The 125964-nt window shown below is 33.8% G+C and overlaps 2 protein-coding genes across 2 annotated transcripts; one reads left to right on the plus strand and one right to left on the minus strand.

The window, feature by feature from the left end:
- Positions 1-6805: 6805 nt before the first annotated feature.
- On the plus strand, positions 6806-48098 carry LOC123668731 (neprilysin-2). Its single transcript, XM_045602427.1, has 17 exons — positions 6806-6859; positions 28891-29020; positions 29297-29300; positions 33510-33617; positions 35620-35865; positions 40321-40532; positions 40824-41000; positions 43603-43688; positions 44078-44183; positions 44396-44580; positions 44846-44935; positions 45019-45169; positions 45378-45546; positions 46976-47094; positions 47219-47350; positions 47427-47567; positions 47646-48098. Exons 1-17 carry the CDS (start codon positions 6843-6845, stop codon positions 47844-47846), a joined length of 2274 nt encoding a protein of 757 aa, XP_045458383.1. The 5' UTR covers positions 6806-6842; the 3' UTR covers positions 47847-48098.
- A 6514-nt stretch (positions 48099-54612) lies between these two features.
- LOC123668840 lies at positions 54613-121105 on the minus strand. Its single transcript, XM_045602531.1, has 36 exons — positions 120994-121105; positions 119927-120274; positions 118201-119400; positions 117124-118091; positions 115102-115260; positions 114435-114536; positions 106433-106546; positions 106186-106353; positions 105952-106081; positions 105623-105689; positions 105353-105485; positions 104582-104737; positions 104193-104333; positions 103960-104047; positions 103771-103873; positions 101322-101498; positions 100931-101021; positions 100622-100739; positions 99653-99761; positions 99255-99448; positions 98626-98799; positions 98296-98420; positions 87829-87941; positions 86080-86212; positions 85156-85297; positions 84378-84577; positions 83673-83831; positions 71514-71607; positions 68104-68286; positions 67229-67311; positions 59199-59351; positions 58312-58497; positions 56619-57531; positions 55917-56088; positions 55309-55368; positions 54613-55084 (listed from the first exon to the last, which is right to left on the minus strand). Exons 1-36 carry the CDS (start codon positions 121103-121105, stop codon positions 54988-54990), a joined length of 7665 nt encoding a protein of 2554 aa, XP_045458487.1. The 3' UTR covers positions 54613-54987.
- Between the last annotated feature and the right edge of the window lie 4859 nt (positions 121106-125964).

Below are 125964 nucleotides of genomic sequence, written 5' to 3' on the forward strand. Positions count from 1 at the left end.
TTAATGTTACTCATCAAGGCAAACAGGAAAAACTTGTAATTATGAATTACGAAAGTACGCATCCCATAGAACACGAGCGTCACATATAGTCATTTATTGTTTATTAGTATTTATGATTATTATTATTTTTATGAATAAAGCATTATTACAGTAAAATGAAAATAACTTCTTCGGATTTTATCGCAATTTATTAAGTTTTTCAGTTGTCTAACATTTCGGATACTTTACATCAACCGAGGTCACGGGAGGAGGAAATTCGTGGAAACATTGGAAAACAATATTGTAGTTATCAGTTTAAAAAAAAATTATATTTTGTACAGTAAAATTTAAAAGTTACAACCTCTTGATGTTTTGGTGCACAACATTTGTATGTTTAAAATCTTTGTCAGAATATGCTTACAACTAACGAACATCAATATTTTACGTAACGGATATGTTTTGGAACATTTGGTAAACATTGTTTTTCCGAATACTAAAGAAGTGTGGCAATGGGTGAAATTGGGCATTTTTGGCGTTTATTCACGTATTTAAATTGCTTTCAAGCGAACTAAAGGCTTTCTCGATGGTCAATGTTTGACGTCACTACTTTATTTAGATGTCGGGTAAATCCATAGTATGTTAATTATTTTGCTGAAACAGAAAAATTGACTCACCGTTGTACATAAACAAATTTTAAACTTATAAGTTAAGATTTTTTCTGGTTTTACAAGAAGTAATTATAGCTGTTAAATAATTCTTAGATATTCATCGACTTGTTTTCGTACTTAAGACATGGCTAGTCGTCACTATAGCTCAGCAATCTTGACTGTTGTTATTGAAAATAGTGATAGATAAATAAAAATGAATGTTGCTAAGCACATAACTCGCGAATGGCTCGACCAATTCGGCTAATTTATTTTTTTGTATATTTCTTAAGGTCCACGGAAGGTATTAAATTCAATAAAAAAAAAAAAAATTTTATTATTAACTATTGACAGAACGAAGTTTGAACGGGCAGCTAGTTAAAAATAAATATTAGGTTAATGGAAAAATGAATTGTCGAATTGTCGAATTGTTTGATTGTCGACACTGCACTTAACGAAACTTAGCTACTAACAATAATACTATTTTCCGGGTCGCATTTCTCTGACTTGATTCACATATACTATTATTTTTCACTGAATGTTTTGTTCAATAACAATAAAATATAAACTATATTAACTCCTGAATAGTATAGCTTTCTGTGAGTGAAAGAATTTTCATGATCGGTTCATTATTTGCGAAGATTACCCCCTACAAACAAACAAAGTTAAAAAATTTACCTATAGGTATAATATCTAATATATAAAATTCTCGTGTCGCGGTGTTTGTGGTTAAACTCCTCCGAAACGGCTTGACCGATTCTCATGAAATTTTGTGTGCATATTGGGAAGGTCTGAGAATCAAACAATATCTTTTTTTCAAAATATTAAGGATAACCCCTATATCTTATTTGTTATTTATAAACTTTAATTTTTTTGACAAGATTTTTATTTTTATTTTGTCATCACTTAGAATAAAAAATATATATTACTCTTAGATCGTCGGTCCAACGGGCCGGAGGACGTCCCACACTGCGTTTGCCAAGACGCGGTCTCCACTCCAGGACCCGTCTACTCCAACGGCCATCGGTCCTGCGACACATATGACCAGCCCACTGCCACTTCAACTTGCTAATTCTGTGGGCTAGGTCGGTTACTTTCGTTCTCTCGCGGATAGTCTCATTTTTAATCCTATCTTTGAGAGAAACTCCAAGCATAGCCCGTTCCATTGCACGTTGAGCGACTTTAAATTTGTGGACCAGTCCCTTCGTCAGTGTCCACGTCTCGGCTGCGTATGTCAACACAGGCAGGACGCATTGCTCGAACACTTTTGTCTTCAAAGATTGCGGAATCTTCGAAGTGAAGACTCGACGAAGCCTGCCAAACGCCGCCCAGCCCAACCGAATCCTCCCGTCGGCCTCCTGGACTCCTGTTGGACCGACGATCTACGTAAGATTGCCGGTGTAGGCTGGATGAGGATTGCGGAAAACCGGGATGTCTGGCGCGAACTTGGGGAGGCCTATGTCCAGAAGTGGACTGCGATAGGCTGAAATGATGATGATGATGATTACTCTTAATTTTCCACCTCTCTACGATCAATCCCTATTTTTCTATCGCAATTTTTATTTTTTATTATTTTTAATAATTTCCTTTAATTATGATTTTTTTCTCAATTCAATTTGATCTCCTGCCTTCGCCGGTCGATAACTATCAATCGATCAGTTATCCCCGCTAGATGTCTACCGTTTTCACCTCTCATCCAGCAAACATAACGGAGTAGGGATGAGAATGAAGCCGGTCTCCTGTCTTACTCATTATACAGTTTTCGGCTATTTTTTTATTTGGTTTTATTTGTGTATTGATCGTAACGGTGACTATTATACGTATTATTTTAATTTTTCTGTGCACTAAATAAAGCATATTTTCATTGTCTATAACGCTTTCGATTATAAGTAAATCCCCGCACATTTATAGTAGATAGTTTATTGGCAAAAAAACGTTTGCTGGTCAGCTAGTTAGTATAGATAATGTGAAACAACTCAATGGATAGATTTTTTACACATAAACACACACGTTTCCATGTAACGTTAAAGGTTCAAACTTAATCAACCATAGTGCTCCAGTGTTCCTCAGCGTATATATATTTTCATTTACTACTATGATTCACGATCGCTAACAGATGCCTATGATAACAACCGGCATCGACGCCTTAACGTGCTCTTCGAGGCATGGTGGGGAGATCCACAAGGACAGATTCCCAGATCGGTGAGACATATGTTTTTCATATAAAAATATCCATTCCGAGCGGGAATCGGAGCCGCGCGGTTCTTTAGCCTGTAATATCCCACTGCTGGGTATAGGTCTCTTTCAACATGCACGAAAAGGATCAAAACTTAATCTACCATGCTGCTCCAATGCGTGTTGTTGGATATATTCTTTACTATATTATATATTAACGATCGCTGTCAGGTGTACATGATAACAACCGGGACCGACGGCTTAACGTGCTCTCCGAGGCAGGGTGGGGAGATCCACAAGGACTGCACAAACAACTGGCCAATACACATACACACACACGCACACACATATATACATGTTATAACCTGGCATATGCATCTTTTCAGCCAGGTTAGTTAAATTTCAAATCGTTAAAGTCAAGGACGAATGCATGGTCATATTAAATGTAATTTCTACATACAGAAATCACGCGATCTATGTTATTTTAAACCGCATTGTCCATAACCCGCGTTGATCACGACCACTCCTTATCAACATATCATTAATATGTGCACGCGATTGCATTACAGTGGTTATTTTAATTGGAATTATAATACACTTGTAACTAATATTTGGATATTAAAATATGAATACGTGAAATGCGTATCAAAATTATACATTTTACCTTGAAGCAAACTCGTGAGTTTGCTTAGCCGATTTTGCTTGCGTAGCCGAGGTGATAGCCGGATAAAATAATTACTGCCACTTATTGCTGGTAGTGAAAAATTGTACCTGTTTATATATTTTTCGCGCCACACATTCTGGTTTTCCGTGACCCACATCCAGGCTCTACCGGCAATCTTACATATATCGTCGGTCCAGTGGACTGGAGGACGTCCCACCTGCGTTTTCCAACACGCGGGTTCCAATCCAGGACACGTCTGTTCTAGCGGTCATCGGTTCTGCGACACAGGTGATCAGCCCACTGCCAGTTCAACTTGCTAATTCTGTGGGCTATGTCGGTTACTTTCTTTCTCTCGCGAATAGTCTCATTTCTAATCCTATCTTCGAGAGAAACCCCAAACATAGCCCATTCCATTGCACCTTAAGTGACTTTAAGCTTATAGACTAGTCCGTAAACTTTCACCAGTATCCACGTCTCGACACCTTACGTTAAAACAAGCGAGACGCGTTGTCCGAAGACTTTTGACTTTAAGCATTGCGGAATCTTCGAAGTAAAGACTCGATGAAGCCTGTCAAATGCCCGCCAGCCTAACCGATACTTCCTATCGGCTTTCTTGTGGAAGTTGTTTCGGTCTCGTTGAATCAGGAGGACTCATTTATGTCTCCGCACAGATGACTATATCGTCGGCGAAACGTAAGTGAAAGATGTTTCACCCCCTAAATGCAAAGGTCTTAAAGACATCCTCGAGTGCAGTGGTAAACAGTTTCGGAGACAGTACATCTCTCTCTTACCCCGCGATGAAGGAAAATCGGTCTCTTTCGCTGGTCATGGATATGGACGGTCATAATCTTCTTAAGTTATTCGGCGTTAAAGTCTCGCCAAGGCTTTTAGGAGCACAGTGGAACAGCGCAAAGGAATAAGCTCCAACACTTTTTCTTTATTGAAGAAAGGACTTATGCTCAGATGTTTGCTTACTGTTACAGTACAGACTCATCGACTGTCATTTTTTCCATTGATAGAAAATGAAAAAAGTGTTTAGTCTTTTAATTTCACAAGATGTTATGGTACGATCTCAAAATATCTGGGATATAAGTATTTGATTCTTCGGACCCCTAACAGTCTATAACATACCACAATTAAGAATACAAAGCGGTAGCGCACGATTGTGAGATCGTCTTGTTGTAATCATTTTGGTGATCACTTACGTTATTAGGCATACATTGCAATCAGTTAACAATTTTCCATAATAACACATTTACCTAAATTGACCGAAGCGACGATCTAACTTTTCGCTTCGTTGATTGCTGATTTGATTTCCTTCGTAATATATTTTTTATCATTACTGTAATCAAATCGTTTTGTACCTATCTCTCAAGGTATCTAATAGGATCTTAAAGGATTATTAAGTTGTTAGGACTTGTAATAATACATAAATATTTTCAAGGCCAAAAGACGAAAAAAATGCATTTGTAATCATCAAATATTCTTATTGTTGCATATAACCAGACTTCCGTGGAAAGCGCAATCGTTTTAAAGTAGGAAACTGCTCGTTACACGGAATATAATGAGATTAAACATCTGTGTCACCAGGCCACTTCAACCTTAGATCACCTAAAACTCACATTGAATTATAATGGCCCTATTAATTTAGTAATAAACTGACAACCAGTTTTATTTTTATGTCCTTATGATGTCATCATAAGAAAATCTATCTAACATTATTGTATACTTTTACATTTAATACTTACTCGATGACTACGCATAAGAATCGTACCGTATGTACGTGCAGTATTCCTTACAAACAAAAAAAATTGGAGTGTCTGTTTGTAATATTAAAATAACCGCTTAAAAATAATATTTTTTATAATCATTGTCTGTCTGTCTGTCTGTCTGTTTTTTCCGACTAATCTCTGAAACGGCTGGAACGATTTTGACGGGACTTTCACTGGCAGTTAGCTGATATAATAAGGATTAACTTAGGCTACCTACTTTTATTTTAATTTTTATTATTACTGCGAACTGAACAATAATTATTTTGTTAAATTCCATGCGGATGAAGTCGCGGGCACAGCTAGTAAATACATAAAAATGTGCAGAACACGACTTAGAATTCAAACTATTTACATTTACACATGGATTTTATTCATATCCGTCGATTCGTAGACTGAAAACGTCGGGTGATTGACAGAATACTTCAGGTACTAAACAAAATAAATAAAAGTTATGGTAGATACTATCTGTGCTTTTAATTGTAGATGACTTATAAAAAAAAAAATACAATAATTTGTTCTTCGTGGTTCCCATTTTATTTGAATGATATATTTATTTTATTTTCTTAAAAAAAACGGCTTCTTATATTATGAATTTGTGTTATTAAGCTGGCGTCCTTCCGATAAGGGCGATATAAAAATATCATTGTCGAAATTATACGTAAAAAAAAAAACAATAGTAAGTACAGTTAAACAGGTCTAAGGGCTCTCTCATAAGTTTTTACAAATCTCATTCATTTTTGTGCTATGACCTAACCATCTTACAGAAAGGTAATTTACTAACCGACTTCCAAAAAAAAAGGAGGTTCTCAATTCGATTGTTTTTTATTTACGCTTCCTCAGAACTTTTGACTGCGTATCGATCGATATAATCGAAAGCTGATACTTGTCATGTGGTTTCAATTGAAGATCGAGAGCTGGTGAATACTTTTTGAGTAATCTTTGATAACGCATATTTACCTATCTATTATTTCGCTAAATACTTTGTATTATTTGTCGACAAGTTATAATTATTCGGTCAAGTAATTGAAATCGGTTTTTTAACCGACAACCAAAAAAGGAGGAAGTTCTCGATTCGATTGTATCCCATTTAAATGTAATTGAGATCTAACAAGCACTTTTTGAGTTCTATCTTATAATGCGTATTTACTTGACTATTTTTACGTCGACCTACGTTGTATTATATCGCATAACTTTTCACAGGGTTTAACGATTTTGATGATTATCGCAATCGAGCAAAAACGAACAAAAATAGTGTTAGTATTTGTTATTTTAGCGGCCGCAGAAATTCATCATCACATATAACTCATAAGATACAGTCAGGTGGCAGACGAACAGACGGACAGCGGAGTCTTAGTAATAGGGTCCCGTTTTACCCTTTGGGTATGGAACCTTAAAAAAAACAATGTAATTGAGAAACTCCTCCTTTTTTTGTAGTCGGTTAAATATAAACAAATATTTTGTGCCCGAACTTATAATTAAATGTTAAAAATCAATCTTGCAATAGTTTTTTACAAACTATTTTTCTGTATTATTTTTAATCATGTTTTATAATGCAAATCTGTTATTTTTTTCAGCGGGGACGCAGAATACATCACTACAAATTACAACATGCGTAACAACGTCAAGTAAGTTTCTAATTGTTTGTACATTAATTAAGCCCCAAATTGCTTTTGAGGCTGAGGTAGCGTGCTACGTAATTAATATATTAATTTTAAATTTGATTGTTACATTGTGTTTTATCATTTATATGAATTATGTTATACTACGTATGTACGAGTATGTACGTGCTTTTATAATATTTTCCGTTTGACTTATCTTTGTACGTTTGACTGTGTTCGCTTAAATACCTTTGTTCGTGAAAAGAATGTTAGTTAGCTTACTTATAAATGATAAGGAATAGTTTTGAACGATTTTTCTTTAACTACCAGTTTGATTTTGCTAATATAAATTAATTATTATTAAATAGCGAAGGTTTTTGATAAAAAAATAATAACAAGCATTTTTACATACATATTTCAATATGTTTTTAGTTCACTATTGTCATCATATGATATTAACTTAGGACAGACAAAAAATATATAAGGCTTCGTCCATTAATCACGTAAGGCTTGAAGGACTAGGGTCGGAAAAACGTCACGAAAAATCACAAGGAAGGAGGGGGGCTACATTGGGATATCACGTGTATTTATTTTTTGTTAAACGCGCAATTTCTAAACCAATAAAACAACTAACAACCTTAATGACTATCTAGAAATTTGTATCATAATGTTTTCAAAATTTAATCAGATTATACTTATATTTAACTACAATATTCATAGAATTACAATTTACTTAACAGAAATCAACACACATGATCTTGGTATGGGAAGAGGGGGGAATTAAAACCTCACCAAATATTACCAAGAGGGGTAAGGGGTCCAATAAGTTGTTAAAAAAACCTCACCTGATTAATGGACGACCCCTAAGTAGCTAAGCACATTCTAAATTACAAGTAAATGGTACTAAGGATTATAAGTTCCATAGTTTTTACATTGTCGAACCGTAAACCGTAAATAATTTTCCAACAGAGCTCCGTGCGCAAAGCCCTCTTTTCGTTGAACGTCAATAAGTCGAGTGGGCCTGATGGCATCCCTCCGTTAGTGCTACGAACTTGTGCTCCTGAGTTGGCACCCGTCCTTACGCGTCTTTTCCGGCACTCTTATTCGTTAATCCCACGCTCGTGGAAGATGGCTTTGGTGCACCCGATCCCTAAGAAAGGGGACCGCTCAGATCCGTCCAATTATAGACCAATTGCTATAACTTCCTTGTTCTCAAAGATTATGGAATCCATAATCAACTGCCAGCTCGCCGGAGCTGGCAGTTGTGTACTGGCAGTATTTGGAGGAGCACCAGCTGATTAGCGATTGCCAATATGGCTTTCAATGGAGTCGCTCGGCTGGTGATCTTCTAATATTCTTAGCTCAGCGATGGGCGGAGGCAGTTGAGAGCAAGGGAGAAGCGCTGGCGGTTAGTTTGGACATAGCGAAAGCCTTTTATCGGGTGTGGCATAGGGCACTTCTAACAAAGCTACCATCCTATGGGCTTCCCGAGAAATTATGTAAATGGTTCGCCAGTTTTTTGGCAGACAGGAACATCAAGGTCGTTGACGATGCATGCTCGGACCTCAAGTCTGTCAATGCTGGCGTTCCCCAAGGTTGTGTACTATCATCTACCTTGTTCCTTCTGCATATCAATGACCTGTTACAAACTAGTGGCATTCATTGTTATGCGGACGACAGCACCGGAGACGCCTTATACACAGGCCGTCCTAATATTTCTCGAGAACAAGTCGATGAGTATCGCAACAAACTTGTGTCTGAAATCGAGTCGCTTTTAGCCAAAGTCTCGCAACGGGGACGACATAATCTAGTCCAATTTAACCCTAATAAGAGACAAGTTTGCGCGTTTACCGCAAAAAAATCACCCTTCGTCGTTCCTCTCAAATTTGAAGGCACTCCCCTAATAGCCTCGGCCAGTATTGGGATACTTGGCGTCGACATATCGAGCAATGTGCAATTTAGTGGTCATCTGGAAGGAAAGGCTAAACTAGCTTCGAAGAAACTTGGTGTGCTCAGTAGGGCGAAGCAGTATTTCATGCCTTGCCACCGTCTACAATTATATGAGGCACAGATCTGGCCCCACATGGAATACTGCTCTCACCTATGGGCTGGGGCGCCCCAGTACCAGCTCCTTCCATTTGACCGTTTTCAACACCGGCGAGCGGCTCGAATCGTTGGCGACAAGAGTCTCTCCGATCGGCTCGATTCTTTGGCACTGCGTAGAAATGTCGGGTCACTCTGCATCTTCTACCGTATTTACCATGGGGAGTGTTCTGAGAAATTGTTCGGTATGGTTGTACCCACGGTATTTCCGAACCAATACGACCTAGGGACCTTCAAAAGAAGAGCATATTCCTTTTTGAAAGGCCGGCAACGCGCCTGCTCATCCTTTGATGTAGCGGGTGTCTGTGGATGTTGGTTTTCACTTACCATCAGGTGAGCCAATTGCCCCCTCTTCTATAAAAAAAAATAATAATTAAAAAAAACCTTGAAATATTTACAGAATAATCATTAAGATATACGCAAGAAAACGCAACGTTAGATTACGCAAAGAAAAATATTGTATGTCACTGTTTTTGCAAAACCAAAAGAATTTTAACATTACTTCTTCATTCATCACACACGTTCTTTATTCATTCGTTCTTATTTTTAATTAATTTTAAGTAGGAACAACAAAGGTTATTTTTTTTAATTCGTAACAATTATTTAAATTGGCACACAAGCTAGATTGAAATATTTAAAATATTTTCTTCCAACTCACAACATCACCAATAAGCTGAGTTCAACGACAACATAACCTGTATGGTTGTAACAGATGTTAGGTACCGGTTTTCTAGCTTAGCAGACGTTATGGTAGAACTGTGAGAAATCATTTTATTTTGTTTTCCTTAAAAACTGTAAGCAACTTACCTCCCTAAGCGTTTTTAAAACATATAATTTATTAGTCATATTTTTCTCCTTTAAAAATAAAAATCACTACATAGTATAAAACAAAGTCGCATCCTTCTGTCTGTCTGTCCCTGTGTATGCTTAGATCATTAAAATTACACTACGGATTTTGATGCGGTTTTTTAGATAGAGTGATTCAAGAGGAAGGTTTATATCTAAAATACATTCATAATATTGTAGAGAAATAATGATAATTTTAGAGGTTTCTAACGTATATTTTGCTGTAGATAGTATTTAGTTTAAGTATTTCACCCGTGCTAAGCCCTGGCGGGTCGCTAGTATACAATAAAATAGTAAAAAAATATATCCAAACAATCAATGGACAACAATTACAATTTCATACAGTCGTAGGAAGTAACTACTTATAGAATTTTCCAATTTCAATCCTATTTAAATATCATTTTGGAAACAGTAGACAAAGGTATCTTGTTTAAGGTACATTTTGTTTTATAAAAACAAATTGTCCAAGTTCGAAGCGGAGTTATCTGGCACGTATTGGAGCCACGACCCGCAGCCAATCTTTATTAACTCAATAAGTATCTTCTAAAGTAATATAATTTGCATTTAGATCACTTGCAAACCGTAAACATTGCCTTCTAATTTTTTTTTCGTCTTTGACGAAAGGAGTTTTGTTAAATCTATATTTACTCAAACATATTTCAAAGAAGGTTGTATAAATTGGAAATATCATATTGGAAACATCATTGTATATGTAATTATGAAATTTGATTGATATATTCTTTTTAAATAATTTGTGATCCCGTGGGAATGTTAGGATATAAGTAGTAAGTAGCAAATGTGTTCTCTGGATCTTCAACTAAGTATGTCCCCATTTCAGCCTATTGCAGTCCACTGCTGGAGGATAAGATATAACAGACTTATAAATAATTTAAATTCTACTTTATTTTAAGCCAATGTAATAGAAGCAAAGTAAAAATGTTAACATTATTGTCCATAAAATCCTTTGTTATACTAATTGTATGTTGTACTTGCTGTATTTGATTAAAATATTTGTATGGTGAGTGGACTAACCGCGGTGTCATCACGGCCTTGGCGGACTTAATAAAATACTCGTTTAAAGAAAACCTAAACAATGAATTTCAAAACGTCTCAAAATTTGTTTATTGTTTTTGCATCGATAAAAATACTCTTTAAATATATCTCATTAAAATCTATTATAAGAATTTTTGCCTAACTTCTACTTAAACTAATTCGAATGGGATTAAAATTACGAGAAGCTATGGATGTGTTTACAGAATATTATTCAGCCATTTTTCTACCTTTACTTATTACCTATTAAAACCTTATTGATATAGAATAAATAAGATGTTTACCTCACGCCATAGGTATTTCTATTTATTAAATTTAATTGATAGGAAATAAACTAACATAATTTTAATTTGATGTGTGTTTGTCTTAAAAGCTACGTTGTTAACAATATATCATATACGAATCAGTAATTTTTTAAAACCTAAATTCTATAAAAATATATTCGAGTCAGGACAGTCAGTTCATTGGACGTCTATAGAGAGAAAGAAAAATTTTTTTTAGCCATTTGTCAACTATGTTCGTAAAAAATTATATTGAAAGTAACCAAAAAAAAAAAAATAATACATACAAAAAATACAACAAAAACAAAAGACACAACCAGAATAAAATACACAAGGATTAAAAATGAAAAGGCTAATTAAAAAGAAGAATCGCTGTTTTTCTGGCAGAGCCTGCAAAGGTGACGAAAGACGTCAAAATAATAATAACTAAGTAGTGGTCGCGAAGTGGACGAAATTCGACCATAATTAATTTAAATTATAAGTTTGACCATTATTGAGGTTCTGTTGTCAAAGACTATTATACTTCTATAATAATAAACAAAATAGTTAATGTGTGTGTAATGTGTTTTTTAAACACCGTAAAAAAATATTAGCATTCTGCATTTTTTTTTCTATACAAACTATAAGTTTGTGAAATTTCATACTCCTCAGTCGATGCAATTTTCGTAAAAAGGGGCACAATGTTGCTGCTCAACTTATTAATATATAGAAGAAGATATAAGTGGGTATACAGATAAAAATATTAAAACTGATAAACAACATGATTCAAAAAATTTGCATATTTTATAGTTTTATTTTTTATTTGTGATAGTTTAATAATTTAAAAATAAATACAAACCTTATGACGTGGAATCAATAAGACGTTTACTCCGCGTCATATCTATTTATCAAATTTAATTGATTTTATTGACTAAAATAGTATTAAACACATCGTTTCATATCAGTTAGATTGTTATATTTTGTATTAGCTACGTTGTTTATAAAATTCGTAGACAGGAATTATATTATTCACGAACTAGTTTTAATGGGATTTCATATTTGTTTTTCACATTCACATGAGTTTTCAACACGAGTCTCGAGTGTGATTCTGTCTCTATTTTCATATCCAGTTTATTTTACTCGCATGACGTTAGATGTCCCGTGCGGTTTCAAACGCGTAGAATTTTGGGACTTTGGTTGATATATTGACATTTTTGTATATATATATATATATATATATATATATATATATATATATATATACATATATATATAATAAAATCGTCCCGTTTATACAAATCATACGAAATGATTATAGTTAGCGATATATTAAAATAGTTCGATACATCATTAAGTTCGAGTATATCGGGTTTTAGTTATATAGAGATAAATAAAATACACATAAGTTTAGTTTTACTTACCATCAGAGCGTCCACTTTATGAAAATCAATACATAGGTACGTATATTTCTCCTGCTTTATGAAATAACTTCGGCTTCGTGAGATGTTAACAAACTATATATGAAAATCAAACAATATATTCGTCATGCATTACGGAATAACATTATTAAGTACACCAGCAGCTACTCGCGGTTTTTTTCGAGCCGAAATGGATAATATACAAATACAAAGGTTGACCCGACTTTTTCTACTTAGTTGTAGTATATTTTTTTTTTTAGTTGTAGTATAACATTATATTACAACAATTTGAGACCGCTTTGCACTACATTAATTGTTTACCTTTTGTACGCTATAACTACCAGACTGCTCGCAGAGCTCACTCTCGACCACGCTTCATGGAACCACCGTGTGAAAAACAAATCTTTTGTTTTGCGTGGTGCGAATCCTCGTGGACACTCCTCGTGGATTCAGATTCCTACTGAATAAAAACCGCCACGTGTGTTCCGGTGATGCGCCTATTTGGTGGGGTCGCGGGGAGACTGTAGCATGCAACTCACCCATCCCGTCCTCCGCGTGGGGGAAGGAAAAACCGACCCCCACGTCTCCACGCCGTCTCAGCGCCACATCCACCACCGCACTTCCGTGCCAACACACCTGCGCTCACAGGTCCACTCTGATAACCAGAGCAGTACCCGGAGCGCACCGTCTGGTTTTGGTCCGCGAGGGTCCGACGACCCCTACCACCCGCGGCGCTTAAACCGCGAGCGGCCTCCCCTATCTGCCGAGGATGCGCCCAATAGAAGCCCAGCAACTCCTCCTCTTGGGGCCTAGGCCCCTTGGGTCTGGGGTGCGTCAAAACAGTCCTTCCTTAGGTCTTCTCAAGCCATTTTTCGGAAATTTCAGAAACACGAAATGAAATTACCGCAAACGCTGGGATACCTAGTTATGTTTTATTTATAATCGACAGCATAAAAATAAAATTTAATATAAAAATATAAAAAAACATTGTCTGACTAGTGTGGTGTCGTGTGCCGTGTCGGTAGCGCCTAAAACACCGACGGTCGCGGGCTCGATTCCCGCTCGGAATGGATATTTGTGATTATACAAAAATTTATTTCCCGTCTAGTTGTTAGTCCAGCAGCGTGGTGGATTAAGCTCTCATCTTTCTTCTACATGGGGAAAGTGGCATATGCCCAGTAGCATCAGTGGGATACTACAAGCTGAAGCGATAAAATTTATATTTCCAATATGACAGTAAGTACCTAAGATATATCGAACCACATTTAGGGTGGATTAATCATTTAATTATATATTTTTAATCAATACCTAAACGGGTCTAAGAATAAAGGTTAAAATAATTTTATAACTTCAAATTCAGTATTGCATCTTTCAATGCAGAAAAATAAAGGTTTATGCAAAAATAAGACGCACTATCATAGAACATGTGAATCTTTTTGATTTGATTATCTTTAATTAGTAGTCCAAAATATTTGTATTATGGTTCAAGCTTTAAAAATTACGAACTCGCCATTTAATATTTTTTTTTATTAAATAGTCCAAAAATTAAGTTTCATGCGACAGGGCCGCATTAAAGAAGTAGACGTAGACCTCTTTAGTGCGGCCGTGCAAAATCCGTTCTTAGTAGACGTCTACTAACAATTAACTACCTCTCAGTCAAATTATAAGTACACAGCACAAAAAAATTAAGGACATCCATTCTTAGTCGACGTCTACTTACTACTATAAACTCTTTCATCCACTATTTCATCTTTATAGGTCGAGCGCTTTTTGGGATTTCTTGATGAGGTGGCGATTTTATATATCTACATATTTAGATAAAACGTACCTTTTACAAAATAATACGAACATATCACATAATAGGCTTCATTTAATAATTTATACGACGCCGCGTTGGTGCAACGGGTACAGCCATGGATTGTACCTGTTAGATTTCGATCAACCATGCATAAGTACCATGCGGACGGAACCCTAAAAATTATACTATTAAGAACTTTTCAATCACCTGGTATATGTGGTTTTAGTGTTGCGTTTGCGGTACTAGTGGGTTTTTCCATCACGCATTTACTACGTTAGTCTGGTGATTATTATTATTATTTTTTTTTTATTTAAAAATTTACATCCACGGGCTCAAAATGGCCATGCCTTTTTTTATCATGCATTCATTATTACAATACCAAAGGCGATTTTTCATTATAACTACAAATTGACAGTCTTGTGATTGCCTAGTAAAACTAGGACGTGGTCCGACGCTGACGTTTCTTTTTTTATGTACACTTATGTTCTATCACTACATAGTATAAAACAAAGTTGCTTTCTCTGTTCCTATGTCCCTATGTATGCTTAAGTCTTTAAAACTACGCAACGCATTTTGATGCGGTTTTTTTAATAGATAGAGTGATTGAAGAGGAAGGTTTATATGTATAATAACATCTATTAAATAGCGGAAAAATACTGTTATTTTTGAGGTTTCTAATGTGATGTCGTAAATAATTACATTTTTTCCGCTTATATTGCAAACGCTGGCTGAACTCTACGAGATTTATCAAAATAATGTACTAAGTACTGTACACATTGAAAAGGTCTACAGAAAACTCCGCTATGGTATATGTATATCTCTTATGGATATAACACATTAACATTTTTTTTCATTTACTTTTTACGACAAATAATGGCTAATTTTCAAAGCGATTTTAAACAATACAGCATTAATCCTTATCTAATTAAATACCTTAAATACATTGTTGATTCAATATAGATTTATACGGCCCTTTACAGCATAGGATTTAAATGAATATTTTCGAAGATATTACAGATTTAAAAATTGCGGTACGTAGCGTTTGCGGCGGTTCCGGTCGGCTCTTACTCTAAAGTTAACGCGTGCGGGCCACGGGCAGTAATGAATAAATCAAAACTACTGGATCGATTTTAATAATTTTTTCAGTGAATGACATAGGCTATAATTATATTTTATACCCGTGCGAAGCCGAACCGGGTCGCTAGTTTACAATATACACTTAACCTATGTAAGGGATTTTTTTCTAATATATTTATTTAGTTATTATTTATATTTATCTACTTATAATTTATTTATTTCTGTTAGTCTGGTGATTATTAAAACCAACACCTGATAAAAATCATTTAACTTTGATTTAAACTATTTACTAGTTTTCGTAGAGAAACACAGGAGAACACGCTGTGTACATTGTTAACTTACACAGATAGACTTTAACAGAAATACAAAATAATAAATAACTATTTTCAGTCACAGTTTTACCCGGATTTTAACAAAAACAACGAATCCTTTCAAAGTCAGACATTGTTAAATCAATACCAATAAATAAAATTGGAGGGTCTGTTTGTAATATTAAAATAACCGCTTTTTACTAAATGCATATTGATGTATACACGATACATATACCAAAATAACATTTTTTATACATTTTGTCTGTCTATCTGTCTGTCTGTCTGCCTGTTTGTTCCGGGTAATCTCTGAAACGGCTGGGCCCATTTTCACGGAGATTTCACTGACAAATAGCCGATGTAATAAGGAGTAACTTAGGTTTCTTTTATTTTAGAAATTTATTTTATAACTCTGCATATTTAACAATACGTTTTTTGTTAGATTCGACGCGACAAAGTCGCGGACACAGCTAGTAGACAGTAAAAAACTAATCATTCTTTCAATATCTAGTCTTAAACAACAGAGAAGTAATATTTGATTATTTTTTTCATTCGATGGGTCGATTAAATTAGGCACAGCAACTAATAATATAATGTTAGTCTAAATAAATACAATTATAATCTGTTTTTGTTAGTCCCTATTAAATTGTGTCCATTTATTATTTTTCAAACTAAAGTTTTAAGCATTACGTTTTACCGTCTAGTACTCATTAATACATACGAATATAGTAAAATATTTTAAGTTTAAAGGTTTTACATTTTTACTTGTTTTTGTCTACACAGAAGGACACAATCCTACAACAATTCTATATTATTAAGGTACAAAGGGTAAGGTAAGTTATTGTAATAAAATATGTTTAGTTTCTTTGTTTTATGACGATCTTTGAAAAGAATGTAGGCCATACATAGTAGATAAATCAGGATTAATTTAAATAGGAACAACAATAATTAAACAATTTATAATATTATTATTTTCAAACTAAACTATTGTTTGAAACACATTGTATTCATAATGAAACACACATTTCTTATTCCATAGTAAATAATGTGATGATTTATATAATATCCATGCACGTGCCCAACTTTATGAAAAATAATCAAGTATATTATTCCATCTAAAGTTAACCTTCCTTTGAATTTATTTGAAACCTTATCGACACAAGGTCCCAGTCGCTTTTGTTTATATTTTACTATATTCTTTCTTTGAGTTTACAAATAAATTTAAAAATAAGAAACATTTTCCCTTCGAGTTATGTAAAAAATAAACACAAAGATATTACAGGATATTATAAATTAAAAAAAAATATATTAATTTTTTCCTTTGTACAAGACTGCGACGTATCCGTAAATATGTACAGGTTATACAATTAATACTTATTTTAATAATATAAGTTTGAGCATTTTTAAAGTTCTGTTGTCAAAGACTATACTTCTATAATATAATAATAAAAAACAAAAGAGTATCAAATACATGGTATTATATATATTTATTTATTTATAATGTGTATTAATGCATATTTTTAAAAAATATTAGCATTTTGCACTAATCTATATAAACTACAAGTGTGCGATAATTCATACTACTCCATTCGCGCAATAATACGTTAAAAATGGTACAACGTCTTTGCTTCGTGTATTAATATATAGATAGATATAACTTTGTGTAGTGATAGACCGGTATTGTTTACTATAGGGTCAATCAACTCTTATATACATAACTACGTTAGGCTGCGTTTGGTAACGGTATTACCGGATAATACTTGCGAATCTTGTGCCTCAGTCGTTTTTTGTTCTTATACTGTAAGTCCCTTAGGATCGAAATTGTGTTGCCTGGTTTTGATATTATTATTATATCTAATATTCAATTATTTTAAAGTTTACGGAGATTGTTAGTACAGGTTGGTTAACTTTAAATGGATTTAAGGATGATTAAACAAAATTGTGGTCTTCATACTATCCTATAATATTTGGAAATAAGACACTAGTCACTAGCCCAATAAGATTTTGTAACGTAATAAGGCTTTCTGTCGATCTGTATCTACCCATATAAATAGAATAATCTACATCTACAATCATAAATATGAACTTAAAATTAAATATAAGCGATTACGTGATACACAAATTAATAACAGTTGTCAAGCGAAAAAAAAATAGACAATAACAAAAAGCAACTGAATAACCCTTATACTTCGGTAAGTGAAATAAAAAAAAAATATTTTGTGCCAGAAGATTTACTATTTTAAAAGTGATAATAAACTGCTGTGATTGATTATCACGTGATTATGAAACATAATAAGTTTTTACATGAAAATGAAAAGATTTCGATATTTATTGTATGTTATGTTGTAATGTATCGTTTAATTCGGTTTTTTCAAAAACCTTTACCTGAAAATAATGGACTCATCAATAATAGTTAAAATCCAATTTGATGCAGCCATTCGGACTTCGAACGCTTTACGCGTACATACAATTTGGCGATTATATCTATAGAAGATATATTAATATATACAAGATAGATAGATTAAATATACGCGTAGGTAAAGTTCATAGTACCTAAACTTGTTTGCAATATGTCGTGTTAAATGTGCATTTTTATTAAATGCGATGTGTGGCATTATGTATATAATTGAAAAACTACCACAACTTCTACTGACGTTCTGAAATGTAAGTAAACTGTAAATGTAGTACAAAAACAATTAAGTTTACCAATTCTTTACAATTATCCGTTTGCAACCAAACTCATAGTAACAGACGAAGTCATAAATGTTTGACGAACGTGATGTTTTTAATAAGTGCGTAACATAATAAGTGTACCTTCGTATTATATGTTTACTCAAATATTAACGATGAATTTACTTGGAAAATTATATTAATATACATATATGCCTAAATATAAATTATTTACTTATGGCTTAAAGGGATTGCTAGTCAAGAAATTAATTGACGTTTATACATAGTGTTCAAACTATTTGAAAAGTGTCTAATATGGTCGAACAGAAGGGTAATAGTTATTGAACAAATTAAACTGACAGGGCTTCATGAATAATGTATTTCACTTATTTACGCAGGATATTATCCTGTTAAATTTTATATGTAGAGTAATTTATGGTAATTTATTATTTTACATAATTATGTACAACGAGATTGAAATTGTGAATATTGGCTGTAACAATATTGTACTTATATAATAAATGCTCTGAAACGACTTGACAGGTTTCACAATTAGTAAAATTCGTGATGATTTATCGTAAGAGAAAGATCTTTGTAAGATTTTTTAATTACAATTTGTCGTCTCGAATACACTTTTGGAGAATATACTCTAGTATTATCCTTATTGTTTTACTTGCGATATATATTTTTAAAATAATCCACAAGATTGTTCCTCCAAATTGGATACAAACTGTATTGTTTCTAAAAAATGTTTTTTTTTTCAGTGTCAATCAATACTATTTCAAATCTACAGAACATTTACAGAACAACCAAAATCGTATAACTCACGCATACGAAGCCTCGTTTTAAAGCTAAATTTTAATAATAACAGTACGTATTTAACATTAAAGTGTTAAGTTTCAAGTATGATATATGTTACACATGTAAGATGATATCATTGAATACTCGTACCGTTGTCTGGTGCTTCGTTTTAGGATTTCACATCTGTTTTCTAAGACTCACTGAGATTTTGGTAATTGTTCAAATTGTTGATAAATTTTTGAAGTTTTTACGATTACTATCAATACTTATATGTATATGAGGCTTACAACGATTTTCATTTTAAAACTCGGTTAGCGACGAAATATCGGGAGTTTCATAAAGACATTTATTGATTTCAGTGAACCATCGGGAGACCATGAGATATCTTACGGTATAATAACATGGATATTATATCCATCAAATGGCATCAACGGCATCAATGGCCATCAAATGGCAAATTAATGTATCTCCACAGAGTGTATATTTAACTCTTACAGCGGCTTTGAAATTATTTGTGTTACGCGAAAGTAGAAAATCACATTTATCAATAAATTTTTATTCTATCAAGCACCCAAAAACCTCGAAAATAGCTATATTAAAATTTGTAGTCACTTACTATTAATGTTATGTCAGTTTGGTCGAATATAAATGCCCTAAAGTTTCCGAAATTGGGAATTCTTAAAATGCACTGCTTCTCTCCTAATATTCTTCATGCTTTCTTTGAAATGTAATATCTTGAATTACACATTATTTATAAAATTACAGAGCCTCAATGCCTACCTTGGTTTCATTATTATTACTTCGCTCTCATGAGTAGTAGAGCTATACAGAAGGTCTCTACATGATTTTGTTGAAGTAAGCAAATGATGATCTTTTCTCTTCTTTAATAATTTAGAATTTTTGTAAGAAAATGATGAAACTTGTTTTATCAGAATAGAAAAATATATCCAAAGCTTACAGAAAAATACATAAGAAAAAAAATATAGTTATCGCCTTAATAAATACAGTTTGAAACGATGATCGTATAATTGTCTACAATAATCTTAATGATAATAAACGGTTTTTTTTTTTTTTTTTTTTTTAATCCTACGCCTCCGATTTTTATCTTTCGGAGTCCTTTTTTACAAATTTACTATATTACTTAAGCTAGTCCTCTTTGTCATACTTCTCGCTTTTATTCCACAGACATTCTGCATACCAATTTCTTCTTTCATCCGTCCACATTCATTCATTATGGGGTATTTCCCCTCAATACAATAAGGCAAATCTAAATCTAAACTATTCGCACTGTGTGCAACACACCAGGGGGGAGTGACATAGGGAGGGAGCATATATATATTTATTTATGTATTCTTTTTTTTTTTTTTTTTTTTTTTTTTTTCTTTTTTTTTTCCCTTATTGCTACAATATTATATTTTTTACAATTAAACTTATACATACATGCTTAACACAATGGAGACCGTTTATGTCTATTTACAAATTATCAATTAGGCATCGATTTTTACAAATCAATTTTTTAATAATTACAAACTTATAACTATTCCTTATATTACTTATACTAACTATACTATATGTTTATGTAAATATATGTACAATATTTAAAAAACATAATTTTTTAAGTCCTATTTCTATTATTTACAAGTACAGCAATTTCTTTGCAAAACTGCAGGAACAGTTTTCTGCTAGTTTCTTCTTCTAATAGTTTTGGTAATATATTTTTGCTCAGTTTTATTCCCAATTGACACTCGACACGCAGTCTCTTGTAAGCCAGGGCTGGGCAGTCCAGGAGGACGTGAAGGACAGATTCCGAACACTCAGGGTCGCAGACGCACGATGGACTCTCCTTGCACTTGAAGCGGTACAAGTACTCGGAGAATCCGCCGTGCCCCGTCAACACCTGAGTGACAAACCTGTCCACCTTTATTTTACCTATGATCCTGTGTGCGGCCGTCGCGTCAGGGAAGAAGACCCTGGTGACGCCAGCCGTTTCGCCGGCCCGATACCGCTGGTTCCATTCATCAAGCGACTGCATGCGAATGCTCCGCTTGATGAACGAAACCGGGCAGCTGTCGTAATCAAACGCGCGTTTGGACTTCAGCGCAGCCTCCTTGGCCAGATGGTCGGCACGCTCGTTCTCCTCTAGCCCTGCGTGGGCTTTGATCCAGAACAATTCTATATGTTTGTTCTGGAGCAGAGCCCTTCGCAGGTGTTCCCTCGCCTCTACGGCCAGGGGATGGAGGGCTTTTGGATTTTTGAGTGTGAGCAGTGCCGACAGGGAGTCAGAGTATATCCCGACTGATCCGGCCAAGTTGTCTGCGGCCATCCGCGCCGCCCGGCATATCGCCAAGAGTTCCGCCTGGTACACCGTGCAATAGGACGGCAAAGCAAGCTTGAGGGTTCTAGCTTCGGCGGCGCCAGTCCATACGGACAGGGCCGCCCCCACCTTGCCCTCAATCTTGCTGCCGTCCGTAAAGATGTTAACTTCGTGTTCGCTATTTGCAATGAACTGTTCTCGGTCGACCAGGCACTTGAACTCGAGGTCGACATGACAGGCGGGATGCGGAGACCGCAGAGCCGAGGACATCCGCTCCACCTCCCGATCCCCTATCACCCGCTGGGGCACCCCCCTCCGCGCCTCGTATAAAGTCGCCGCTTCGCGAACGCGGAGGTCGAGGGGGAGTATTCCAGCGAGCAACAGTGCGGAGTTCAGGGAGGTGGCTCGGTATGCCCTGCAAAGCTTCTGTGCGAAGCCCCGTTGGACCACGTTCAGCTGTTTGCGTATACCGAGCTTAGACACGGCCGGCGACCAGACGGCGGCCGCATACAAGATCACAGGTTCGACCACCGCTCTGTAAATAGTGCGGATCACTTCAGGATGGAGACCCCAGCTGGCCCTAGCCGCTCGGGCCAGCTGGTGGTAGAAGGCGACCGCGCGTTTGCAGACGTTCGCGACGTGGGCGTTGAAGGTTAGTTTATGGTCTATGACGACCCCCAGCAGCTTGATTTCGCTCGACAAGACAACGTCGACCCCGCCCATGCGAAGACGTGGGGTGTCATACTTCAGTTTGCGCGTCACAAGCATAGCATTGGTCTTGTGAGGCGCAAACCGAAGTTTATTTGACTGGCCCCACGCCCTCACGCGTTCGAGGGCGGCATTGGCTCGCCGTTCGATCTCGAGGGCCGTCTCACCCTCAAACAGCAACACCACATCGTCGGCGAAGGCCTGCGCGTAGTCGCCTTTGGCCTCCATCTCCTGAAGCAGTGGATCCAGGAGCAGGTTCCACAATATCGGCCCACCGATAGACCCCTGCACGCAGCCCTTCCCAGTATCTCTCATGTGCTCCTCCCCCAAGTACCTCACTCTAGCACGCCTGTCGCTCAGGTAGCTGCCCAGGAGCCACCGGATATTATCGGGGCATCTTTCCTCAGCCAGTCTTTCTTTAATTTTTGGCCACCAGGCGCTATCGAAGGCGCCCTCTATATCCAGTGAAACCAGTACCGCGATCTTCTTCCTATTTAAACTACATCTGATGTGTTCCACTAAGGTATAGAGAGCGTCCTCGGTGCTCCGCTGAGGCATGAAGCCAAATTGGCGCGTACTTAGCCTGGGCACAAGGTGGTATTTCAACCTGGCGACGAGCATCTTCTCCAGGATTTTCCCAAGCATTGGAAGGAGCCCAATTGGGCGATACGATTTTGGTGTTGTGTACGTATCCTTCCCCGGCTTGCGGAGGAAGATCACCGTGGCCTCCTTCCAGGGCCTAGGATAACAGTGGAGCTCGAGGCACTTGTTGAAGATGCACAAAAAGAGGTCCGGGTCCAGTTCAATAGCGTGCAGACATATATCCGCGGTAAAACCGTCCGCACCTGGGGCCTTCTTCGGGTCAAAGGACCGACTGGCCAACTTCAACTCAAGATGAGTGAAGGGAGGGTCTCTTTGGCCCGAAGAAGTTTCGATGTCGGCCCGCCCGGCCAAGGCCCTCACCCGGCGGTGCTCCTCGGAGTCATCCTCTTCAGAGTCCTCCGGGTAGAAGGTCTCAGCCAAGAGTCGGGCCGAACCCCTGGCATCTAACCCCATACCGTTCACCACCAGCGGTGGATCCTCGTCTCTCCTGGTGGTCCTACCAAGTACCCTGTAAATACCCCCCCAGACACTCTCCCCATCCTGTCTCTCGCAGAAGGAGACCCAGCTGCGCGTCTGCGCATTTTTAATCTCGGTCCGATATCTCTCCTTAGCTTCCAGGTACTCCCCGATGACCTTGTCCCGCCTAATTGGTGCGGCACACCTGATCCTCCTTCTCCTGGTGACCACCTCGCGCTTTAGTGCTGCCAACAATATATAATAAACGGATAATAAACGGTTGTTATTTATTAAGTTTTATACTATAACTAGCTGACCCCGCAAACGTTGTTTTGCCATATATGTTATTAACCCCCTTAATCCCCCGTTATAACTTACGGTATGAAAAATAGATGTTAGCTGATTCTCAGAGCTACCCGATACGTACACAATATTTCATAAAAATCGGTCCAGCCGTTTCGGAGGAGTATGTTAACTAACACAACACGAGAATTTTATATATAGTATATGTCTTAAACATATATGTTTTGCTGATTATAGGTCAAGCGAAGTTCGGTTGTCCGCATTTTTATGTTAATTGGACATTGACCGTCAAGAGAAATAAAAATATATACACGAAAGGTCACAGTTTCTCATAATTATATTGTGTAAGTAAAGCGTGAGTAATTCGAACAAAACTAACATTCAATAAAACTGTATGTTAATGTTTATAAACGCATGACGGATCTTAAATCGCAACAAGATTTATTTAAATCCTATATTAACTCGTTGAACTCGTCCGTAATAAAACGGTAAACGATTGTTTTCTTAAAAAGTGAATTGGTGAAATTAAAATTCGTATTCATTCATATCTTTATTTGTAAAAGTCAATAGCTGTTAAATTTTTTTTGTTATGGTACTTTTGCTAAAATCTCACTGTTACAAACACCTACAGTTCTGTCTCAGCGAGCAGCAATATGGATTAATCAAGTTTCGGTCAACGAGTACTAACTAACTTAGTTACCTTTTACATGTTTGTTCATTCATGTTTGTTCATTCTGGTTTGGAGTTGGTTCAGCAAAGATTTTGATCAAGTTTCTCACAAATTCCTGTCTGTAAATTTCGCTGTTATAGAATTTCTGGATCTTTCTTGGAACAGTTTTGGACTTATTTGACAAACAGGTCTTTTAATGTTGCAGTGAATGGGTACCACCTACCACCTACTGTTCTTGGAATTCCCTCTAGTGCCAAGGATCTCATTTTGGATTCATTGTTATTTAATCTATTTTTCAACGATATTTCTGATTGTTTTGTTTCTACTAATGTTTTTATTTATGCCGATAATGTAAAGTTTATAAATAATCAGTTCGGCGAATGAGCAAGTATTACCATAGAAGGACGTGGATGCGTTATTTAAATGCTGTGATGGCAGTAAAATGTACCTTTTTTGCAAATAGTATCAACATATTAAATTTAGCAGAAAATGTTATAGAATCGTGTCGCAGTACCATATTAAAGAAGAATTAGAAAAGTTACTCTTACTAACATGCGTGATCTCGACGTATTGTACGATCATAAACTTTTTGGGAGCCATATAGATGATATATAAGTCAAATGGCATCCATAATGCTCGAATTCGTTCTAAAGAACTGTAAATTGTTTCCAGTGTTAAAACTAAAATATTACGTTACAATACCTCAAAAAGGATTATCTTGGAATATTGTAGTGTGAGTTGCTGTGCTCAGTACGCTACGCATATACTTCGTCTCAAACAAATACAGTAATGCCTTCTCTGGCAATTATCTTATTCCGTGTGTGTAAAAAAAAAACATTTGATACTTATAAAGACAATCTAGATCATATTAATGTTTTGCTTATGTGATCGTAAAGGTATATTTGATGCTGTGTTTGTTTATTTAGGTGTTAGGTAGTACACGCACTATCTATTACTTTAAAAAAAAATTCTTATTTTAAATACTCTTGTAATTATTTACGTATCACAAAATATTTCTTTTAATAAATTTGTCAACTAATTCAATAACCTTACGATCATGGAAGTTTACTTGGTCAAAAGAAGTTCATTAACCTTGAAGACGATGACCTGAGGTCAGACCGGTCTGGATTTAAAAAAAAATGTTACCCAGACGAGGCATCGTTGCATAACGTTGTTTAGTTACATACCAGCTGTTGATAAACATAAACATAAGAGTCAGAACAGAACACTTCTTTCTTCTTCTTTGTTTTTTCACTTTAACTATAATATTATTACGTTTGAATGGGTATAGAGTAAGAATGTTGTACTTATTTACAGTAAACACATAATTAAAACCACATAATTTTAAAAACTTCATATATTATACATAACTTAATACAGTATTAAGTAAAGTTTGAAAGCGCGTCATTCTAAGCGTAAAAGCGAAAAGTGTTACGAAAAGAATAGACTTCTATTATCGTTAAAAAACAATCTTAGAGATAAAAGTGTCCATAAAACTTGTCAGTATGTGGGGCGACAATAAAAATCGCATAAAGTGCGCGACCACGGCAACTTGCACTAAACAATAAGTGATTACAGATTTTACTATGTTCACTAGCATTTTTTATCGATATCATTCTGTAGATACACATAAAGTAGATAAAATATTAAATGTGATAAATGAAGATTAAAACGCTTCCGTCTAACACAACAAACCATGTACCAAAAATAATCTATACATTAATACGTGAACCAAAAACGGACGGTGGAGTATGAAATTTTGCACATTAGCACAATAAATATTTGTCTTTAATTAATTAATTTTAATTGTCAATCTTAATAACTGAAAAGCTTAGCTTCAAGTGGCAATTCTCCTGTCTACAGATATTAAAACTATTCCAACTAAAGCGATTAACCAGCGAGTCTATATTAATAGTGATAACATATAGTTCTGAAACATCTACAGCGGAGAACTGAACATACTTTTCGTAACCAAGGTTGAGGAACCACAATTCTAGAATGATGATAACGGAACGGGTATACTAAACACTCCTAGTGATCACAATTAGGTCGGTTTTAAACTAGAGTGCTACAAAGGTTACCTAGAGCTGCTTATTTTTGACAACGCTGAGGTTCGATCGTTGAAAATCCATGTTCGACTATCAAACCTACGGCAGAAAACATAGACGGTTCAATCTAGTAATTACATTTAGAACCGGTTTTACCGATTTTTCATAAAGTTTATCTTGTAAATAAGTTACGAATAGACTTTAACAGATGGAGGCACGCCGCGTCGACATCGCGTTGGCACAACAGTCACAGTTATGGCTCGTGACTGTTGTGACGGTTGCGGGTTCGAACCTCGCACATGACAAACATTTATACTGGCCAAACAAACGTTTGCCGTGTCTGGGTGTCTGTGCAGTCCTTGTCGGTCTCCCTACCGTGCCTCGGAGAGCACGTTAACCCGTCGGTCCCGGTAGTTATCATGTACACCTGATAGCGATCGTTATTCATAGTAGGGAATATATCCGCCAACTCGCATTGAAGCGGGTTCAGAGCTTAATCCACCACGCTAGTGGATTAAGCTCTAATCCTTCTCCTACATGAGGAAAGAGGCCTATGCCCAGCAAGGGGATATTACAGGCTGAATTCAGCGTTAACGTTAGCGTTAGAACGAGGCAGAATAGGCCATTAAGAACAGTTTCTCCCCAATTAATAAACTATACAATACTAATGTTTTAGATTGATATTTGTGAATAGAAATATATTATTAATATAGTGGAGTTCGGTCGTCAAAAATAATAATTGATCAAAAACTATTATCTCTTGGATACTGTCATTCTTCAAATAGCCTTAATCACAAACAGTGAAACAGGCAATTAGTATCAAACAAACTCGAAATTACTTTTGCGTGTTTTCCAACATGCACATCCAACATATATATGCTTAAAACCTTTTTTTATTCTTCCTGTTCTAATAATTAATTTTTCAAGAGCAATTTTGACCATGCTTATATTATGTGGATAAATATGTCTGTCAGGATAAAAGTAGTTAATTAATATAGGAGCTATAAATCTAATGAAATTGAACACTAAGCGAGATCTTCAAATTTTTCCCTCAAGATATTTGACAAGACAAACGAGCGCTTTTATGTTTCCAATGGGAATCAACTTGAAATTGTAATAGGACGACTGCCTTAATGCGTTTCCATTTATTTAATGTACATATATTTTGGTCCCACTATAAACACTCTTATTTCTTCAGACGAGAGTTTTATCATGAAGTCTTTATATGTTATAAAACATCATTCCGGACACATAAAAGTTATAATGCATAAATGTGAGTAAACCATGCGGATCATTTAGTTATGATATATGCGATGATACAGCAAACATCATAAGCCATACATTAAATTTATTTTTATTTCACATCTTGAGGCCAAGTAAATGGTTAAGGATAAGGTGGCTCATCATTATATTACGATGGATTTTGATGTTGCAATAATATTTACGTTGGTACCTATACAGAAATTGCTCGTACATAAAATGATATCTAAAAAAACCTTTATGATACCTTATTTACCTTTCTATTTACACAAGCTGTATTAACGTCCATTTTAAGCCTTTTAAATATTCAACAAAAAAAAAAAAAAACAGAATGCTTATTTAAATATTTTATTCCGCCGTCGCATCAGCGATGGCAGTGGAGTAGTATTTTAAATTATTTATACTTTTAAGCCGCTTTACGTGACATGCCGAAATAAGTTTCCTTTGAGAAGCCATAAGAAGGGATCTGGTATCCCTCGGGCTCCCTTCGCTTAACACCAAGCAAAATTGCGGCCAAGTAAATTGGGTTAGCAAAACAAATTGAAATTTCGTAGCAATTTTCTCCTCCAAAGAATAACCACTTAGAATATTTCTTTACCCTACAAAAATTGTATGCGTAAATTCAATAAAAGTGCTTTTAATATCGTCATAACAGTTTCAAAAAACTACTTTATTGTCTTCATAGCTGAATACTAAACCGATTGTAATAAAACTTAAAATTTACATTGAAAGAAAGTTGTATCGAAAATAGCTGAATATAGATGTGTATGATTAATCAGTCTAGACAAATATATAAAATTGAAGCGTCTGTTTGTAATATTAAAATAACCGCTTTTTACTAAATACATACAGATTTATACACGATACATATACCAAAATAACATTTTTTACAATTTTTGTTCGTCTGTCTGTCTGTTTGTTCCGGCCAATCTCTGAAACGGCTTGACCGATTTTGACGGGACTTTCACTTTCAGATAGCTCATATAGTAAGGAGTAATATTGACTCTACAGCCTGCCACGAAAACTCACAAGAGCTTATCCAGACAAGCCGCCGCATCGCATATCATATTATCATATAACATCTATATCGTACCGTATCATGTTATAGCCACTAAATATAAACTAAGGTAATTACCAAAAATGGAAGCGCTGCTATCGGTATGTAAGCTATCAAATTTGGTGGCTGTTTTCCGGACAGGACAACGTCTGCCAGGTCCGCTAGTTACTTAATAAAATCATGCATAAGCTCTTATTGATTAATGTTCCATAAATAAATATATGAGAGTTGAATAACACAAGTAATGTGTAATTATTGTATGTTTACTACATTCGTAAGACAACTGACACTTATGTTTGTGTTCACAGGCCGTCCTTCTGGGCGCAGAGGACGCGTATGGAGAAGCGTCTCATGCTGGCTATTGGAGTGGTGTCGGTGCTGGCGGTAGCCTTCCTTGCCGCCTTCCTCGCCACCGCGCTAGTGCGGACCACGGCTGACGTCAATGGTAACAGTGACCAAAGATTGGTTACAAATATAAATTATAATAATATAATAAAAAAATCATTTACGTTTAGAAGCTTTTAAAAATTAAAGCCTACGGCAATATAGTAATTATATGAAGAAAAAAGTATTTACAAAGATTGCCTATTTAAAGCGCTAGAGGTATATAAAAATATGATTAAACTAACTGACTAAAGTTAACAAACAAACCACATTCAAACCGAAGCATAAAAGGAATACAAAGAGAGAGAAAAGTTTTTGTGAATCACTCAGAATTGTATGTATCTGTGTCGATAACCGATGTACCAAACGTCCTAACAGTGAAACGTGAACAAATTTTAATATGAAGAAATAGTATTTGAATATTAATATATTATTGTTTATTACGTTGTTAACGTAAATACACTCTGTAAAGAGTGTATGTGTGTTTCTTTATACGGCTTTCGTCCAAATTAAAAGAACAGTTCTAAGCATGCTTGTTATGCGTAATAAAGACCGTACATATTGTTAATTTTCTAATACGGACGGGCGATTAAATTAAAATTAATAACTGCTTTTATAAAATAGCAAATAGTTCCCTGAAGAATAATAATGCAGAATGATTGATAAGCGAAGATAATGATTTAATAAAAAGAAAGCAAAAAAATCTAAAAAAGCAGTTTTCAACTACTATTAAGAATGTAGAAAAAAAAAGATGTATTTGTAATATTTTGAAACAAATATTTTCATCACTATTTATTTTTTGTACGATCGAAATTTAAATAGAGATTTTTTTAAGAAAACAATAACTAAATCTATTGTTAAACGTGTACGCTTTGCTGAAATAAATATTGTCATTTCGGCCTCTAAATGCTTGAAAAACAGTTCGAAATTACCACATGACAATTATTTATGTATTCTACAAAGTATGTCTTTATTATAATCGTTTCAAGCGTGAAATTTGGAAATTACGAGACCGTCACGCCAAGGAACCACAGTTGATGCATGACGAAAAGATTTTGGTAACTAACTGATTCGATTTAAATCAATACCGTACAATATTAGGTCACGTATAATTTCGTAATATCAGCACGATCACGGTGACACAAACGAATTACAAACGCAAATTCAAAGTAGCCTATTTTCATTTTCACTTGCGACAAAAGCATTAACTAACTGCTAACTGAACGCATTGAAACTAGACGTCATTAGAAATATTCGGTTTGTTAATATATTTATTATTATTATTATTTTATTATTATTTATATATTTAGGCAGTCAGTTGAATAACTAATAAGGACCTGCATCCAACGACACCAGGTTTTAAATGACAAATATTTTATTGTTCCATACGAGTAAATGTATCAAATTTGTTCTTAAATAATTGTAGTATAGAGACCTCTAGTTAGTATATTCCACATCTCCACCACTATATTGCTAAAGATGTGTGTTTTTTAGCTATACGGATTACTAGGCTTCAATAATTAATTTAATTAGGTTGAATATATATTGAAAAGTGTTTATTATTTTTATGCTAAAAATTCAGCATACAATAAAGGCTTAAAATTCAACCGGAACAAGTTGTATTATGCGATTAACTACTACCTTCTTTTCCATGTGAATTGCAATTTAAATTAATTAAAATACTCAAATCAAAATAAAATCTTTTGCCTTGAAGAACGCCAATGAATATTGTAAAATCAAAATAGTATTCAAAAGACAATAATATTAGGAAAAAGTTACCCAGGTTATAAGTGTAGGTAAAATATAGTGAATATATAATCAACACAAACACAAAATATGTTATACTTAATATAAATAAGAAGAATAGAAAAGAAACGTTAATTTAGGATTTTAGTAGAAGATTTTGAGATTGAGAAATTGTGAAGTATATTGGGTCTTATATTATATATATAGTTAGTATGTAGCTATGTTTTTTTTAATCAAAATACCTGTACGCAGTATTTTATTGAGAATTTTATTTTAGCAGGAAAATGCAACCGCATTAAAGTCAAGTTAAAAGCAACAATTCAGGTCAATAACAAACGTGATCTTAGTAACAGAAACAAAATATATCTTAATTTACATATTTATTGTTGTAATATATTGATAGTGATTCGAAACTTTTACCTAATTTTTTATCGTTTTTGGCAAACAATTATTGGAATTCTTATCAAATTAACGTTTCCGTCACTTAATTCATTTCTTTTTCAAGTATCCTTTGATAATTTCTAACTTATGCAATATAAAAAATATATCATTTTTAGGTACTTAATTTACATATTTGTAAGAAGTTAAAACAAATCGTTATAACAAAAAAAAGTTAGAATGATTTACATTTTAGAAGCAGATAGACGAGATAAGTTAAAAAAAAAACAGTTTCTATCAGTTTACTAAAAATTATAGCGTTTAAAGAACGATTATATAAAACAAAAAGTAAACAAATTCACAAAATAAATATATAAAATTCGCTTCGACTAATTGGATTTAGCCAATCTGGTTAGTTCACGTAGTAAACTTGGGAAAAACCTATACTAATTATTAAATTCTGTAAGCGGTGTGCCGAGTAAAATATGTTTATCAAATTAAATTTGGTATCGATATTGATAACGAATATTCAAAAATTTTATGCAGCAAAACGACTATTTTCTTATAAAACTTTGTGTTTTGATATCTTGTATACATGTAAAAATAATTTTATAAAAAAACGAGTGTGCTTTTGACCACACGACTGAAGTAAAACTTCTTTAGCTCCATTTAACCTATATCAACCTCAAAACTTCCGTTCGTCTTGGCCGATCACACTTTTCGTAACGGTCTCGTCACGCATTCATCAGCTCACTCACCAAGTCAAGCGTGCGTAAAAAAGTTTTACTTCAAAAAATTGCACAGCATACAGTAGGTACCTACTATTTGCTATTCCTACCATTAATTACCATTTAACACAATATTTATCATTTAACCCATTGCCTGGGCTGGGTTGTGTCTGCTTGAAAACCATCAAAATAGGACGTAACTCATTATCGAATACAGCTTCGTGGGTAACCCCGATTGAACAGATTTTTGTAAAGATGTAGAATTTAAATTATATAAATATGATATGCAATTTTTAAATTAAACAAAATACACGATACAATATTTGCACGCCACGATATATGTACGTACATGGGCAATAGCCATTCCCTACTACGGTACGTAGTCGACTGCTGTCGCATTCGATCAAGCAATTTTTGTGCGCATCAAGCACATTCACGTTTCACGATTTAATCGAACTAGGGACGGACAAAACCAGAACCGAGCTAATATCAACTTCTTAGCCTCTTATCCCAACTGAACGTCAGCCGTACAAAAGTATGCTGCAGATGTTTGACCATGTCCATTCAAGGCAAACTTCTGCAATTAATAATTATTTTCAAAAATAATGTTTTCAAGTTCACTCTTGATTCTTTTATCTATACGTAAAAATTTAAGATTGCATGTTAGTTTTTTCTAAGCGAGGTATTTTTAGATTTACCATTAAATTACAGTGTGAATTCTCGGAAAGTTTATTTATTGCACAAACAAAATAATAACGATATATACGTTATCGATCAAAAATAAAAGAAGAATTATTTTTTTCATTCCTATCATTTTTCAATTCAAATTCTATTTCTCATGAAAAAATCATGCTAAATTACAAAAGTGGATTATAATTAGAAATTTTTAATGAACTGACTAAGTAAGAATGTCTTTTGATATTTGTCAAGCTGAAATTTAGCAATTGTTTGTATTTATTGTAACAGTTATAGTATATATTTTAAAAATCAAAACCTATTAATATATACCTATAAGGTTTTACCGTAAGAAACGTGTCTAACGAAGTTTGACGTAAACGTATAAAAATCACGGAAAATCACACATTTTTATTAATTAATTTTAATTGGCTTGGAATACTTTATGACTTTTATGTAATTATTTTTTCTAATGATAATTCATATATAAGTTAGGATCTCAAGTAGGTATAAATTTTGACTTCTAATATTATATTTATTGCAAATATTTTTTTGTTATCATTATTATATTATACACTATTGATTTCACCAAAATAATTATATTATAATTACATATAATATTAAAATATTGTTTTATGTAAAAACAAATGTTTTCGGTTACCTTGTCGAGCTTTAATTTTTAATTATTTTCTGAGCGATTTATGTTGCTTTCACTTAATTGTGCTTATTAACGCTTGTACCGTAAATCACATCATTATCGTAAGGAATGCTTAATCATTGAAAATATAATTTTATGCATACGCATAGCGTTAATTAGAAAACAAACTAAACTGTAAATAATAAAGATTGAAAAATAAAAATGTAAATGAACCGTTCTGTTGATCATGCACGCTAAGAATATGTTGAAAAATTAAAAAAATTATAAATGTATATGTGCTTTAAATATTCTGTGTTATCATTATCATCGTGTTGTCTTGCAAATGTGTCGTCTTATCATCCGCTTGTCCACCTTCTAGACATGCCACAGACTAGCGAACTAAGACTTTCCCCGTCCATGCCGCCAGCTGTCATCGCAAAGAGCCCTGACGACAAAATTTGCAACCTTCCTGGGTGTATACATACAGGCAAGTAAATATATCTGTACTGTATTGTACTGTAATAACAACAAATATTTAAAGGTAACAATTATTGAACAAAGGTCTGTGGAAACTTATTCTACGCAGCTCTCGACTAAGAGTTGGTGAATTTATTTCCATACCTCAGAACTTCTTCTAAACATGCAAATTAAATTACGATGTTTTTTTACATCGAGTACTAGATTAATTTTAATAATTAATAAATAGTTCTGAAAATCTAGTAGCATCGATCCACCTTGCCACCTCGGCCCTGTATTAATACAATAAAGTTTTAAAAATACATTTGTAATATAAAACTGAAAAGTATTCATTAGCAAAATGCTTATCTCAAGATATACAGAACCAATTAAAAGAAATCGTTTGTATTTCGAAAGAATAAATCTCCAAACTATAAATGGGAATACAGCAGTCCATTAAGGCAGATTAAGCCGTATGTTGACCAGTTATACGATAACATTACAATGGGTATATAGATAGATGAGAGTCCTTGTAGGTTTGTATGTGCTTCTTTTATGTATTGTAATATGATCAGATAAACGTAAATCTTGTGAGTCCCAAGTTATTGAGTTTCATATACAATTTTCATTAAGTACAGGACGATTTAGTTTATACATATAATTTTTAAGCATAAATGTAACACAAATAATAGAACTCATCGGCCGCATGTCAGCATGTATGCATGCATGTTCCTTTCATTATCCTGAATAAAAGGCAGCGAAAGTTGTTTGCATAAAAAATATTCGTATATCTATAATAAAAATGAAAGAATTGTATGTACATTGCAAATGATCTTTTCAATTATAAAGATGTTTTGTTTTATTTTATATCTATTTATTAAATAGTATTTATAGTAAAGTAAATATTTTTTTTGTAACTCTTTTGAATAACAAGTGATTTTTAATTTTAGATACTATTTTTACTGACTAGTATAAATGCTGAGACTATGATACGAGAAATTATTGCAATGCAAATTGAATTATAATAGCTTTATGTTGTATTCAGTACGTAAAGGCCGAGATTTGATTCCCAGGAAAACAAAGGACTATTCATTGAGATATGTAATACAACGAGACGTTAATCATCTGACTTGGTGCGAACTAACGTACTAACTTTTAAGCACTTACAAACAAAGAATATAATTTAACGGATAAAAAAGATTTTTAAGGCGTGTCGCTTTTTAACCCACTTCCATAAAAGGAGGAAATTCTCTATTCAACTGTAGTATTTTAACTTATTCTAGCTCCGAACTTTTTACTGGCTGTACCGATTTTGATGATTCTTTTTTAATCGAAAGGTAGTGCTTGTCACGTGTCTCCATTTAAATGTTATCGAGATCAGACGAGTACTGTTTGAGATATTTATAATAATGAGTATTTGTTTGATTAATTTTTCATCGCCCTACGTTGTATAAAGTTTATAACTTTTTACTGGCTGTACCAATTTTGATGATTCTTATTTTGATCCAAAGCTGATGCTTGTCGTGTTGTTTCATTAATATTTTATCGAGACCTGACGACTATTTTTTGAGTAATATTTTATACAGCGTCTACTTAACTATTTTTTACGTTGTATTACTTATCGATGTGACGAAGTCGGTTTTTTTTTCGTTTGTGAGCAAAGAAAAAAAATCTCATAGTAAAACAAATTAAATAGTCGAGAAAACGTCGACGCGAGGATGTAAATGTAGCAAACATCGTCAAAGATCTACAGTCATTATTGTTCCTCGAGCGACTCGGAACGGTGCTGCGACGACGTGGTGCTAGCACCACTAACGACGCAACCCCATTGCTATTTTATCGTTTCTTGTGACAGACTGACAGACGTGCCAGTTGAAACGAAGTTCGAAAAATTTATTTCTAATAATAATGCCATTAATAATAACAGTTTAATGAAATTAGTAATTACTACTTTTCCATTAATTTATATATTATTAACAAAATAAGCTAAATATGTACACGGTACATTTCTTAATCCAATATATTTGTAACAGCGTCAAAACTGCTCATTAACATGGACGACAAAGTCGATCCATGTGATGACTTCTACGACTTCGCCTGTGGATCGTTTATGAAGAATACAAGAATTCCAGACGACAAGACATCTGTCAACACGTTTTCTATTATCACCGATGAGCTACAGGAACAAATCCGTGCCCTTCTTGACGAACCGATAGCTGAAAATGAACCTCGTCCCTTTGCATTGGCCAAGACCCTGTACCAGGCTTGTATGAATAGAAGTAAGTTTACTATTTACAACAATTAAACAAAATATTTTTAATAAAAGTTTTAATTATTTATTATATAATCAATATTATTATTGTAAGCAATGTGACATAAATAGGTCAGTAATAATAGAGAAAGCTTTTAGGTAGTCATAGTAAGTTAGTATTATAAACTTATTCGGTACGGAAGCGCACAAGCATCGCATATGATATTATAACAGCGACAGAACTCGCATAAAGTTAGACGAGTTCTCACTGAATCGTATAACGTGTTCATGCTGGAAACGTTAGAACTTAGTTGCGAAAGCATAAATCAACTTATTTGGCGCCATTGTTCATCAGCAACTAAATGTACGAGGCGGTAAACTACGCTAACTAGAATGTTAATTAGACTGCTAGTACAAATTATTCAATAACCTCCATCAATTTTATTACTTTAACAAAAAAATCTACGCTATAATGTTTAATTTATATGATTATTAATTACTTAATACAAATAAGTTATAATTGTTTTAGTAATTATTTAGATATTGTGTTGTTATTTTGGAGGTCACTCTACTTTTCATACACAGTCAAAACCAAAAAGATAGTTGTGTTTTTATGAAGCAATTTAAAGCCAGAAATTTGTATAAACATATCGTTAATGAACAACTATAACCTAAAATTTACAATTTGATGTATACATATATACAGTTCAGTCAGTTCAGCCTATCCCACTCCACTACTGGACATAGACACCCACTGAGTTTGCCAACACATGGTCCACTCTAGGACTCTAGTTCCAGCGATCATCGGTTCTGTAACACAGGTGACCAGCCCACTGCCACTTCAACTTGCTAATTCTGTGGGCGAATATATAATAACGACATATCGTTTACTTTCATTCCTCGCGAATAGTCTCATTTCTAATCCGATCCTTGAGAGTGACCCTAAGCATAGCCCGTTCCATTGCACGTAGAGCTCGTTCGGCCTAGTTGAATGATATGGCCTAGACATAATTCTGAACAATATCGAAAGAGTCCTATCGACCGCACTTTGTATGAAATGGTTGATGAATATAATATTCGTTTTATCCAAATTCATACCGAGACCGACTCGTCGGGAGGACTCATTTAGGCCGCCCACCATTTGGCCTATAGTCGTATCGTTAACGAAACGAAGGTAAGAGATGTATTCACCGTTGTCATAGTTACCTCGTCCCCCCCCCCCCCCCCCAATCCAAAGTTTTAGAGACACTCTCAAGTGCAGCGTTAAACCGTTTTGCAGATAAAAAATGCTCCTGTCTTACCCCGCGACGAAGGGTCGCCGCGTCATGCATACTTCACAGTGTCTCGATATATCACCAATCTATATGATATCTCTAAGAATCCAGGGCAACCCAGGTCTCGATGGAGTCAAAAACTTTCTCGTATGCCACAAATTTACGCACACAGCGGCTGATTATACTCTTTTATCTTTTGTATAATCTGCCAAACAGTATGGACGAGAAATACAGTGATTTAGCCATTTCGAAACCCAGCCTGCTACAGTAGTGGAAATTTGTTAAATCTTGTGGCGAGACTATTTGTAACGACCCTCTGAGATCGATCGATGTGATTTTTCAACAGAAACTTATCGCCTGTCTTGTAGAACAACACCGCCTTTCTTGAAGAAAAACACCGCCCCAATCCTCCGGTGTGGTAGCCTGGTGGATGACTACGTTGAAGAGTCTCGTCAATGCTCTTAGGACAGATCACCTTGGGTCCTTATAGAACTCAGTCGTAACTCCGTCATCCCCCAGTCCCTTCCGTTTTCAAGCTACTCGAACGTCGCACTAATATCGTCGAATTCGATATCCGATATATCTTCCGAAAAATGGCGCAACAATGGTGCACATAGATTTTCGGTGTCCCGAGTCTCACGCTTGTGTGCGCTCGACAAGTATAGATGCCCTTAAAATTTGTCAACCTCTTGTCAGATCTGAGGGCGAGAGTAAAGTGTTCTGCCATCCGCTGGTTTGAGCTTCGCAAGAAAGCTTCTCCAAAATTGTCTCTAAAAATTGTAATTCCTCTCGTATTATAACAGCGAAGGTATCTTACGTATAAATTTCGTTGCTCTTGGAAAGAATTTTCTATTCTGGCGATGCTGCTGGAGCAGCGGGCGTCGCGCGCCTCCAACTCATCAAATCCAAAGCTTCGGGAAAAATTTTGGACTGCTTCGTTGACTTTGTTGGTGGAAAGTGTCTGCAACCCAGTGTACACACCGTCTTCACCACGTTGTCAGTTATCTAATTCACGTCGCTAGTTGTTACCAGCGAATGAAATCGATTTTGGAGTTCCAGTCGCAACATAGGTCGAAGAATAAACTTCACCAAGTGGGCCTCCTCTCTACGTAGGCATATATTAAGTGTGCCCCGTAATAGTTGGTGATCGCTGCCGGTGTTAAGCCTAGTAACCACTGAGATAACTCCAATATATGCCTTTTCTCTGCGCTCCTATTCGAGGAAGTTTACAAGTATCTGCCCCATTCGATTCCTGCGCCCCAATCCATGGGGTCCAATTTTCGACACGTCACGGTCTTGTATTACCACTTGACCACCACCACTTGAGTATTTATGTCTCTCATAACAACGTTGTAGAAGCCCAAAGTAGTGCTTTGTATGGTTTTTGTTATACCCTCAAACAAGACTTCGACCTCGAAGTCGACTTCATTGTCAGTATGTGCTGAGGTCGGTGCATACCTGTATCACTTTTAGGGAGTACCTATCCGTGCGTTTAAGTACAAGTTAAGCTACCGGGATCGACACACTGCTGACTTCCGCAACGTTCCTAATGAGAATATTGTGGAGCTGAAAACTAACGCCAACTTGACAAAGTCCATTACCTTAATGGAAGTAGAAGTGCCCGGAGTTTGGGTTTCTAGATTATCATGTCCTTTCCCTCTTTTCGGACTTTAGACAACCCCAGTATGCTCTACTCAATGTGACTTTGCTCTAATTCAACTGACGTGATAATTCAGTCATAGATTGCGTCCAATAAACGTTGTCAGGTGTAGTGTTGGGTGGCAGCTTCCCTAACCCGGGGATTCCTAGCACCCTTTGCCGCACCGCTACCACGACCGCTTCCCTAGACGGAAATAGTAGGGCTGCCGGAAACTGAATGCCGAAATTTCTGCTGGGAACTCATAGGAATTTGCCCATAGTCACCACGCTGGGCATGTGGGTAGGTGACCGTAGGGCTAGCTTTATCGCACTGAAGACGCTGCTACCCGTCTTCGATCTGTGTATTTGAAAGTCAGCAGTTGGATGGTTGATCCGCCATCGCTCGACTTCATTAGTTCCTATATGGTAGTAGAACTTTGTTACCCCTGCGTCGCCTCGTACGACACCTACGGGAAGAGCAGGGGCGGCTATATTCTATACTACCGTAGACACACCGCCAAAAAATTTATACATATATCTTAAATTGTAAATTTTAGTAAGTATTTTAGTTACAAGAATTCGTGTTTTAATACTGGGCTGGGGTGATTAGAACGGAGAATCTGTAGTTCGAGATTCTATGTAATCAAAATTATTTTACTGCAGTCTACATTAGTATCAAATCCTTTTTTACAATGCTTATTAGTTATCGAGAACAGCAAGCATAGTAAACAGCTATCATCACTCACTCACTCATTTAGACATAGGCCTCCCCAAGTCCACACCAAAAATTGCGTGAACTCATGTGTTTTGCCATAGTCACCAACGCTGGGTAGGTGAGTTGGTGACCACAGGACTGGCTTTGTTGCACCGAAGACGCTGCTGTCCGTCTTCTGTCTGTGTATTTCAAAGACAGCAGTTGGATGGTTATCCCGCCATCGGTCAGCTTTTTAAGTTTCAAGATGATAGTGGAATTGTGTTATCCCTCAGTCGCTTCTTACGACATCCACGAGAAGAGAGGGGGTGGCTATATTCTTTACTGTCGTAACCACACAGCTATCATATCCATTATTAATATGAAAGAATTGATAGACATACGAAAGTCGATGTATTGTTGATACAGCATTATTGTATTGTATGAACAATTTAAAATTACTGGGTAGTTCACAGGTGAAAGTAGCTCGGTAACGTCACTTCCGTTGTTACCATAACGTGAGACGTAACATTGTAACTAACATTAACATATGCAGAAACTGATGAAGATAGATTTGTATTGAGATGTGGTGTATGTTAGAAAAAGATTTAGATAGATAATCATATTAATAACGAAAATTTATATTGATTTATGCACTTATAATATCCGTTTATCTGTCTATTTATTACTAAGCATCAATGTCTTTTCGATGTTTTAAACTTATTTGTTCCACTTATTACCTAATTACATAACCTTATATAAACGTCTAACTAAAACTAATTAGCTATGTACTACATTGAAATAATAATAGTATACTTCAGGTACACAAAAATATTCCAAGCCAGCCCCACATGTGTAATAAACCAATAATTATCTTCAGCTGCTATTGAAACTCGCGGGTCAAAACCACTGCTCGACATGTTGCAACGACTGGGTGGGTGGCCCGTGCTGCAAGGCGACACTTGGGACGAGCGGTCTTTCTCCTGGGATGAATCTGTGTACCGGTTCCGACAAGCTGGCTACTCAGTGGACTATTTCCTTGATTTTTCTATCAGCGTCGACGTCAAGAACTCAACTAAACGAATCATCGACGTAAGGATCAAATGCGACAATTTTTAATTAAAAATTATGTATACCTACCTAGTTACGTTTTAAAATTAAATATTTTTTATGAATAAGTCGGCCGACTTACTTTATTATTAATAAGTAGCTATTTAATTAAACGTATGTTTTGTTACGGTATTATTTTATAAATAAGTAATTTCAATTTTTTTTTAGTCATACATGTAACGGCGATAGCGAAATTTTAATGAGCGCCTCGCGAAATTATTATTTATTCAGTACGTTTTGCCTTTCGATACGATTTTATAATTTATATTTCAGCTCGATCAAGCATCACTAGGTTTGAGCAGGGAATACCTTAATCGCGGTTTCAGCGATAAGCTGGTGCTAGCGTACTATGATTACATGGTGGACGTCGCCACACTTCTTGGAGCTGATCGTGCCCGCGCCGAAGTCGAGCTCAAGGAATCACTGCAGTTTGAAATGAAACTTGCCAATGTAAGTCACAATTAGTAACAATAGGTAACAAGTATATAACTATACACACCTAACACTTTCTTCCTATACGATCACAAATCAAAACGGTTATTTATAATAGTAATTTCGAAATATATCGTACGACTTTTATAATTGTGTCTCGAATGTTAATCGCACAAATCTTGAAACAAGTTTATTTTAGAGAATATAAAATATCAAGAACGTGTTTCGGTAAAAGAAGAACAATCTGTGATACACACCTAAGGGGCCCCTAGTAAACAGTGCGTTTTTAAACTTTCAAAGAAGTTAATTTACGATTCTAGTTGACTTTTATTGTTAACAAGAAAGAGCTTTGGATTTACCTGTGATTCATTTGAACTTCTCAAATGTGTCGCAAATTTGAAGAAATATTGTTTGTAGGAGAAATGTTACGTAAAATAAGTAATTCAAATTCTCGGTTTCCGTTCGAATTAAATTTTAAAATAACAAAAAATAAAATTGAACAGACAGATAATAAAATCTGAAGTAAGAATGAGTGACCATAAATTTCTATCTTTTAATGTTGTGTGATAAAAATACCGCGCCAAGCCAAGGTTTCGGCAGATTGGCTTAATTACGTGTTAACGATTGTCAATTGATGTGGCGTGCAATAAACATTCACCGCCACCGTCTTACGGCCAATTTGTTATTGTTTATACGCGTTTCACTTTCAGTGAATGTAATGTTGAAATTCTTGCTTTTATTACACAACCGTTGAATTTATATAATAATAACTGTACGCCGAACTTTTTGACATTATCTTTAAAAATACCACGTAACGTTCTACGCTGTTGTGTTAAATATTTAGAATATTTAGGTTGAAATCTTCTTCATTATAAAATACTACACATGCTATTTTGTGTAATTTATTTAAAATTTCGAAACATTTAATTCGAATTGTAAACAGTTCCACAGTAAATGATTAAAGATAGTTGAAATCATTTAATTGTGTTTGCTCGTAAAATGAAATAAAACCCGACTTCGACTACGAAAAACTAGTCAAATAAATACACGTTATCAAAGATTACTCAAAAAAGGGTAATCAGATCTCGATCAAATTTAAATGGTACCACAAAAAAAAAGGATCAGCAATACACCCAGTAAAAAGTTTTGCGGTATAACACAACGAAGTCGATGCAAAAATAAACAAGTAAATATGCATTATTAGATATAGCTCGAAAAGTTCTTGTTAGATGGCAATTAAATTTTAATAGAACTACACGACACACATCACCTTTCGATTAAAACAAAAACCATCAAAATCGATCCACCCAGTCAAAAGTTCTAAGGTAGCATATATTAAAAAAAAATACATTAGAATTGAGAATCTTCCTTCTTTTTTGGAAGTCGATTATAAAAGATACAATTAGATACGAATCCAACGTTCGTCACTTGACTTGTTTCAGAATTCATGACGCGAAGGTAGCAAATAAGTTATAATTAAGAAATTTCCTTCATTCAGGAATAAAAATTTATAACCGACATCATAAAAACGAAGAGGATCTCAATTCAACTTTATTGACTAGGTGTACCGATTCCAATTTTTTTTTTAATTGAATGCTGGTACTTTTCATGTAGTCCCATTTAAATTGGTTTGCGAGAGTACTTTTTCAGTTATCCCTAATAATAAACACTATAACGTACTTTCTTTATTTGTAAGTGTAGTATTTTTACATGGTGCCTTAAAAACAAAGTAGGGTGCCATATAACCACCTTCTCCTTTATCTAATTTATTAATTTTTGGACTACTTATGTTATATTAGGTACTTGTCGATATAAATTGAAGTGAATTCTTTTTTCGTTTGCGAATAAATACAATTTATTAAAGCTATTTGCTTTCCTATACATTTGCCTCTATTAACTCTATTACACGTCTATATCTAAGTCTTTTATTTTTTTTTATTTTGACCAAGTAGCTGACGTAGCATAGCCATTAAGCGCAGCAGAATTGTTCAGCGGAGTATGTAGAGAAACTGTAATTCCAGTTGTCACATTAATAGTGATAATGACACCAATAATGTCTATATAAACTTGGTTTTTTTATTTTATAAATTATCCCGTTGACCTTCTATTAAAAAACATCTAGAATCATAAAACTAGCGTTGGCAGAGAATATTGGGCAGTCGATACGTAATGATCATATGACACAAGTGACACGACTAATTGAAACGAACAATTTGCCTTTTGTCTATGCATTTTGAAATTAATAAACAATATTAATAATTAAAATAATTTTACTTTTTCGAGATTCTTTCATAATTATTACCAGTCTTTTATTTTTATTTACACCGAGGTTATGTTTCGAGATTTTTTTATAATTATTACCTGTCTTTTCTTTTTATTTATAGTGAGGTTATGTTCATGTTGATTCAAATTTGCGACAATGCGATATTTAAATCTGTACTACTAAGATTTTTGCCATAAGACGACTTTAATTCCATTTGTTATTAATACCATAGGTACACATTTTATTAGAGGTTATAGGTATTTAGAACATCACGATTCTGCCATTAGTGAGATAGTATAGATAAAATATTGGTATAAAGGTAGATATACCATTCTAATTATTTATATTTATTTTCAGATATCCTTGCCACTGGAGAAACGTCGTAATGCCACTAGTTTATATAACCCGATGACTGTAGCTGAGTTACAACAAAAGTTCCCGAGGTATTATTTATCTTTTATTCCTTTTTTTTATACAAAGGCAAACGAGCGTACGGCTCACGGCGATGGTAAGCGATTACCGTAGCTTATTGACGTCTGCAACACCAGAAGCATCGCAAGCTCGTTGCCGACCTTACCCACAATTTCCCCCAGGTGCTCTGGTCACCTTACAGGAACACAAAACTGCTTAAAAGCAGTATTATTTAGCTATGATCTTCAGTAAGATCGAGGTACTACCCCAGATGGGCTGATTTATTTTTTAGCAGGAAATTTCCTGCTGCGCCCTACCTCAGTTAATTAAAATTTTAGTGCTTATGTTATTCATATACTATGTAAATATTCATCAATTTCTGTATATGAAGATAATTTTAATTTGAACAACTTTGTTATAGGATTCCCTGGCTCACGTACATAAACCGTCTCCTGGCGCCCCATGTACAAATCGGACTCGACGAAGTAGCTATCGTCAACGTCCCGAAATACATAAGTGATCTGGAGGTACATCGTTATCATTTTAATTCTGAAAAAAAAAACATTTTTGTATCATATACTTTAAAATTACATTTTTTTTAAATTATGCGGTGGTATGAGATTTATGTTATTTTAATAAATTTAAGACCAATAACGAAATCGACCCAATAATGTACGTAATAAAGCATTTCCCAACATTTTGTTATTTAAATACTAAGAGGCATTATTTATCGTAACAGGACCTTCTTGAAAAAACTCCGAAGCGCGTACAAGCCAACTATGTGATGTGGCGTGTGGCTGGAGCCTCAGTTTCTTACTTGACTGACAACTTGCGTAGACGACAACTATCATACGTGACTGCCCTTTCAGGCAAGACGGAACGTGAGAGCCGCTGGAAGGAATGCGCAGATACCGCCAGCGCTAGGTAGTTGTGTTTTCATAAAGTCTAAATCAGGGCGTCAGTATCTATTAGTAATTCTAATATTTAACTCGTTTCTGAGAACATTTATTAAGCCAAGCTAGTACCTATATTAACTACATGTTATACATTCGTGTGCAAATTATTTAAAATTCATAAACACCTGAACTTCAGCACGTAACAGTTCACTTACAAATAAGTCAATAAATAATAATACAATTAAACGATCTAAATAAAAATATTTAATTTAATTTTTTATTTGTCATTTTAGTATGTCCATCGCTGTAGGAGCTCTTTACATCAGAAAATATTTCAACGAGAACTCTAAAGCGAATGCATTGGAAATGGTTAACGACATTAGGTAAGTCATTTTTTTTTTTGTACAAGATAAAGCGTTACAGGAATGGCTAAATTTCATTTCATTAAATAAATTACCTCATCCAGACAACAATTCCGCAAGACACTGACTGAAGTAGACTGGATGGATGAGATGACTCGTCAAGAAGCATTGGAGAAAGCCGACGCTATGGCTGCCCACATCGCATATCCTAGCGAAATGTTGGACAACGACAAACTGACTGAATTCTATGCCGGGGTATGGATTTCAATAACAGCACTATAGATACACTGTGACTCGCCACATAATATTTATAATTAAAAAAGGACAATAAATCAAACCCTAAAAATATTAAACAAAATATTTAATATATTTGAAAATATACCTATTTTAATTTTGCTTTCACTTAAATTAGTTTTTTTTTTTTTTTTTTTTGTATAATATTTAATTACATTTTTCTACTTAGTTGGAGATGTCGTCTGACAAGTTGATGGAATCCGTTCTAAATTTGACGCTCTTCGGCACAGAGTATCTATTTAGCAAACTGAGAGAGCCAGTCAATAAAACCGACTGGGTTACACACGGCCGTCCCGCTATCGTCAATGCCTTCTACTCCTCTATTGAAAACAGTATACGTAAGTTCCTTATTCTATAAAAAAAGTCTGTGTGTAAGCACGTAAGAAGTTATACTTCATTGGATAATTAGCTTCACGTTGCTAACTTCTTCGTTAATTAGCTAACTTCAGATTGTCGGTTTTTCGTGACGGTGTGCGCGCGCATCGTAAAAATTTACTCTCATTGTGTTTCCCTAACGCTCCAAAGCCAGAAAATTAAGCATTGTATCTTTCACTGCATTCGTAACAGTTTATAACGATTTATGAAGTAAAAAAATAGTACAAAATAAATTGTCGAAACTCACAACTATTGATTATATAGAATTACTCTTAAATGTGCTATCTACTACATACCTACTCACTAAAATCACTAAACATTTTACTAATAAATAAATCAGTACATTTTGATGTCACTCACGAGTGAATGATAAGTGCTTCTAGGAAAAAAGTAAACAGAATAAGTATATCAGCTGGCTGTTACCTAAACAGTTATTAAGTTGTTTTCCTTAGATACAGATCGTATGTATGTTAACATAATTGTGTTTACTCACAAACAAAAAAACCCAACTTCAATTACATCGACTAGTAATAAACCGTTATATAGACGAAAAAAAAAAGGCAAGTAAATACGCAAGTAAATGCAGTCATCAGACCTCAGTCAAATTAACGGGACAACAAGACAAGCATCAGCTTTCGATTAAAATAAGAATCATCAAAATCGGTATACCCAGTAAAAAGTTGCAGTATAAATAAATACAACGTAGGTCGATGAAAAAATAGTTAAGTAAATACGCATTATTAGATATAACTCGAAAAGTACTTGTTAGATCTCAATTAAATTTAAATGGGTCCATATAACAAGAACAAGTTTTCGATTTTAAAAAAATCATTAAAATCGGTCCTCCCAATCAAAAGTTCAAGGGTAACATAAAAAATACAAACGATCGAATTGAGAACTTCCTCCTGTTTTGGAAGTTGGTTAAAAATAAAAATGATTTGATTGGCAATATTCCACACTAAAACAACTAACACATTTTTAGTGGTACATATTTATTAAAAGTTTGGTAAATGAAAACATAATTATAACATCGATCCACAGTAGTATAGACCAATTTTATATTTATTCATATGCCGTCGTAGTTACAGTCTATTGCGCTGGCGACCGAAAGTTCGATCAGAGCTAAAAAAAAATGTATGAGCCATATAAAATACAATATGTTTGACATGATTGTGTTTATATGTATTCTGAACCCCAAACGATATTTCACCAATCTTTCATACATTATTTAAGCCTTGCAAGTGTTTCTGACAACATTCTAAATCTGTTTTTTTTTTTTTGTATATTTTCTCAAACTAAACAACTGGCGAAAAAAATATCAAAATGTTTTCAAATATTATAATGATAGCTAATAGTGTTTTTATTATGGATACTTATAATTTATTTCTGCAGAGTTCCCCGCTGGTATCCTCCAAGGAGCTTTCTTCTCTGCGAAAAGGCCTGCTTATATGAATTACGGTGCAATAGGTTTTGTGATTGGTCACGAAATTACTCACGGATTCGATGATCAGGTTATTATTTAGTTTTCATAGGAAATAGTTAACTTTTTTATCACATAATATAGGCCATTGCTATTGATATATAATAAAGCAATGGCTTCTTCAAATAATATATACAACCTATTTTTTTCTACAGGGTCGCCAATTTGATAAGAACGGTAACTTAGTAGACTGGTGGCAAGAGACAACAAAACACAAATACTTAGAAAAAGCTAAATGTATCATCGACCAGTATTCAAATTATACTGTCAAGGAAGTTAGCATGAAGGTATAAATTATTTTATTATACATTTTTTTAATCAATATTATATGGACCGCTTAAAACATTATTTTTCGTCGTGTAGTTGAATGGAGTTAATACTCAAGGAGAGAATATAGCAGATAACGGTGGCATCAAAGAAGCTTATTACGCTTATCAAGCTTGGATTGAGCGTCATGGAGAAGAAGCTCGACTTCCTGGACTGGAAAAATACAGCCCCAGACAGGTGCGAATAAACTGACAATTGATTGAACTGAAAATCGTTATAATTTTATCACATTGTTTAACGAGGTTTTTTTTTCAGCTATTTTGGTTGAGTGCAGCGAACACGTGGTGCTCGGTTTACCGTAATGAAGCGATCAAACTTCGCATCACAACCGGTTTTCACGCGCCTGGCCGCTTCCGCGTCATCGGCCCCATGTCCAATATGGAAGAATTCGCAGCAGATTTTAAATGTCCCGTTGGCTCTCCTATGAACCCTGTTAAAAAATGCAAAGTGTGGTAAATTATTATCCCGATCATAAAAAACGCTCTCTTGGCATCTCGTCGAAGAATTACGGACTCTATCACAGTCGATTACCGTCGTAAATTTCTATTGCACCAAATTTATAATTAGCAATTTTACTCACCTAAATGTTTACTATATAAATTCGACGGCCCTGTTGTACTTTCAGCACTTTTAGCTCAATATGCTATTTAAAATTACAATGATGTCATGATCAACGTTGTGTAGACATTGCATTTTGTAATGATTCACTAAATATGTCTGTAAAATTGTATGAGTTTTCAGTGAATATACTGACTAATATTTACACGTTATTTGTGATGTCGCACAAACATGTTTAAATGCATTATGTCTTCAAACCTTGTCATATATTATCAAATCGGTGAGCTTTTAGACTGACCACTAAGATTGTTGTTCGATAAGTAATCTTATTTATAGATGTAGGATTTGTACGTCGGAAGTACAAAGGTCATTCTGTCCTATTTTATTCTCACCGTAGGGTACATTGATGTTATATATGTTTTCTTAACTAGGTAAGTCTTATACATTAGAGATCTTTGTTCACATCACAGTTGGTTACTTAAAAATGTAGAAAAAATTGTTATTTTTAACATAGAGATTCTGTAGTATAAGTTTGTGTTGTACTTTATTTATTTATGAGTATTATTTTCAAAGGTTCTCTAATCAAATGTTTCATTTTCAATTTACTATGATAATTGTTAAAAATTTGTCAAAACTTAGGTATACTTATACTTCACTGCAAGGTTTAGTAATTCGCACTACTATGTTGATGATATGTGTGTGTGTGTGTGTGTATGTTGTAGCTACTTATTATATTAATATAATAAATGTTTAATGTCTTTAGAATATTATTAAAATATTAGTTATCATACGGGACATCCATTAACTACGTAAGCTCAGAAGGGTTCCAATAAAATCATTAAAATTAAAAAATATATTTTGAATGTTAATTTTGCCCGCTAAAATAAATCTCATGGTTATTAAAATAATTTAGTTCAAAAGAATTAAAAAAAAAGAGTCAAGTCGTCAAGTCAATATTTTTAGCGTTAATGTCACTTAAGGGGAAAGGGGCCAGGCAAATCTCACTAAATCTCACCTAAAAGGGAGGAGTCTAAACTGAACGAAAAATAGCTTACGTAATAAATGAATGCTCCCATACGAAATAGGCCTAGTAAATAATTGTAGTTTTAAGAGACAATTATTGTCTATGTATCAGTACCTTCTAAACCTGAAAACCATCGCGAGCGTAAAAACACAAATACAGAAGCCTAACGCTGTTTTGGAAAGGACAGTATAATAATTTAATTTTAGAAATAAGTACTTAGTTAGGTAATAGTTTTGGATACAATCTTATTGTTGTAAACATTGGAACGCCAATTATAAAGCGATTTTTATCGAAATCTCTTTTTTTCTCCTCTAGAACGTGCTAAGGTAAAAAAACTTGATCACTTCAACCTATCACAGTCCACTGCTGGACATAGGTTTCTAAAAGTTATGTTAAACTCGTGTGTTTTGCCCATAGTCACCACGCTGGGCAGTTGGGTCGACGACCGAAAACTTATTGGTATGAAATAAAATATAGAAGATTTTAGTATACTTTTTATTGTTGGCAAAATATGATCATAATTTTACTCTGTAAACTAAACTCCACATACAATTAAACCTTGTTATAAATTTGAGGTACTACGCAAAAGTATAATAAAACAGTATGTACATGAAATTTTGTTTTTATTCGTATATATAATTTCCACACAAAAATAATATAAAGGAAACGAAATAGTCGTGAGATACATTTTTAATGATATCACCTACACATAATAGAAATCAACACAATTACATTAAAATAAAAAAAAAGAACAATTCATTTTCAATTCATTCAATGAGGAAATTTATACTATTTTACCTTTCATAGATTTCATTTACGATTTTTTAGGTTTATTGGGTGAGAAAATACATAAAATATTGGTTTAATACAATTATTTTCTAAAAAGATTCTAGAGAAGAATATTCATGATAATACCTATTTTTAAATCGATGTAAGATTGAATCTGAAGTGATGATGTATTGAATATTTAATAATATTAAATCTATTTCTTTTAACGTCGCAAGTTAGCTATGAATATCTTTCTATAATGTTATACATGTACATGCAGACTTTACATAAGAATACAGAAACTAGCCGTCAACGTAATCCGATATTCTAGCAATTCAGAAACGTTTACAACAGTACATTATACATGAAATCTAGTAATACAAGACAGAAGTTACACTACGGTACACTAGAAGCTGCACGCTATCGGATTCAATTTTACCTCTTAACACCGTACATTAAGATAGTTACCAAGTAAAAAGTAAATTATGATACTGTAAAAGTGAACAAGCTAATAATATGTTTGCTTCAAGAAATATGCGTATGTAATGGAACTGCAAGTATTGGAAAAATATGCAAAAAAATTCGTTGTCCCCTATATGGAATAGTTCATAAAATTTTCACTCTCTTTTCACTTAAATTCATACATTTTACAATATTTTATTAAACCTTAATTGATGTATTAGATTTTTTTTTCTTTTGCTACCTATATTTAAAACTTTTCATGAGTGAATGAAGTACAGAATTGTAACTAAGAGCATAGTACGTTAACTTTGAAATACGTTCAGTACAATTCGAAACCTATTGAAACTCACAGTATTCCGACAATAATACTTAACCAGCTTAAAATTCGGTGTTGACTTAGATATATTTGGAATAGTTTATATCTTCAGGAAGATGACAATTTGTTTAAAAATATCTACGTTCTATCAACAGTGAGGCACCACCTACATATAAAACTTCGATGAAAACACCGAACAATCACAGAGTGACTAATAAAATACGTCCCTATATGTGTACAAACAATTAAAAATTTGTTAAAGGGACGAGACAACTCTGCCATCGATGACGTGATATTATAGTTTATTTATTTATTTATTTTTTTAATAAATAATAGGATAAGAAACAGCACTTCTTTACTTATAGAAAAAAATTTATTGCGTGCCGTATTGAACAACGCCTTCAGACAAAATCAGTTTCTAATGTTCAATACACATCTATTATGTTTATAATTGTAACAATTATTCTTAGGAAACATTCTAATTAAAGTATTACATTAGATACATTTATACGTAGTAGTAATTTTAAATAAATAATACTCACTAATATTAGGAAAATCATTAAAATATCCAGTAGAGAGGACATTTTTGTACGAGATCGTGGAAATACACAGCATGCAATAATTTTGCTACGTCTACTTTTAAAATACAATATTTTTAGAGTTCATTATACTTCATATAGTATCATCATATTCAAGGTCACTGATAAAATGACTAAGATTTATCAATAGGAAATGTAAGTTCGGTGGTAAAATGTCATATACTCGTATATGTACATTTTAAATATACACAAATTATATTTAATTCAATAAATTATAATATATATAAGGGTATAAAGCTCGAGTAAAGCAAAGGGACTACAACCAGCATTAATACATTAAAACTTCCACAACGGGACATATAACATCGATCATTGCTATCAATTAACATGAATCACAAATACTTGTATAAGTCTTAATTTTTACGATTCAGATTTATCGATTGAGATACTGGTCAATAAATATTTATAATACTAATATTGTAATGAATCCTTACACATTCTAACATCCAATAAAAATTAAGAGTTAGAACGATTTTTGTTTATTTTCAATTAAACTCGCTGTGAGCTAAACTACAAATTTAATAACAATTTCATGATACATAGTGTTAGCTCAGAGTATATAATGCCGATACTAAAAAGTAATCAAACAATCATTTCATTCGTTGTAAAACTATCATAAAGTGTTTAACAATAATACAGATAGACGATAGAGTAAAATTACTGCGAAAATGTTTTTTATTCTCAAGCATATACTAACTTCTACTTGAAATACAACAGGTATTTACAAAAAAATTTCATACAACCTAAGATTCGATAAGAAATAATTACTATTGTGTCAGTAATCGAAGACTTACTTACATCTTTTTTACCGTAAGTAACGATTAGCGGTATTTCTATTTAAGCATAAATTAATATCAGTTAAGTTTAAAGGCAATTTTGTCCAGTATCTGGTAATATTTAACGTCTAAGCCGAGAACGTCCCGTATATAATTCTTACTGTTAAGTTAAGCTTATCTACTTTATTACGGCAAAAGTAAAAATGTCGATATTGAACCGTCAATATATATACAATCAAAAAAACTGACACAGAAGAAGAAACAATATTTCAGTTGATTTGAGATCATTTGGTGGGTAGTTTTATAAAACAAACAACTTAGCCAAAACAAATTTAATAAAAGCTAGTACAACTACAACTATTACATTTTTCTTTTTCGAATGGTCTTTTATTAAAAAAAAATATATACGGTCGAATTGAGAAACCTCCTCTTTTTTTGAATTTGGTTAGTAAAAAAGCTAGACTTTAAAATAAATCTACCGTTACTTAAGGATATGGTAAATCAGTCCGTAAAGTAATACCCGAATTATTAACTAACACGATTGCCCGCTTTATTTTTTATTAAACATTACCAATGTAGATTAAAAGGAAGAGATTATGGGTGTAGCACAATATAAACCACCATACAGAAAGTCCACAACGCGTTGTGGTCGTTTTTATAAATTGTGTGTTGTGTTTCGTGCAGTGTGATTGACTACTGCATAGTAGATTTTTGTTGTAAAATTGGTAGTGCTGTAGATTTTCAGTATTTTTTGAAAAAGTAGTGGATTTTAGTGGAATATACTGGCAATATTTTAAACTTTAGCAAATATTTTTCTCATAACATAGCAACATCGAAAATGTAAAATTACCTCTGACAGCTGTCAGTGATTCGGCACCACTGCGAATCACGTCGAACGGCATAGTGTGTTTATTAACGGGGAACTCCAGCTCTCCTACGTCCGACCAAAATGCTCACAGTATCAAATGGGATATACCCCATCATGTTATTATTCTTTTATTGTCTTGAAAGTTATTGCCAAGTAAACATCATGAAGCATAAATTTGAGCAAATTTATGCTTCACAGCTTCAGCTTCTTCAGCGGGAACAGAATCCGTTATTTTCGTCGTGGTTGTGTAAAGATAAAAACAGCAACAATCATGCTTATTGCAAAGCTTGCGGTATTAATATTTTAAGCAGTTTGACGTCAATTAAAGAGCATGGTGCAAGTACTTAACATGAAAACAATATGAACCATTACAATGGCCGATCGATGGTATGTATATAACGAGAGAAGAGAGAAGGTATGTAATTATCGAAGGTATGTGTATAACGTAATATTCTAATTACGTACAGTCAACAGCACATCAGGCTATACAAAACTGTAATTTTTTTTGTGTGCCGGCGTTTACCAACGTGTGTCGTGTTTAAATAATATTATTTTAATACCTACCTCTATTTTATTTATTTTTACTTACAGGTCGATACATATTTTAAGAAAGACTCTACCTCTGATGAAACACACAAAGCCGAGCTCATGATTTGAGCCGAGTACAACTTATCGTTCAGAGTCATGGACCACCTAACCGAAGTCTTCAAAAGAGGCATTTAATAACTCTGAAATAGCAAAAGGATTCAGATGCAAACGTACTAATGCAGCTCATCTTTGATGATGTCATAGCAATTAACATTTGAATCAAATTTCCATAATACGCAGTATCAAACGCCACTTGTGAACGTATATTTTCACAAGTAAATTTGGTGAAAACAGAGCATTGCAATAGGTTTCTAAACACTCATGTATCATCGCTTTTACAAGTAAAACAAGGTTTAATTGATAACGGCGGTAATTGTACGAATTTCCAACCAGAAAATAATATGGTTAAATTAATTAAAAAATCGAAACATGACAATGATGACTAATTAATTTAGTACCTACATACGTGTGTATCTAATAATTTATTAATAAAACCATAATATTAACTTGTTTCATTAACTCACAAACTACGTCAGTACAATTTCAGTAGGTTTTTCCAAAACGTTAGTAGATTTCAGTAGACAAGTAAGTTACATCTAGTAGTTTAGCGGTTTTTGAAAACGGTCACACTGGTTTCGTGTGTTATGTATTTCATGCGTTTTATAGTGTCCACAACGCATTGGGGCTTTCTTTTTCGCTCGATGAGCGTTTTCGGGTTTTTGGGCGTAACATGTACACTCATAACAAATAAAAATAATTACAAAAAATAGGAAGGCTGTTATTGAATTTATTCGTAAAAACTAAAACGATGAACGACTAAAGCGATATTTCGCACCAGACACGCAAGCGCGCGAGCGCAGCTGAGCGGGAGTACGTTGACCTCGCGCTGGCGAACTCCTGTCAGCTGATGGCGCGCATGAACTTGTAGTTTTCAATACATTGCGGATTTTTTCAAAACACGATTATTTTAAAGCATTATCTTCAAATTTCTGTTTCATTATTTTGCCAAACCGGATTGAACCAAAAAAAGTTTATAAAACAAGGCAAGAAAAAAAATTCTTTTCGCGTTTTTTTCACTTGTATCATGTCAGGTCATGCCAATACTATCACACCTCTTCGTTTTTTCAAGCGTTCCAAATACACCCGATATATTACCGCCCGGTGCCTCAGGAAACGGGTCGTTATTGGGATATAATTTAATTATTAAATATATATAATTTAAACTTATAAAATTGTACAGTATTTGATTAAATAAAGAATTTATTATTATTATTAATATAATTTTATTAAATTATTATAAAAACCGGAGGCGAATTAACAAACAAAATTTACAATTCAAGCTACCAATAAACGAGTATAAGAATTTATTATTATTATTAATATAATTCTATTAAATTATTATAAAAACCGGAGACGAACGAACAATTAAAACTTACAAATAAAGCTCCCAATAAACGAGTATTAATGTCACTTGTGGCATGCAGTAAACAGTTACAATTATCTTAAATAACAAAAAAAAAAATAAAAAAATTGAACACAAATATTGCTTAACGAAAATATATCAAGTTTAAATATTTTATAAAGTGAAATAGTCGTAGTAATAAATAGTTTCGTGATATTATAAATTCTAATAAAGACTTATTCGTCTAAACTGAGGGGATCGTCGACAAAAACAGCATGCGACTTCATGTGTATAAGAAATGCTAAAAGGCGATCTTTCTCTGCCTCATTGCCTCTGAAACAATAATTTAAAAGTTTAAGAAAGCCAGTTTTTATTAATCTTGTGCTATTCAATAATAATTTTGTTAGTAAACACACTCCAATAGATGAAATATTTAAAGTAGTCGCACCTTTAGTTTAAATGAACTCGTGTTCTATTTACATAATATATTTAAGTTGGAATGAATGTGAACAATATGCGTAAAAATTGTATTTATTTAACTATTTATATATACTCACTCAATATCTATTTCAATCGCCAGGATGGTGTGATGCGGCTTTCCTTCTTCATCTAGCCAGCTGAAATAAATAGAAATATACTTTTAATACGCTATTTATATTTATACAAGTTTTAAATAATAAATTAAAAATAAGAAACTAGTACGAAATTTCATTATTTTAAATTAATTTTATTTCGAAAGCCACTATTTAAATTTGTTTTTATTCATTTTTTGGTTTCTCCTGACATCCACTCATAAACCGAAATATGTCGATAATTTAGAACAGTTCGTCTCAGGCTTACACTTATTGATCCGGAATCCCATTCCCATTTAATCCAAGAAATATCTTGCTCGAAATTTACCCGGCTGACAAAGTACCTCAACTTTACAGAATATCACAGCCAAATAATACTAGTCTTGATTAGTGTTGTTCTCGTGGTAAAGTAGCCAGAGCTCTCGGGGAGAATAAGAGGTTAGGTTTGACAACGACAACGCTCCCATAGTTGCAGGCGTCTATAGGCTACAGTATCCGCTTACTACCTGCGAACTGAGTGCTCATTTGCCATATTCTTAGCTTAAAAAAAAAGAAAATTTGAGCAAAATCAATCAAAGAGCAACATTACTTACATATCGCCAAGAGTGGTGAGGTTAGAGGGCGAGGAGGCTAGCGAGCGGGGACGTTTCGCGAGTCCCGTTTCGGCACTAGCCGCCTGAGCCGCGCCTAGTGTCGACCTAGTGATGTGCCAGAAACCACGTGCCGCTGCCCCCACACCGTCGATCCTTTCGATACGCACCCATCCTGGGAATATTGATATAACATAGTGGTTCTTTTAGTGATGGTCCCTTAGTCGAAATATTTCTTTTGCGATGGATCACCCATTGTCTTGGCGAAAAATATAGAGTACCCAATTATTAATAATAAGTAGCAGTTGTAGTACTTAGTTATAGCCTAGAGAGACACACTCGCTCTGCACCAGTTAAGAACCACTGATATAACACATTATGCTTCCTATATATTATAATTGTTTGTCCTCAAACAAAAAACAAAAAAAAAAGAAAAGAAAACGATAAATCAGAAAAATAAATAAAAAATAATACGTTCCAATTGAGATACTTCTCCTTTTTTATTTTAAAACGTGAATTTACACTATAATAAATGCAAGATAGATATAGATAATTCAAATTCGAAACTTATCTTGAACTAATCAGTAAAAAGAAAACTTCACGATAAAATTTGTACGTTTCCAAAAAAAAAAACGAGGTTAAATGTTGAATAAATTCGTCTATGATATAGACATAAATGTAATAATCATAAATGTAAATAATTACCAGCCAAAGGAGGTTGCGCCTCGGGTTGACAGGTACTACAGTAGCATCTAACCTGACCCCAAGAAACGGCATGCCTCAACTCCGGATAAGGCAGGACTAAAAAATTCCAGTACTTCAAAACAAGATGAAGATGTTCACAGCCTTCCCCGTACGCTTCCCACTCAGCCTCCAGGCTTTGACCTTCGACGCCTTCTTGGTCTAAACACAATATCCTGTTGAGATAATTTAAATTTTCAACGGACAACGGCTCCGAGCACAGATCATCACGACGTGTCGACTCATCAATGGAAGACGATTGCTCCTCAGTCAAATCCGGTAAGTTTCCCGCATCTAGAGTGAGAGCATCCATTATTTCGTTGTCCAAATTATCGACGTCATTCGCCTCGGGGTAGCGATCATTGTGTCTGATATTCGTGTCACAAAAGCGGTCGTGTATATCATTCTCGTCTTCCCGACGCCCCGAATCCAATGTCAATCGTAATGTACCTCTGACCACCATTGAATCCGACATTCGACAGAAGTCGTGCGTCGAATGACTCCTCTGGACTCTTCTAAACGATACGTCCTTATTGTCCGCGGGATGAGTCAAGATGAGACTATGATGCATGGTCCGACTCGAAGTTTGATTTTTTATTTGCTTATTTATAATTTCATTATCAGGAACATGTGAACTTGGTCCAGGTTGAACAGCTATAGGGTCATCGTTTTTAATAAGATTGTCTTGACTGCATGCTTTATTTGTTTTTCGCCGTCTTCTCACATCAACACGCTCGGTCACTAGTAGATCGTCATCCTGCGTTTCTTCTCTACTGAGTTCGGTCAAAGATTCCTCCTCTCGACGATTTTCGGCTATCACTGGTAGGTCAAGGGAAGTTCCAGTGACCACGGTGTATGGATGGAGCAGCACTGAGACCTAAAATATATTTTTACATAAAAAATGCACTATTTAAATTAACATGTACTATTAAACTTTTTTTTAATACAGAGTAACTTATTGACAAGGTAACTTTGACAGTCAAATCACAAAATTATTTTTTATTTTTTTACGAGGTCCACAATTAGTGCGTACAATTAAATTTATAAAATAACATAGCAAACTTCGTCAATCAACGCTCTGAAAAAAAAAGAAGATTTCAAACGAAGTTAATGTCAAAACTTTGCTAAAATTTCGGCGCGCAATTTTTGTATTTTGTTCAGTAGTAAACTTTTTAAATAACAGGAAAATTTTGCTACTATCAAGATATGTAAAAACATAATACAACCTTTAATATTTTCTACGTGACATTGGCGAAATCATCTGTATTCATTTGGCACTATTGAAAGCCATTAACCCTAAAGAAGAATGTGATGTCTATCTTAAAATCTCATCTGTGTCAAAGTTACCCATAAAGGGGTTATAACTTTGACACACAACAAAATTGCCAGTTTTTGATACATATTATGATTTTTATAGACGTTAAATAACTTGAGAGTATAAAAACCAACCTGAGAGCACATATTAAATGAACTCTTGTGTTTCATATATTATATTGTCAAAGTTAGCTAAAAATATATATTAATGATCTGTCAAAGTTACTCCGATTGACTGTAACTAAATAGATTATTGAACTGCACCATCATTCAAACGTTTGTAAAAAAGTCTAAATGAGTTTTAACGTTATTTTTAGCTTTACTAATAATCTTGTGAGCTTACTTGAGAAACTTTTCCGTAGAGATCTATTAAGGGGTAGACGTGGCTGTAGGTCCGCGGCACCGCTCCGATGAGGCCCACGACGTGGCCGTCGACGTCCACTACCAGCTCACTGTTGAATCTAAAGTGTAAAGTAAGCACCGACTGCTCCGCCACCTCTTCTAGTTCCGTCGCTGCCTGAGTGATTACCTGAATATAACAAAAATACATATAATACAAATCAGATTTTTCCTTAAGTGCAACTTATCATATTAAAGCATATAACTTGCGTAATCACTACTTTTTCTATGTAGATAATACACAAATAAAATAATATAAAAATATTATTTAATTGGCTAGTGATATCGTCTAATTAGTTAGGAGTTAGGACTTGTTTCACGTTGTTTTAGTGATAACTGTGATATTTTAGAGCGTCAGTGTTTATAAGTTTAATTGATTATGAAGAGATGAAATAAAACTACATAACCAGTAAAGTAACATACACTCGCTTACTGTAATAAATATTTGATCATTAGCTGCCCGAACAGTTCATTCTGTCAAAAGTTAATAGATTTTTATTTATATAGGATTTTTTTTTTTTTTTTTTTTTAGTATTAAAACCTTCTGTGGGATTTAAGAAACATACAAAAAATAAATTAGCCGAATTGGTCGAGCCATTCTCGAGTTACGCGCTTAGCAACATTTATTTTTATTTCTATAGAAGATAAACAAAATTCTCAATTAATATTAATATTAAAACTTGGGATTTAAATAGTGAGAGCCCAAATTAAGGGGAGGGGATCTCATTTGAAGCTCAGCTTAAAAATACTAAAATATTGCGAATCAGATTCAGATTTGTGCTTAGCGATAAGGAACCGGTTTTTGATTTTTTTATTTATTAAATATCTTACATTAGAGCCGTTGAACTGCAGGTCGCTGGACAGTATCCAGGCGGGCGGCTCGAAGCGCATGGCGCACTCGGGCACGCCGTCGCTGGGCAGGCACGGGACCCCGCCAATCGACAAACTGCCATCCCAGCTGTCGTCTATTTTGTCTACTCGAAACTGTTGAAACAATTTTTTTTTATTAATTACCAATTATTCAAAGTTCATGATTTTAAACCTACCGCTTTCTTGTTCGTAATTTAAAACAGGTTACCATTTGTTTTCGTTAATTAAACTGAAGCAAGCCTATTCGCATCTGACATTTATACTATTAAATATGTTTTTTTTTTCACAGAGCTCCGCACTGCATCTTCAGTATCTCCACATGATTACTTCGCTGCGCCACCAGCATTTGCGCACCAAGTTTAACAAATCGCCCTCAAAGTTATGTTTAAAATATTAAAAAAGGTAATACTTACTTCGCCGCACCGCTACTAACCGCTAAGACTTAGCAAACCTTTAACTACAAGTCATAAATACAAAATTTTATTTATTCAAAATAATAATTTTCTATACATCATTATTGTTTTTATTCACATAATGTCCACAAAACCACATTTTAATAGAATTTTTGCAATGGAAAAATGCATCGCAAAGCTTCGCAAGCTGACAAATAAATTTGTGACAATCTTATAAACGGTTATGAAAGGTTTAAAAATAGTGATGTTCATTTTACTATATTTTAATGTTATTTTTCAAGGATTTGTACCACCCCTGTTTAGCACACCCACGAACTACGGATTATCACAAACCAACTTGTCTGTCTATTTATGTGTTAATTACGAAACTGATATAATCGAAATACAACACAAAGCTATGAATATTATCATTACAGCCTATACAGTCCACTGCTGGATATAGACCTCCACAAGTTTACGCCAAAAATAACGTTGCCCATAGTCACCACGCTGGGCAGGCGGGTTGGTAACCGCAGTACTGGCTTTGTCGCACCGAAGACGCTGCTGCCCGTCTTCAGTCTGTGTATTTCAAAGCCAATAGTCGAATGGTTATCCCGCCACCGGTCGGCTTTTTAAGTTCCAAGGTGGTAGCGGAACCGTGTTATCCCTCAGTCGCCTCTTACGACACCCACGGGAAGAGTGGGGGTGGCCATATTCTTTAGAACCGTAGCCACACAGTAAGCTATGAATATAACAATATATATATATATTTGCAATAAGTATATATATATATATATATATGTATATATATATATATATATATATATATATATATGTATATATATATATACTTATTGCAAATGACATACATATATAAATATAATACGACATTCGCAATGCAACGCCTAGCCACGTTGTCAGGATACAACATTCGCAATGCGACGCATAGCCACATTATTTGGATAAACATTCGCAATGCGACGCCTAGCCACATTAATTGTATAAACATTCGCAATGCGACGCCTAGCCACATTAATTGTATAAACATTCGCAATGCGACGCCTAGCCACATTAATTGGAGACATTCGCAATGCGACGCCTAGCCACATTAATTGGATACAACATTCGCAATGCGACGCCTAGCCACATTAAATGGTGACATTCGCAATGCGACGCGTAGCCACAATAATTGAATATAACATTCGCAATGCGACACTTATAGTCCGGCCGCTTAAAGAATGCATTTCGACAGATCGTGATCGACTGGGCGATATGCGTGAACTTTAAACTTACGTACAATTTACGGCAAAATTTTAAATATCTTTTATTTACCTTATTGACGAGTGATAACATTAAAATTCGAATAATTATGCCAACTTACAATAAATGTATTAATTTTGGGGTAAAATTATTACAATTACTTAAATAACAAATATAAAAACAATAGCTTTTAAAAGTCCACCCACGTCTAACGGCGCTGTTTCAATTTCAACAACACCTATTTTTCATATCCCTAAGTTATAGAGTGGGGGGGGGGTTTAAGGGGGTTTAATAACATATAATTATGGCAAAACAACGTTTGCGGGGTCTGCTAGTAATTTTATAATATGTACTTAGTATTTAAAAAAGTTAATAATATAATAAAGGTACGCCCAAACAAAACTTAAGAAAATTAGTGTCATAATATCAGCCAGATGAATAAAAAAAACATTGAAGATAACATTATTTACTACTTTATATTTCTGGTAGAAAATGATAGCCCAAAATAGCTTTGAGGGGACCGCCATTTTGTGATATTTACAAACAGTCGTCTCTTGTCATCTCGCACACATAGGCTACGTTCTCCAGTGTTTCTCGTTGTATATTTTCTCGTGAATGTTATTGTTGTTATTTTGAAAGACTTTTGGTGCATAATAACAATGCCAAAATGCGGTCAAAAATTGAAAAATGAAAATCGTGTACTAATTATCAAGCTACAATATTACTTTGAGCGTGAAAGACAAATCCAAGAACGCATCTCTCAGGCACTTGGAGTGAGCAAACGGACGATAACAAATATTAATAAAGAAAAGTTCGGCTCATCTGGCATCGAAGAAAGTATTTTACGAACACCAAAAAAGAAACGCAGAACTAAACCCATAACAGACATTGATAGGTTTGACGCCGAATCATACATATATATGGTTATCATTCCAGGAATGAGTACCTTAATAAGTCGATACTTCTAACATCTTTGAAGAAACCAGCTGATTTATTTAGGGGAGGCAAAACTGCTATTGATTATTAAAGATATTGGATTGCAATATAAAAAAAAAGGACAACAGGAAATTTCTTGTAGAAACGCTTCAGCCTGTAATAACCCACTACTGGGCATAAGCCTCTTTCCCCGTGTAGGAGAAGGATCAGAGCTTAATCCACCACGCTGCTCCAATGCGGGTTGGCGGATATATTCCCTACTATAAAGTAACGATTGCTATCAGGTGTACATGATAACAACCGGGACCGACGGCTTAAAGTGCTCTCCGAGGCACGGTGGGGAGACCCACAAGGACTGCACAAACACCCAGACCACGGCAAACACCTGTACGGCCAATACAAATGTTTGTCATGTGCGGGGATCGAACCCGCAACCGCCAGCGCAACAGGTACAATCCATGGCTGTAACCGCTGCGCCAACGCGGCGTCGCTCAACGGGTCAACGGGCTTGTAGAAAGAAATGACATAATTTTAAAAAGAATTACCTTTTTAAGAGAAGCGACAAAAATCGATAATTGTAATAATTAATCGTATACTTTATCGTTTTTGGACAGCTGACGCTCAAGCGTCAACGTCGAAAGTGCCAATGCGTAGAGAAGCACGACTTATAATATGCCACGCTGGTTGTGCGAAGTATGGTTTCGTAGAAAACGGTTTATTGGCATTTGAGTCAAAAGCCACTACTGACTACTACATCATTAAGGAGTGGTTCCAGGATGTGTTGCTACCTGGCCTGCCAGAGCCCTCAGTTATATTAATGGATAACGCCCCTTATCATTCGGTACAAGTAAATAAAGCACCTACCCAAGCTAACAGAAAAGAGGAATCGGTGGCTTGGCTGAAAAAAGTGGCATAACGTAAATATGTCAGTTAAAAGCAGAGCTGATGAAATTAGTTAATGACCATAAGCCGACAAATGTTCAATGTGAAATAGATGAGTTGGCTCTGGAGTACTGTTATCGTGTTCTTCGAATTCCCCCGTGTCACTGCGAGTACAATGCCATTGAGCTAATATGGGCTCAAATTAAAGGTTATGTAGCCCGTCATAATAGTTCTCCACCGTATGGCATAATAATTGTTTGCTGGGAAACGAAAAAAAAAACAACTACAATTACATCGAAAAGTACAAGAAAATACAACGTAGGTAGACGAAAAAATAGTCAAGTAAATACGCATCAAAGATTACTTCAAAAGTTGTAATCAGATCTCGATGAAATTTAAATGTGACCACATGATAAACATCGGCTTTCGATTAAATTAAAAATCATCAAAATCGGTACACCCAGTAAAAAGTTACGCGGATTTTCAAGGGTTTCCCTCGATATCTCTGAGATCCCATCATCAGATCCTGGTTTCCTTATCATGGTACCACACCTGGGATATCTTCTTTCCAACAAGAAAAGAATTATCAAAATCGGTTCATAAACGACGTAGTTATCCCTGAACATACATAATATCATAATAAAATAAAAAAAATATATTTTATTAAAAAATTTAAAAAATAAATTTAGGGGTGGATTACCCTTAACATTTAGGGGGATGAAAAATAGATGTTGCTCGATTTTCCCCAATATACAAAATTTCATGAGAATCGGTCAAGCCGTTTCGGAGGAGTTTAACTACAAACACTGCGACACGAGAATCATATTATACGGTCGAATTGAGTAACCTCCTCCTTTTTCGAAGTCGGTTAAAAAAGATGAAGATGCTTTTAAAAGCATGCGAAAAACTCGCAAGAGATGAGTGACTGGATGAAGGTGCTTGAAAAAACTAAAAAGATTATATTTGATGACTTTGCCTGTGATATCTGTATAGATAGATACTCATGGTTGACAATAATTTTGATTATACACGTTAGTGAAGATGACAGCGGCGCCTCAAGCGAATTGGAATATTAAATTGTTTGACACCGTCTTCATTGTTTAAGGCTTAAAACTATGTATTTTATAATATAAATTTTCCAATCAATAAAGCATTTTAATCTTTTTCCCCTTCGTTACATTCAGAAATAACGATTCAATTAAATTAATTGATTCATTATAAATTTACATTGTGAATATTTATTAAATATATTGAAATATAATATAATTCCTATAAAAAATAACAACATATAAATTAAATTGAATAAATATGCATAATGAATGCAGTGAATAACGGTACTAAATATTATTAATGTTACTAGCTATTTCGGCAAACGTTGTTTTGCCAATAAACTATCTACTATAAGTGTGCAGGGATTAACTTATATTCAAAAAGCGTTGTAGACAGTGAAAGTATGCTTTATTTAGTGCACAGAAAAATTAAAATAATACGTATAATAGTCACCGTTACGATCGATACACAAATAAAACCAAATAAAAAAAAATGGCCGAAAACGGTATAGTGAGTAAGACTGGAGACCGGCTTCATTGTCATCCCCCTACTCTGTGATGTTTGCTGATAACTGATCGATTGATAGTTATCGACCGGCGAAGGCAGGAGATCAAATTGAATTTAGAAAAAAAAAACATAATTAAAGGAAATTATTAAAAATAATAAAAAATAAAAATTGCGATGGAATAATGGGGGTTGATCGTAGAGAGGTGGAAAATTAAGAGTAATATATATATTTTTTAATTCTATGTCATGACAAAATAAAAATAAAAATCTTGCCAAAAAAATTAAAGTTTATAATTAACAAATAAAATATAGGGGTTGATCGTAGAGGGTTGAAAATTTAGGGTTGTATGTATTTTTTAATGTTGTATCATAAAAAATAAAAAAAAAATTATCTAAAAACAATTTAGGGGTGGACTACCCTTAACATTAAGAGGGATGAAAAATATATGTTGTTCGATTCTCCGACCTACCCAATATGCGCACAAAATTTCATGAAAATCGGTCAAGCCGTTTTGGAGGAGTTAACTACAAACACCACGACACGAGAATTTAATATAGCGGCCGGACAATAGCTACATTACTTGGATACAACATTCGCAATGCGACGCCTAGCCACATTAATTGGAGACATTCGCAATGCGACGCATAGCCACATTAATTGGATAGATTCGCAATTCGACCCTTTGCCACATTAGTTGGATATAACATTCGCAATGCGACGCACAGCCACATTAATTGGATATAACATTCGCAATGCGACGTCTAGCCACATTAATTGGATATAACATTCGCAATGCGACGCGCAGCCACATTAATTGGATACAACATTCGCAATGCGACGCCTAGTCACATTGATTGGAGTCATTCGCAATGCAACGCGTATCCACACTTTTAATCGACTTCAAAAGGGTTCTAAGTTCAACTGTGTGCTTTTTATGTGAGTGACCTCAACTTTTTACTAGGTGTACCAATTTTGATGATTCTATTTTTTATTATTATAAAGCTGGTGCTTGTCGAGTGATCCCATTTAAAATTGAGAGTCATCTGACGAGTAGTTTTTGAATTGTCCTACCTAGAGAACCTACGGTAATGATGATCTCATTTTATTACTTACTAGAGACCCGCCCCGGCTTCACAAGGTTGGAAAAACTATCAGTGTTCCTCTACTATATAATCCATGTAATATACATATAAACCTTCCTCTGGAATCACTCTATTTACTAAAGAAAACCGTTCGCGTAATCCGTTGCGTAGTTTTAAAGATCTAATAAGCATACAGACAGCGGGAAGCGACTTTGTAATGATCAATGTAAATAGAAGTCGATTTTTTGATGACAAGCTCAATTATTTGAATATAACATCGATTTACCTAAACCTAAAGAGATTGTTAATATCAGCTTCTAGTATATGATGTTTTGTTTGGCAGTCATACATCTTCTTTTATTTTATAAAAATATACAAGTTTTGCTCATTATGCAATGCAATAAATAAATAACATTCGCTATGGTTATTATCATGTTATTCAATAAATAAACTACTTTATTAAATTGAGAACAAATTAATTGTTGTATTAACCTTTTAAATAAATATTTTTACCCTGTTTCAAAGTTTATTTTTACTGTTTTTCCACAGTATATACTTTGAAACAGTTGAGACTTAAAATATAAACGGTGGAATAATTTTAATTTGGTTTTTAAGTAAACGAATGGCAGAAAATTTAAATAATATTATCGCAGGCAATTAAAATGTCAATAAAAATTTGATGGAAGATTTTTTCTGCACAGAATTTGAGCAATAGAATCATACGTTCGCAGCGAAATAAATAAATACAACACGACTCAGCCTGTAATATCCCACTCCTGGGCATAGGCTCCTTTCTCCATATAAGAGAAGGGTTGGAGCTCAATCCACCACGCCGCCACACTGCAGGTTGGCGGATAAATAAATAAATATCAATACGAAATTTGTGTATGTTATGCTTAATTGTATCACATTCATTTTCCAATATTTGTACACTACTTTACAATTTCTCTTCACTGTTTTATCAGACATTAAAACAAATACGTTTAATATTTGGCTTTGAGAGAGTTTTAGGTAGAGGCTCTCTCTAAAGAAAATGCAGACGTGTGATGATACTACTTAGAATACGTATTTATTATATAAATTGTTTTTATAACTTTTTTTATGCTAAAAAGGTGAAAAACATGTGTACGGTCCGCTTGACAGTAAGCGGATGCCGCAGCAGTGACGCCTACAATACTAGTTAGTACTACTAGTAGTATTGCAAGCCCGTTGCCGACCCTACCCCCAAATCCCTTCAGGAGCTCTGGTCACCTTACTCACCACAGGAACACAACACTTGAAAGCAGTGGTATGTAGCAGTGATATCTAAGATAGCAAGATATTTTCTGCTGTGCCGTATCTCAATCGAATGATTAGTAGGAGCATTAATACATTCACTTTGCAACGATATTATTTGAATTCCAAATAATAAAAAAGATCTCAGGCATTACTAAATAACACGCTCAACATTGCTTACGATAAAATTAACCCATTAAATAATAAATTAAATTAACATATTGCTTGCTATAAATCTAAAAAATTATATTACATAATAAATTATTTGACAGTTTTTACTACAAACTATTTTATGAAATGCGATATGCTAATATTTATAACAAATATATGTAATTAATTCGCAAAAAAAAAAAAATAGTAAACATATTATAAAAATGTCACCACGGGGAAGGAAAAAGATTTATAACAAATCTATTCGCAAATGAGCTGACATCAAAAATATATAAAATGTGAATAATCAATGTCTATATAAAAGTACCCAAGTAGAATACTGTTTCCTCTTAATAGTAATAATATTACAAAATAATATTGAAAATAAACATTATTGTGTAACATCTATTATTCACAATTTAAAACTCAGTACAAATTATATATTTTGGTACTTACCCGAAATCTATGACCTCTTCTCAGAGGTTGGCTCACTATCGCCACTGCATCTTGATATCCTGACGTCCGCATTGCCACTGTGTCTATAACAAACGAAAATTATAATAATAGCAATAAAATGTTAAATACTTATTGACTTAATTGATAGATAATAAACAGTTAAGACTTGTTCAAGTTTTGTAGTTTCAAATCTGGCCTTACACTGATAGGATGTGATTTCCTAAAGGTGTTCAGTTGAGATGTATTTCAACATAAAATGTGAATATCTAATCTTTTTGTAACTTTTTAATAACCACAGCACATCTCACTATACATTTCAAATTTGTTACTATAATAATTGTGTTTCCTCGCAAACAAAAACATTATTAGGGATTACTCAAAAAGTACTTGTCAGATCTCATTCAATTTTAAATGTGACCACACGAAAAATAATCAACATAATTGGTACACCCAGTAAAAAGTTGTGGTGTAACAAACTAAAAAAAAAAACAGTCGTATCAAGAAACTTCTTCTTTTTGAAGATGGTTAAAAATAAAACGTTGTGCTTAATTGATTTAAATAATAGATCACAGAGCTCTCGTCTAACTGTTGTGTTGTCAAATCTGGGCTTATACTGATAGGATGTGATTTTTAAAGGCGTTCAGTAGAGGTGCATTTAAACAGAATTTGCTAATATCAAAACTTTTTGCAATTTTTTTCAATATCCACAGCTACTAACGCATTTCAAATTGTAACTATAAAATATGTAATATTTATAGTAGTAGTAGTAATACACAATCACAATGGCCTACTTCTAGTTCAGCTTTTCATTTTGATACGAAATTATAACATAATTGATCTAATATTTAGTCTAAAAATATTATATTAAGCCGTACCTGAGCTACAAAGCTTGATATTCTTGCCATGTATATAGTGAAACGTATAAGGGAGGGCTGTTCGTCTGCGGCGCGGTTCCACGAGGACCAGCGGGATCATTGAAGAACTTAACTCTGCATTCTCGCTCACTTGATTCTCACATAACTCTTCTGTTTCCTTAGACTGCCCCAAATCATTAGGAACTGAAATAGTTAAACATTTTTTTTATTACTTTAAAATAACATAGCATATACGTTCTCTAACAATACGTCCCAAGGTCGGTTCTCAGGTAAACGATACCAAATACCAAAAAAAGGATTCCAATATGGAATTACATCTGTTTTAACCGACTTCAAAAAAGGAGGAGGTTACTCAATTCGACCGAATATATATACTAGCTGACTCGGCAAACGTTGTCTTGCCGCTACACGCTATTTAAAAATAGGGGTTGGTGGTAGAAGAGTGAAAATTTAAGGTTGTATGTATTTTTCAACGCCAAATCATAATAAAATAAAAAATTAATAATTTATCTAAAAATTAAAAAAAAATGGGGTGGACTACCCTTAACATTTAGGGGGATGAAAAATAGATGTTGTCCGATTCTCAGACCTACCCAAAATGTACACAAAATTTCATGGGAATCGGTCAAGCCGTTTCAGAGGAGTTTAACTACATACACCGCGACACGAGAATTTTATATATTAGAATATAAGAGGTCCCAAAAAAATCAAAGACGTTTTTTTACGCATATCTTCAAGATGTATTTTAAGGAGCGCCGTGAAAACTTTGTCAATAATTAAATAATATGTTTGATATTGCACACGCCGATGCTCTTCAATTAATAAAAATAAATGAGGATAGAATCTTTTACTGCGTCAAAGCTGCGTCAAGAGCCAGGCCGACCTGGTCACTTAAAAGGAGTGGATAAAAAAATGACTGATAAAGAGGAAAGAGCGCGCCACAGAACTATTGAAAAAGAATAACGACGCGTTCTAAATATTTGTCTGAGCCGACTCCTTCGACATCATCATATGTACCGTTACAAGACAACTCATCTTCTGAATCTAATGAAAACTTAGATATACAAACAATATTTGTGCTTTTTTAAATCAATAGTCTTACGAAAAAAAAAAACTGATAAAAGGATCTCATAAGCAGAAGACAGTGCAGACTTGCAGAAATTACTCGGGACTTGTGGTATTTAACTGATGAAGTTTCTTATATTATCACTGTTTGACAATGATGTGGACCAAGAAACTAAAGTTAAAATGGTTGATAATTTAATCAAAGAGGAAATAACTCATGGAAAACGATACATCCTATCGAAAGAAGAACTTTGCGGTTCAATGTATGGTAAGTTACAACCAAGAACATTGGCATTAATAGTTATAGAAGTTTCTACCTTCGTTTTCTGTAAAAGTATATTTTTTAACACTCTTTTCTTATTTTGTTTCAGAAATAAAAATCTGTTACTTCATTTCAATAAAAAGCAAGTTCTTGTTCAATCACCTTAAAATTGAAGACAGTTTTCTATATGAATGTCCTACTTTGTGGTCAAATAATACTTCGTTTCAAGAAACTTGGAACACAATTTCCGCACTGAGGGTAGTAAACGATGAAGCTGAAAGAGCGGTTAAGTCAATGCAAGACTTTCATGGATTAATCACAGTTGAGGAGGAATAATAACAATTTTTATTGCGTTACCTACAAGAACACCGAAAAATTTATCCTGACAAAAAAAAACAAACGTTAAAAAATATTTGAACAACAATATTATTTTTTAACGTTAATGAGTAAATAATATAATATTCGGGTATATTGGAGTTTTATTTAAATAATAAAAATTAAAGTCTTAATTCCTCCTATAGTAAGTCAGTACAAATTTTCATGCCAAAACTTAGGCATCAAATCGGCACGGGTTAACATTGTTCAATTGCAATAATATTTATTATTTGAGTGAATAAGGTCAAACGGAATAAAAACAGAGGGTATGCGTGTATGATTTCGCAAAAAATAAATGTATATCCCTTATGTCTTAGGACACCCTAATAAGTATGTCCATGAGTATGGATGTTGTGAACAAGTAGCGTAGCGAGTTTTTTTCGTCACCCGGGATCTACAGAAGATTTGCCGACCTCGTTCTTACTTAAAAAATTAAATTTTACTTGGGCCATATTTTTAATTAAAATTACAAAACAAATTAAACGAAATTTTCAACCATTGACGTTGAATAACTTTTTAACACTAATTAAATGGCGCTGGTGTGTATACATGCATATCTAAATTGGTTTTATGTTCTTTTTTACAGTAAGATAAGATATACTAAGATAGACTTTTATACAATATTTATTATTTGAGTCAATGAGGCCAAACGGAATAAAAATAGAGGGTATGCGTATTTGATTTCGCGAAATAATTTTTTTTCCTTATATATTTTATTTATTTTACAATAATTTCAATTTTAATTTTTCTATTTGGAATTTTGTATATTTTGATTTGACTTTTGTTGTTTGTTTCTAGTCTTTAGTCGTTTTGATTAAAATATCCAATTGTTTAATTTTATTAATGTATATAATAAATATGTTCTTTATTTTGATTTTGATTATTTTGGTTGTGATGATGATGTGGTGTCACTTTCTTTTTTTAAAAATATTGTAAGTGTTGAACTGTATTAATGTAGGAATATTTAAGGTTCAAATATTTTAATTATTTATGTTTTTTTATGCTTTTAATCATCGTATTCCAAAGTGTTATGTACACTTGTAAATGACATGCATATCAGATACTTTATTATTATATATTGTTTAATTTTAATTTTTTTTATCTATGTTGTAATCGAATATTTTTGTAATCTTAATATAATCTGTCGGTATATTATAAAATAAAAAAATAAAATAAAACAAAAAATAGTCAATACGTACGTACATTCCAAACAAAACTTAAGAAAATTAGTGTCATAATATCAGTCAGATGAATAATAATTGTGTTTAATGGCACTCGAAAAAAAAAAACGGCTTCAATTATATCGACAAGTAATACAACGTAGGTAGACGAAAAAATAGTCAAGTAAATAGGGCATTACCAAAGATTACTCCAAAAGTTGTAATCAGATTTTTTTTCTATGTATGTTCGGAGATATCTTCGTCGTTTATGAACCGATTTTAATAATTCTTTTTTTGCTGGAAAGGAGTGTCGTATCATGACAAGGAAACCAGGATCTAATGATGGAATCCCTGAGAAATCGAGGGAAACTCTCGAACATAGTAGTGACGACTAGTGCGTTTGTTAATTTTTTTCGCATACTTACGCTGTATTACAATGTCGGTGTATTTGAATTCGGTTTTTTTCGTTTGCAAGCAAACACAATTATTATTATTTCAATTATTATTTATAAAAAGAAAAAATAAAAATGTCTTAATATTCAACTTACTGGTCTGTGGCAGTATTGCTATTGGATTTCTTGTGATAGCTTGAATCTTATTAACTGCTCCATAAACTTCCATGACGACGTAAACTTTCTGAAACAAAAAATATTAAGACATTTTGAAAACTTATATGATTATAATACACCAGATTGCCTTACTTTTAATCTCTGGTCTTCCACCAATTTTTGAACAAAATCGCTGAGAATTGTCAGCTGTGTGCACTAGTGTTCTCAATATTTTTTGTATTTTAATAAGAATAAGTGTGAATTGTGCAGTAAACTGTTTTAAATGTGTAATCTAAGCTAAAAGCCACTATAAATTGTATTACCTCAAAAAATCACTCGGCACTAATTGTTTCACTCTCATTGGGTTTCTACCCTCATTGGTTTGTTTTTTCTTCCTGTCAACGGTCTCAGCACAGACAACTGTGTTGCCATAACAAAAGCAAATTACCATCGTAATAGCTTCAAGTTAAGAAATTGTAAATGAGTCTTAAAGGCAAAACATGTTCAAAGTGTCATGCGCAACCAAATTATAAGAAATTCGTGTTATGTGATTCGTGTAAGGGCCTTATGTGTGAGGAATGCTATGGGTTAACACCTACAGAAATAAAAGCTTTCGAACTGAAAACGTGTGTTGTAACCTTCTTTTGTGACAGCTGTAAATCAACTATGGCACAGCTACCATTTATTATGAAAAAGTTAGATGTACTGGATAAAGAAATACAACAATTTTATTGAGACTATGCCAAAATATGCTCACTACTGTATCAGCAATACAGGAGCTAGCTGAACGTGGTAAAAGGGCTCAATAACTTAATGAGGCTAGGCTATAGACAATCGAGCTCCGATTTAGGATAGGGTTTTGAGGGTTGGGTGGAGAAGAAGGGAGAGGAGTGAGTTATCCTTTGGTACCACTCCCATTGTGTGAAATCCCATGGTTATGGAGATATCGTGGTTAAAGTTTTGAGGTTAGAATTGTTTTATTTAGAGCTATTACAATACCTTAGAGCTTCGCGTTTGACTCCAGCTTAGCTCCAGTGCTGCGGGAAATGCCCTCATGCTCCGTTCCGCAACTTTCACACGTTATTTTCGAACAAGAGTACGTAAAAACGATCTCGATTACAAGTTAAACAAACAACACGAACAGAAACAGTCGCTTTTAAACAAAATGGTAGTGGTGTACTTTATTTTATTTCATGTCGTGTTTTTTACTTAAATATATTTTTATTGTTACTTATTTACTGTCATATACGAAAAATCCCTGCTAATATTATAAATATGAATGTAAGTTTGTTTGTTACGCTTTTACGCGAAAACTACTCAACCGATCATCATGAAACTTTGTACACATATTCTTGGAGGTATTCGGAGTAACATAGGATACTTTTTATTTAAAAAATTCAATGCGAGGGAAACCGCGGGTAAAAGCTAGCATTCAATATTTTATTTCATTTTTAATAATTGTTAGAGAATTACAAAATTGCTGTCGAAATCTTATATATAAAATTTTCGTGTCAACACAACGTTTCAACGTTCGTTTTGTGTTCTGTTTTTTCCTGCAAAAAGAGATCTGCCACGTCAAATTTACTTTTAGTAATGACCTTGACATTTAGTAATGCGTTACCTTCCATATGTAGGTATTTTTTAATTACATTATCACTGTATACTTTTTTTTTACACCTTTTTAAACTTAAAAATTACAAATGTTATCGGTCGTGTTGTTTCGGATTTGTTTACCAACACAAGCCGCTCGCCCTCATATAATATGCGGATCGGTTGAGCGACTGATCCGAGTCTATTTCCGAGAAGTGGAGCGTTTACCGGTTTGTTTGTAGGTCGCTATCGATAAAAACGGCAAAGGCAAAGAAGGAGAGAGATATTTGAGATTCTGATTTATTTATAATATAATATTGCGAGCTTAATTTTAATATACATAGTTTCATAATAAAATTGCATTAAATTCAATATAATACAATACTTACGAGTATTAACACATTTTACTAGAATTACTTAGTGTGAACTCCGACCATTATGTTTTATATAAATTTTGCAGGTTTCCTAAAGATCCAAATTTAGGGCATACATGGATTTTTTTTTGTAATAACATACTAACCCTGGACGCCCACAAGAAATAGTGTCATTTGCTCAAATCATTTCAATACCTCTGACTTTCAAGTGTGGAACTGGCAAGATTAATAATGGAAAAATATATCGGCACAAGCATTTCTTTCTCAATGAAAAAAAGAAAACAAACAAAAATGTATTCGTCATATTTATAGAAAACTAATTCATTTTAAAAACCAGTAATAGATACAACTGTCACTGGTTTTTAAAATTATATAAATATTTAGTTTATTTTTGACATGATAATTATTGTAGTACGTAATAAATAAAGTTCATTTTTATAATAACACCTTATCTTTGTATGATTTTAAAAACCTAATTTCCCTAACCGAGTACTTCAATTTATAGATAATGCGTATCGACAGTTGTTACAACCACGGCTATAAGCAACTTGTCAGTGTCATTGTATGAAAATGTAATTATACTATAATGACACAGAATGTATCTATGTGTGTGTGAAAAATGTGTGTTTTTATTTAGTATGTGTGCGTTTCGTAGTGACAGACGATTATTTTTGTGTGGGAATTAGATAAAGCGTGCGTGTGTGTTATTTCCTCCCGCAAAAAATGACAGTTTTGTATCGGTAAAAAAAATCTGAATAAAACCATTCTAACCTCAAAACTTTAACCACGATATCTCCATAACCATGAGGTTTCACATGGTGGGAGTGGTACCAGAGGGTCACCTTCACCCACAAACTCCATAAATCGGAGCCCGATTGTCTATAGCCTTACCATATATGATATACCGGAATCGTTTTACACATACTAAAAATCGTTTTCTGATCAACCATTTCAGCGGCAAGAGCATGATACACAGAAGTGTAAGGGGATAGCTGCTAGTCTTACTAAAAAAATTAATTGTGATGACATTAAAGAGATTCGCCTAGGTAGCCAGAACTCTAGAAATGAGAATTTATCTCGTCCGGTTAAGGAGATAATAATATAAGGGCCTTTCCACACAGGGAATAAAGCTTTACGGAGCCTATGATGATGCTTTACGTAAACTAAGACACCAGTCTTAAGTCTAGTGGTAAGTTTTTCCTCGTGCCATTAAATCATAATATTTTTTTGAAGATTCTTTACTTTTTGCATATTTTCAATAGCTTTTTCGCAAGAGTATTTATTCTATACTGTAGAGCACGTATGTATTCTTGATAAGTGGTGTTATCATTCGACTCGTAAACACTACTAGGGAATGTCGGTTTATAACCGTATAAAAGCTCAAACGGTGTAAATTCGGTAGTACAATGTGGAGATGTATTCAGATCAGGATCAGGATCGCTGTAGCAAGGTAGCAATGCCAGTCATCCTAGCTTTCGTTAACAAATGACCGTAAGTATTCCTTAAGAGCCATTTCACAAAAATCGGTAACAATCCGCGAAATTGTAATATTTTGACGTCGTTAATCTCAGTGTTGGATGCAATAATGTAATTTATATTCATGAAATATAATAGAGCAACCTTTGTTGTAGTCCATAGTCAGATCAGAATTTTGATTTATATTATGTGTATAAAATTATTAACCTTTTCATCAGCCTCCTCCCTGGGTAAACGGTCGCAATGTATACTTTAAAGTCCTATTTTTCAATAACCTCTACGTTGAAACCATTTTAAAAAAATATCATAATATGTGAAATATAATTTTGTTGCGCACTATCGCAGATTTTTATTCCATTTGTATCTCTATTAAACGATAAATAAAAATTAAAGTTACGAATATTTTCCAAATAAGTACAATTTTAAAAGCGATATTTTTCTTAGAAAACTAAGAAATTTTAAAGAACTATCTTCATCAAAGCAAACTTACATCATTAAGGAATACAAAAAAAAAAAAAAAAATTAAAAGATGTAATCATTTTTAATACATTTTATATTAAATAATAAAAAGATAGTATATATTACCACGCATCAAGCCCAGTAAATCAGTCGAGCGCTAGCGTTCTTAGAGGTAAGGTCCACGCCAAATTCTGCGGAGCCGTCTCTTTCGCTCACACGCGGCAAGCGCCTGGTGTTATAGCGGATAAACTGCATTTGATACTTTTATAATAAAATATAAATAAAATAAACATATTACGAAAATGACTGTAAAATAATATAATGATAATTTCTGTAAACAAAAATGTATAATTTAATTTTCTTTTCTCACATTATCAATACAAATAGGCATTTCAATCTGTTTGTCTTGTTATTTGTTAATTAATATGTTTGTCGGTGTCGATATCATAAAATGCTATTTTATTCATCTCGTAAATATTAGATTCATTCTTAAACTAAAAAAACTAAATAAATTTAAAAAAAATTGTTTCATAAAATTGATTTTTTATTTTTATTTTAAATTTATTGATTGTTGTTATATAACATACTTGAAATTTTTAACAAATTGACAATGTAAAAAACATTTTATACCATAGTTATAATTTTTATTATACATCAGAAAATGATCAAGATGGTCTTTTGGTTGTCACACTATACGTACTAGCACAAAGATCGCGCGGCTCGTACGACTCGCGCGATGCGACCAAATTTACCTAAACTTGCAGAGCGTAAAATTGTGAAATGGCTCTTAAGGGCAGCATGACTACGCTCTAGCGCGCCATTGATCGATTAGTAAAATTTTACGAAAACAAAATAACGAAAAAAAATGAATGAGACTGCGTGCAACTTCAACAGTTGTGCATGTTATCATAGGGTAAGCACATGAAAATTTAGTGAAGTCATCTTGAAGTGTTAAGATGTACTCGAATTTTTGAAGAGCAGCTTCGGGTAAAGCACCAACAATATCAAGGGCTAATCTTTCAAATGGTTTTGTATCTAAGATTTTATTTTTTTGTGTTACCCACATTAGGAATTCTAAACATTTTTGAATATCATATCAAAAATTGACCGCTCCAGATTTTCATTGTAATATGAAACTTTGAATAGTTACGGGTTTCTGTAAAGAGCTCACTATAGACGGCGCCACGGTTCGCTTAAACCGAAATTAAAAATTATCATATCGAAAATTTCGCTCGAGCGGGTGCATCGTTCCATAGCTTAATTGGCTAGAGCGCCGACACGGTATGTCGGAGGCGCGGGTTCGAACCCCGCTGGAGCGGTCAATTTTTGATATGATATTCAAAAATGGTTTTGTACTTGTTGAGGTTATAACCATAAGTGCTTTATTAGAAGCTCGTAAGGGTTTATTAATTTCTTACATCTTGCAATTTTTAACGTATTGTTCAATATCTGAACGAATTCCTTTCCAATAGTACGAGGCTTAAATTCTACTCATCATGCGTTTAACACCTGGGTGACCAGCTATAGTCGTCCCATGATTCTCTTTGAGAATATTAGGAATTTCAGCAGGAGTCTGATAAAGTATTTGATTTTTATAAATAATGATTTTAATCTTGTCATTGAAAATATATGATAACATATTATAAATCTTAATGTAATTTAATTTAGTAAATAGTTCAGAAAAATCGGGCAAACCTAATTATAGTCTGGCCGCTCTAAGAGTACGTTTCTGACAGATCGTGATCGACCGAGCGATGTAACTTTGAACTGGCGTACAATTTACGGCAAAATTTTATATATCTTTTATTTACGTTATTAACAAGTGATAAAATTAAAAATCGAATAATTATGCTAACTTACAGTAAATGTATTAATTTTGAGCTAAAATTATTACAATTACTTAATTAACAAATATAAAAACAATTGCTTTTAAAAGTCAATCCAAGTCAAACGGCGCTGTTTCAAGGTTATGTCAACTGTTTGTTTTTGTAGTGATGTGACAAATTCATGACGCCATTGTAATCGAATATTTTTGTAATCTTAATATAATCTGTCGGTATATTATAAAATAAAACAAAAAATAGTCAATACGTACGTACATTCCAAACAAAACTTAAGAAAATTAGTGTCACAATATCAGTCAGATGAATAATAATAGTGTTTAATGGCACGCGAAAAAAAACGGCTTCAATTATATCGACAAGTAACACAACGTAGGTAGACGAAAAAATAGTCAAGTAAATACGTATTATCAAAGATTACTCCAAAAGTTGTAATCAGATCTCGATGAAATTTAAATATGACCACATGATAAACATCAGCTTTCGATTAAATTAAAAATAATTAAAATCGGTACTCCCAGTAAAAAGTTATGCGGATTTTCGAGTTTCCCTCGATTTTTCTGGGATTACATCATCAGATCCTGGTTTCCTTATCATGGTACACAACACACCAGGGGGCAGGGATATCTCCTTTTCAACAAAAAAAAAGAATTATCAAAATTGGTTCATAAAAGACGAAGTTATCCCCGAACGTACATAATATATATATATAATTCCGTCTAGAAGTCCGTTTAGAAGTCCGCGACGCGGACACGCATCTACGCCGAACCTGTGCCACTTCGCTACGCGCGCTTTGCTTTCTTTCACTCGCGTGTAATATCTTGTATGTCTTGTGGCTTGGCTTAATATACACGCATATATTTGGTGGAAGTGTGGTTTGATTGGAAACCCTAAGAGGAACCCTGTCAGCAATAGAATTATAACTATGAAGATCGATGCATCTCCCACCCCGCTGAATATTTTACAGGTGTATGCACCCACTAGCGCGGCGAAAGAGGAAGACGTAGAAAAGTTCTACAATGACATTGAATCTTCAATAGCAACAATACCAAGTAGAGAACTACTGATCATACTTGGCGACTTTGAAGCGAAAGACACGCGGATGGATGTGGGCTTGCGAAATATTGTGGGCAACTATGATCTCGGCCAAAGGAATGCTCGAGGGGAGAGATTGCTTCAGTTCGCAGCCGACGACAATTTTACCATTATGAACACAGTATTTCAGCAACACCGCAGAAGTCTATACACCTGGACGTCCCCTGACGGAAAACATCGGAATCAGATTGACTACATATTAATAAGATCTAGATGGCGAAGCTCAATTATGAACGCACACACATTACCCGGAGCCGACTGTCAATCTGATCACCAACTTCTCGTATGCAACCTTAAACTCAAGTTACGCAACTCCATACCTCGTAAAACTAACAAGAGACTTGAAGTACCACACGTCTTTTAGGAACCAACTGGCGGCCGATAACATTACATGGAGAGCACTAGCTCTTGATGACGACCCCAACTCACTCTGGCAGTCCGCAAAAGAGTACATAAAAAATACTGTACGTTCGTAACAGCCTATTCCAACTAAAGGTAAACACCAACACTGGATGTCAGACGATACCTGGCATCTAGTAGAGCGCCGCCGTGAAATGAAGGCCAGAGGATCACCTATCCAGGAATTGAATTCGATAAGTGCGCAGATCCAATCTTCTACTCGCAGAGATCGTAATAATCAGCTCAACAACATCTGCCTGGAGTTAGAAAAAAATGCAGAGCGTCACGAAATTAAGGATTTATTTAAGAAGATTCAAGCCATAACTCGTCAATTCAAACCTAAAACCTGGGCTGTCGAGGATTTAAGTGGAGTAACGGTGACAGAGATCATGGATGTTGTGGGTGTGTGGAGGGAATATTGCAAGGAACTTTTCAGTGATAGCAGCATAACACTTTCGTGTAACAACAGTACACTTTCACAAAATGCTAAGGAACCATCAATCCTGAAAAGTGAAGTTCGATCCGCAATTGGTCACCTGAAGAGGGGTAGGGCTGTGGGAGCTGACACCATTCCAATAGAGGTCTTTAAAGCGATGGGTGAATACGGAGTTGATATTATGCACATTATCTGCAACCGCATCTGGGAAACAGAGAAGTGGCCTCGAGATTGGGCACACTCCGTGTTCATACCACTGCACAAAAAGGGATCAACGAAGAAGTGTGGCAACTACAGGCTTATAGCCTTGATTTCGCACGCCAGCAAGGTCCTCCTTCATATCATCAATACCAGACTGCAAGCTTTCCTGAATTCGGAAATAGCTATCGAGCAAGCGGGATTTGTCAAGGGTCGAGGAACAAGAGAGCAGATCCTGATTCTTAGACAAATAATCGAAAAGTCTAGAGAGTTTAACATCCCACTCTATATCTGTTTTGTCGACTTTCGCCTTTTTCAAGGCCTTTGACACCGTGAAATGGCATATATTATGGGACGTACTCACTCAAATGGGAGTACCTATCCACCTGGTTCGTCTCATACGTCGACTTTACGAGGACGGAACTGCAACTGTTCGAATAGACGATGTTGACTCGGAAAGTTTTCATACACAAGCTGGCGTTCGTCAGGGGTGCATACTCTGCCCGCTCCTGTTCAACATCTATACGGAGTGTATTATGAGAATCGTTCTAGAAAAATGGGACAAGGGAATTTCAGTGGGAGGTAGAAAAATATCTAACTTGAGGTATGCCGATGATACTACTCTTCTCACTCAAACAAAAGAGGGCATGGAACACCTGCTGACACTTCTAGAGGCAACAAGTCTCTCCTTTGGACTTACGATCAACAGAGATAAGACCAAGATGATGATAGAGGATCGAGCCGAACTAAACCATCCTGACATCTCTATGATTGGCAACTGTGAGGTTGTCCAATCTAATGTGTACCTCGGTTCCACTATTGCAAACACCGGAGGATGCGAAGACGAGATTCGAAGGAGATGTGCTATTGCAAGATCTGCCGTCGGCAAGTTAAAAAGAGTCTGGTGCAACCGTAATATCACCAAAGCCACGAAAGTCCGCCTAATGAGAAGCTTAATCTTCCCGATATTTCTTTATGGCGCAGAAACGTGGACGGTTAGACTCAAAGACCGACGCAAAATCGACGCACTCGAGATGTGGTGCTGGCGGCAACTGCTGCGGATCCCTTGGACGGCGTTTAGGACCAATATTTCCATCCTAGAGGAATTAAAAATCAAGCAGAGATTGTCGTCGACTGTGCAAACTCGAATCCTGAAATATTTCGAACACGTTGTTCGAAATGAACAATCCATAGAGCGACTCGTTGTCCAAGGGCAGGTAGAGGGCAAGCGGTCACGCGGTCGATCACCTACGCGTTGGACAGACCTCATCAAAGCTGCGACACAGACCTCCATAGTCCAGAGTTCTCGAGACGCTGAAAACCGCATCAAGTGAAGACGTATAGCGGGGGCTGCTTTAGCTAATGAATCGTCGTCAACCACGACCACTCTGTCAAGAGTGAACGACTGAGAAGAAGATATAATTTGCTAAAACAAACCTTTACTAATGTTATGATCCAATACTAAAGTTTCTCTCATGGTGATCTCTGATAAATTTAAAACCGGACACTCAATGACTATTTCTGACCGCGGGGGTATGGCTTACTACAACAAATAGGTAATTCATATCCTTCTCAATTAAGAGTGTTGGTAGAGTATTGAATGTCTATTTTAAAATGTTCGAATAAATCAGTGCCAACAATACCATTGTAATTTAAATTAATCCTATCGTCAATCGCGTGAAACAAAGTCGAATATTATTTTTCTTTTCGACGAAACGTGATACTCAAAACTGAGTTTAATAGACCCACGAGATCGCAATAAAAATCGTTATCACTTAATCCTTTAAGTTTCAATCAAAAAACACGAAGGGTTGTCATTAAAATTCGTTTTTAAATAAACGTAAGGCAAGGAAACTTTATCATAGATATAATTAATAGAAAATGTTTTCTCACCTGAACAATCCCTATATGAAAGACTAGATTTCTCGCGAGATGAGGGAATGTCCTCATCCAACATTTCGAATTTGAATTAGACTTTTTAACATAAGACTTGGAAGTCTGTTTATTTGCGCTAATCTGTGCTGAAAATAATGTAGAAACACAGTTTGAAGGATTTTTAGTATCTTTATTTGTGCTAACCTGTGTTGAAAATAATGTAGGAACATAGTTTGAAGGATTCTTAGTATTTTTATTTGCGCTAACCTGTGTTGAAGAAAATTTAAGAACACAGGATTTAGAAATATTAGCATTTTTCGTGTCATTTAAATTATTAAAATGAGGTTTCGGCAGACACGGAACCGAAACCCTATTTAGTTTAAACTATCATTGTCAACATGATGCACATTAGAGCGATAATTGCTCGACTCGTTATTCGAACACGGTACAGATGCACTTGATAGTGTAGTTACGTGGATCGGTCCGTGAACTATTATTATTTTTAGCTTTAAGTTTGGGACATTCGCCTATCAAATGACCACGTTTTTTACAATATGCACAAAACTTATTTGATTTTAAATTAACTTATTTAATCATTAAAATTATTTTGTGCTTTATTTGATAAGTTAACGTGATAAAGATTAAGAGATGAGTGCTTAGTTTTATTTTTATAACACTCTGAAGCGACATGACCGTTTTTATTACAAATTGAACATTGTTACCAGAATGAGTTGAAAGTTTAGATAAATTAAATAAGTTTTCTTCCTCGACAGCATGAGTAATTGCTTCTAACAGTGTTTTAGGGTTTCTACACCGTACAATATGAGAAAATTTTGAGTTCAACCCTAATAAGAATGTATTTAAGGCTAATATCTTCCATTGTGGCTATTCGACCTAGAAGTTCTTTATCATTTTCGCAGATGTAATGGATGTCAGACTGTAATCTTGTCAAACATGAATCAACACATATAGAAAATTTCATAACGTCTTCGGAAGGCTGTTGTTTGCAGTGTTGTAAATCAACTAATAAATGAGTGGAGTGCATTTTTTCTCCAAAAGTGGTTTTAAGGAATTGTTTGATCTCTACCCAACTACTTAACCTTTTTAAACAACACGCTAATTGCGCTTTGCCTTCCAACAGTGAGACATATACACACATAGACAGAGTATATTTACACAATACATTCTGTTGTTCTGCAGTTGCCAAGGAAATCGTATTTTCACAATTAATTAAAAACACAGGCAACAACTCGCTAACTTTGTCAGTAATTTTTACTTTTTGTTTCGGTGTTGAACTGTAAACAGAGGAACTGTTAGAAGAAGATGCGATTTCGGATTGCTTTTTTTTGTGGACATTAATTAATTAACTTTTTATTTAATAATCGTAGTACCTGGGTGACCGAGCTTAGCTCGGTATTTTTAGTAAATCGTGTTTTTTGGAAATCATATTTAAATACGAATTACATATTTATAAAATATGAATAATATTTTTTACCGACTATGATAAAAAATATAAATAAATATAAAAATTAAAAAAATAATTTAAAAATAATAATGATAAAATATAAATAATGTTTTTCGATTTTACATACATTATTAAATAAAAAATAACGAGTGCAATTAGAAAAAAAAAAATATAATAATCGATCGAGGATTTGAACCATTGTCTTTTTGGTCGATAGCGACCGAAAGCGATATAGCGATAGCGAAATTTACCTTCGTATTCTAACGATGTTTTTTCATTGTCTAAAAACTGGGATAAAACGACATTTTCTAAAAATGAATCCTAGCTGGATTTATTTATCTCCCCCGAAATTCCCTGCATGCTGGATTTCATGAAAGAAGCCGTTTCCGAGATTCAGATTATATATATAAGAATTGCTCGTTTAATAGTATAAGATTAACGAACTAAGTAGAATCATACAGAAATCAAGCAGAAAATATAGACAATAAATTGGAAAGAAAATTTGTAAATAGTAATAATCTTAATCTAAATGAGTTCGAGTAAAAATTACGTTTCTTAAAAATATGTTTTTAGAAAAAAATTAAAAAATTCAATTTCACTGGAATTGGCTTAAAAACACTTTAATGAATAAGAAAATAACTCACAGTACACACAGCGATACGGTAGCAGCAGCACTCAGGAACATTCCGGAAAAATTACGTCTTACTTAATGCAGTGAGAAACGGCATTCAATTGGCGACTCAGGGAGTCGGATAACAGGAATGCTTGTAGTCACGTGGAGTTCTTCTTGATTGGGGTGCACGTGGCTTGTGTTAGGTGATGAACAGTTGAAATTATCAGAGAGACCTTGATGAAAGATCCGTTGAATGTTTTTATGATGCGGACTCACAAGTGGAGGCTGACCGTCGACCACGGGGCAGCAGGAGGTGTCCGGGGGTGATGCGGGCTCACGCTCAATAGCGGAGGCTTATCGTCGATCACGAGCACGAGCAGCGCGGTCTTAGGCTTATGAAGAGCCCAAGGCTTATCATCGACCACTGCACTATGACTTTTTGACCCCAGAGCCAACAAATAAAATGGTGCAGACGAGTGGAAACGAATGCGCGACGCCTACACCTATTAATCCCAGTACTTCAATTTTCTTGGTATCCCACTTCTGACACCAAATTTGTTAGGATGCCACTCCGTGTCCTTTTTAAAAAAAAACTTTATTTACTGCTGTAAATTAATTAAAATACTGACAACTATTCTTACACAAAATCGGAATCGAACTAAATACAATAGTCTTTTAATAGAGATTGGAAGCGACGGATGGGGCTTATCGCTGACATACTGCATATGTTGCATTTTGTTAATATAATATTTGTTCATAACAGCTCACAGTCAGCCTACAGTCCTAACTTCTGGCCGTTTGATCTCCCTGCCGGGGCGTATTCCTCCACCCGTTTATATTTATATTTATATATGTAAGTATAAGTATATTTACTATATTATTTATTATGATATAATTATCTATTATATATTAAGGGTGGAGTGACATCCAGTTACGTAATAATAATGTCTTATTAAAATTCGATAGACACCCTTAGCTTGAATCAATAGAAATATCAACCATACATTGTCTGATTTGTTGATTTATCAAATTTATTGTTTTTTTTTCTTTCTATCACCACTTACATCGGGCACTCGTTCGAAAGCAGTGTCAAGTAATTCGCAGTTGTAGTAGACCAGTACTCGGTTGTCAACGGTCTTCTTCAAGCCGACTCGGTCACCCGCCCGGAGCCACTCAAAAGACGGCACGACGACCTTCAGATCCTGTTCACGGGAACTTGGCTTCGAGTAACGCATGTATTTTCCTGTTTAATCATATAAAATTTTATGATAAAAGATAATTTTAACAATTTTGTGAAAGGAAAGAATGCATTCGTAGATAAAAGATTGCCTTCGTTTTTTGAATATACGAAATCAAGATCATATTCAGTAAGTTAAAAATATACTTTACAAAATTAAAAACAAACTTTAATTATTCGTCTAAATAAAATATTTTCTTATTATTCAAATAAACTGAAGCTGTGTTTAATACGATATATTTTGACCGACTTCGAAAAAGTAAAGCGACACAATTATTTGCCTCAATAAGGCTATTTTTAGATCTCGACTTCATTAGAGTAGAATTTTCAGATCATATTATATTCATTCATTGTTCATTTTCTAACCTTTTTCATTTATGCTTCTAGTTGTCGTGTGATGTCATATAAATTATAAGCTAAAAAATAAAAAACAAAATCAAAACTAACAAACTAAAAAACAAAATCAGCTTAATAAATTAGTAAAGGTAATAAGGTCCATCAATTTGAAGTAAGTAAAAAGTAAATACGACGCAAGCCATTCGTGTCAACTAAATACTATAAATATAAAATTGATGTTAAATTACCGTCAATGTATGCAGTAAAATGCGGCAAACAGGCGACAGATGGCGGTAGACTTCGATTAACGTGCGCGTTCAAAATGTTTATGTCGGTCACCCCCATGCGGAAACTACCCGCAAATCCAAACTCACATTCCACTATCTTAATCTGAAAGATGATTCGACATTATTATTCCTTATTGTTCCAAGTACATAATTTATAATTCGGTATTTTGTAAATTTAAAATCTGTCAAAAACTTTTCTTTTAATAAATAGATAAAAATCTATTATTTACTATCTATATAAAAATTACAAAACTATTTAAAATTTTATATTATATTTACCTCATTAATTATAAAATGTTTAAAACGTAACTGTTTTAATAGCTGTTTTCCATTCACTTTCTATTTCTTTTTTGGTTTAAGTTTTTATTTATTTGTGTTAATTTATGTGGAAACTTTACTGATTTGTGCATGTATTCTACATGTATATTTTCTTTAATAAGTGTTACTACGCTTGTTAATTACAACTGCTTCTTTTCGAAACTTATACATAAAAATATTGTTCTATTCTAATTTTAAATCTGTTTCTTAAGATTCTGTGTGGTTACGGCAGTAAAGAATATAGCCTCCCCCTCTCTTCCCGTGGGTGTCGTAAGAGGCGACTCGAGGAGAGGAGGAATAACATAGTTCTACTACCACCTTGAAACTTAAAAAATCGACTGATGGCGTGATAACCATCCAACTTGTAATACACAGTACGAAGACGGGCAGCAGAGTCTTCGGTGCAAAAAGCCAGCCCTGCAGTCACCAACCCGCCTGCCCAGCGTGGTGACTATGGGCAACACACATGAGTTCAAGCCATTTTTGGCGCGAACTTGTGTCTATGTCCAGCAGTGGATTGCGATAGGCTGAACTGGTGATGATGACTGATGAAAAAATTCTACTTACTTCAAATATCTCGCCAATAGCAAGATGAGCAGAACTAAACACTAAAGCTGCCATCGGGTCGGGAGTAATTCGTTTTGCGATTGAATAATCATACATCAAGCATATATTGTCTCCACAGTATTCAGAAAAACTCCTGCAATAAACAACAAAGAAAAAAATCAGATAAATACGTAAGAATTCGTATATTCATTATAGTGTGAAAAAATCAAAACAAACATTACAAATAAGATTATTATAGTCGCCACAAATATGGAGTGTAGAAGAAAGGAAAAATAAGTTTGAAAGAAAAAGGCTTGAAAACGTGTCCAACTTTCAGCACTAAATAACAGTTCAAAAAGCCCCAGAATGGCGCTAGCGTAGCGTACAGGGTGTGATATGATTACGAATTAAGCAGTTTTTAACTGATTGACGTATGCCGAGTCAGAAAATCAGGAAATTTAATATATTTAATGACTAGAGTTATGAAGTGTAGAAGAATTGTATTTTTGCATGATAGTTTTTTTTCTTACATAAAGTTTAATATTAGGTATGTATATAAATAACCTAAACAGTTACTGTGAGATAACTTTGAAAGTCAATAATTTATTGTGAATTGAAATTGTAAAAATATATATTATTATATTTTTAAATAAATAAATATCTACACAATATACACACGGTCGTCTGTGATTATCTAAATATATATAAATCTCGTGTCACAATGTTTGTCCTCAATGGACTCCTAAACTACTTAACCGATTTTAGTCAAATTTGCACACCGTGTGCAGTTTGATCCAACTTAAAAGATAGGCTATATTTTATTTTGATATATTATGTTATTATTATATTTCAGAAAAAAATAAGGTGATACGAAGTTCGCCAGGTCAGCTAGTTATATTATATATCTACATCTCCTTATTCTTTAATTTTAGCACTATTTGATTATTACCCTGTTGCTACAGTGGCGTCCCCTATTTAATGACTTTCACGGACACCTCGATACGCAAAGATATTGCTCCTTTTCTTCTACACTCCATAGTCATAAAATAACAGGCCCGTTTGGACATATGTTATAGGGACGTAAATAGCGATGTAACCATATAACTCGGTATTCGTTACTCACGATAAATCGATTCAAGTTTGTATGAGTGTTTGATCGATTTGATTATGTAATGTAAACATTTTGATCAGAAATTTAACTTAAGCTTTAATATTGTAGGTAGTTTGAAATAATACAATGGTACAAAAGATCAGTTTGTTTTTATTTTATATTTTTATATTGTTTTCTATTATTTACACGAATTTTAATCATTATAATAAAACATTTTTTTCGGATTTTATCGCGGTTTATTAGCTAAATCAAAATTTTATTTACGACTTTGAGCGCCAAGCTTTTTTTTCAGTAAAGATCACGACACAATATTTAATTACGATTAAAATGGAATGAAGCTGGTGGAAATCCAGTAATTAATTTTTTCCAGCATTAATAAAAAGACTTAGAACGTAACACGTGACGTTTTTGAGACGTTTCGTAATAATTAGAAATTGCATGTTACTATAAAGCAAGCGCGAAAAGAATACTCCCAATATATTCTATCATATTATTTAACGCACCAAAAAACGTACGTATGTTTTAAAAACACTATTCTATTAATAATTCTTTGTGTTTCTTACAGTTTCATACAAGTTACGTTCTAGGGTATTGTCAAATGTCCAAACGGGCCTCAGATTTTGTGACGACTATAGTCAGTATATTTATATTTTACTTACCAATACGGAGGCGGTGGTGTTGCTAATGCTCTTGAGTTGCCCAATACCGAATTATCAGAATTAGTACAACCATTATAATTGAAGGTCCTCTCCTCGTTTTGAAGAATTGTCACCTATCGGTAATATCACGTCTTTTAATTTGATATTTTATAATATTTTGACTTTATAAGGCAAATCCTTCAACTTCAACAACCGCTCTGGTGTAATAGCGCGAGTACTTTAAGACACCGACGGTTTGCGGGTTCGATTTCCGCTCGGAGATCCACATAATTGTACAAGTATTTCATTCCGGTTTAGAAGTCTGTCCTTGTGGGACTCCCCACTGTGGCTCGGAGAGCACGTTAAGCCGTCGTTCCCAGTTGTTATTATAAATACCTTATAGCGATCGTTACTCATAGTCATATGAACATATTCGCCAATCCGCCGTGGAGCAACGTGGTGGACTAACCTCCAACCCTTCTCTTACAGTGAGATGGCTGAATGCGTATACGTAGAAGACCAAGTAACAAATATTCATTATTTATTATATAGAAATTCTACTGAGCTTCCGATTTTACAGTTGAATAGTGAAGTACGTTGTTGTTTAGTTCTGTTTATTTGCCGATAACTTAACTAAGTGTTACGAATCTTAAACAAAGTCAAGTTTCAATCAACAGTGTAACACATTTGTGATCTTGGGATCTAACATTACAAAAATAAAAAAACAGTGATTATTTAAAGAAAAGTGAAAAAATAACTTGATCAATTAAAAATATCCACATAAATATATATAAAAAATAATAAAAATTATAGAAAAAAAATAATATATGTAAACTGACAAATAAAACAAGATTAAATACTTAGACGAAGACTCGAGAAAAAGAAACGTCATACTCCACGGTATAGATGAGAGCGAATAAAACTCCACAGTCTCTTTGAATTGGTACGGAAAAACGCCTAAACAAAAACGCCTAAACAAAACGACTAAAAAATTGACCACAACCTTCCAGACAGAAACAAAAATCATAGTCAAAATCAAGATAACTACAACAAACTTTACATAGCAACATTCAACATAAGAACACTATCAAGTCACGAAAGATTAATAGAGCTAACAAAAGCAGTGGAGACAGTCAAATACGACATCAGAGGTTAGGAGACAAGGAGGAGTCTATAGACGAATACCAAGACTTCATACTATGCTACAAAGGCGAAAAACGAGGTCAGTTAGGAGTAGGCTTTCTCCTTAAAAAACATCTAAAACAAAACCTCGAAAGCTTCATCGGCTTATCAGAAAGAGTAGCAATAATAAACCTAAATTTTGGAAACTATTTAATATCTATTATCCAAGTATATGCCCCAAAAGAAACTGTAAGCGACGACAATATACAAAAGTTTTACGACACTTTAAACAAAGCAAAGGAAATGGCTCATAAAAACATTATAATAATAGGAGACTTTAATGTCAAGATTGGCACAGGATCACCAGACGAGGCCAGAATAGTAAAAAGCTAGTAGAATTTGTCTTTGAGAACAACCTATCGGTCATGAACACATATAATAAAAAAAGACCAAATAAAAAAAAAAGATAAAAAACGAGATAGATTTGGTACTTTCCAACCAACCTAAAATATTCCTGAGTGTAGAAGTTCTTAATGTAAACTACCCATCAGACCAAAAAATAGTCAGATGTGTAGTGAACATACAAAAAACAAAAAGAGAAGATCTCATTACAATAAATTAAACATCAAATCAAAACATTGAAAAATAGAGATCTAATCTATCAAATTATTTACCGGATCTTCTCAGCTGGAAAGAAAGTAGTTCAACAATTTTATATGTTACAACTTTATGAACAATCTTTTTATGTTACATTTCATCTTATAACTACTTATGTACTATTTACTAATACTAAACATGGTTATTTATGAAAGTAACGGTAGTTAAATTTGATTATTTGTATTAGACACCGGTTTCGTGATTGTCTTGCTCTTTGGCATAGGCCTCCCGAAGTGTTCTCTACAACGATCTACCTCGTGCTATCCTCATCCAGCATGGTCCTGCTACCTCCTTGATATCATCCTCCCAGGTTCCATTCTGCCTGCCATTACTTCTCTTTTTATATCTAGGACACTATTATGTCACTTCGTTTGTCCACTTTTCTGTCCTACTTCTTGTTACGTGTCCAGCCCATTAGCATTTCCGTTATTTAATTTGATATTTTATATATTTTATCTTGGTTTGTTTTCTGATTGTTTTTATCTTAATTTTAAAACAATCAGAAAACATTTGTTTTTATATTGAGTATGCTTCTTTCCCACCGCGCTGGCGCAACGGTCACAGCCATGGATTGTACCTGTTGCGCAGGCGGTTGCGGGTTCAATCCCCGCACATGACAAGCATTTGTATTGGCTATACAGGTGTTTGCAGTGGTCTGGGTGTTTGTGCAGTCCTTGTGGGTCTTCCCACCGTGCCTCGGAGAGCTCGTTAAGCCGTCGGTCCCGGTCGTTATCATGTACACCTGATAGCGATCGTTACTCGTAGTAGGGAATATATCCGCCAACTCGCATTGGAGCAGCGTGGTGGGTTAAGTTCTGATCCTTTTCCTACATGGGGAAAGAAGCCTATGCCCAGTAGTGGGATATTACAGGCTGAAACCCACTGGAGCGGTCAATTTTTGATATGATATTCAAAATTTTTTAGAATTCCTAATGTGTGGGTAACACAAAAATAAAATCGTACATATTAAAAATAGCATGGTGTCGTCTCCTGTCAAAGATTTTCATTGTAATATGAAACTTTGAATAGTTACGGGTCTCTGTAAAGAACTCACTATAGACGGCGCCACGGTTCGCTTAAACCGAAAATAAAAATCATCATATCGAAAATTTTTCTAGGATTTTATTAATTCTTTTTAATTCTTCTTCCAAGGTATCATATTTATCCTGAACTGTTCTTAGTCCGCTTATTGGTGTTAATTTAGTTCTTAGGGATTCTAGAATATGACTTGGTAATGGTAGTGTAATTGGTCGTTTAGTATTTTGTATATGATTCCTAGAATTTTTAAGTTCATTTAGGTGTAGTTGACTTTGGAGTAGTCTCTGATCAGTAAAATAGTCAAAATTATTGAGGACTTCCACGTTTAAGAAAAGCTTCTTTTTATTTGTAGTTATGAAATCTATCTCATTTCTTATTTGGCCGTTGCGAGATTCCGACGTTCATTTTCTTTTATGTTTTCTTTTATAAAAATTATTCATTATATGTAAATTATTTTCTAATGCGTCGTTTATCAATCTTTGTTCATTATCAATTCTCTTGCCGGTAGTATAGGGTCCAAGTATTTTATCATCGTTGTGTCCTCGCTGGCCAATTTGGCTATTAGTCTCCCATCACAATAATGGCCTTATACAAAGTCTCCATTGTTTCATTTAGGTTTTCGTAAGTTATTTTTAATTTTCTTTTTCGCTACCTCAGTAGGAGCATATACTTGGACTATTGATGTCGAGTGTTTGTCACCAAGAAGTATAATGTTTAAGACATCTATCATGTCTGAGACTCCTTTAAATTCAATTATGTTATTTTTCAGGTACTTTTTGATTAAGAATGCAACGCCATATATTCCTGATATTTTATTTTTATAGTATATTATGTATTCTTTATGCTCTTCTATATTTTCTTTCGATCTCCGTACATCACTTATACCAATCTTATCCTAAAATCTACAATTAATGTTGTTTAACGCATGTTCAAGTTCTGTTAAACATTCTTTTGACTTTAATGATCACGTATTCAATGTCGCTATGTGGAGTCTTCTATTCTTGGTGTTCATAATAGTTTTATTTTCCATTTCTAGTGTTCGATTTCTCATTTTCGAGGGGTTTAGTCGATAACCCCACGATGACCAACCGTATTGTAGTTTTTCTTGTTTTTTCCTTTGCTTTTGCCTAAATAGTATGTTTTGATTTCGTTACCGGTGTCTAACATTTCCTATGTGTTATGTTGTTGAGATGGTTTACATTAAAAGATGCAGATCTTGCCCTCATATACGAACCACTGGAGTGTGTTTATGTTGTTAGGTGATATTGAGACCTCTCTCTTTCTTTTTTCTGTATCTGGTGTTTCTTTAATAACTATTTCATTGTTTAGAATGAATGCGTTCATTTTGTTTCATGCTTTTCTTGTTTAAATTTTCCTGTAGGTTCTTCCGCATTTCCAACGTTTCTTTCGAAAAATCCTCAGTAACGTAAGTGTGTTTCGGCATTTTCATTTTATTTTTCAGTATTATTAGCTTCTTTTGGAATTATGTGGCCTTAATTTCCTCTCTCCCTGTTTCTTTCCTAACCTATAGTCGTTGTTTATTTCGTATATATACATATATCTATTTCGACATCTAAGTTTTTCAATGTTACTTTAATTAGATTGAATAATTATTGGTTATTCTTTTCTATTTCTTCTATACCATATAGTAACAAATTATTTTTTCAGTTTTTTAGCTCTAAATATTTTACTTATTTCTCTAATCTTTGTACCTTATTTTTTAAATATTTGTTTTCTTCCAGAAATGGTTGTAGTTTCTCATTTATATTGTGCATGATGGTCTCATTTACACTCCTTGTAATATTAGCTGCTGTTTGTTGATCAAGTTCAATTTTCATCATCTTAAACAGTTGTGCCATCTCTAATGACATGTCCTTAAAAGTCATGTTGAAATGTAAAAACAAAACTTTTTAACTTCTGCGTGTATTGAAACATATTTTTCACGTTGAGCTAGCAACAACACCGGTGATGTTTGCCACTGATAGGTGTCACTGTCAAAAGTCACTATCTGGTAAGTTGGTAACGCTATTTGGTCGTCAATTGATGATGAAATATTTCTAACCCTCAATTCATAGGTTATTTTATGTGTGATTTTATTCGTTATTTATAAGTTATTTTTCGGTATTTTCGCGTACTTTTTTACAATATCCGCGTAGATCTATCTTCTTGATGAAGAATTTTGTAATGTGCGGTCGGTATTGGTTAGATTTCATTAAGAATTCAACTAATAAACTAGGAGCACTTTTACGTACACTGTTATCGCTTTGACATCCGGAAAAGGAAAGAACATTATATTATTATGTATAAGGGCATTATACAAAGCAACAAATAAATACATAAAAAATGACTATAATACCTACACAGAATTAAAACCCTGGAAAAACATCTCATCAAAACAGGCAGCTTCAAGAAGGCATCCAAAGAACTACAAACACAGAAATCCTGGATCAAAAGCCTGAAAAACCAAAGAAAAATCACCCACGACCGACAAGAAGTCATCGACATAGCAACAGCTTTCTACAGAGATCTATACAGCACGCAAGAAGAAATGAACGCAAACACAAGACCTTATAAAATCAACATTGACCAACAAAATAGTAACTTACAACATCAAGAGATAGAAAACATCACAGAAAAAAAGTATTAAAGGCCATCCAACATCTGAAACTAGAAAAAAGCCCAGGTCCTGATAACCTGACTAATGAAGCCATCAAAGCAGCAGACTCCCTACTGTGCGCTCCCCTAACATATCTATTTAACCTAATATTAAACACAGCCGAGATTCCAAAACAATGGTTAGAATCCAATATCATTTTATTATATAAAAAAGGTTATCCAAAAGACGTAAGCAATTATAGACCGATAAGCTTATTGTCTCACTTATACACTCTTTTCATCAATTGTGGATAAAATAATTATTATAGGGTATTCCACTATGTTTAAAAAGGTACTTCAAAATGTTGATTTTCTAATAAAAAGCCACAAAAAATATTTGGGTAAAATAAACACGCTTTCATGCCATAAAATTAAAATACATTTTAAAACTTTTTTATTTCCGCGAAAACGTCATCAGACATTTTGGTGACGTAATATGTTTAAAAACAAGTCGGGTATGACGTATGTAAGACCGAACTCATTCAATACGTCATATCAAGTTGAATACCTTATACATATACTCTTTGTCGCTCAAAGTTAACAGCAACAAATATTTGGTTTTTTGTGTAAAATAATGAATTACAATAGCTATCGTTGGTGTGTAGAGTCTAGCTGTAAAAATACTAGCATTAAAAAACCTATTAAGTCTTAATTTGGCAGTAACATAAGGAATAAAACGTAACCTAACACTTTCTAATATTATTTTTCAAATTAGGTATACCTGGCACTTACATGAAAAAAAAACACAACATATATATATATATATATATATATATATATATATATATATATATATATATATATATATATATATATATATATATATATAAAACAAGTAATACTTACAAAGATGTTTTAAATTTTAATTTTTATCAAATTTTATAATTTATTTTTCACTACCGAAAGTACCCTATTATACTAAACAAACACCAACCGATAGAACAAGCAGGCTTCAGAAAAGGATTCTCAACAGGAGACCACATACACACCATCGAACTAATCATAGAGAAACACCAACAATTTAACACCACTATATATTGCTTATATAGACTACAAAAAAGCTTCTACAAAAAATCTGGGAAACATTACAAGACCAACAAGTACATAATACGTACCTGGCAGTAATAAAAAACATCTACAATAACAGTAGAAGCAAAATACAACTGGATAAGACAGACCCACTGACCCCGAGAATCTTCATAGCACATGGCATTGGGAGGCCCACGGCATTAATATTAGTGGGAAATATCTAACACACCTTAGATTTGCTGATGACCTAGCCTTATTTGCTAATAATAGCTTAAACCTTGAACGCATTGAATGCAGAAAGCAACAATACACTTTTATTGTACACCAAAACAGAAATAATACATATTATGAACTTAAACAGAGTATCATGAGGCACAAAGGGCGGCCTTATCGCTAAAAAGCGATCTCTTCCAGGCAACCTAGGGGCAGAGGAGATGGTATTGTGTCAGTGTAGGTGTACAAATTGAGACATAAACGTTTGAATATATTTACTTATTTACATACATACATACATAAACATATACATAAATACATACATACGTACATACATACATACATACACATATACATACACAAACACATACATACAAACATACATACATATATATATATATATATAATTTTATTCACGTTGAATATCAAGATAATGCTTCCTGACAGCCTTTTTAAAAATAGAAAGCGATTGTACACGTCTAATATGCAAGGGTAAAGAATTCCAAAGTCGAGAAGCTTGAACAGTGAAAGATTTAGTATAAAAGGAAGAGGAGTGAGGGGGAATTTCAAGAAGTAAGGTATTCTCAGAACGAAGACTGCGTTCATGGATATCACTAAGAAATTTAAATCGTTGCTTTAGATAAGCAGGTGCAACAGGGTTAAATAGAATAGAGTAAAGTAAGTTAAGAATATGCGTATTCCTGCGAAAGCGAATAGGGAGCCACTTAAGTTTAAAGCAAAAAAGTAGGACTAGAAATAAACTACAGCAAAACTAAAGTAATGACAAATAGTAACCAAAACCCAATACGATGAGGAACATATAGAGTATGTCAACCAGTACTTGGAAAACAAATAAGTTTCAACCCAAAATGTAATGAAAAGGAAATTGAAAGACGAATCAAAAATACTTGGAATAATTACTGGAGTATTATACCGCATAACTTTTGACTGCGTATACTTATTATGATTATTTTTACTATAATCGAAAGCCGATGCTGGTCTTGTGGTCCCATTAAAATTTAATCGAGATCAAATTTTAATGGATTAAACTATAAAGACTTGACAAAACATAGTAGATTTATTAGTATGCAGAATATAGTATAGTGCTGTGTGGTTATGGTAGTTAGAATATAGTCACCCCCTCTCTTCCGGTGGGTGTCGTAAGAGGCGACTAAGGGATAACACAGTTCCACTACCACCTTGGAACTTAAAAAGCCGACCGATGTTGGAATAACCATCTAACTGCTGTGTTTGAAATACACAGGGCGAAGATAGGCAGCGTCGTCTTCGGTGCGATAAAGCCTACGGTCACCAACCCGCCTGCCCAACGTGGTTACTATGGGCAAAACACATGAGTTCACACAATTTTTGACGCGAACTTGTGGAGGCCTATGTCCAGCAGTGGACTGTGATAGGCTGAACTAAAGTACTGGAGTCAAAGAGAAACACTGAAAAGCGACGTACCAATTTCGCTCAAAAGAAAGTGATGGACATGTATATACTCCCTACATTGACCTATGCACGCCAAACAAGGAAATTTTCGACAAAGGCGAAAAGATTAATAGTTATACTCTATTTCACGTAGAATGGGTACGGTGACACATGTCAAATTAACTCTATAGTGAGGTGACCATGCATAATTAATTGATGTAATTCGATTATCGAGTACAAATGCGGTTAACCTTTAATCGATTATATAAAAATAAAAAAAAATTTAACTGCTTATTAAAAATTAATCATCGCTATAGTGAATAAATAATATTTTAAGGGTGGTATTAAACGCGAGAAATGAGTTATCGACAAAATTATTAACACAGCTCACGTGGCAAATTATTAGTCGTTCGCCTTTACCCTCCGGCACTTTAGTCGAAGAATGAGCAGTGTCGTCTGTCCATACTTTGCCAACAGCATGATTGGCGTTAAACCATGTCTAGTCAAGGAATACTACGTTGTTCCAATCCGTAATGTTTTTCGCCTTTTCTAAGAATTTCACAAAGTTTTCACGCACTTTTCCGTTTGTTAACTTTTTTTTATTTTATGGAAATCCAATTTTATTTAAAAGTTGCCATAATGATGTCACACTTCCATTAAATAATTTGGCACCTTTCAAAGACGTTAATTATTTTAAAACTGTGGGAAACTCATTTCTCCGCTAATAATCATATTCAACCTCAACGACCAAACATTTATTTCCTTTGCCTCTTTTTGGGAGTTGATAACTTATTATCTTCCATATTGGTGTCACCATACTTTTCTTTACTTACTTTTGACACTAAGCTGTGTGGCTACGGCAATAAAGAATATAGCCACCAGCGTCTCTTCCCGTGGGTGTTGTAGGAGGCGACTAAGGGCTAACACAGTTCCACTATCACCTTGAAACTTATAAAGCCGACTGATAGCGGGATAACCATTCATCTGCTGGCTTTGACATACACAGGCCCAAGACGGGCAACAGCGTCTTCAGTGCGACAAAGCCGGCCCTGCGGTCACCAACCCGCCCAGCGTGGTGACTATAGGCAACGCACATGAGTTCACGCCATTTTTCGGCACGAACTTGTGGAGGCCTATGTCCAACAGTGGACTGCGATAGGCTGAAGTAATTTTTGACACTGTATTACGCCTGATTTCAAGTGCCTGTGCAACTCGATCAACTATGTGATTGACAGATAATAATGGACCGCTATTTTCTCACTCCCGTTCAAAGTATTCCCGAAAGCGGACAACCAATTGACTGTTTGAAACGTTCTTTTCGGCATTTTACAGAACAGAACACACACACAAAATGAATAACTAAAAAAAAAATAATAACAGAACTTAACAACAATAAAACAGCAACAAATACAACTATAGCAACTGGCAAAACCAAAACACGGGAAGCATACAAGAGACAGAAAGTACTGATTGAGATATCTCGAGTCAGTGAGATGACGCGATTCACAAGATGGCCGTTACGATTATTTATTTTAGCCGATTACTACATGTCAATCCCTATCATTAAACGTTTCGTTTCATGCCTGTAATTTTAAGTTATCATTGTTTCTGTACCTTCTTTATTTTGTTTAAAATGTAAAAACGCATATATAAATACAATTTCAATCTAATCAAGCATTATTATTTACTTTGGAAACTAATTGGTGATTTTTAAAAATGTATATTTATCCGATTTGTTGAAAATAGTGAGCGTGTATTGGAACATATCAAATGTCACCGTACCCATCCTATGTGAAATGGATTATACATGCCAAAGAGGAATGGAACGGAGTATGATGAAAATAAAAAATAAAAAAATACAAAAAATAAATTATTCCCAAATCAGAAAAAAAAGCAAGTTATAGACGAACTCAGTCTGGCCCAGAAACTTAAATGGAAATGGGCGAGTCACGTCGCTAGACTGCAGGACGAGAGGTGGTCATCCCAAGAAACCACATGGAAAGGTCCAGAGAGCAAAAGGAGGAGAGGTCGGTCACTAGCACGCTGAGCAGATGACGTCGTGGAGATAGCAGGGCCTAACTGGGTATGGAAGGCTCAAGACAGAATTAAATGGCAATCTCTGGAATAGGCCTTCACCTCATAGAGGGTTCTTCTGGTGCACAAAAAACTACTTTTTATAAATAGATAATTGTTATAATTTTATTTACCAACACCAAATTGATTTTTTTTATTTTTTACCAAATTTTGTAATCAATTTTTGTAAAAAAAACAGAAATAACTTTTTAACTGAAACGGGTTTTTATTTTTATTTATTTATTTATTTCTACTGAGATGTTTAAATACCTGTGTGCATTGTCCGTAGAGATCCACAACTGCATAGATGTTAAGATGTGGGACGTACCAAGCTTTACCCATATCCATACCATCCAAATAATAATGAAGACTTCTATCCGCGTGCCACATCATACCTACGATTTAACACTTAATTTATTTATATTTTTTTGATTATTCTTCACACAAACACACTTCTTGTGACAAGTATAAATTACTACTATTGGTGCAATATAATGCGTCCAACTTATAAGAAAACCAAACTGCTGGAAATAAGATGGAACTACTTTACTGTCTTTAAAATTTTATATCATAAAATATTTCTTGAAAAATTATACTTGCCTACACGACTGCCCACGGTAAGCGTGTCGAGATCCAGTGGATAGCCACTCCTGACGCATTCCCCATCCTTCATCATGGCAGCACCGCTTAGTATGTACGTATCGCAATTAAGATCAGTCGCTGTACCAGCTAAACCATTCGTCTCAAGGTCATCTGGTCGAATTGCCGTCACACCTACAAAAATAATACCGAAGACATATTAGACATTGTAAAATTATTGCGCTCCGTTAAAATGTTTTTTTTTTTTTATGTGCAAAATAATTAAGAGTTTAAAAAGGATTTGACAACTTGACTTATGTCAATTTGGAAATGATGTCTTTCTCGTTGTTGATTAATAGTTTGATTTTGATTAGTAATCATTAAAATGTAACAAGCTTAATTATACAACCGACTTAGGACCCAATCGTTCATACTTGTACGACAAAAGTTTGTGCAGTGCAACCATTCTATGGTTACAGTACAGTACCACATAAAGTAAAGCTATAAAATATTTATTTATTTATTACTTCTTGCATAAATATAGTGAAACACTTTTACGTAGTAGAAAAAAAGGAAAAAACAGCAGTACAGATATAAAATTAAACAAAAAAAAGTAGTTACAATGATAGTCCTAACTACTACTAATTTACCTATCTCCAAACTGCCTATCCAACAGTCTACCATGGAGTCTATCCTCAGTTCGAACATGTCGCACTCTCGAAGTGGACGCGAGCTAAACAACACAGCATCATTAAATTCTGAGTACACAGCAGCTCTAGAGGCGATCAGACGTGTGCGACTTAACCGAGCGTTGCGGCCATGGACTCGGTGGAAACACATCTCTCTGAAAAAAAAGCATAATTTCGATAATTATTAGTCAAGAATTTTTGACAGTTTTAAGTACCTAATTTTTTTTTCATAAAGCACTAAAGTGAACTAAATCATAAAGACAATGTATATATCCGTAAAATTCTTATCATTCTCTACGACATCTTTAATATATTGTAATAAAAATGGGTAAAATCTAAATTAACATATAGACTCTCACGGATAAATCGTAGCATTGGACTCGGACGAGAGCGGCGACTCGGGTGAGTACGCCGGAGGCGGCGAGTACGAGTCGACTATCGTCGCCTGCGCAACTCGACCGTATAAATCTACAAAGGATTTATAAAATCACAACACTATATATTCTAATGCACTGTTCTTTTATTGTTACATTTGTAAAGAAAGTTCAGATCATTGTCTATAGTCCAATATATTTATATTAAAAAAAATACAAATATTCTTTATTGCACACTACAAATAAACACAGCATAAAATAGTGACAAAATAAACAAATATACGAAAGGTGGGGCCTTATTTGGGCAAAGAACATGAAGAGAATGAAGCGGAAAGAAAGTGTACTCTGTATTTACCCATGTTTTCGTTGTTTGTTTGAAATTTGAGCTTTTATATATATAAAGGTAGTCCACCCCTATATCATTACAGCCTATACAGTCCACTGCTGGACATAGACCTCCACAAGTTTACGTCAAAAATAACGTGAACTCATGTGTTTTGCCCATAGTCACCACGCTGGGCAGGCGGGTTGGTGACCGCAGTACTGGCTTTGTCGCACCAAAGACGCTGCTGCCCATCTTCGGCCTGTGTATTTCAAAGCCAGCAGTTGGATGGTTATCCCGCCACCGGTCGGCTTCTTAATTTCCAAGATGGTTGTGGAACCTTGTTATCCCTTAGTCGCCTCTTACGACACCCACGGGAAGAGAGGGGGTGGCTAAATTCTTTAGTGCCGTAGCCACACAGCCCTATATATTGTTTTTTAATTTTTAGATAAAATATTTTTTTATGATACATTAAAAAATTCATACAACCCTAAATTTTTAACCCTCTACGATCAACCCCTATTTTTAATAGCGCTTAGCGGAAAGACAACGTTTGCCGAGTCAGCTAGTGTATATATATACTCGTATATATACAGGCTAAACTTTTAAATAGTAAATACAGTAAAACTAACCAACTACTCCAAACACGTGTTCAGGTATATTAAACGCAGCAGGTCCTTGGTCCAATCCGTTTACGAAAAAGTGTAGAATACCCATATCTTTTCGCATTACTCCTACTGTGTCACCTTCCTGTTAACAAAGTAATTATTACAGTCACCAAAACAGACAGTGAAAATCTAACATTTATATTCTATTGACCATAAATAGAAACAGATGATAATTATCTAGTATGCTTTCTATAGTCGAAAAATATAGCATAAATAATAAATAATAACATTTAATCTCTTTCTATTTCTTTAATTTAATTTTTGCATACATACCACTAATCGGTTGAGATTTCTAACATACTGAGGTATGATGATAGTACCATCTCTTATTACGTCTTCACCAGTCATTACCCAAGTGCCTGATCTAAAATAAAAACTCATATGACATAATTTATCACTTATTGTAATTTAAAAACAAAAGAAAATGTTATAAATTCACTTTCAATGAAAAACGATGGGAGACATCCGAGTAATAACATCCAGACGACAACACGTCATACGATTGAGAAAAAAATTGTGAAAATTCTTACAATGAAGATGACTGTATAAGTGCATACAACAAAGAGACTTGTTCGGCCGCCTATCTGATGATAGTGATAACTGATAAAAATTCCGTCTGTCCTCCATACATGTAGATATTTATTTATATGTATATAAGACTCACGTGGCGGTGCTCATCTTGAATGGATATTTTATATCATTTAAAGTGTGCTGCGTGACTCCTATCTCAATGCTTCCGGCCCACTTGGGGATCACGAGATCGAGCCGCACTTGGAACAGCTCATTCGTACGCAGCGTTCTGTTCGTCATCGCTACGCCGTTGTTGAAGAGTTCGAAAGCACTGAAATTTATATTTACATCATCTATCATCCAATATCATGACAATAGTTTTAGTGTAGTAGTGCGTGCAGGCACCTAAAACCGACGGCCTGGTTTCGATTTACACTCTGAATGGGTATATGTAAAAGTAAACGTGTTCAGTCTGAACGTTTATTCCTGTGATCCTCCACCGTCGTAGAGAGCGCTTTCAGTGCCGGTTGTTATCATAGATAGAGATTGTGGCGTATCCACACATAAACAAACTTTTTATATAGCGTAACAATCAAACCATATTTCATATTTTATATTTTATTGTGTTTGATTTTATTATTCACTAGTTGTACCCTGCGCATGTTGGTATGCTTTTTTTTTGCTCGCTCAGATACCTTTGTGGCCTCTGCACAACACTTTGCTGAAGATCATGGCATGATTAAATGCATTGTTTAAGATTCTATAAAGGGCATACAGATTATCATTCATTTATATATATAATATTCATTAATAAAAAGTTATTGGAGATTAGAAACATACTATCAATACTTCATTTGCTAAACGATCGTTACTTGCAGTAAGAAGTACATAATTTTAAAGCAATATAACTAGTCTGGCCATAAATACTGTTACATAAAAACTTTTCTTTTTTTCAACTTTTTAATCATTTTGAAATTGGAACACATATATTACTTTAAAAACTTATTTCGATTTTGCGCTATTTCACATATTTTTTCGTGTTCATTATCACATTATAATATGGAATGGGGTGTTAAAGAAAACAGGATTGCAGTGATCGCCTTGCACAAAGTGGGTATGGAGCCGTCGATCATATTCCAGACACTTCAAAAGCTTGGTATCAGCCGTATGTTCGTATATCGTACTATCAACAGATACAGCAACACTTCGCCTGTCGAAGACCAGAATAGATCAGGGCGGCCGCGTGCTGTTAATGCTGTTAAAGCCAGAATTCGTCGAAACCCCATTAGGAAGCAAAAAATCTTATCGCGAGAAATGAATATTCCCGCTAGGACTCCGTCGTGTATAATAAAACAAGACCTGAAGCTCGGTGCTTATCGCCGATTTACAGGACATGCCCTAAATTAATCTCTACAATTAAAGAGAGTGGATCGATCAAAACGCCTTCTGTCGCGATACGCAGGTGAAAGGCACGGAAATATCCTCTTTACCGATTAAAAACTTTCACGATTGAAGAACATTACAATAAGCAAAATGATAAAGTGTACGCTTACAGTTCTAAAGAACGGAAAGGTACAACGTGGTCATCATCCTGCGTCAGTGATGGTTTGGTGGGGCGTGTCTTATCAAGGAGTAACAATACTACATTTTTGTGAAAAAGGAGTGAAAACTTCAGCCAAGTGTATCAAGATCTTGGATCATGTTGTGAAACCTCTCAGCAATACACTTTTTAAAAATATACCGTGGACTTTCCAGCAGGATTCTGCACCTGGTCACAAGGCACGAACTACCCAAGTCTGGCTTGAAACCAACGTTCCGGACTTTATAAGAGTTCAAGACTGGACATCATCTAGCCCAGACCTTAACCCTTTAGACTTCAAATTATGGTCAGTTTTAGAGGACATGGCCTGCTCTAAATGACACGGTGACAGTGACCGAGTCTCTTAAAAAATCTTTGGTGCAATTAGTAGCGAAATTTCCCTTGGAAACAGTGCGTAAATCCATAGATTCGTGGCCAAACAGATTAAAGGCACGTATAAAAGCTAAAGTTGGCCATTTCGAATAGAATATTTTTTTATTACTTGCTGAGACGTTAATAAATATGTAGGTATAAATTTTAATAATATTACATTATTTTTAAAAAAAATCATTTTCATTTGTAACAGAACTTATGGCTGGACTAGGTAATAAGTAGTGTAATCAGTATTGAAACAATTACATGTATGATGATGATGACGTATAATTTAGCATGTAACCACTGCTGGGCATAGGCTTCTTTCTTAATGTAGGAGAAGGATCGAAGCTTAATCCACTACGTTGCTACTCTGCGGGTTGGCGTATATGTTCTCTACTGTGAGTAAAGATCGCTATCAGGTATTTATGATAACAACCGGGACCGACGGCTTAACGTGCTTTCCTAGGCGCGATGGGGACACCCACAAGGACGGACAACCGAACCGGATAGAAATATTTGTACCAATACAAATATCCAACCCGAACGAGATTTGAACCCGCAATCGCCGGTGTGTGAGCGCCTACACGATACACGCACTACTACACCAGACCGACGTTAAATAGTTACATAATAATAAAAAAATACTCACTTAGGCCTATGAGCAGTCTTACCATCGTTAATAATAATAACATACGAATCACGCAGCGTATGAAATAAAAGGCTATCTTCATCTATCCTTGGCCTGAATCTATCTACGAAACAAATTATTCAACTTTACTCGTTATTGTAATCAAAAATATTTATGATACTAATCTCATTCAAGATATTTAGTACTTACTAGGCTCAGGAAGATCAGGTACACTCAATACAGTAGGAACGTTGTTAATATTACTATCTATATCCTCGCATGGATCTACGATTGATACCTGGGTAAAGTTTAATAAATTATTAATAATAAAATTATTTATTTATTGAATAAACACATAAAAACTTAGTATGGAAGCATTAAAGTTCTTCTTGTTAGTGTCTATTACTCTATTATATTAACAATCAATATATAATTAGAAATACCTTGACAGTCATTCCATACAGATCAACAACACCCCACACTTGTTGTTCAACTCTGTCTGTCGCTACACCTTGGTCAATTCCATTTATAAAATAATGTAGCTTGCCATTGGATTTTCGCATCATGCCGACTGTATCGCCTTCCTAAAATCATATAATTAGTATTAGATTTTAATTACTAACGTAAAATGCAATAGGCCAATTTTATTATGGATCGTTTTTTTTAGACATTTTTATTTGTTGTTATTTTTGTTATAATAATTAAATTTAATATTATTATTGATATCAAATAAAAAATAGGACTTAAATTTATCTTCTTAAGTACTTGGCACGATTTTTTTTATTAGCTTATTGTTTACGTTCTTCATAAGTATGCCTTTTTTCATACATACCCTTAATTCATCTAGATTAAAGTTGCCATACTCCATACAAGATCCATGACCATTGAGAAGCACCTTGCACCCGGACATCATGATTGTACCAGAGTCCATGTTTGTCATGGTAGATGGGAATCTTATAGTTGCTGGGTTGTGGGATGTTACACCAACCTATAATAAATTTATTTCATACTAGCTGAGCCCGCGACTTCATCCGCGTGGAATTTAACAAAAACGTTATTGTTCAGTTTGCAGAATTATAAAATAAATAAATTTCTAAAATAAAAGGAGCCTCAGTTAATCCTTATTACATCAGCAATCTGCCAGTGAAAGTCCTGTCAAAATCGGTCCAGCCGTTTCAGAGATTAGCCGTAACAAACAGACACACAGACAAAAATAATAATAAAAAATTATTTTAATATATGTACCGTGTCTAACATACACACATGAATTTAGTAAAAAGCAGTAATTTTAATATTACAAACAGACACTCCAATTTTATTTATTTGTATAGAAGAAATGTTAATGAAAGTAATACATTTTAAGGTTTAATTTAATATTAATTATCTCCTAACCACCGATGAAAATTGAAGATGCATATATTTTAAAAAATTTAAGATTTTTTACAAAAAAAAAAAATAGAGATAGGTAATTCTTGTGATTATATCATTTTAACAAGAAAATACCAAAGGCTTTGTAACTTTGTTATAATAACCACATTACTTTGTCACTTTTTAAAAAAAAATGATATACAAGTATCTTTATAGTTTAAAACAATAAAATTACCTCTATACTACCACTCCACTTGTCTACAAGTCTGTCTATGCGTATTTCAAACAGTTCATTGTCATATAACGGACGGTGCGTCATAACGACACCATTATTGTAGTCATCTAAGGGTCGGGTCCTTTCCGCAGTTCTAAAATATATATAAAAATATATATTAGAAACTTTCGTACTACCTGCAAAATTCTTCAAATACAAATAAGAAAAAATTAAACTAATACTAGTATTACTGCCGTCATAAATAAATAATAAAAAATATGTTTTACATACTTGTTGTTAGATGAAAGTTTTACTAAAATACCGCATCTCGGATGAAATCGTAAGCGATCATGAGCAACTGTAAAAAAATATATTTTGTGTCAGTCTTTGTTCACAAAATTCAAATACAATCATTCTATTCTTCTTCTTTAAAGGCTATGGCTCCATCAGCTTTTTGCAGATGATTTTGCCAATGACAATTGCTGAAGTGGATTGAAGTCCGGAGACAGGGTCCGCTTTTGACAGTACAATAGTGGGTTAAGTTCTTAAGCTGCGGTTAATTGAAAATATTTGAAATGATTATTTAATTTTATTTAAAAATCATTCTTTTAACAACCTACCCAAGGCACACGTCACGTCTGCAGGCATTGTGACATATACATCATGGTGGTTTTTAGGATATGATGATTCTGGTATCACTGCATCTTCACTTGATGTTAAAGTATCATCATTGTTAGGGTCCTCATCAATCTGCAATATTGTGAATCATTATGAATACAATTTTAGTATAGAGTATTTAAATAAATATAACATGGCAATTTGACAAAAACACAAAAGATTAATTATCCACGTACTTGGTCTAAACTACTCTCCATTATAGTGCGCATGCCATTTGTATTTGTATGCATGATGGACACCTGAACACATCGTCCATACAAATCAATTACAGCAAACAACCTCGATGGCAGATCTCTAGCTGCTATGCCCAAACATCTTCCATTTACGTAGAATGTCAATTCACCCTGTAAATAATACAAGTAAAGTAATTTCGTTAATTTTAAACACCAATTAAACAGTAGATTCTAACAAATCATAACTTACTTTACAAGATCTCATAACACCAATGGTATCTCCTTCGTGAAGTGTGTCCAACTCTGGACCATATGAATTGATTAGTGTTACACCATCTTTTACTATAGAACTCCCAGACATTATCTGAAAACATATACAAGTATTAGTTTACCAATTTGTATCGGCTACGTAAGGCTTGTCAAGTGCTTAAAGGTTTGTAGTGTTTGTTACTAAAGTTGTTGAGCGTGGAATTATTTGTCATTAAAAAATAGTTTACAAGCTAGTGCATATCTTTCAAAATTGTTACTAAAGAGTTATAAGAAATCATTATTTATAAAAATTGTAATGTACCTTTGTTTGATTATTATTTTAATTCAATTTGTTAACTATTTTTACAATTACTATAGCAATGATATAATAAATCTATGGATAGGCCCTACCTATACAAAAATCGTGTATACCTACACAACTACTAAAAGGTTAATTTACTTATTTATTTATTTATTACAAAAGAAAAAAAGATAAAATTTATGTGATAAACAGTGCAGCAAAAACAATGAACAGTTTAACAGTGCACTGTGTTTCTAAAGTAATAATACTAAAGTACATACGATATTATATGCTAACATAAAAATATGATATAAAGCTATACAAATATAGATTATACATGTGAATATAATTGGAAAGAAATTAAAATAACATAAGTGGTTAAAAAATGGTAATAATCATAATAAAAATAATAAATGCGGTCATGTCAGTCTCTCTCTTTAAGTTGGTCTAAAAAGAATTTTTTAAATATGTTTTTAGTTGTTTTTTTGAATTTTTTTTTAAATTCGATGGCAGATTATTTACTACTATACTATGCCTAGGTATTTTTAATGTGTGATTTGTAATATTTCTTGTTAGTTTATAGTGACTCATTTTTATTTGAATGTTTGAATTAAAATATTGTTCTATTAATAATGTACATTTTATTTTAGTATGTATTGGCATTACTTTGCAGTAGTTAAATAATTTCAAGGTTTTGTTTTTGTATTTATTTCTTATGACGTATATGGGTACGATTGTTTTTTAAGATTCGTAATTGGAGATGATAGATTCTATCGAGATGTGATTTAAATGTAAGACCGTAGGTGCTTAGTCCATAAGATATAATAGATTCACCTAAAGATTTATAAAACATTAATAGTATTGTGAATGCAATTTTAGGTTTAATTATGGTTAATTTGGCTAAAAGGGCACGTAAGTTGTCCCAAACATTGTTTATATATTCCTTCCAATTGAGGTTAGTATCTATAGTAATACCAAGGTAATGCTGAGTTTTAACAAAGTCAATGTGGTTACAGTTCCAGATACCAGTATATCCCTATTATCCCTATATAGTGATTTGTAGGTCCCCAGAGAATCTATTTTGCGTTGAGCTTATATAGATGGCTTTTGTTTTTTCTTTATTTAATACTAGGCTAACATCATGGGACTATTTTGAAAGTTGGTCAAAATCATATTGAATTTTTTTAATTGCTTGTTTTGTATCATAATGGGCCGACAGAAGACATGAATCATCCGCATATTGATACATTTCACAGGTTTTTACAACGTTTTTAAGATCGTTAACATATGTTAGGTAATGAAGGGGTCCTAAAACTGAACCCTGTGCAGTTCCTTCTGTTATTTCGTCACAGAGGGAATCAGAACGCGATATGTTCTATTTGAAAGATAATTATAACACCAATTTAGAAGTGGGCCCCTGATTCCGTTATTTTCTAATTTTTCAAGAAGAATGTTATGTTGTAGAGTATCAAATGCTTTGCTATAATCTATAAATATTACTAAAATGTGCTTTTTATCGTTCAAGTGTTTATTTACAGAATTTGAAAATATTGATAAAAGTTGTGTAGTACTTTTTTTTGTCTGAAAACCGAATTGATTACTATATAATATGCTATTTTTATTATAAAAGTTTTGAATTTGTTGATGAATGTATTATTCCGTTATTTTATCAATTATTGGTAAAATAGTTATAGATAGGTCTATAATTATCATATAAGTCAAAGTTTCCTTTTTTTATTATAGGTCTTACAGTACCTGTTTTTAAATCTTTAGGGTACATTCCTGACATGACACTACCGTTTATAAATTTTACAAGAATTGGAGTTTAATTTTTCACATAATTCTACGATATCAACTCCGCGAATACTATCTATCCCTGGTGCTTTTTTGGTATTGAGTGAATTTATTATTTTAGATATATTACAATTGTCGGCTTTAATGAATCTACATGTTGAATCATCACTCACACAATTCATCACTTGAATTTTTATAAATATTTTTGTCAAGTAATGGTACTTGACATGTATTTAATATATTTTTAACGTTATTATTAAAAGATTTTGCGAAATTATTACAAAGTTCTTTGATTGAGGCATGTTTTTTATCGAAGGCGTGTAGTATAAATTCATCTACGGATTTTTTTTATCGTACCGGTAAGTGTATTTAACAATTGCCATAGTTTTCTGGGGTCATTTTTGTTTTTAATAATTTCATTTTTATAGTATTTATTTTTAAAGTAATTTATTTTATAATTAGCATAATTTCTTGCTTTTTTATAATTCTTAATATCATATTATTAACATCTTTTTTCCATTATCTATATAATTTATCTCTAAATTTACATGCTTCGATTACACTTTCATTTATCCAATTATTATGAGTACGCTTCGGATTGGTGATTATTTTTATTTCGACTTTTGATTTATCATAACAATCATTAATTCTTTTATAAATTGTGTGTAGATTTCTAACGGGCATTTTATATTTTCAATTGCTTTCCAATTAATATTGTTTAAAAGGCTTTTTAGGCGGTCGTTTTTAATAATAACTTCATTTTTTATTCTATTGTCATGTATGGGTATTGTACTAAGGCACGTCATTGCAATCATTCTATGGTCGGAAAGTACGGTGTCAAGTGCTGTTGTTAAAATGTCTAGTGTGCGTGATTTAACATATATGTGGTCAATGCAAGATTTACTAATTTTATTACTAGATATTTCTATCCGTGTGTAATCTGAGATCCCAAACACTAGGCCTAAGTTAGACATCATATTATTATAACTATGTTTAATAGGACTGTCTGATTGTAAATCAATATTGACATCACCTATTAAAAACAGTTCGTGTTTACAGTCTATATTCTTAACAAGTTTTTCTAGTTCATTAATAAATAAACATTTACTATTGTTCGGTGGACGGTAGATTGCACACAGTTTTGCAGAATAATTATTTGGTGTTTTTATAGACGCTAAAATACATTCAAAGCTATTAGTTATTGGCTTATTGACAGTCGCTTTAATATTTTTATTAATATATATAATAATTGCACCTCCTTTAGGTGCTTTAGGCAATGCTGAGTGCATTATATAACCATCTAAGTTAAACATATTACTTATGGAGTCCGAAATATTTGCTTCAGTTATAACTATAATATCCAAAACTATATTACAATGTTTTACTATTTGTTCTAAGGCTGAAAAATATTTGATCATCGATATTATATTGACATGAATACAGGACAAAGTTATACTATTTTTAGTTGATAAACAATCTACAAAGTCATTCAAATTTGAACAATTAAATATTTCAGTTACTTCATTATTAATTTCATCCATTATTATGTAAACTTATAGTAATTATTATAGTTATATTAAAATTATAATAATTATAATAAATAATAGACAAAAAAAAAATTTAAATTATCAAATAAGCTTATTTATATCTTCTAGTGACCTCAAAATTATTGGTTGGCTGTCTTGTTTTTTCTAACACGGATAACTCCTTTTTTGCACCATATGAATTTGTACGTCTTTAATTTATCTTTAGCATTCCATAAAAGATGTTTATTATAGGGTGTAAAGGACTCTTTCATAAATACTGTTTTATTAGAGGATATTTTATGTTCACTGGCTACAAGCTCTTTTAATAGTATTTTGGTAGATTTGGATGCACTTATCCATTTCTGTGTTGTTTCCGCATTTTTCATTTTAAGTTGTACTGTTCCAGGGAAATCGTTTTGTTTTGTTTTTCTTTTTAGCTTTATGTGAATAATATCATTGCAAGGCATTTTAAGTTTTGTTGCTATATTTTCAACTATAACCTTTGTTTCCTCTATCTCACTATTTGGTATATTAAAAATTTCTAACTGATCATTTAGTTTATTTTGTTCTGTTTCTTGTTGAATTTGCTCTAAGGCTCTCATTCTATTTTCTAAATTAGAGTTTTTATTTAATAATTCTGTATTTTTTCATTTTAATTCTTGAATTGTTTGTTTACAGAAATCGATACTTTCCACTATTTCGTCCATTTTGTCACTTTGATATTGTAACGTTTTAATAAAATCTTTCATTTCTCTTTGTATAGATTTTTCTATTTATTTTGTTAGTTTTTTTAATATGTATTTCATATTCATTGCTAGGCGTGGTGAATCACGAGGCAATTTATCATTGTTCATATCATCATCATAATTGGGTGTAAAGAAGGAACTTCGTCTTAGTGAGGAATTATGGCAATCTTGACATGTCCTTTCCAGATTCTCTGTTGTGCGTAATACGGTAATTTGCTTATTCGTTAAATCTGAGCATGTAGTGTTACTGTGTACCATTTTACCATATTTGTTACATTCTAGTTTTTGACTTCGTTTGGTAATATTTTTTGCGCATTTATCACACTTATTCATGTTATATATGGGATTTAGTCACCGAATTTATATTCTCACAAGTCAAATAAATATAATCTTATTATAATATACAAGAATTAATAATATTTAAATTAAGATATAAAATCAATAAAAATAAATTGACATTGACTTGACAACTTTCTTTTTCTTTTAGTAAGGTACGAAATGTAATACATAGTACCAATCGTCAATCGCTAATCGGACCTAATCAGACTAATCGTACACTGTAACAGTACGATCAACTACGAGTATATAATCTATGTTACTTGAACTACGTTCACCGCGGTCCGGCGAGTTTGTATTGTACGTCTATGGGTCCGAGTAACACACTGTCCAACTAGGGTCTTTTCACTTCTATACTTTGACGTTTTCTATAGAGGCCGATTAGCTCTTTTTGGTAGTTTCCTATATCGCTAGATGGCGATAGCGACAAATTTGTGAGACGTTTGACGCAATTCCTTATTTCAGTATTATTTTCAAAACTTAAAAATAATAAATAAACTGAATTTACAGAACACATTGTATCGCATATTTAATTAATTTTTGTTACTTTAAATTCTTTTGTTTCCTTTAATACATAGTAAATTCATTTAAATAAGCAGAAATTTGGAGGAACAGAACGTATGTACCTAGCGGCAGCACCATGGCTAACTTTCAATTCCGTTTACGTTACGTGACGCGAATGTGGTATTTTGCTTTTTCTTGTGGATTTTTCTATTTAACGACCCTGCTTCTTCACCTGGACGCCAATTTATCTATGTGTCCGAATGTCTGACTGTCCGAGATGATGTTATGTGTCCGACTGTCCGAGATAATGTTATTCGTACGACGTTCGTTGTTCTAAAATGAAAAGACCTATAGAGCAGAACGGTACGAACGAACGATTAATGTAGAATCATAAATGTGTTAAGACCGTACGAGTTACATCGCGTAGCGCATTTTTTTACTCAAAGTTTTATGAACATTACGTAAACTAATTTCTTTTACGTAATTTTTCTTTTCTGTTTTAGTTTTTCTTTAGCGTAGGTAAGCAAAAATTGAGAATTTTAGTAATTTAAAAAAACTTTTAAATACACTTTTACGTAAAAGGAATATAAAGGAATTATATTTATGGAAATCAAATAATGTGTATAATGACGTTGCCTATTTCACAATCGTATCTTTAGTGCTCAAGACAAACAAAAAATATCAAAATAATGGAAAAAAAGTATTTCGACCTGTACACTGTTTTGTAGCCAGGTACTATTTATTATCATTGGGTCAAAAAGTCTGGGTACTACTAAGTACTAATAGTACTAATAAGGTGTACTAGTACATTTTTCAAATTGTACGAACAGAGTGCGCAAAGACCGATTAAGCCATTAAGCTATTTAAGTTTTTCTTCAACCGATCTATTAACATCGATTAATGAAAAAAAAACGGTTCTTAATTTGTTGTGATTAAAATAATTTAAAATATTTCAGGGTAGCTAACTAAGTCGAAAGTCGACTTTTCTGTATCTTTGATCGCAAGAATACACGTCTAGTTCTACGGTTTTTAGAAATATAAATAATAATTTCAAAAATTAAATAAAACGCTTTAATAAAAATCCAAATTAAAAAGTATAAAATAATAAATAATTTTAAAACGGATATGGAAAAAGAAAAACATTGATTGTATGTACTCTTTCTTACTCTATTCATTTCTAAACAAAATTAATAATCTGAAATGAAATAAAAATCTGAAAATGTACAAGTAATAATTTTTAGGTTTATTTTGGTTATTCAGATTTTGCTTGATACATTTTTTCTGTGTTATTTACAATTTTGATTACTCCAGACGACGCATGTATAAGCCACGAGTTTTCTTGCTTTTAAGACTCCTCCAATTTTTTTCACCAATCAAAAGCGCCAAACACATTTCACGTTTTAACTGCTGTGATAATTTACGGGTTACAAACCTGACATATACTCTAGAACACTTTGTGTGTAATTCATCTGTTTGGCCGATACAACCTAAATATTCAATGTAAGTATCATACAGATCGCTGTCATCTTCTGGGATTTTTGCATATTTGGTTTGCGATAAGTGATTTATCGAAGTTTTTGTATTTGTTTTGGAACATGTTAATATAATAAATAAATAAAGTAGTAGAGTAATACTTTTTGTATTTGAACAGCAGAGATTTCTGACATGGGAAACCACCTCCTTGCCCCTGCCTAATTACATGCAAGGTTTTAGGAGAAAGACTAGACACTTTTTTACTGATTTCGTCAGTGAAAAGTGCCTGCAACTCAGTTTCCACACCATTTCCTCACGTTGTTGGTTATCTCATCTATAGTGTTTTGGGAGAAAGACTGGACACTTTTTTGCTGATTTTGTCAGTGGAGCCTGCACCTCAGTTTACACACCGTCTTCACCACACTGTTGGTTATCTCATCCATGTTGCTAATAGTTTGTAAACCATAATTGTTAATCACATGGTATTTGGGGCAGCATAGGTCAATCGATAAGTTTCATCAAGGGCTCCTTTTTAATGCATGAATTCAGAGTGCCTCGCAGCAGTCAAACCTATTAGCAACTGAGATATCTCTAAATACAAGCCTCTTATGCAATTTGTTTTCATCTATCTCATTCTCCTTTTTTAACAAGAAATTCATCATCCCCTTACGTCAAAAATATGAATACACACCCAAAACATATAAGTGGACAAACACTCATTTAGTGTGCGGTCCGGCTAGGTTATTTACAGAGTCTTATGCGGCACTTGATTGAAAGAGTGTGACGACCGCTGATCCAAAGCATATTGTTAGAATCTACATTCCATACCATAGTAATTAAATTTTTTACGCTGATATAATTAAAAATTTTGAAATAATTATTTAAAAGTGGTTTTAAAGCCTACTTGATTTTTAATATTGTACACATGCTACACTGGGAATCTGTCTAGATTCGTCTAAACATTTGGACGATAAACATTATAAACATTGAAATCATATTTACTGAATCTTACACCTACCTACCTTTCTTACAAAAATTATGATTAAATTTTAGTTATATAGAATACTTTCTAACATTCACTTTACTAAGTGAAGTATATGCATTATAAAACAAGAGAAACACTTAATAATCTGGAATACTATTACAAGACAATAATAAAATTTTAAATGTTTAGGTAACTGCAAAAACAACAGGATTGCATGGTTACAAAGATATATATATATATATATATATTTGTTAAAAATATAGCAAGACTGTCTCTGGTGATAGCAATTGAGCTTAAAACTTATAAATAATACAATTGAGAATTGTAAAAATTTATACCCATGCTGTATTCCTTAATTTGGTAGCTGTAGCAGGAAGTTCCATGTACTCAGGATCCAGAGTTGTTACACCAATTTCAAGGCTACCATTCCACACATTCACCTACGCGAAATATAATAATGAATTACATTACCATTGTGGTGTGCAAACTTAAGATAGACGGAATAGCAAACTTCAGATATAATGTTATATTTTCAATCAATGAACATTAAGACTTGTATAGGATTTTGGTATTAAAATTAGTCGTAACCACAGTCTGTGATTTTAACTAAAGACTACAGTTAGCATAATTGGTTTTAAAAAATTAGGTTTAATTAATATTATTACTGTGTGGTTATGGTAGTTAGAATATAGCCCACCCCCCCCTCCTCTTCCCATGAGTGTCGTAAGAGGTGACTAAGGGATAACACAGTTCCACTACCACCTTGGAACTTGAAAAGTCAACCGATGACGGGATAACCGTCCAACTGCTGGCTTTGAAATACACAGGCCGAAGACGAGCAGCAGAGTCTTCGGTGCGAACGAACCCACCTGCCCAACGTGGTGACTATGGGCAAAACACATGAGTTCAGGCCATTTTTGACATTAACTTGTGGAGCCTATGTCCAACTGTGGTCTGTATTGGGATGAAGTGATAATATTTTTATTACAGGTTAATTTCACATACCTTTCTATCAATGCATACTTCGAATATAACATCATCTACGATAGGTTCCGCACTTAATATCAAGCCATGATTAAATTCTACAAAATTCCTAACAGCCGTAGTATTGTCGTGTAAAAGTGTCACTCTATCACCACACCGTCTATGAAACCTCATTTTGCGTCAATATGTACCCACTTCTTTCTACACATGGATAAAATAAGTAAAAGACTTTTTACGAATTTGAATTATTTGCACAGTCATTTTTAAGAACACGCCAATTGCGTCTAAAACAATGCAATTGTCAGCACCCATTTCGTATTGATTAAAATAATTATGGAATAATAAGTTGACTTTAAAATATATTTTTTTTTAAAAAAGCTTATGTCCAAATGATGAGCATCCATCGTCTTTTAAAAAATTGCTCTATTATTATCAAAGTAACTTGTAGAAAAGGAAGACAAAATAAAATCGTTAAATTATAGTGCAGTATTGATCCGATCACCACTAACACTATAGCGCGCGCCAGATAATTCCACAGATTAAGTCAGTGTTGCCAACGCGGTGTCAGGTTTTGGGGCTAAATGCTAAATAGCGTTCTAAAAAGGGCTAGATGGGGGCTAGATTTGGCCAAAACAATTAAAATAGGAAAAGTTCGTTTGTTTTATTTATTTATTTATTTATTTATTTAATAAAGGCATACCAACTAAGTACATAAAAAAGCTGTCTACAAAATAATTGTGTTTGCATGCAAACGAAAAAAAAAACCGACTTCAATTACATCGACAAGTAATATAACGTAGATCGACGAAAAAATAGTCAAGCAACTACGCGTTATCAAAGATTACTCAAAAAGTAGTTATCAGATCTCGATAAAATTTATATGTAACCACATGATAAACATCAGCTTTCGATTAAATTAAAATTTATCAAAATCGGTACACCCAGTAAAAAGTTATTGCGGATTTTCGAGAGTTTCCCTCGATTTGTCTAGAATCCCATCATCAGATCCTGGTTTCCTTATCATGGTACCAAACTAAGGATATCCCCTTTCCAACAAAAAAAGAATTATCAAAATTGGTACATCCAGTAGAAAGTTATGTGGTATAATACAACGTAGGTCGACGAAAAAAGCGTCAAGTAAAAACGCATTATTAGATATAACTCGAAAAGTAGTTGTTAGATCTCAAATAAATTTAAATGGGACCAATTGGCACACAAAACCTTTCGATTAAAACAAAATTTGTCGAAATCGGTCTACCCGGTCAAAAGTTCTGATGTAACATACATAAAAAAAAAAAAAAAAAAAAAAAAAAAAAAAAAAAAAAAAAAAAATACAGTCGAATTGAGAACCTCCTCCTTTTTTGGAAGTCGGTTAATTAAAACAATACCACAAAGTTACACAATATGCACTTAAATTAAAGGTTTGCACAACATTCTTAGAACGCTACTGTAATCAGACATAAATCTTAATTGTGTAATTTACCGAAAAAATGACATTTGTTACAATAAAAAAATAGAGAGAGAAAAAACAAAACAAAACTATTACAATTATATATCAAAGTCCATCAACATTTTAATTATTTTTCCCTTAAATTGGCTTAATGAATCTGCAAAGATGTCTATGTCTATGTTAAGAAAAACTGCATTTAAATTTTTTTGCATAAGATTAAGCGGTGAGTTATTTATATACTTAGATCTATTATGCATTAAGTAAAATGGTTTATATATTCTAAAGAAGCTATCCCTGGATGATATTCTGGGTACACTCAAATTAATTCGTTTCAAGAGGGAGGGACAGTCAATCATACGATTAAGCAGCTTATACAGAAAAATGCCGCCAAGAGCCTGATTGCGTTTCCATGAGGGAAGGTAGTTGAAATAACGTAACCGATCGTTGTAGTTATTGAGAAGCAGATTGTTTTGTGTTCTAGCTTTAAAGGATAGTCTTTTTAAAAACACTTTTTGCACCTTTTCAATACGCTGTACATTGTTTTGATAAACTGGGTACCATAAAAAGCAACAGTACTCGATATTACTGCGTACCAATGCATTATATAGGGTCTTTAGAGCTAATATTGATGTAAACTCTTTGGTATTACGTGTTATAAATCCTAACATTTTGAAACTTTTTTTAATAACATGATTTATCTGGCCAGTAAACCGCAACTCTGAATCTATAATTACGCCCAAGTCTCTTACTTCCTCAACTCTTTTCAAGTTCTTATTATCAATACGGTACCCAGAATTGTATTTATTACGTTTTCTAGAGAATTTTACGTGTACACACTTGTCAATATTCATAGTCATATAGTTAATTTTACACCATTGAGCAACACCAGTAACATCCCTCTGCAACAACTCCTCGTCAAATTCATTCTGTACGACTCTAAATATTTTTAGATCATCAGCATATAACTGGAATTCTGAGTGTTTTATGTAGTATTTAATGTCATCAAAAAACAAGCCAAACAAAATAGGTCCTAGAATAGATCCCTGTGGAACACCAGACGAAGGGGTGCAGTAATTTGAACTATACCCATTTACTAATACCCTCATTTTGCGGTTTTTTAGGTAGGAACTGAACCACAGCAACACCGAGCCATTTATATAAAATTGATTTTTTAATTTTCTAAGAAGTAAATTATGGTCCACTTTATCAAACGCCTTACTTAAATCCCCATAAATAGCATCTACTTCCTCCCCGGAACCCATATGTGACAACAGCTGTTCAACAAAAGATACCAAGTTAGTAGCCACTGATCGCTTGGCTACAAAGCCATGTTGTTGTTCGCCTAACATTTGTTTCGTGTGCCAAGTAATGTGTATGCAGATGATTTTCTCAAATACTTTTGCTAGTACTGATAGTATACTGATAGGTCGATAATTTTCTATCAGTTGCTTGGGACCAGATTTCGGAATCGGTATCACAGTGGCTTCCTTCCAAGCGGTCGGAAACACACCATCGTTTACAGATTTATTAAATATAATTTGAAGGGGTATAGCAAGTGGTTCTGCGTTTTTTAAAAAGAAAATTGGTGGTATACAATCATTTCCGTAACCTTTGGCTATGTTCAATTTTTTTCAGCTGAGTCTCAATTTCAGACTTTGTAATATGTATACTTGTCAAACATCTAGAATCAAACGCTGATACAACATGCCCAGCATGACAGTGACTAGTAGCTTGTGGGACAGTATACACAGATGAAAAATGTCTACAAAAAAGATTGGCTATCCCTTCACCATCTGAAACTATTTCATCTCTGAACTTCATGCAGCTAGGAATGTTACTATCGTTTTTACGCTTAGCTTTTATGTAAGACCAAAAACGTTTGGGATCCTTAACCACATTAATTTGTACGTTTTTAATATATTCAGAGTATGATTTATTTATCAAAATTCTACATCTCTTTTTTAGCAAGTTATATTCAAATTCATCTAACTTATTATTAAATTTCTTCATTGCCATTCTATGCTTTTCTTTTTCTTTTAGTATTTTTATAAGGCTGAAAGTGTACCACACAGGATAATTGTTCTTAATGGGTCTCTTTTTTGGTATTTCTTCTTGTATTATATTATTTATGACACTGTAAAAAATTTGTGTAATCTCATCAACTGTGAGCGAAAGATCTAGTTTTTCGTTCCAATCCACACTTAGCAATTTTTCCCTAATACTGTTATAGTCAGCCTTATGAAATTGCAACACGGTATTTGTTTTAGGTTTAAGTGGTTTTTGCTTTTCAGATGTTAAATTAATTTCTATTGGAGGGTGATATGAATCAACACTGCTCAATATATCGGTTGGGTTAGTCACAGTCAGAGGGCATGAGGTGTTTGAGAAGACAAGATCTAATATTTTCTGTTGTTTATTTTTTATATTATTATATTGCTTGAAAGATGCATATGCAGCGAAATCGATCAGAGTTGAACAGACAACACCACCAGAAATCCTCGGTACAACGTGCGAGATAGACATATGTTGGATCCATTCAATTCGACTAAGATTGAAATCCCCAACCAATAAGACATTTTCCAAGTTGTTAATGTTTTTTTGTAACTTATTAGTAAAGTGTGAAATAACCTCAATTGTAACAGTGGGTGGTAAATAAATCGCGCATAAGTTAATTTTCATGCACATATTCTTGCTGACATAGTCGATAGTGACCCACAGGTCCTCACATGAGCTTTCTAAATTAGTATTGCGGAATGCACTAAGAGATTTCGATACAGCGATAAGAACACCTCCACCATCCTTACCCTTATCAAACGTATTAGACTGTCTATCCCTCCTAAATACCTGATATCTATGATCCAGAATTTCAGCTGTAAATATATTATCATTAAGCCACGTTTCAGTTAAAACAATTATTTGGTAGTTACATGTTGTTTTATTGAAATCAAATAAAATCAGTAATTTTTTAACAATCTTAACTTAATTTAAATTAACTTTTTAAATTAAAAAGACACCTTAAAACTCAATCTCCTCATTGGAGGAGGATTCTTCGCCATACAATTGTACTTTGCGAAGTTGATGGTCGAAAAGATTGATTATCAGTTCCAGCACCTTGTTCAGAATAAACTTATATTTTTCTCCAATCTTTTTTAAGACATCTATTGGGATATCATATGTGTAGCAAGTTTGACCGATTTTTTTAAGACCAAATCGTATTTGTGATATAGAATTTAGTGTGTCGAAGTTCATTCTAATTCGTGATTTATTTTTCATTACGTTCATTAAGCTGAATACCCTTTCATTCAACAACATCTGCGTTTGAGTGTGGTAATATGAGCATAATAAGAGCCAATGAGCAAAGTTCTTGATACGGATTATCATTTCCTGCATCTTTACATTGCGATACTTCGTGCCAAAATTTTATGGTGTCATTAGTGTTTTGCCATTTGTTAGTTTGTATGTTTTTCCATTGCGAAAGAATTTTGTCATTTGTATCCCCATTCAATCCAAAATGTTCAGCTAATTTAATTATTTCCATGCCCTTGTCTGGTTTTAATACATGATCAACGCTCATAATGTTCATATTTTGAAGTATCTGTATATTGTCAGGAAGCTGTTGCTGCAATTCTTTAGTCAGTTCGACGGTGAAATTAATGCAACGCTTTCTAATCATCTGTTTATCGTCAAAGTTATAGCCAAGGTATGGCATCGGATCTAAATAATTGGCATCTGCATTCTCTAATTCTGTGATTGAAAGAAATGTTGTGTTAATTTTTTCCATAGATCTACTATAGTACCTGATTACAAGGCCTAAATATTTTTGAACCGAAATATTGGTTGACTCATCAATTTCAAGACTGTAGTTGGTATCACCAATATCCTCCCTTAGCACTGATTTAAAATGGGGCAGATTTGACGTAACGTTGTGTGTTGCCCGCTTACCTAAAGTGCGTTTAGTTAATGCTTTGTTATGTTTAAATTTCTTTCTCATTGTATCGCTTTTTTTAAATATTTGTACTGTGTGCCAGAATAAGGTTTTCTTACACGATTTCGGGGCTAGAAATAGGGCTAGGGGCTAAATCATCATTTTAAGGGCTAAATAAGCCAAAAAGGGCTAGATCTTGCCCCGAAAGGGCTAAGTTGATATCAGTGGATTAAGTATTAGTTACTACGGATAAGTCTGCACGCGACTGGTGGCGTAGCCAATGTTGCCAGTTATGGTAAATTGCTTTCCCATCATAGCCATAAATAGGAAATAAGGAAAAAATTAATGTAATTAGCTAAATCAAATGAACTACGACCAAATGATAATACAAAATAATAATGATGATAGAGAGGTATATTAAGAATTATGAAACTATTTTTTTCTCCGCTTAGTAAATTTTTATTACTAAGCGGAAAAAAATAGGTTCATTTTATTGCAATTTTTGCATATTTTATGTAAGTGACCACGTTTTAAACACTGTTTTTTCGATGATTGTCAGTGTCCATGCTAGAATCGTCGTATTCTACAGTGATATAACTGCCAGGTTCGGGAACTTTGTATGTTCCCCCGGTATCGGGTGGATCATTCATTTTAAAATATAAAAAAACTTACCAACCAAGACTGCTAATTAATTATAATATATACAAACTAAATTAATAAAAAAAAATACTATATAAAACTGTTCTGAATGAATCAAATAGAAAAAAAAAAAACAATTAATAAATGAAGAACACAAAAAAGAGAACCGCGCGCCTTGAAATTTCCCGCCGTTTTTCAGTTACTTTTTTATAAATAAAAAACGTGAGTATAAATAAAAAATTAAAATATATATTAATTCATGTAAGAGTAAAATCTTGTTAAAAATTTATACAGTTGCTTGCCTTTTATTTTCCTTTATAGGAAATAGTAGCACAATAGCCATTTAGCTATAATTATTTATTATAACATAGCTACTTAGAATACTTGCTAAACTGAATATTGATGAAGTTGTACAAAAAATAACCTTATAAGATTATACTGTTTGGTGTAATGACCACTGATGCGGAAATTTAAAATTTTATGAAGTGTGTTGGTTGCTATCGCAGACAAAATATGACTATGAGCCATATTATGGCTCTTGCTAGACTCGAGGTAGAAGTGCAAAACTATTTAAAAACAAAATTAAACGAGTAATCGCTTAAATAATGACACGCTAAAACAATCAACGAAAACGTGTGACATAGCGGCCTAATGTAAGGACATGATTTCGATTTCCGTTTATGGCAGACAATATTTGCATTTTACAACAATTTGTTTTTGGAAGTATGTATGTCCTTACTTTGGTATTTTTGGCTTTTGGTTTTTACTATATTTTGGAGAGCACCTAAACTTTAGGTTTAATCTAAATTTTAGACTTATACCTTGACAGAGAGGCAGAGGCGTCTTTACCTATAGTGCAGGGTGTGCGGCGCACACGGGCGTCAGGTCTAAAGGGGCGCCGAGCGCCCTCTAATGCGACACCTCCAAAGATGCGTCGCTCGCGGCACCGGCGTTCTCAAAGACCCTGCGCCCGTGTTACGGCTGATGCCGGGCGCGCGATAGCAATGCAAAGCGCGCCCCCACAGGCTACGTCTTTACCTACTCTACACAATAACTTTTGTTTCAACGTGAAATGAGCCTTAAAAAAGTTGATTAAATATTAAATTGACGTAGTGTCGCATCGCTACCGAAGGCAGGTGCCGGCACCTGTTTTGATTCGTTTGAAAACACGCCGACAATGTAATATATCAATTAAGTTAACATAATTTTGGTCGGTGGGCTTACATCTGCATTAGGGACACTAAGATAAAATAATTAGTTTTCTAAATGTAAGCTGCAGTAGTGTACCAAGTAACGATCACTAACAAAAATAAAAATTGGAATATCAAAAGCACGGGCATTATATGCCTGTGGATATATCTTTATATATACATATACATATTTACTTATTTATTTATTTATTTATTTATCTTATAGGCAATCCGACAGCGTTATGTTACAATAGTATGTTACAATATAATGTACAAATATGGCCAAAAAAGGATTACACTGATATAAAAAAAAATCATTATTAAATATATAACTAGAGACAATATTTAAAAAATAACAGAAAGTAATAAAAAGTAAACGGCTATGCTCCGTCCCATCCACTGCAGTTAGAGGTGAGTGTAAGACATGAAAGGGTGAATAAATGTTCGTGTAGGTGTGTACATGTAAGAAGAAGGTATATTAGTGTGGGTTTGTGTATAAATCTGTAGGTGCTGGTTTTGAATATTTTTGATGATACTACGAAAAATTCATCATTTTGATTTCTATTATATCTGATTGATTTCTATTAACTCGGCTGTATTAGAATAATATAAAGTACAAATTGAAATTGCCATGGATGTTGCGGCGGTCATTTACAAAGGCTTTGTATACGCGTGCCGCAAACTTTGTTTTACCGCTACACCGTAATTTTGCAAAATAAGCCTTGATGTAATGAAACAAGTATCATTTTTGAGTAAACATGTAAACATGAAGTAAATCGGCTTTTCTTTTGATAAAAAATACATAAAAGGTAAGATTTGGCTATTTGATTAGACAATTATTGCGACATACATCGGGATCAGAGGTCATCAAAATAAGGCTAGCCAAATCCATGAAAAAAAAAACAAACAACGAGTGATAGTGATATCGAAGTCATAACTTTTTCATGCTGATGTGACTTCTTTCAATGGTGAAATAGGTTACAAAGATTGGCCGCATTTGTCTATTGCTGTAGAACGTCATGAAAAGAGCTTAGATAGAGCACCTGTCATGTCTTAAGAAACAAATCACAATAAAAACTCTTATGTTAAAAGAGAAGTCGGTAGATTTTTTGCACCAAAATGTAATTGAACGAGAAAAAAAACGTTGGGTTGCAGTACTCGAACGAATAATTAACATAATTCATTTTTTAGCTAGGCAATGTCTGGTTTTTCGGGGAAGATCTGAAAAACTTCACGATTCTGATAATGGTAACTTTTTAAAGCTGGTTGAATATACCTCTAAATTTGATAATGTGCTTGCGGAACACATTGCCCTTATTCAAAAATTCAAGTCACGCCTAACTCATTATCTTGGCCATAATATTCAGAATGAAATAATACAATTATTAGGCGAAAAAAAAAAAAAAAACTATTGTTTTGGAATTGACACAATCCAAATATTTTTCAATTATTTTAGATTGCACTCCAAATATTGTTCACGAAGAACAAATAACGGTTGTCGTACGGTACGTTTTTTTAAATGCAAACAACAAAAAGGCCGAAGTGAAAGAACACTTTCTAGGTTTTTTACTATTACAGACACTTCTGGCCTAGGCTTAACTCAATTTTTATTAGATTTTTTAATTTCAAATGAAATTGACATACAAGATATGCGTGGTCACGATTGCGATAATGGTGCAAACGTGATAGGGAAAAATATAGGTCTACAAAAGCGAATTTCTGATTTAAACCCGCGCGCATTTTATGTTCCTTGTGCGACACACAGCCTAAATTTGGTAGTGAATGACGCAGCTAAAAGTTCATTAGAAATTGTAAATTTTCAATTGTGCTAGAAATTAGTTTTTTTTTTTTCTGAGTCAACAGCACGTTGGCAAATACTTGCTAAATAAGTGCCAACTTTAAGTCTAAAACCACTCTCAAATACTCGATGGGAGAGCAGGGTTGCAGCAGTAAAAGCTCTAAGTTTTGAATTGGGAAAAGTGTATGATGCCTTGTTTACCATATATTAGATAGGAGCAAAGATTCGGAGTCAAGAAATGTGGCAAAATCATTACTGGAAAAATTGAGGCGTTTAAATTCATTTGCTCTCTGCTTATTTGGTTTGAAATTTTAAGCAAGATAAATGTAGTTAGCAAGGCACTTCAAAAGTCAGACATTGTATTGTCAGAAGCGGTGAAAATTATTGACAATGAAAAAATAAGTTTGTCTGAATTCCGTAATGAGTCCGCTTTTGAGGAGCTTCTTAACAACACGAAAGCTGTAGCGGAAGAAGTAGAAGCAATATCAGAATTTCCCACACCTGCATGCCCTTGCGCTCGTAAAAGGTTTTTTAATTATGAGGCGGAGGATGATCCGATAACAGACGCGAAAATACATTTTAAAGTAAATTTTTACTATTATTTATTAGACACCGCAGTTACTAAGTTTAACGAACGGTTCGAACTTTTAAATAAAAAAAAAAATGTAAATATTTCATTTCTTCAAAAATTGAAACACTGGAAGGATTTGGACTCGTATACAAAAAAGCACATTGTTTTAATTTAGAAAATAAACTTTGCCCTGCTGGCTCTTCAGATGTGGAAAAGTCTCCTCCGTATTACTCTATGTGGCAAAGCTTAGTTTTGTTTGTTTCATTCGGTTCATAAATAAAAAAGTTGTGCCAATTTAAAGAATCAGGTTGAAAATGTAAAGTCACTTTTCCGCGCGGACGAAGTCGTAACCACAGCTACTCCAAAATAAAATTAAAAGTAACACCACAAATTTAACACAACTATTATGAAGAAGAAAGTTTTTTTAAATATAATTTTTATATATGGATATATTTTTATCCAATATATAAAATTCTCGTGTCGCGGTGTTTGTAGTTAAACTCCTCCGAAGCGGCTTGACCCATTCTCATCAAATTTTGTGTGCATATTGGGTAGGTCTGAGAATCGAACATCTATTTTTTATCTCCCTAAATGTTAAGGGTAGTCCAGCCTATATATATATTTTTTTAATTTTTAGATTAATTATTTATTTATTATTTTATTATGATTTGGCGTTAAAATATACATACAACCCTAAATTTTCACCCTTCTACCATCAACCCCTATTTTTAAATAGCGTTTAGCGGCAAGACAACGTTTGCTGAGTTAGCTACTCAGAATAATGTTATATTATCACAGACTATCTATATTTTGATAGGAGAAAATGGAACAGTTAAAATCGTGGAATCCACGCGGGCTAAGCTGCCAACAGAAAGGAACCTATTGTATAAACTGGTGACTAAAACTTGTTAAAAAGATTGCTTCAACTAAAGTAGGTAGCGCATTAATAAAAAAAATATTACTACTTGTATATTGTACTATAATAAATGTAAAAAGTAGGTCCACGAAACTGTAGGTACTTACAGAGTGTATGTAGGCTACAGTGGAATGGAAATGCTACTGAATAATATATTGTTGTTTTTTAAACATTAAAGAAGTTTTTCCTTTAATGAAAGCTTATATAAGCTTTAATTTTTTTAATTTAGAAATTATACAAATCTAGCTAGACTAGCATCCCGTTCCGGTTCCCACGGGTATCTTACAAAAAAAATAAATAATTTTTGTTAGCCTAGTTTTTTTAAAAATAATAATTATAGCCTATGTCACCGACGGGAAGTGTAGCTTCCTAACAGTGAAAGAATTTTTCAAACC

This window comes from Melitaea cinxia, chromosome Z (assembly GCF_905220565.1).
Source record: "Melitaea cinxia chromosome Z, ilMelCinx1.1, whole genome shotgun sequence".
NCBI lineage: Eukaryota > Metazoa > Arthropoda > Insecta > Lepidoptera > Nymphalidae > Melitaea > Melitaea cinxia.

Excerpts from the sequence above, each read along its gene's own strand:
- LOC123668731 (XM_045602427.1), top strand. Across the intron at positions 43,689-44,077 it reads TTACAACAAAAGTTCCCGAG|GATTCCCTGGCTCACGTACA; the intron begins GTATTATTTATC and ends ACTTTGTTATAG. Across the intron at positions 47,568-47,645 it reads AAAAATACAGCCCCAGACAG|CTATTTTGGTTGAGTGCAGC; the intron begins GTGCGAATAAAC and ends TTTTTTTTTCAG.
- LOC123668840 (XM_045602531.1), bottom strand. The coding sequence starts at position 121,105 with ATGAATGATCCACCCGATACCGGGGGAACATACAAAGTTCCCGAACCT. Across the intron at positions 99,762-100,621 it reads ACACGTGTTTGGAGTAGTTG|ATTTATACGGTCGAGTTGCG; the intron begins GTTAGTTTTACT and ends AATCCTTTGTAG. Across the intron at positions 58,498-59,198 it reads TGCAGTTCAACGGCTCTAAT|GTAATCACTCAGGCAGCGAC; the intron begins GTAAGATATTTA and ends TGTTATATTCAG.